This window comes from Cyrtonyx montezumae, unplaced genomic scaffold, assembly GCF_038088225.1.
Source record: "Cyrtonyx montezumae isolate F1298 unplaced genomic scaffold, pur_monq_1.0 scaffold_16, whole genome shotgun sequence".
NCBI classification, from domain to species: domain Eukaryota; kingdom Metazoa; phylum Chordata; class Aves; order Galliformes; family Odontophoridae; genus Cyrtonyx; species Cyrtonyx montezumae.
Genome location: NW_027071892.1, coordinates 14155400 through 14297925, shown reverse-complemented (window position 1 = coordinate 14297925; position 142526 = coordinate 14155400). Strand labels below are relative to the sequence as shown.

At 42.6% G+C, this 142526-nt stretch overlaps 2 protein-coding genes across 6 annotated transcripts; one reads left to right on the top strand and one right to left on the bottom strand.

Moving 5' to 3' along the window:
• Positions 1-23935: 23935 nt before the first annotated feature.
• On the bottom strand, positions 23936-32277 carry TMEM130 (transmembrane protein 130). Its single transcript, XM_065732938.1, has 8 exons — positions 32205-32277; positions 30736-31026; positions 29845-30013; positions 29047-29216; positions 28327-28411; positions 26213-26415; positions 25146-25258; positions 23936-24437 (listed from the first exon to the last, which is right to left on the bottom strand). The coding sequence occupies exons 1-8, from the start codon at positions 32275-32277 to the stop codon at positions 24261-24263; spliced, it is 1281 nt and encodes a 426-aa protein (XP_065589010.1). The 3' UTR covers positions 23936-24260.
• A 148-nt stretch (positions 32278-32425) lies between these two features.
• Positions 32426-103988, top strand: TRRAP (transformation/transcription domain associated protein). 5 transcript variants are annotated; one of them, XM_065732948.1, is made up of 71 exons: positions 32426-32441; positions 33757-33908; positions 34557-34606; positions 35825-35935; positions 36476-36580; positions 37191-37274; positions 37991-38047; positions 38629-38754; positions 39086-39163; positions 39408-39496; positions 40376-40472; positions 40805-40943; positions 41679-41757; positions 42253-42487; positions 42817-43144; positions 43288-43385; positions 44011-44205; positions 44707-44898; positions 46585-46750; positions 47939-48195; positions 48828-49028; positions 49835-50013; positions 51026-51225; positions 51888-52105; positions 52228-52425; positions 53100-53360; positions 53896-54057; positions 54563-54659; positions 55090-55211; positions 56267-56437; positions 57551-57619; positions 58652-58771; positions 59076-59195; positions 59542-59706; positions 60099-60280; positions 60531-60729; positions 61111-61239; positions 61735-62001; positions 62529-62735; positions 63910-64068; positions 64160-64294; positions 64486-64596; positions 65844-65990; positions 66472-66685; positions 67335-67460; positions 68679-68825; positions 69825-70027; positions 70777-70898; positions 71733-71946; positions 72790-72969; positions 73313-73459; positions 74085-74204; positions 74485-74772; positions 75594-75731; positions 76109-76221; positions 76706-76841; positions 80053-80244; positions 84207-84435; positions 84637-84902; positions 85299-85399; positions 87427-87628; positions 87842-88006; positions 89525-89615; positions 90641-90840; positions 91214-91475; positions 96123-96348; positions 96903-97120; positions 99156-99340; positions 101418-101621; positions 102129-102323; positions 103458-103988. In XM_065732948.1, exons 2-71 carry the CDS (start codon positions 33809-33811, stop codon positions 103740-103742), a joined length of 11574 nt encoding a protein of 3857 aa, XP_065589020.1. In that variant the 5' UTR covers positions 32426-32441; positions 33757-33808; the 3' UTR covers positions 103743-103988. The 5 variants fall into 5 exon arrangements, with proteins under 5 accessions (XP_065589020.1, XP_065589023.1, XP_065589021.1 ...); XM_065732951.1 differs by lacking the exon at positions 32426-32441 and adding an exon at positions 32896-32955 and having other exon boundaries at positions 49835-49986; positions 84207-84402; XM_065732949.1 differs by lacking the exon at positions 32426-32441 and adding an exon at positions 32896-32955 and having other exon boundaries at positions 49835-49986.
• The last annotated feature ends 38538 nt before the right edge of the window (positions 103989-142526 follow it).

Below are 142526 nucleotides of genomic sequence, written 5' to 3'. Positions count from 1 at the left end.
TAATGCAGATAATATTTTTTTTTCTTCAAGTATTCCTTGAAACACTTACGAAGAGTGCTAAGTGGTTTTGGGAGATGGAAAAGTTCACTGAGTGCATCAGTCGTGGTAGCAGCTGTAACTTTACTTGGGTTTGGAAGAAGAATAGGGAGCTTGAAAGCAGCTAATTGTATGACATGTGGAATCTGGCACAAGGTTGCACTGATTTCCCGCTCTGCCTCACACTACAGAATAACTGTGTGATCTGGTTCACCACTTCTTGCTCTGTACATAGGTAAGACCTGGCTGAGACAAGAATGGGAAAGAAAAGAATGAATTAATGGTAAAACAGGCAAAGAGCTGCAGAAAGATATTATGTCCCACCTCCATTTTCCTAACGGAAGATTTTTTCACCTTTAGTAGAAACCTTAAACTGAGTGCCAGTATGCAAGCCAAGAGATTTCGTACTCTATTTGCACAGCTAGCAGTTGTTCCTGAAGTAACCTGTCGACTAGAGCTCCCACTATGGAGAAACAGGTTAATTGCAGGGCTCTTAGGAAATGATGACAGAAAAGAATACCTTAAATTTGTGGCTTATGTAGGAGGAAGAAGCTATTGACACAAAATGGGTACAGCCAAAATATGAACTAGGATACATGGGTAGGAATCTGTGTACGAGAATAAGACATCCCTACATGCTGTGTTTTAAAAAGAGACGTGTGCTTCTCATGTCACGTCGATGGTGGCAGCAGTCTCTTCTCAGCAGGAGCCTCTATCAAAGAGGGCAGTATCTTTGTAGGCTGGTGTGAACTGATTTCCCAAGTCTTGTGCATGATAATATTTTAATTAGGCAATTCATTGTGCTGGGAACTAGCTTTTCAATCAACTGTTGCTTAAAAGTTTTCTCATTTTCTTTAATTACTTTAATTTCTAAGGGGAAACAATAAATCTCAACAGGAATTCGTTGGACTGAAGTTTTTGTGCGTTAAAATCTGTTGGAAATTGAGAAAGCCTTATACGGTGGATGAAATATTAAAGACCACTCATTTCTTATGCAAGTAATTCATGATTAGGAAAATGGGCCCTGCACAAACTGGTGTGCAGGGTTTCCAGGCAATTATGCTTTCTAGAAGACTGATGTATGAAATATTTCTTGTAATTAAAAACAAAGTGATGTACATTCCTCAGATTAACATCCCATAACTTGCCAGTTCAGACCTTAAATAACGGAATTTATTCCTGATCAGTGGAATCAGACATGATATGAAAGGGCTCAAAGTTTACCTGCAAACTGTTTCACCATGTTTCCATTTGCATTTCATAGGGGTCATGCAGGGGAGATATGTGTTACTGCATGGCAGGTATACATTCAAGTGCTCGGAGCACCTATAGATGTTTTAGTCTATATGAACTATAGATAAATGAAACTTCTTAGACTACAGCAACTATTTCATCACAAACCCATTATACACATTTAAATATTTTATAGACTATTTTAGTAGACCCTAGCCAGCCTCTTTTTCTGTTCTGGTTCTGTCGAAGTAAATACGTGGGTTGTTCGGAAAGTAATGCCTCCTATTTCTTTCCATGGGAGCTACAACAGATACAGAGAGCACAATAACACTTTGTCAGAACAAATGCTCATCTACAAAACTATTTATCAACACAGTCACCACTGTTAACTGTGTGTTTTCATCCGTCACGTGGCACCAACGTGTCACGGAGTGTTGGTTTGGAGGTTCAACTTTCTTCTTTCTTTTCCTTTTTTCTTTCCCTTTTTATCTTTTTTCTCTTTTATTTAATTCTTGTAATGGTAAGAATGGGGAGTGTGAGAACAGGATGATGACAGGAAACTCAAACTAGAGCTGGTTGTAAATGTTTCAGTGGGCAGATTTTTTTCTATAAAATATAGTCCCGGGTAGTGATTAAATATTAATCAGGATATATGTATATTGGACCAAGAAGCTCCATAAGGATAAAGTAGAACAAGAAGTCTTCATTTTCTTGATTTTTTTTATCTCAATTTATATTTTAATTACCTATTATAATGTTATTTTACAAAGTTTTGGCACTCTTGAAATCAAATATTTCCAACAGGTAGAAAATCTGTTTTATTGGCATTCTCCTTCTGCAGGAGAATAATCTTGATTTTATATTTTAAGAGAAATAATTCAAAAGAAAAACAGATCTTTGGAATGACAGCTTTTTCCTGTGAAAAGAAAATCTGTCCTTCTAAGCAGATGTACATATGTCTTAATATAGTTTCAATATCACAAAGATTTTCACTGCAATTGACACTAATTGGAGGGGACAGGTGGTGGCTGTGGTGGCAGTGGGGAGGAAATCTCTCCAGGGCTGTGCAGAATTGATCATGGGATATGGAGAACGAGAGGTGGTTGAAAAATGCAGAAATATCAGTTATATAAAACATTGATTAGCTGAAGTTAGGAAAAAGAAACACAAAAAACCCAACAAAATCTCAGTAATGAGCAAACCTGCAGCATCGTTAGGAGGCTTTCTTTTGTGTTCACAAAGAGCCCCTGGATGCAAAATCCCAAATAATGTCCAGTGGCCTTTGTGATGTTTACTGAATGCATTCCAAGTAAGGAAAAAAAAATCAGAGAGGAGCTTGAGCTGGGAGAAGCAGGAGGAGCTCCAGTGCTACAGGTGCTGTTTGTGCTCGCCTGGAAACAACTGAATCCTCTTCTCTCTCAGATGAATCTTTGGGTAAAGCACATTCGGAATTCAGGGTTTAAAGAAATGTGGTTGGCCAGCAACCCTTTCTAACCGTTCTCAGTAGATTTACAAAGGTAAAACTTGGTGTGCTCAGAGAGAGAGAAGGCAGAATATGTCCCACCATGGGCAGCAGCAACCTGGCCAAATACTGAATTACACTGGTTAAGGCAAAGGAGAACGTGAACAACTGAATTCTCATGCTTGTGAACCAATACACTGTCTCAATAGAAATTAACCTGCTTAGAAACACCTGGTAATGAACTTTTCGAAGTTATTTATTACCAGAATTGAGATGAAACATTGTTCACGTTTAATAGACGTAAATTAAAATGCAACTGAAAACTTTAGCAATGCTCAGATGTTTTTTTTTTTCCATTCTATAAATACCTGTAGAGAGCTTAAAAATAAAGCAGAGAAAAGAGGTATGTGAAGTCATACAAGGAATTAAAGCAGAAGTGCAGTGGCCTTGGAACAACAAATAGAGAATGGCTGTCTGATGCCCCATGGTTTGGAGGACAGCTGCTTTCTAACCAAGGAGCTCAGCTTTCATTCCCACAGCTGCTTCCTTTGCTCCAGGCCCTGCTCAAAGTGCACCAGCTCACGGATTAATGTTTTGCACACTGCTTTTGATGAACTGTGTGGTGCCAGGCTGTGTGGGTTTGAGAAATGCTGAAGAAGAGCTTTTCCAGGGGAGCACTGTCATACCTTAGGTACTCCGTGTCGTCCCTGGAAGTACTGCGGGTGGATCCTTTCACAAATAGCTCTGGAAACCAAAGTGGGATCTCAGCTTGAAATGGTGGAGGGAATAGAGAAAGGAAGAAAACATTTTTTTGTGGTCAGTCCTCAGTGTTCCAGTTTCTGCCTGTTTCAGCGACGCTGCTGAGGTTGGCCTTGGTGTAGCTTGTTTCCCAGCAAGAATATCTACTTATAGGTTCTTGCTGGGGGAGATCTGGAGTGTTCTGGTTGTGATGCATGAGTGTGCTGCAGGTGCGTGAATCTAAAAGACCCTTTGAGCCTCATTACTGTCCTCCTCATCTCTGCTGGGACGAAGCAGGGCTGAACCCTGCAGGGAAGGTGGTCTGCAGGAGCTGTGCTGGGAAGGGCCACCCCGCAGCCAGCACCCCTCACAGCCCTGGAGTCGTGGGACTTTTATTTGGCAGCTGGACTGGGAGAAGGATGCAGGCATAGGTAAGGCAAGATGGAGCTTGGTGTGCTGATGGGGTGAAGTTTTTTATCACCACAGTATATAACTGAAACGGCGTTATCTCTGAGTTGTACAGTGATTGCATTCTTACAGCGCTGCTTTCTTACATACCACAAATGAGAAGTTGATAGGAAAGAGTGAATTCTGCAATTGGTGTCCCAAAGCAGAATTGACAGATTCCTCTGGGGATGCAGCTCTGCACCGCAGCTTCCTCTCCTCTTGCATATGGAAGAGATAATCTATCAGTGACTCACTGAACATTCCTCACTTGATCAAACAAAAAGAAAAGAAAAAGGAAATACAATTTCAGTGGTCTTACAAATGGGATAGGAGCCTGTGATTAAAAACAAGGAGCTTCGTATGTGAAGAGCGAGAACACGGCAGCAGGAGCAGCAGGTTAGGTGTTACTGTTGTTATTGAATTGGAGCATGGGGTGACCACACTTTACAAGAGCTTTATTGCTTCACTCTAGTGGAAATGAATCACATTTTTTTTTTCCTCTCTCAGCTCCTCTTTTTCTTTTTTTTCCCCTTTAAAAGAGTGATTGGGAAAAAAAGATATCACAAAGCTCCAACCTGAAAAGAAGTTCAGCTTTGCACGTCAGCGCTGTGTGCAGATGGATGATTCACTGTGCTCCATCTCTGTTCCTAAGCTTGCTTTCTGTTTGAACTATAAACACGTCAGACTTTGTAGAGATTCCAGGTTGGGGCCTATGCTAATAGTGGCTTTTATCAGGTAAAGTGTTGTGTGATAGCACGAGGAAAAATGTTGCAGAAAGTGCTCCCCTTAGCTGGTTTGATGGGAAAATAAAGAGAGATCTGTTAAATCTGTTCCTGTGCTCTGAGAGGTTATTTACATCAAGGCTTATGCTGGGCACTTCAATGGAGTCTAGAGATACTTTTCAATATTTTATAACATCCTCTGCAGTGCTGGAGAAGATGAACTGTACGCTTTCCCACCTCTGAGCCGTTTCTGTGCCTGCCAGTCCCTGCTCAGTGCCTTTTGACTCGTGCTGCAGCTCTGGCTGGGTGTGCAGCAGGCTGAGACGGGGCTGGAGCGTGGCAGTACTTGCAGGCATCCACAGGACAGGGCTCCAGCACACGGGCAGCCAGGGAAAGTTGTAGTGCTGAGCTGTGTGTTTGTGAAGTACCTCCCCACCTGTCCCTAGCTGCAGCAAAGGGTGCTGCCTGGGTGAAGCTGGGCTGTCAGTGCCAGGAGTGCTCTGCTCGCCCTGCTGCCTGGCTGTCCTCGAGTGCTCTGCCCTGCGTGCATTAATTCAGCACTGCAACAGCTGTGTGCGATGCATAACTGCTACGAATGGGCCTTCCAGGTCTGACTGCCTTGTGGAAGGTGCCAGGGTGTTGGTGGGTGGGCGGCCCATGCCTGGGGCTGGGTTTGTGTTCAGGAGAATCAGCTGTCAACTGCTGCATGACCTTTTGTGCCAGCAAACTGGGACCTGCATCACAGCTGGGGTCTGGTATTACTGCAACGGGGAAGGAACCTACAGCAGTGTAGCCGTAGGCTGGGGTAGGGTGATGGCCTCTACCAGGGAGATGTTTTGGATTTCCCTCCAAACGAGACTGGAGCCTGGCACTTGATATGCACAACAGCTTCTCTTGTTCTCCCTTACCATGAAGCTGTTATGGTGCTGAAGTGCTGCCCGGCACCTCGGCAGCATCACGGGGCATGGGCTTGCTCCCTGCAGAGCATGCAGCAGCAGCCTGCCCTCGCTTTCGTTCGGATGTTGAAGTGTTGGCAGCCCATCAGCCCTTTGTGTTCTCCCTCTGTCGCTCTTGGTTTGCTAACAGGAGGAGAAAATGCTCCTGGCTTGTAGCTGAAACCCTCTGCCGATGCGTGTCCTTGTAAGGAGCATCACCAAAGAGTGAATGTTCTGTGGACTGCCCACCCCCAAGCTCCAGGCTGACACCTGCGGGTTGGTGCCAGGCATTATTTAGGCTCATGTGATTCCTACAGTTAAATATTGCAGGAGATTTTTTTCACGAGGGTGGGTGGGGAGGAGGAGGAGGCAGAGAGAGCACCCAGCACTGCTCAGCGAGTGCCTCAGACTTGGCTCACCACGCTGCTTTCCCAGGCTCTGCAAAGCTGGTGGAATCAAACTGGAACACGTTGGGCCAGAAATCGCCCAGATCCGTGTTAGCTGTGCGTAAACACTCTCCGACTGACTCAATTTTAGCAGCTCCGGAAAGTTGCCAGAAGCATTTTAATGCTCTCCCCTTCTGCCAGAGCTGTGATGGCAACTGCAGCTCCGTGGCTGTCTTGGTGGGACTCATTATCATGGCACGGCCGCAGGGGACGGACTGATGGCAACCTCCACTCCGGAGCAGGAGCACGGAGCAGAGCTGCGGTGGGGAGGAAGGATCGCGCTTAATGATATGCAAATCAGTGTAGCATCTCGCAGAGATTTGATCTGAGTTTTGAGGCAGCTGCTAAAAAATGTTGTTTTAACCCCTCTTGGGAGTGTAAATATATCCAGTGGATGAGGCTCAGATAGAAAGGGATTGCATTTTTGGAGGACTTTTATCTTACAAGGAGGAACACTTGAATGCTGCCGTGCCTTTCATCCCTGGACTGAGCTTGCTGGGGAGGTGTGCACGTAAGGGTAATTGTACCAACGTTCATACAGCAGAACGTTGCCAGCCCATGCAAAAAATTGTGCTTAGAAATGCCCTGCAGATTCGCCAGGATGTGAGAAAATTTTACTGTAAATAATGAAATGTGAAATGTCATTTTCAATGCACAAAGGATGTGCTTTCTCTCCGCTCCTCATTGTTTCTTCCCAGGCATCTCGAGGCAGTGCTGCTGCTTGTGGTCCACCATTGTGCCATCAAATCTGTATTGTCACCAGATCAAGTACTTATATGCTAACTTGAGAAACTCTTCCACGCCTGGTGCTTTTGCTCTTTGTAAGGGCAAATGACTGGGCACTTTCCTTCCTGTAACCCATTCCACATGGTGCCAAGCCTGTGTAGCTCAGCAGGTTTTTATTGCTGACGTCTCACTGAAAGCCACACCAGACTTCAAGCAGTTGCTTCAGTGTGACAGAGCTGTAAAGAAGGGCGATGTTAGGCCTGGTGTTGGTGAGAAGCAGAGCTGCTCCAGGAGGCAGGGACCTTCCTGCAGGCTGAGGCTCCCACACCAGGATGGGAGGGAACGAGCAGCACACCGCTGTGCTTACCTGCAGGGAAGCTTTGTGTCTCGCTCTGCTGCATGGTTAGGAGACAGCAAAGTGGTATTTCTGTGACTGGAATCACTTGATTTGTTTTCTGGTATCTATATCATCTTCCTCCAGCTGTGTTCTCAGGTTGAGTCTGGCAGAGGTGTGCAGGCAGACCTGTGGCTCATCACCTTCTAACAGACACCTGTCATTCTCCTCCCCTTAGCTTCCAATCTGGCATTTGTAACAGCAATGCTAAGAAATGGGCCAGGGTTCCCTGCTCTGGAACACAAAGCCAGAAGGAAACCTTGGATTCCCTTGTGGAGTGTAAAGTTACTGCCCCCAGAAGTGCCCCAACACGATCTGCACAGCCCAAATGCAGCACTGCCCAGAGGTTTAGCATCCCCGGTGTGAGGGGGATTGCAGAATGTTTCCCTGTTGGTCTCACAAACGCTTCTTAGTTTGTTCCTTATTCTGTAGCTGTGCCTAGGGATGCTCCTTGTTCCTAGATGCGTAGCTGCGAGTTTGGCTTTAAGTGAACTTTGTGAAAATGAATGAATTTCTGAGATATCAGTGCTTATTAAAAATTAAAAAGACCTTGGCTGACTCTGCTCCAGTTCTTCTGTGCGGGCTCTCACTAACCGCCTTAAAATGTTTATTCCTGGGTCTTTAACATCGTCCTTAGTTACTCAAGGATTGGAAGGCATTTCATTTTCTTACTGCCTTTTCATATATAAAGTGGTAATATGTATGGGACAGTTTTTTCTTTCTTTTTCTTTTTTTTCCTGTGTAGCTGCAGTGCTGCTGTGGTTCTCCTGCTCGGTTACAACTCTTTGTCCTTAGCCATGCTTGCAACAGCTTTTTCTGTCTTCAGCTTTCCTAATAAATATTTCATTTTTCCTAACTTCGCTTCCAGTAATTCCTGTTTCCTTTTCTTTCCCCCACTAATTTTGTATTAGCTTTTAGTTCCTAATTGCCTCCTTCACTTTGCACCAAATCAGACTGTGCTTTTAGACAACTTGCTCTTTTTCTGAACACTGGAATTGTGGCTTTAGGCCATCTAATGGATTTTTCCCAAAGAGCTCCCGGTTCTCACCCTGTCTGCTGCTTCCTTTGGTGAGGTTTTTGTGCATTTTATGCTCTGTTTTGGGACAGCACTCCTTCTGAAGTCTCAGACACAGTTATTCTTCTCATTTCTGTTCCATCCTCGCATTTTTAATATCCTTTCCATCCTTTTTGGCTTACTGTGATACTAACCTGCAGGATCTGGGTCAGCAGCAGCCTTACCACGTGTTTGAATAATACCTGGAAAGTCCTGTCCTGAATCTCTGGGGTCCTGAGTCTTTGCAGAGGTGGTTTTCTGTTCCATGGAAACAACCATCCTTTTCTCAATTAATACAATGAAGCTGATTGCGGTTCCTTCTCAGTTTTTTTTGTTCCCATTTAAATCCTGAAGAAATGATTATACTCTTCAGAATACATAAGCTTCTTGTTTTTCATTCATGCCAGGAGAACTGGTGTAAAAGCAGTGTATGCTCCCAGATCTGTATCCAAAGCCACCATCAATTGCTATCAAACAATTTGCTCCTGCTGTGACAGCAGTTTTGGGCAGTATAGGGCAGCTCAAGCTGCCAGAACAATCTTGTTCTTATTGCATGGATGTGAAGCAAGATGCACTGCAAACTGTAAAGATAAAAATTCACTGTTCTGCAAGAACGTGGCAGTATGAGTTTGCATTCCTAATCAATCCCTCACTGAGTCACTGACACATCAAGGCCCTCAATCACTGGTGCTTAATGTCTGGAAATGCTGTTTTAAGCACCGGGGGCCTGCTGAGTGCTGTGAACTCCAGCTGCATGACTGCAAAGCTTCCTCGAGTCCATCTGGTCTAACCGGAGACAGACCCCCTTCCTCCACACTGTACCTGGTCATGCACCACTGAAGCATCCTTTGTGGGTTGGGTGTGGTCTGACTGAACACCACAGTCCTTTCCTATCCCACAGCCACGGCTGGGAAGGCAGGATTTGTCCCTCTTGTCTGTGCTGATATTGTCTTCCACTTGCCATTTGTGCAGTATCTCTCCTTGCTTTCCTTCTCTGAAGATGATGTGTCCTGTCCCTGGATATCTAAGCTCATCCTGCTAAGAGCATGGAGCAGATTGACTGCGAGCCCTTCTGATGCTGAATTCAGCTGGCAGTCAGCTCCTGATGCCAGCAGCTATTCCTGTTTCTTATCCACTTCCTTCAATCTAATGTTGACAGGATCAAGTCTGGAATCTTCTAACAAATGTTACTTTCTCATTAACAGCTGTTAATGGGTGGCAACTCCTGTTTAGTATATAGCAGTTGCCTTTTTAATCAGCTCTCTCTTTGAAAGCTTTGTGTTTGAATAGCTAGTTAATTCCGGAGTGGTGAATGGCATTAGAGCTGGTGTCTCCATGCTTGTTGGGTTTTTTTCCAATCTGTATTTCTTTCAAAGCAATTGGTATTTGAATCTCGTTTTCAGGTGATCCTGACTGCTCCCTGGGGAGAAAGAGATGTGCAGGGGAAATCAGGGGATGGATGGAGGGATGAATAGAGAGCATCAGGATCACACTGCAGCTGGCATGCAGGGCCCTGCTGCCAAGGGAAACTTCTTCCACGTGGGGAATTCTTCACTCCAGGTCCCATAAGTGCGGCTCTCTCATCCCGCACCCTCAGTATCCTCAGCTGAGGACCACTCCAGTTTGCTAGGGGCTCTGGCTCAGTGAGGTATCCTAAAGCAGCAAGGACAGTGAACTACCATGTTGGGTTGGGATGAGAGGCTGAAGCAGTAGGAGCTCTGCCTTATTGTGGCTCTTATCTGAATCCATGCCTGCAGCACTATGATAAATAGATATGCACTCAGAGCGATTATACCAGTGAGTGGTATCAAATATAGAAGATATATAAATACGCTGATTTAGAATGGTAGCATTAACCTGTATGCAGAGACCTACAGCTTGAGTCAGACACCTTTTAAATCACTGGAGATCTTTCCACCACTGTCAGTAGGCTTTAGTTCAGCTTCATAATGATTTGTCCTTGGTACTGGAAGTTAGAGTACACCTTCCCCTGAACGGCTCAGGGCCATCAATTGCTGCTGGGTGCTCTGTCTGAACTGATGGCACCAAAAGTTGATTTCCATTCGTGATGTGGTGGGGTCCGTGGGGTTGTTCCTCAGCCTCACCTCGGGCAGCAGTGGGGCTGTGTAAGGACGGATGAGCGTGGCTGACTTTCCACACACTGGAAAGAAATCTCCAGGAGAGCACTCTCCTGTGCTGGGACTGATAGCTGGCACCAGCTGCGATGAAATGGCCTCTCATTAACACTAATCATACTTAGCTCTTTCTTTTCATATTAGTCAATGAATGTAGTTATGTACTGAAAAGCCTGCCCTCCCTTTTTCTGCTGACAGCATTGGATTATTGTGATTTATATTCTTCATAACTGAAGTAATATGATTATTCAGTTAATCTATTATTCATTTCACTCATGATCTATTCTTTTCGCATTCATATTCTGTGAGTCAGTTTCTCTCTCTGCTGTTTTAATAGACTAGCATTTTAAATTGTGAGAATACTGCATTAAACATGTATAAGATTTAATCTAATTTAAAATGCCTTCTTCTAGCAGGATACACCTAATAAGCATAAACACAATAATGGTAAAAAAAAAAACTACGGCATATTAGCACAGCACGTTTCCAAGGGTGAGTTTTTTCAAATAAAGCAAAGCACTAATTAATGAATAAGGAAAAAAGTAAATTAAAAATTCTTATCCTGAAGCTATGTGGTAGACATGGGAAAAGATCTTTTGGCAGAATAGCCTTGCATTCAAGCTGCCTTGAAGTCTATATATCACGTTAGACAGCAAGAGACAGTATATCTCTGGAGTAGCACGAAGTCAGTGATATCTCACTGCATTAGTGTTACACAGACAACAAAGTGCTTGTGAGTAATTAACCTGCACTGATTTAGAGCTGGATGTGTGCATGTGACCCACTGGCAGGGATGGATGTTGGGTTTCCTCTCTGCATGTTTCTGCAGCGAGGCCAGGCCTGTTCAGCTCCGTTACTGGGCAGTTGTGAGAGACTTGCTGGGCAGGGGTGAAGCTCTGGCTGGGCTGCAGACTCACCTGGGTGGAATTCCTTTCACGTGAAATGTTTTTGTTTCGTTCTTTGATAGGATGTTTCAGAAAATGTGGCCAATGCACTCTGCTAAAATGACAATCCCTCTCGTATGCAAAAATTAATATTTTGCCATCCATTGGGCAAACACTTATCCTTACTGAAACAAAACCACTTAGCTACTTTTCTGTTTCGCTGGCTGTTTGCACGCTCCTCTTGATGCAAGCAGCCCCACTCTAAGGATGTGGGAAGTGACAAAGCCCTGATCCTCCATCAGGTCGGGTCTGCCAGGGCCGTGTCTGCCCCATGCACCGTGGGGCCCGGCTGCCCCCGGCCCTGCAGTGGCAGCAGAGCTGTATGTCCCGTGCCATACAGTGTGGCTGTGGCCAGAGCATCGCTCCATCGCTTCACACGAAGCCAACGGGAACTGGCTTTGTGGAACCCAGTGGGAAAACTCACTTAATTAAGCGTGTCCCTACATCTCTGCAGTTCCTGAAACAGCTTTTTTAAACCTCCTGTTCATTACCATTGTATCAGTTATAATTATAGATTTTCAGCAGAGGCTGACGTGCAACAGGAGGTCCAATTGTGCACTCGCTTTCTGGGATTGCTCATTCCCAGCAGGTGACCCCAGGCACAGATGGTGGGATTGGCCACGTGCTCACACTGCTGACCTGCTCCACGCAGCCTGGGAGCTGCTGCCCTCCCACATTTGGGAGGGTGAGTGATGCAAAGAGAAGCTTGGACAGTTGGATGAGGATCACTGAGCCAGCTTGCTGGAAACACTGCCTCAAGTGATGTAGAAAAATGACTAATGCTGCAAGTTCCAGAATACAAACTCCTGTGATACCAGGAGAGTTTAGAAAGAAAATACCTTCTGACAACAGGTCAGAGGGATATTGTTTCTGAGTGTGGTTTGGATTCAACAGCATTTCTCCTAAAGCATGTTCTGATTATTGATAAGGTCAGAGCTTTGCTGAATATTTCTATCTATTATTTCTACTTTGCTAGTTGCCAGGTGCTCTAGTTGCAGTCCAGGATCCATCATGCTGGTGGCGTTTAAACATAGGAGAAGAATGAGAGTGCTTTGTATTTGAGGAATGTAATAGGAGTGTACTTAACTTGACATCTCTGTGCCTTGGAACTGGTATGAAGTAGTTATGGGAGAACAACTTTCCAGAATGTTACAAAACCAATATTCGGGAGTGCGTGTGCATGGATGGCAGGTTTTCCCACAGAGGACATACCAGCCCCCTTTGCTGTTCTTTGACCCACACAAAGCTGTATTTCAGGTTCAAGAAATCCAAGCTTAGATGCTGGGACACGAGTAAATACTGGAAAGACAGAATTGGTGAACCATGGTCATTCATTCATTCATTTGGGCTCTGGCACAGGCTGCCCAGGGAGCTGGTGGAGTCACTGCCCTGGAGGTGCTTAAAGAAAGGGCAGACGTAGTGCTCAGGACACGGTGGGTGGGCAGTGTTGGCTCTAGGTGGACGGTTGGACCTGATGATCTTAGAGTTTTTTTCCAGCCTTAATGCTTCAGTGATTCTGTGATTCTTGCAGACAGATCCTGCCACCCAATCCCAGTGCTCCTGCAGTCCAGCCCCAGGGCATGGGGGGACGGCTGTGGGGTCAGCAGTGCCGTTCCTGGGGCTGCGGGTGGGTGGTGTAAGTGGATCTCCTTCCTGCTGATGCCAGGGGTTACAGCCCTACTTCAGTCACATCAGCTGCAGCTCTAGGAAATAGCAAGTGGTAGATCTGTGTTATGTGCTCCGCTTCAGAACATGCCTCCAAATCAACTCTGATTCTTCCAGTAGTAAAAAATACTGTCGTTTTACAAAGCCCCGCTCTGCAGGCAACCCCCTTCAGCCAATTAATGAGTGAGCTTTGTCTGCCAAGCTTTTCCTCTTTAGGATCCTGGATGCCTCAGTGCTGCCACAGCTCGAGTTGACAGTCGGTGTCGTGGGCACCTTGGGGAGCTCAGGCCCCGGGCACACAATGCAGCACTTGGCTTGTTTCTTCATGTCAGCCTCTTCGCATCCATCCATCTTAACAGAAATGTTATTTCTGGCTCTCACTGTGTCACTTCTTCCAGCGAATAACATAAGAAAAGTCTGGGACAGTTTTGGAGGCTTTATTTAAAAAAAAAAAAAAGCTTATTGATGGCTGCTACTTTATTTGTGTGCATTTGAAAAGATCCTTGAAATGAAGTTCGGTAGCTTGGTGAAATGAATGATTACTATGGAAACAGGGGCTGAAATGTTGCAGAAAAGTTTCTCGTGTTCCTTCTTTCTGTTGATGTTGTCACGAAATCATGCGGCCCTGTTGCTGAGACGCTGGGACAAGGGGCAGTGCCATTTGCCACCACCACATCAGCCTGAGGAATCTCACGTCAGTGCCAGTGATCCTTGGAGTCTGAATAGTACTCACGGGATTCATATCACAATTCCACAGTTGGGAGCTGTTGCTCTGTTACAGATCCCCATGGTTTTGGTAGAAATTTCATGTCTGCCTCCTGGTGGTTGGGGGTTGTGGAGAAGGAAGAGCAGAGCTCTGCCTGCCCGGGGCTCATTGGGCATGAAGGTGCCCTGTTTGTCCTGATCTATAACACAGGGTGTGGGGCTGTAAGCCCACGTTGGGATACTGATCAACTGCACATGTGGGGACAGAGGCAAACTGGTGTCTGCTCCCTGAAACTGGAACTGGGGGCAAGTTGATGCACATCTTCAAATCGTCCATTGCTTGAGGTTTGTGCTCATGCCTTGTGGCTTTGGTGGGCTTGTTTTGGTGTGCTCAAAAGCCATTGAGGGATTTGGTCCTCTATGTCCTCTGTGAAGCTCCAGCCATGCTCGCTGTGTGTGCAGGGAAGAGGGTTTGATCTCAAGGAATGACTTCTGCTTTGTGCTTTTCAGAACTCTGCCTTTGGCGTGCTTTTATCCATTAATCCTTTGGTGATGGTGAAGGTGATGAGCCTTATTGTAAAACATGAGCACTAAAGAATGTTTAATTTGGAATAAAACCCAGCAAACATCGGGATGTGTCCCGGTCTTTGGGATCTTCATCCTGCAGCAGCACGGTGTTTCAGGTGATTTTGTTATGTAGTAATGCCTTTTGGGGGCTGCCTGGTGACAGCTAACAGGAGAACTGGACTGGGAAGTCCAGAGAAAATGAAAAGCTAAATGTGTATGAATCAGACTGTGGGAGGGAAAGTGGGTTTGCATTCGCAAACACCCACTCAGCTCCGAGCACTGGCACCAGGGATGGCTTTTGGCAAATCATGATTCCTCAGCATGCATACGGCAGTGGAAATTGAGAGCAGCTCCACTGAAGTTGGCTGGGACTGTCCCTGTAAATAGGGGTGAGCTGCTACTGATGCTTCTGTGGGATCAGTCTGAGCAGGGAGCAGATCCTCAGCAGAATTAAAAGGTGCAGGCTTGAGTGCATTTTGAACTTTTTTAAGCAAGATCTCCTTCCCATCACTTCTGCCCCTTTAAATCCAAAATAAAAGATTGCATGGAGTGCTTTCATAAATAATTTACTTTCTGCCTGACACCAGTCAAGGAGGCATAAAGCTTCCTGTGTGTACATGCTGCTCCTGGAGCTCAGCAATAACTGGATCAGAATTTAAAGCAAGAATCTGAGGATTTTTATTTTTCTATGAGGATGGAAAAGGCTCAGGGGCTCTGAAAGAGTCAGTTCAGACCCCACCACATCAAACCCTCCCTGTGGGCTTGGGAAGGTGCCGCTCATTCATCCCACCCCTGGGGGAGGAGGGGTGGGGGGGGGAGGACTGCCCTTGTGGTTGAGGAACTGGGCAGGACTCGCAGGGCTTTGGCTTCTCTGCCCTGCTCAGGGTGATGTCAGCTGGGCACAATGCAGTCCTGTGCTGTGATCCCCAGCACACCTCTGAAGGAGCCACGGAGCAGAATAAGTGCATTCATACACGGCTCCCAGGCACATTGCTTGCTGCCCGTAGGGCTGGCTGACACAGTAGGTGTGTCGTGTTTACCCAAACGACCTTGCAGCATTGCCAGCTTTCCATCCTACGTGTTCACAGGGAGCAGAATTACTGAGCAAGCAGTGGAGCTTGGAGATGTTTTTCCAAATGTCTCGTGTGACTTTGGGTGCATCATTTAGGCAGAAATTTAGTGAAGTACTGAAGCGCTTTGGTCCGCATTGCACAAGCACTACCAAGCTTGCAGAGCACCTGGTCTCTGTCTTCTGTACAAGTTCTGTAGTTCTGTAGTTCATTGCAAATCTTTAGAAAACAATTCTTTAAACAACAGCAGCAGCAACAAACAACCCCCAAAAAACCACCGCCATTTCTGCCCACGGCATTCCCCCTGATATGTGTAACATGCTTAGCAACAGTGTGAGCTCTTCATAATTCATCAAAAAGACCACCTAGGTAACGAGGTGAGGCTGCTTGCTGTAGCTGAATGTTTCCAGGGCTTCAGAATGAGTGCTGGGGGTGCTGATGGTGGGGCAGTGAGGTGCAGAGTGTGCCCACAGCTGGACCCCACTCTTTGCCCATCCCAGGGGGCTGCACCCATGCTGCAGCCTGAACCTCACCTCCCTTCCTCTGGCCCAGAATTTGGGCTGGAGCAGCCAAGCTGTGGTTAAATGAGCTCCAAAATGGAGCCAGAGGTGCCGTGGCAGTTTGTTTTCCCTGTAGCTGACATTGTGAGGAGGATGGAGCTGAGCCAGATTCTGGTCCTGGAGAGAGAACACGGCTGTGGGAAATGGCTCTCTCACTTGGCACCATTTCCAGGGGGAATCAGAGAGGATTTCAGTGATTTCAACTTCCCCCCCCCCAATGCACTGAAGCTTAAAAATCCCGGACAGATGAAAGGGCAGTATCCTCCAGGGGAATGTCACAGGATGAGGCACAGGCTGTGGCAACCAGCTGGAATGAGTTCCTGGAAGGGGCTTTGCAAGCACTGGGAAGTGGGATGAGCAGGAAGAGTAGTGCCCTGCCAGCATTGCGGGGAGGCAGTCTGCTCCCTTCCTGGGCAGGGTGATTCATTAGGAGACCTGTGGTTTGCTCTGTGTGCAGCACTGCCTCCACACGCTCCTGTACTTTTCTCCTTTCTCTCTGACAAGTGAAGGGCAGAGACTTTGGCTATAACAGGGGTGGGTAGTTGGGTGAGTGTGCCCATGGAGGAGCTGTGAGCTTTCTTCCTAGTCCTAGAGCAGTCCTTTCTGGTATGCTGCTGCTGGCTGAAGCTGTACTGCCGAGATGGGGGTTTTCCATCATACTGCATGAGTTGGTAGGAAATGCTGAGCTCTGCACTGCTGTGAAGTTTTAAAAGCACGCTCTTCTTGGAGGTCAGGGTGTCTGATCTCCCATGTGTGTTACAGCGCATTTGCAAGTGCAGCGTGAATGTTTGTGTCAATGGTTCCTTGGTTTCCTTCTTTCTCTTCTCAGTTTTAGCTTCATAAACGTCGAAGTGGGTAGGGAAGACAGGGACGTATGCCCCGTCCCTCTGACTGTGGGACATGAAATCAAACAGAAGGTGGCATTAAAGCAGACAACACCACAGTGAGTAGTGTGCTCCAGAGGAAGTGCTCCCTCTTGCTTCACCTTCACTGCCTAAGTTCTGCACTATTTAATTGCAAATTAAAGAATGAGAGAAGCAGTGTTAGGAGAAAGTGCATGAAGGATTCGTTAATAGGAATGAGCACAGCTCTGTTTTCCCTTCCCCCTGTGCAGTTTGGAGTAATCCCTGCGGTCTCAATAACACTGAGCTACGTGTGCTTGTGGCTGGTGGGTGACAAATGGCACATGGTGCCTGGGAATGTGCTGGGGTGGGGTAAGCAGCCATGCTGACTGTATAGAGCGCAGATGTAGGAGTTATTGTGGCAATAACCTGTTGAGTCACTGCTTTTTATTGTACAATAATTTTTGTTCAGATGCAATGGCTGAATAATGTGCAGTACTGAAACACTGCAGAAAAAGAAATGAGCACAGAGCATTGCTCCGTGCAGCAGAAAGTCCCTGCTGAATAAAGTCTATAGCTATTTCCCTCAAGCTCTACTTAACAAGGCTCTAAAAAAGATGGGTGAACTCCTCAGGGGTCGGTGCCTGAGTGCAGTTCAGAAGAGCAGTCCGAAGTTCAGACACTTCTCCAAAGCTCCTCTCATCTGTTTGAATGCTGAGTGTATGCAAGGAGGGGCTGAAACCCTGCGAGGGCACTGCTCAGCAGTCGTTCAACCTCGCAGGTTCCCACTGGAGTACAAACGGCAGGGGCACACAGAACTCAGGGCCTCTCGAGCAGAGCAGCAGGAGTTAGCGGCGTGCTGGGGCTGCGGAGCGAGTCAGGCTGCCAGGAGCATCCTTGTGACTGGTTTCAAACAGTGGAGGAGCTTATTCTGCTCAATGCGTAGAGTGGTGGAAACTTTCAGCTAATAAACAGAGGAGCTCTTTGCAACTTGCCCCTGTTTACCCCGTGGCCATCCTGCTTGTCGAGGGCCTGTAAGTGGTAATGCAGGCCAACCCAGCACAGCCCACTGCCACCATCCTGGTGTGCGGGCAACACACGCTGCTGTGCGTGAGCTGCTGAGCTGCTGCGAGCCCTCTTCAGCAGACATGGCACAGCCAGTCCTTGTATCCACAGAGCTGAGGCTCTCTGCTTTCACGTGGCTATGAGAGGTGGGTTGATCTGCCAGGGCAGCGCCTGCAGCCTGCTCCCACCACACCTACCCCTGTGGCCATGCGGGCACCTTTAGGAAGTTAGCTTTCCATAACAGAGGTTTCAGTGTGACTTGTCTGTTCTTAAGAGAAATAGCCATTCTTTGAGTGAGCACCATACAGAGCCTAGCAACTCTGTCTTTCTGGAATGCATAATCTTTTTTAAGTTGGACATATAGTATGTTAGCAGAAATCCAGTATAAGTGAGATGCTTCTTCTTAAAAGTGAACACGCTCCTGCTGCTGTTCCTGGCCGGGCCGCTGTGTGCCCGCCCTCTTCCAGGCTGTGACAGTAAATGTGGCATTAAGGCATTAGAGGAAGGAGAACGATGAGCTCCCGTTCTGGGCACTTTAGCCCATGTATATGAGGTTTATATGCAAACAGAATTGGTGTAAGCTGCTGAAAAGCACAGGCTGTTCCCTTCTGCTCTTCGTGGTGCCTCTGGCTCCCGCAGGGCTCCCAGGTAAGCAGAGCTGTGCAGCATTCGGGGTCCTAGGTGCACTCCTGAATGCATTTGGATTGCAGTGTTATTTTCCCTTAGAGCCAATGTGATTCCCTTTCTGCCACAGTAGAACTGCTGAACAATCTTTCCTCTGCTCCAGGAGAAAGAAAGCAATTTTAAAGCATACTCAGCCACGTATAACCCTGGTGTCCCTAGGCTAGAAGGAGGCATCACATTTAAATGGTTGTGGCTGTGGCTCTGCAGGCACTCCTGTGGCCGAGCAGTGCAGGGCTGTGCTCCAGAGCATTGCAGGCTGGGGGCACGGACCTCACACACACTCAAATGCTTTTAAAATTACAGTGCTGCGTGTCACTGGATAAAGAAAATGCCTGTTTTCTCTCTGGGACTGAGCGCTTATTATTAGTCGCGTCAAATCTGAATTAGAAGTATTTTAAATCGTGGCATTCGCCGGCAAATAAAAGGCGTATTAAATTATTTGAGAATGTTTCTATGGCTCTGTGTGAGTAACTGCACAGATGGTACTGAGGCTCTTTGTTATGATGCGGAAGGAATATGACAAACGGTGCCGTTTCAAATACAAAAGTTGGTTCTCAAGTTCTGCAATGGTTCTCTGCCCCTCGTGCAGACAGAGCAGCGTGCTGGGCCCATCTCTGCTCGTGCAGCACGTGAGCTGGGGCAGCAGATCCAGCTGCTGGGGAAGCGTGCTCGTTTGGAGGCGCAAATGAGGTGGAAATTTTCCAGGTTTGTATTTAAAAATTGAGATACTCAAGAGCTTTGGAACTAAACAAGCTCCATCTGTTCTAGAAATTATACAGCACCAAGAATGCGTCCCAGTATACACCAAAATTTGGGATGCATAAAAAGCAGCAACTTCTACAGGAGCAGAGATTTCCAAAATCTTTTTTTTGTTTGTTTTGTTTTTGTGGTTTGTTGTTGTTGTTGTTTTTGTTTTTAGGTCACAAAGCAGTCATCGCCTAACCTTCTGGTTGTAGTGCTCATCATGGCCTACATCAGGGCCTGGTTTTCTGGTGGAAGAGTTTCCTCCCTGGTTAGGACTGGCCTGGTTTGTAGGTCCTGCTCGCCAAGGAGGGGGCTCTGTTGGTGCAAATGCTGTTGTTCTCTGCCAGAGTTGCTGCCCTCTCTTGTTGATGTGAGCGCGTGCACCATGAGCTCAGGCAGTAACAGCAGAGTGAACACAAAGTTGGCTGGAGGTGTGTGGATTTGTCTGATGTGAACTGAGGAGCGCTCCCATGGGTTACTCAGCTCCTCCAGTGCAGAGATGAGGATGAGCAGGAGGAGGGCAGCAACCTGAGCCCAAAGGCACCAGGCGCTGTCAGGGCTGGTTTGCCTGTCACTGATGGCTGGCTGTCACGGCAGGCTTTGAAAGGCTCCCCCTGTCCCAGCGGGGCCCTGCAGGGCAGGGCTGGCTCCGTGGCTGATTATCTGTGGCAGGCACTTGTTTGCTCGTCATGCAGTGACGCAGGATGCTCCTGGATGAAGAGCAGGATCTCAGAGCTTAAATCTGAGAAAAAGAGCCCTTAAATCTCAGAGCTGCCGATGGCTGCACACGTCTGCTGATACGGGGCATGTAATCTCTGCTCCCAGACCTTGACATTGCTGTCTAATCTCTGCTATTTGGGACTACAGGTTTCTGTACAACTAAAAGCAGGACGCCGGTCTGCGGGAAAAATGATAACGTCTGCTGCAATGATCAGAAAATCACCGAGCTGTGTGCTGGGCCTGGCTCCTATCTGCCATGGGCTGTGCAGGCAAAGGGATCTCACTCCTCCTGTGGGGGTGGACTTGTGATACGAAACGCTTGTGTTCCCGAGTATGAGTAATTTCATACACAAGTGCAATCTTGCTCTTGTCTGACGGGGCTCAGCAGCACCACGCTGCTGCGGGTGGAGTTCCCTGCGTGGAGCTCCCCTGGCTTTGAGGCAGTGGCAGTCACACGCTGTCTCCCTGGCAGCTTGGCACTGACACTGCTCCTGTCACAGCCCTGCACTGCACCCAAGCCCTGCAAAGGTGCTCTGAATGCTGGAGTTGTAGTGGGTGTCAGCAGGAGGGGTGGTAACTCGTGCTGCTCCCACAGCTGCCCTGGGCCCACCATGCAGGGCCTGTCTGAGTGCTCGGGGTGGGTTTGTATGGCCGTGTGCGTGCTTAGTGCTGAGCCTGGCTGTGCATTTAGCAGTCCCGGCTGGCAGAGCAGAGCACAGCGGCATTGCTGTATGCCGGGAGCCCCCTGCTGCACAGTGCACCCGCATTACATCCCGTGTAAGAGCAAGGCTCCCTTCTGGAGTGTTTTAGCCTTGGATTTTATGCAGACAGCCAGACCTGCCTCAGCAGCGCTCTGGGGCAAGCTCCATGCTGCTGCACAGCTCCCATTTGCCTTCTGTAAATGGTGACAGCAGCACGTCTGAGCAAATGCATTCGGAACTGTGTTGGTTGGGGTATCCTTGGGACCGGAGAAACCTTCTAGTAGTGCTTGGGTGTGATGTACTCATGGAGTTGTGTCAGTTGTTGTGCAACGGTGGCATTCTGTGCAAAAACCCTACACACTGCGACTGCTCCGCTCATGCCCTCTGCTGTGGGAGGTGTGCACGCCGGCGATGAGCACGCTCGGCTCAGAAAGAAGTTTCTGGAGCTTTGGTGTTCCCACAGTGGTGTGTTCGATGTAGAAACCCACATCTGCAGTGCTCAGGGAGCTGTCAGAGCGCGGCCCCACAGGACTGGAACGCTTCCGTGACAGCTGCAAGACAGCACTTCAGTTTCCAGGGAAACTGGCAGTGGGTCTCTGAAATCAAGGTGAAGTGTTGGCTGATCATCGAATAATAATGCTGAGCATTTAAACAGGAATTTCTGCACCCTACTCTTCCAGTGGCAATCACTGTCATTCTCACAGCAAATGCTGAAGAAGTCTCAGGAGCTGCAGGTGTCACAGCCTGGGCTGCGTAATCCCTTCCAGAGAGAGGGCCGGATTTCAGCCGTGAGCGGTTGGGACGCGGCCTTATGCCCTGCTGTTAATTTGAAGGGCAGTTTGTGCCTTTTGTACGTTCTTTTGTTTTCACTGTACATATTCGTACTATAACTTTCCAGAACATTTTTGTCCTTGGATGCATTTCCTGGAAAATCATTCTCAATGGCATCAACTTTTGATCCACTCCCACCCTCACCTATCACCGCAGCGTGATTGCTCCGCTCTGTGCTCCCAAGCTCTCATTTTGTGTCAGTGAGTTTCATGGTTTTGCTGTTCCTCTTTCCAGGTCATTGATTTCTGAGGTTAACAGAACGAACCCTCGCGCCGATCCCCGCTACGTTCCACTGATCTCCTCGCTACAACCGGAGCTGCTCAATTACCTCTTGTCTTCAATTTCAGAGGCTTTTATTGAACCCACAGATCAGACTTCTGTGCAGGAAGCAGTTTCATATTAGATTCAGGACCATGTTCCTGAGGACGTTTCTTACACTTACACCTCAATTTGTTCAGGTTGTTTAAATTTTCCTGGTTAATTTGCTTCTTGACATGCCCTCTGAAGTGCTCTCTCTCCACTGCTTTTTCTTTTTCTTTTCTTTTTTTGCAAGAGATGTCCATCTTTCTAACCTCTATTCTGCTCCTCCTGCTCTTGAATTACATCTTCCACTGTGTGACAGCCTTGACTCGGTGCGTTGCGGCACTGCATCGTTCCCCCCCTCCTGAGTCACTTGACTCCTTTGCTGACCCTCAGTTGTTTCAAGAACAGAGGGAGAACCAATATTCTTCTGAGCGGTTTTTGCTCTGTTTTCCTCAGTAGGGACCTGGGAACTTCCCTAGGCCCATTTTTCATCTGTCACATCACTAAGCCCATGCCTCTCTTTTTCTTTTCTTTTTTAGCCAGGCTTGGTGCCATGGTCAGACGTGCAGGGGAAGAGCTCAGAGACCCCAACCAAAGAGGTGACATGGGTGACCTAACACCATATGTGAGGCCCTTGGAATATATCAGGTATTAATGGAAATTTGGGCAGAACGTGCATATTGATCTGTGGGTATCCTCATCCTCCATCCAAAATGACCTCTATTTCAGGTATCAGCTGTCAGTCATTGCTCTCTTGTAGTTACTGCCTTTCCTAGGCGTATAACATAAAGTAAAAAGACTTTTAATTCTCATTAGCATATCAAGGCATTGTTTTCAGGTGGATTATCCCAGGAATGGTCACACTTCTGCCACAGAGTTCATAAAAAAAATAAGGCCAAATTGAACTTCAGGCTGCAGAGAGCCACCGTGCAGTCTGTGCAGTCTTGGAGTTGTGTTTTTCACATTGGTTTGCATTTCCAGTGCTCAAGGGCAGTGTACAGAACACTCTGATGTCCCGACAAGCCGTGAGCCTTTGGCAGCAGCTCAGGTGGCTGGTATCTCAGGAATAAGCAATAAAGCCAAGGCTCCTGAGAACAACAGCTTCTTTGCTAGCATAAGGAGAGGCACATTTTAAACAGTGACATAATAAGACTGAAAATGACAGTTTGACATTGGGGCACGGAGAAGGAATGCAGAAGACAGTGCTCCTCATCGACAGGCTCACTTACTTATAGCTTCTCTTCATAAAACCGAAGCCAAAATCAGTTGAGCCCTGGAAATGCTTTCAGACAGAAGCCTGGATTTAGTGGATCGGTTGTTACCTTAGATGATCCTAATCCATTTTGCATATATCAATTAGTTCCTCTGTGAGGTCACGTGATTCCATTCACAGAGGAACTGAGATGCTGTGTTTCCCAAAGGAAAAGTGGAAGATGGATGTGTGAAATAAGAACCGTGAAATCTGATGGTAAATCCCTCCCAGCCAGACAAGCACCTCTCATTCAGTGCACTGGATAAATAAGGACAGGTGAAGAACCCCAAGCCTGAGTCAGAGGCAGCAAAAATGTCAGCATCGTGTTTAAGAAAAGAAGTGGCCCCAAAGACAGTTTAGTGTAGAAGTCTCCAGGGTATTCTGAAATACTTCATAGCAGGAAGAAAAACGTGGCTGAGCAGGAAGCTGGTCATTGCAGGCAGTCTGCAGTGAGCAAGGAGTTCACGTGGCCTTGAACACTGACTAAGAATTGTGCTGAGCAATTTGATCTTCAAGTTATTGTTTTTTTGACACAGGGGCTTTGTTGACCAGCTGGGTGGTAACATAAGAAAGAAAAGGAGGAATGTTATGAAAAAAAGGCTGCTTATACTGACTGGAGTTGTCCCAGGCTGCTGGACATGTACAGTCTTCCACAGCGGGTGCTGCCATCCCACCAGACTCCTGCGAGCAGCACTACCTTCCCACGAGCAGGTCAGCAGCTACTGCAGCCCCACACCACCTCATTAACTGAACAAAGGGTCTTCTAGGATGGAGGAAACACACGACCTAATTACCCATCCTGGAAGCACTTAAGGCTAACACCCTTCCCAAGCAGGACAGGTCGGTTCCCTTTTAGAACAAGTGTGCATTCAGCCGCCTTTCGGCCGACTTGCATTTCCAGCAGTATTTTTACAGCATAAAAAAAGGAGAAGAATGTTTGTTTTAAGCATTTTCTTTTTTGAAACGTATAGCAGAAGGAACAGAGAAGTTACAAGAGGTAGTGAGTTTAGCAAACCTGCGCATAAAATAATCTTTCACAAGAATAAAATACCGCTTTCACAGCTGTGAATGTATACATCCGTATAATTTAAAAATACTTTTGCTGTGTTTCAGGCTCCTTCTTTTTTGGATTATACAATGAAATACTCAAGTGCTGGACTTGGCAAAGTGGTTTACCTCGTAGCATTGGCAAAAAGAAGCCATTCATGCAGCACTGGGCTTGTAACTCGTCACACGTGAGAAAGTTAAACTTAGTGTAACCGAAGTGCAGTTGTGTTCTTCACACTGTGTACATTTTAACTGGCTTGTAAAAAGAAAGCAGGAATTCATGGCTCTCAGTGGCAGCTTCTTGAGACGACCGAAGAAAACACGATCTGCAACATGCTTGGCCACAGCCCGACTCCGAATGAGAGGACAAGCTTTTATCAGACAGTGGAGAGAAGTCAAAGTCAGCTACCTGCAAAAAGGAACATTAATGAGACACCGTTTTTAATTCCAGCCATTTCTTCAAGAGAAACCAGCAAGAATACTCTGGGTCAGAAATGGCCACTGGTCCTCCACCAGTTTCAGTCAGTCCCCAGCTGTGAACAGATTTCTGCTTCATACCAGCTGGATGCATGGGTTGCAGCAGCCTTCCTCAAGGCCCATTATGTGTATTGCAGCATAATGTTACACATATTAAGTACTTTCCAAAGGGCCAAGAAAGCAATCTTTGCTTTAGGAGCTCATGACTGCTATAAATATGAAAATGTAGGAAGGTACACGAGGGAGATGGAAGGGCACTTGCTGAGATGAGGGTCACATTCTAAGCTTGGGTGACAACATAGTGTCACTGTAGGTAACATAACCATCCTTTTTTACTACTTCACATCCCTTCTCGCTATCCCTCTGCTTTCTTCCATGTACCCACTCTAGGTACATTTTTTGGAAGGCATACTTCAATACAAACACATGCTTAGAAACTTTAACTAACTAGCCGTGATAACCCTGGCAACGTGAATTGCAGTTTTTCTTCTCCACAAGCCAGAAGCATGCATGTTGCTTAAACTGTTTGCCAGCTCACACAGATAGCAGAGAAATGCTCCCTCCCACTCTGATTGCCTGAGGGTGAAAGAAGGGACATAGCTGAAAGCTATCTAATTGCTATTCCAGCTCAGAGTAATACCTCCACAAGGTCTTTCTGTTGTGTGTTACTTCGAAAGGTCGTGTACAGCACCAGTCCTACTGTCACTGAAACCAGGATGATGCAGAGCAGGACAAAGGAGGCTGGCTGGATCCCTGGGAAAGAGCACAAGGGGACATTCCTGGTGAGATACAATACACTGAGAAGAGGTAACAGAAGAAAAAGATGTTTTAGGAGAACTTTTCATCCTTTTACAACAAAGGAAGCGTATGCATCAGGGAACAGATTTTTCAGCCCAGATTACTTCATCTTTCTGAAATCACAACAGTAGGAATACAGAATTGCAAGGGCCAGCTTAAACAGGCTAAAAAGCCCTGTGAGTTACACGTTAGCCTCAACTCCCAAGGGTGTCTGTACCTCTGTCGTGCCCTGAGTGGGTAGGGAGGAACCTTGATCAGCATCTTCTTCACACCAGCTGGTAGCCCTCACCAAAGAGGATTCCACCTCCTAGCCTTCAGTGTGCACTACTGCCTCCTGCAGTGGGATGTCCTGGATGTACAGAAGTGCTGGTCCACATGGGATGTTCTATAACTGTTTTGTTACCAGTCTAGCTGACTCCTGGCCAGGTCCTCTTCCTTTGGCTACCTAGCCTCTTTCTCAGAGGAGTCTGCTGCCCCTCGTGGGGCTCTGATATGGGGCTGCCTGCAGGGATTGCTGATTTGGAGGAACTGAAATACGTAATGAAATGGAGATGCAGAGAAATCCACCCTTAAAAAACACTAGGCTGCTTAATTAAGGGAGTGCTACAGACACTGATGTTTCTGCAGTTACTGTCTCTAACTACAAGAGAGGGAGACTATTTAAACTAAAGAACACGTAACTTAAGTAACTCAGTCTTCCCAGGGAACACGTCAGCTTCAAGACACTCTTGAGACTAAGGGTTCAGCAGGATACAGAAAGCTCCGAGCAATTACAGCAGGCACAGTATAGGCTTCCCTTTCTTTTCATCCTTCCAGAAACCTCATCCACTGAGACTCAAGGCGTAATGCCCGACGTGCTTGCCGCTGCCAGGCTCACAGCCAGCCGGGAATCGCTGCTGTGCAGCTCACCTGTTGGCCACACGTTTATTTCATGGTAGGTCTGCAGCATGGTCGCGCCGTTCTGCACTCGGACGCTGAGGCAGTACTGCCCGGCGTCGCTGAAGGAGTGGCTGAGGTTGTAGCAGGAGCCGGTGATCGCCACCAGATGGCACTTTTCACCTTCTAGAGGAACACACTCGGCCTTTATAAGCCAGCACAACGCCAGCGGTGGGCTGAAACGGCATTTAAAAACAGCCACAGCAACACATTAGAAGCTCCAAAACCTAAGAGCTGATGAATCACTGGGATCAAACTGTTTAACAACATAGAAAATAAGAAAGTGAATCTAACTACAAATAGAGAAGTAATAACACAATCACTTTGTTCATAGCTTTTGTCCACTGATAAAAAAAAAGTCTCTGTGATGCTTTGAAAACAGCAGGGCTTTCAGCTGAGGGCTGAGTACCTGTGTGGGTCATAGGCAAGCCATTGTGCATTGGAAACCCATGTCCTGCTCTAACAGAGATAAAAGCAATCTTCCCCTCCAAGCCTCCACCTTCTTCCAGGGGAGTATAGGTTGGTTTTCTTTGTTCTTTTCAGAGTAGAGATCACTGCCTGTGCTACTGAGTACACCCGAGACGTCTGATTTAACAAAAAAGAAAAAAAAAGAATGTAAAGCGAACTCTGCACAAAGGACTAACAGTTAGGAAAGTTAAATAACTTGCAAGGATCTTGGTGTTCCCTTACAATAACAAAAAGCTGTTAGTTGCTATCGAGCTCTCGAGGTGCAATTCACATTATGCCTGCCTGCATTCTCACTGCCTCTAGCTGATGCCATTTATTTATGTTGTCAGATCCTTGCTCCAACTGATTCTGACTCCCCCTACACACTATGGACTTTGATTCTGACGACAGAGCTTTTCCTCACGTTATCTTATTAGTATTTTGTTCCTTATCTGCTCAGAGTATCTCTGGTAAGAAAGCAGCATGTTTATGTGTTTGATAACACATCTCTCAAGCCTTTGTCCGTGGTTTTATCACAAACTGCTGCCACAGCTGTCCCAGCCCAGCTGCCAGAGGTTAGGTCTGGTAAGCATTGGCCACCTCAGAGTTAAGCCTAGTTGTCTGTAATGTTTCCTTTTTTAAACTATTCATATTTACTCGCATGCCATCTGCGATTTCTGTTCTGTCACAGTCCCTTCGTGCTGCTGTGTGTGTACCATTTATGTCTTCGTGCAGCTCCCTCTGTCCTACAGCCCTACTACCAGCCCTGCTGTTAACTGGCTTGTTTTCAGAAAGCCACCATTGGGCAAATCTGCTATCTATAGCAGAGCACAGAACAGTTACTCATCTGGACAATATGTCACTTTGTGATCACGGAGTTTTTATGGTGAAGGTACTTCCCTGAGTGCTTCAATGTTATTTAAAGTGCTTCTGCTATATAAGAAACTCTCACATGTTCTGAATATTGCAACTTGACGGAGCTTGCGCTAGGATCAAGGTGCTCCTGAGCCTCCTACATTCCTACAGCAGTAAATGATTAGTTACCCCAGCTGGACTTTTCCCAGCTCATCACACTGCACTGTGACATTTCCCTTTTCCACAACTTCATTTTTCTCTGGACTTTTCCTTGCAAAGATGGCTCTAAAAACAAAACATCCATCTCTCACTGCGTGGTGCCCCTCTTGGTGCAACCTTTACTTTGTCAGACTTACTTTGAAATTCAGCCAGTCAAGGGCTGCTGCTACTCAGCACGGCCCTGAATACAGTTTAATTTAAGTATGAGGAAATAAATAGGTCAAGGATAAAAACTCCAAAAGAGAGTTTCAAAAGGTCATTGTTTTCACTGTCTTTCTCTGGCTAGTTCTCTTTTAATATTCTATTTACAAAGGGATGAAGATAACATTTGCTTTCTGCACGAGGATTTGCAGAGGAGATGAACATCCCACTTTTCCATACAGATGTGGGCTCTGTCAGGCTCTTAAGAGTTCACAGTATTTTAAGTCAAGAAAAATAAATGTTCAACTGTGTTTTCTACAAAGGAAACTTTAAGAAACAATTCTGTGGGGTGCAAGCGACTTCTAAGGAAACAGAGGAGAAAAAAGCTCAGTGCTTTGGGGAAAGCAGTAGTGTTTGCTACTTACGTGCCATTGATGTGAAGAGATAAACTCAAGTTTTCCATTACGTGAGTCTCTCTGGAGCCCACTATGTTAATGCTTTTAACAGCATCTGAGAGGAAGAAAGCAAGCATGTCACGTGGAACATGTAACCTGAAAGCCACTGGTTTTCCAGTAAATGTTTCATCTCTCAGATGGTGTAGATGTTAGTTGCATCGCCCATACAAACAACACCTCCCTTACACCCCAAAAAAGAAACCTACTGGTAGAGTTGTTATATGTTTTCTGAATACTTTGTGATTTCTTTCTAGAAAATCAGATACTTCATTAATCCTTTGCATTATTATGTATGTGCTTGTTTACGACTGACCAAATCAATGAAACTTTCCTAACACTAGTTTTAACAAATGTATTTTTTTTGGGATATTCATCATAAATGAAACAAACAGATCCTCCAGAAGTATGACAAACAAATTATTTGAAGTTTTAAGTATATTTGAGGCCGTTACAAAAGACAGCAAAACTTTTAATGCATGGAAAAGAAACAGAAGATTTTAGATTTGCTGTGAACCAGAACAGTACAGAGTCTATTTCAGAATGCAAGGTCTTTGTTGAACAATACTGACCATTTCATCTACTTAAAACAATGCCCAAGTTGTATGACCACCTTAAAAACCTGCCATCTAGATTGTATCACTACATACATATAAAATTTTATTTCGAGCATGCAAAGTGTTTTCTAGTTACCTAGCAGCTCCAGAGCAGTGGTAAAATCACCAGTTTTCTGCACAGTTTCTGTTTCGTGTATGATGCTCCCAATTTGCTCCCACTCTGCTACGACTTTCAGATGCACTGTGCGATTCCCCATGGTGGAGGAGTTACAGTAGACAAAGGGCTCCTTGGTAATCTGATAAACTCTGTGTGCAACACAAAAATCAGAACTGCCTTTTATCAAGTACTTGCTTATTTCTGATTTAACGATGAAATAGGAGTAAGGGTTAATTTATTTTCTTTATAGCCAATGGCAGTCAGCTACGATTCTAGTTCTCCTTTATGTCCTCGTCAATAAGGAGTAATGTCTGTTGCACTTTGTTGGTGTAAAACTGGTAAAACTACAACCAGTATCAGACTCACGCTGTACGTATGCATTTTTAATGAATGAAATTAAGGGTATTGCTAAAGGACTTTACAAAATGGAGCAGGAACAGTCAGTAAAAGATGAAAGCTACCGTTACAACGGGTGGACTGAAAAGGAAGAAGAAAAGAATTTCTAAAAAGAAAGAAAGGAAGATAGAAAGAAAGATGTAGCCTTCAAAAACAGAATCTGATTTTTCTATTTGTATAGACTCATTTGTACTGGACATACACTTGTACTCAAGAGAAGGCAAACAGCTGAACATCCTTCACCCTCCCTGCTGCGGGCTCATACTATGGACAAAGGCGTGTGCTCCATCCAGTGCATTAATCAGGATTTCTCTCTACATGAGCAGCTGAATGAGAGGCACCTTGGATATTCATTAAAGAAAATGAAGTAACCACACCTACCCATCTCCAAAATCCCAGTTGTAGACAAATGAAGCTGACTTGAAGTAATCACTTGGGTCATGAAGACAGAAAGAAATCCGTGTCACAGCACCCATGGAAGAGCTAGAGCCATGCTTGATGAATCTGCTGTCTTCTATCTGGGCAATGGTAAGATTCCCTGTGACAAATTCTGCAGAAAATTAAGGTTGACAAAGAATGACAGCATATATCAGTTTCACAGTATGCTCCGTGCACCAAAACATGACTTAAAATATGTGGCATGAGTCTTTCTGTGCCCCAGTGATGAGATCACTTGACTTACTGAAGGTTATACAGTGGGACAAGATGAAGCATCTAAAAGGACTGAGAAAAAATCCTGGACTGATTGAGATCAATGGCAATGCCAACCATTCCCAGTAATCTGAAATTGCACATAGCAGTGCATGGAAATGTAGCCACGGCTTCATGTTCAATTCCAATACAATCAGTCAGAACGGAAAGAAAATAATAATGGCTCTGTTGTGTTGATGGCCTAAAATTTTGCTAGGTATGCAAGAGGGAAAATCAGTACGTTGTACTGCTGCTGGTTGTTCTACCTTGTGAATTAGAAGTGCTGGGAAGCAATATAGGAAGCTTTGCTTTAGCAGTCTGGACATCACTGAATAACAACTGAAGCATCTCTCTGTTTCTCTTCTAGAAACAGGAAGACATGTTAGAGGGGCAGGAAAACACAGACAGGACCACACTTGCTGCCTGGATATAGGCAGACTACAGCATGGCCCCGCTGGTACAATGCCTGCCCAAACCACTCTCAGTGAAGGGCTACACAAATCAAACTCTGGTGGCAGAAGCCACATTTACGCCTGGCTTTCATTTTCTGGTGCTAGCATGGCAGCAGCAACCCCGCTTTACCTGTGATCTGAAGCATGGTGACGTTCCTAGCAACTGGCCGACATAACCAGCAGTTTCTGTGTGTCACCCAGACAGATACAGGAAAAGTCCCAGGAAATTCACCAGTCACACGAATCACAGAGTTGAAGTGCTGCTGGGATTTCTCTATCAGGATCAGGGGAGCATAAATCCAGTTAAAGTGATACAGGTTTGATACAGCACTGTTGTTTTTCATCCTTAGAGTGGTGCGAACTGTGGCTTGAGCTCCTGTTGTGATGGGACCGTTGTTGGTGATTTCCAGACCATACTCCTCTGTGGAAATCAGAAGCAGGACAAAAAAGAGAAATCTTGTTGTGGATAAGTCTTACCTAGCCAGCTGTGGTTATGTGACTCGCAGCACTGTTACAACTACCACCTTGCTGCCATTTAAGTCTGGAACAGAAACTGTTGTATGCATATGTGTGTTCAAGCATTAAACATCTGTTAGGATGGGTCCAAGAAGTGGCAGCAGTAGGAGGGAGCCTCAGATTAGCACATCCCAAAAACTCTGAGGAGTTTTTGCAGGCAGAGCTAGGCTACAGCTGTAGGGCCCAGTGTCACTAGTGGTCAGCAACGCCGTCACTGAACTGCCAGCTGCTGGAAGAAGGCCATGTTCAGCTCTAACCTTGGCTGTTCAATTGATTTATAGTTAAACGCAGATTAAAGCAAAACAAAACACAACAGCCACTGGAAGTCTGAACTGAGACAGAGCTGAGCAGGGGTTTGCCACCCTGTGCAGTGCTCAGCCCAGCTGTCCTCCGGTGGGAGAGCATGGGGGCAATAGCAGGCCCAGTGCTGTGCAGCTGTGGGTTCCCTCACTTTCAGCAGCTAACAGACTGCTCACAGGGACAGGAGGGAGCGGTGGGGGCAGCTAATCCCTGCACTGCCTTTCCTGCAGCCCTCCGGCTGGGATGGCAGAGAAGTCCAAAGCATCCATGTAGTGCCCTGATGTTCAACCATGGGTTGCTGGTGCTGAGCAAATCTGCATGCAAATGAATGGTGAAAAACAATTTTCACATTTCTGGCCAAACCAGAACTCCTCTGTCGCCCTTTTGCAGGGCAAAGGAACAGCTCTGAGTTCGGTCAGCTTTTGGGGTTCACAGAGGAAGACGTGATTTATTGGAAACGAGCGCTGAGAAGTTCCAGCTCTCTAGAAAGTTCAGGACGTCCTCCGCTTCTTGTCAGTGAACGCCGCGTTTATCAATCCCGCAGCTGTCCTCGGGGGCCGCCCTCCCCCGCGGGCACCGAGGCCGGCAGCGCTCCGCGGTCCCTTCCACCTCTCCCACCCCAGGGGCTGCCCGAGCTCGGCGTGAAGCAGAATCGCTTCCCAGCTTCGAGCTCCCCGCAGCCCCGGCTCCCCGCGGTGACACCCATCCCCGGCTCCGCCGTCCCCGCAGCCCCGAGCGCGTCTCCATCCGGCTCCCGGGGCCGCAGCCCCTTCCCCCCGTTACCCGGGGCCGCGGCGGCGCGGCCGAGCATCAGCAGCAGCACGCGGGGCAGCAGCACGCAGCTCAGCCGCAGCATGACGGGCGCTCAGCGCTCAGCTCCGGGCGCTGCCCCCGAGGCCGCCCGCGGTACTGCGGCGCTCCGTCCGCCCCCGGGGCCGCTCCCCCTCGGCAGCGCCCAACCGCCCGCAGGGGGCAGGTCCCAGCGGCTGCCGCAAGGCCGCCGCCGGCTCACACCTACACGTAAGCGGCCCGGGGCAGCCCCCGCGTGACCCCGTCGGGCTCGCTCCGCGGGGACACGCAGTGCAGCGGCCGAAGGAGCCCACGGGCTGAGCCCTCGGGGCGGTCCGCCCGGCGCCGCGCAGCCGTGCCCGCTCCTCGCACCGGGATGCGCGGCTCGCTGCCGCGGCTCCGCGCCCCACGGAGCTCCGCTCCCCCCCCCGCGCTGCGCTGATCGCCGCGCTCCGCCCGGGGGTGCGCGCGAGGCGGGAGGAGGCGGCCGGAACTGGGCTCGGGCGCTTCCGTTGCGCCCATGCGCCGCCGCCGCCGGGCTCCGGCAGCAACAAAGGAGGGGCCGAGGCACCGCGGGGCGAGCAGCGCGGGACGGCGGCCCGGGCCCGGCGGCGGGGCGGGCCGGGGCGGAGCGGCGGGGCCCGGAGCGGAGCCGTCCACGGGGCGGAACCGCTCGCTGCGCTCGGAGGCCGCGGGGAGCGCCGTGCCGGCGGGGATGGGGGCGGCGTGATGGCGGCGGGCGGAGGTGAGCGGCGGCGGGGTCGGAGCGGGAGGAAGAGGGGCGAGCAGCGCCTGAGCGCGGGGAGGCCCGGCGGCACGGCTGCCCGCCCCTCCGGCAGCGGAGGCCGCGCTGGGATGCGGGCGGGTCGGGCGGCAGCGCTGGGGCGGCCCGGAGCTGCTCCGAGGGGTGCGGAAGGCGCTGATCCGAGCAGCAGCTCCGGCTGCCCAGGGCCCATCCGAGGCCTCGGCGCCTCTAGGGATGGGGCACCGCAGCTCTGCGCAGCACTGCCGGCACCTTACCAACCCGTCGTGAGAAAATTCCTCCCGACATCTAACCTCGGTCTCACTTCTTTCAGTTTAAAACCGCTCCCCCTTGTCCTGTGGCTAACTATCCGTTTAGAAAGTCCTGTCTATAAGCTCCCTTCAAGTCCTGGAAGGCCGCTCTCGGTCTGCGCTGCAGCCTCTTCCCCAGGCTGCCCATCCCCGGCTCCCCCAGCCAGGCCCTGCAGGAGAGGTGCTCCGCCACTCTGAGCATCTCCGTGCCCTCCTCCAGACCGACCCCAACAGCTCTGCATCCCTCCTGAGCTGAGGCACCAGGCCTGGGTGCAGTGCTCCAGGTGGGGTCACAGAGTCAATGAGAAGAGGGCAGATGGGAATGGCTGGGTTGCCTTGGCTGTTGGGATGTATGTACTGCACACGAGTCCGCAGAGGTGTCCCTTGTGACTGGGAGCGAGATGTGTCCTCTTCAAGAGTGGGTTTAGGTAATATGATAACTGTGATTAAACAGATATGTGAACTAACACACACACACGTATGTATTTTGTAGGATGTGTTGATCTTGATTTTATGTAGTGAAAGCTGATCCTCCCTTCTCCAAGATGGCATTTGTTTCAGCACAAGGGCCCACGGTAGTGGACCAAACCACTCTGATGAAAAAGTACCTTCAGTTTGTGGCCGCTCTCACAGATGTCAATACACGTAAGATACTTTTTTTTGTGTGTATTGTAAGTTAAAACATAAAATTGTTTTTGAGTTGGGAGGGATCCTTACAGCTCATCTAGTCTAACTCCTCTGCACTGAGCAGAGACACCCACAGCTCCATCAGTGCTCAGATCTCACCTCTGAGCTTGGGTGTCTGCAGGGCTGGGGCACCACCACCACCCTAAGCATCCTGTGCCACTGCCTCACTGTCCCTGTTGTAGAAAGCTCCTTCTTTGCTTCCAATCTAGATCTCCCTTCTGGTTTGAAACCACTTTCCCTTGTCCTATCAGAACAGACAGAATAGAATCACAGAATTGTGTTCTCCTGTGGTTTGTTTCACAGATGTCTGAATATTGTTCAGGAAGTTAACAAACACGTGCTAAATTCAGGTTAAGTTTTGTTAAATTTTTGATTTTTGAAGAAGCAATGTGATGAATAATATTTCCTTGAGCCAAAGAGTGAGTGAGTCGTGTGTGTGTGGTTGTATGGCAGGGGTGTTTGTAAGAACTGTGTGCCTTATCATCTGGCAGTGATAGCTAAACTGATAAGATCTGATTGCTTCTTTCATCGGTGGGCCTGGTACTTGCTTTCATGATTTTACTTTGTATTTATTTATTTCTTTTTTGTTTGAATTTCCATTTTCAGCTGATGAAACCAAATTGAAAATGATGCAAGAAGTCAGTGAGAATTTTGAGGTAATTAATAAAAAACTGTCCAGGGTGGCAGTCCTTCTGGAGCTGTGTGTCTGTCAGTTTGGTGTCTGATATTATGTGGTGAAAAGATGGTATATGTTGTGAGTGGTGACTTCTACTGGAAGTCACTTACATTACTGCTGTAGTTAGCAGATTTTTGAAGATTTTTTTTCAACTTGAGAGCTCTTTTATTCTCTAGTGATTATTCAGTAAGCGTTTCAATAAAGCTGACATCATATGTGCTTGTTTTTTTCTATTTAGTTGTATGATCTGAAATCTCTGTAGATTAGGTGTTGTTTTATTTCTTTTGCGTATGAATTTTGTTTTCACGAGGCAAAAGGCCCTCTGTTACTCCTGAATAATTCGACAGGATGGAAGGGGGGAGAGTTGTCAGCCACACAGTGTGACATCAGGAGTGGGGATGGCTCCAGTGGCACCTCTTGCTTAGTGATAAATGAAGTTTTGATGAGCACCAGAAACAACGTGGAGAAACAAGTTAAACCAAGTATATGTTAGTCACACTGTGTGGTTACTGAATACCTGGCTAGTGTGTGTCTGTTCTGAAATTGTGCAGAACTTGTTCTTTTGTGGAGTAAATAAATGCAAGATCTTCGAATAACTGTGATTCTCTGTACCTGTGTTTCGAGTTGTGTTGTGATAATTAAATAAGAAGTGCTGCTGCTGTAACACCTCTTGTCCAGGTCTGCTTTGTTTGAAGTGATCTTGCTTAGCCTGTGGTGTAGACACAAAAATACCCATCCTAGTGATCTCTGATGTCAGATATTCTTAAGTAAGCTTTATGCAAGGTGCTGGAAGTGCAGTGCTGTGCAGTTTCACTTGTTGATGAGCTGTCAGTGGAATCTCCTGTCCGGTGAACTAGCTAATGCAACTAGAGCTATTACAACTGTATTATTTAAACTAAGGAAGATAAAAGGCTTAATCCTTGCTTATTGTGTGTAAGGGAGTAAGCAGATGTCTGAGACAGTTCTGCGTGCAGGCTGAGCAAAATTTAATATTACAATAAGTGACTGTCTAAAAATAATCTCATGGGTCTTTGTAGGTATTTGCTCCAAAGATACCAACTCTGTATGTCAGCAGATGCTTAAATGCTACATGTATCAAGAATCACTGTATATATTTTCTAGAAGCTTTGGCTGTAACTTGGTACAATCGGTGGCAGTGTGTTGTATGTCTTCCCATTTTTGTTTCCTTTTTCATTAGAATGTGACATCGTCTCCTCAATATTCTACATTCCTGGAGCACATCATCCCAAGGTTTCTCACCTTCCTGCAGGATGGAGAAGTTCAGTTTCTGCAGGAGAAGCCAGCTCAGGTAAACCACTCAGAGCATCTCTTTGCCTTCTGCAGCACGTGCAGCAGCTGCTTGTTCAGTGGTGGACCTGGTTAGCCTAACAAACTGACTGCTGTGCAGTCTTTGTTCTTAAAAGTAAATCTGTTTGGAGTGAAACTGACAAAGTCCAGATTCTGTATTTGTTGCTTTCAAACTTTGCAGTCGTGCTTCTAAGAGCAGTGAGGGAAAAACTGGATGCATTAGACTTGGCTTTTCCACTGAATAATTGTTACACGTTGTTACAAAAGGCAGTGGTTGAAAAATCTGTCATTAAGGGCTTACCGACCTTTTTTAAGGACCTCAATAACTTGCACTTTCAACAGTGGTTTGTTACAGTTGGCTTATTCACATGTTTAAAATAGGAGGCATTTTGTATTTGTTTCTGTGCAAAGGAAAGTGGCTTTTTTATTTTAAGCACACTCGGGTGTGAGACTTGAAAATACACATCAACTAATCGTTGCTTTTGTGGTCTGCTAAAACATTCCAGATGCTATTTATTTATTTGTTTATTAATTTAAACAGCAACTCCGGAAATTAGTGCTTGAAATAATTCACAGAATACCAACAAATGAACACCTTCGTCTCCATACCAAGAATATCCTGTCTGTGATGTTTAGATTCCTAGAGGTATTTATCTTTATTTATGGGCACGTGTGTCTATAGACATTCTTTCTAAACTGAGATTAGCAGGAAGTTTTCTTCCTTTTTCATCTCCAGAATGCTGGAAGTGGGTTTTTGAGTAGCTACATTGGCTGTGCTTCTGGAGCAAGAGTGAAGGAGATTTCTATTTAGTCTTTATCAGTGTAATTACTTACTGTTTGTAGAATTCATGCTTTTTTTCTCCCTTTCTTGGTTTTTAATTTGTTGCTTACTTTAGACAGCATTACATTTATAAGCATTTTCTTGCTTAGTTTATATGGAGGCACAGTTCTGCTTCTTCCTCAGCATTGAAAACATTGTTACTTGAAGCCTGCCAAAAGTAATGTGTTATATCTGGACATGTCTTGGTGTGCAAATGGCCCCACTGTGTTTCTGTCTGTGGGCTGTGCAGTCAGGTCTTTGCTTTCAGCCATCCCCAGAGGTTATGAGGTAAAATTAGGTCAAATGAAAGGGTTCTTGCTCATGCAAATCCATATTAATGGATCACTTACAAGTTGCTGAGATGTCTGTACTTTTACAGGGTTTTCAAGTTGAGTAATATAATGGTAGACTCACTAAAAAATCTGTTTCTTATCAGACAGAGAATGAAGAAAATGTACTGATTTGCTTAAGAATAATAATTGAATTGCACAAACAGTTCAGACCAGCAATCACTCAAGAAGTAAGTCATAAATCTTGTTATGTAGCATAGAGGTTACTCCTTTAATTGTTGTTCTTTTTATTTCTGCTGTCATTTTCTGTTTGTTGACCTCCAATAACCATATTTCAGAAAGCCAGCAGCAACAGCACAACCCTCACGTAGTTTTTAGAAGAGAATTGCATAGTGCTAGCACCCCAGCACCTTGGGCAGGGTAAAAAACTGACCAAGCAAATTGTTTAGGTCTAGTTATTTTTGCTTCAGGTGTTTATGGGTACTCTGTTAGAATGGGAGGATCTCCAAAAGGAAGTCCTCAGAAAGAAAAATCCTGGGGAAGGAGTATTATTGGCACTTTTACCCCCCCTTTCTATTTCCCTGTTTGCATCTCTCCTGTGTCTTGAGGAGTTTGCAAGTTTGTATTTTTCTTCTTTTGCTTTCTTGGCTTGTTTTTTTTTTTTTTTATTGGATGACTTAATTGTACTTAATAATTAAAGTCGTCATTCCTATTTATACTGTATGTGGGAAGTATTGAGGTTATAGTTAAATTAGACTCTTTTCAAGTTGATTCAAATTAATATTAGTAGAACAGAATAAGCTTGGAGTGTGCTTCAATAGCCCTTTTAAATGTCATGAAAAGTGTACTCTGGTGGTTAAAGGTTGTGTGCAGTTGTACTGCTAATACAGACATTGTAAAACTGGAAATTTGTGTCTGTATGGTGAAACAACTTTTTCTTTCCTAGATCCATCATTTTTTGGACTTTGTGAAGCAGATTTATAAGGAACTTCCTAAAGTAGTGGTGAGTTTATTTTCAAAATTGTCCTTGCTATAGTGAGAAAACAAATTTCTCTTTTGTTTCTAAAGAAGTTAATTACTTTTACGTCCACTGATTCAGTTAGTGGCAAAGTTTAAAGAAAATTATGTAACAAAAATACTCCGTGAAATAGAGGAATTTTGACTTTGAGTTAGGAAATCTTGTGTTTGTAGAACAGTGTTAACAGTGTGAGAGAACTGAGGTGTGTCTGTTGAATACAGTACTATTCTGTTGGCTGCGGTGCTCTCCGAATTGTGGTATTTGTTTCCTTTTGAGGGAAGGATGAAATGACTTACCTTCCAGCTGAGTTCCTCAACTTGCTGGATCTCCGGAGCCTGTTCTTCCTGTCAGATGCAGTGTCTGCTTCAGTGTTTTGCTTCAGCATAATAATCCTCATGTTTGGGGGTGCTTTTCTGCTTCCTGCTGTAGTGGGAATGAAAGATTCTGCACAGGACCTTCACACTACAGGAAAGAAAAGAATATCTGTGACAAGCTGTGGGGATGAGCTGCCTTTTGTCTGTAACTAGCATCGTTGTATTTTTCTTCTGCTCTTTGTCTGCTTGTAGGGTCGGTATTTTGAGAATCCTCAGGTGATTCCAGAGAACACTGTTCCTCCTCCTGAGATGGTTGGCATGATTACAACAATCGTGGTGAAGGTAAACCCAGAGAGAGAGGACAGTGAAACGAGAACAGTGAGTATTCAAACTGTCTTTTGGTTTTTTTTTTTAACTGTGAGATTGTGTGTGCCAAAGTACCCAAAATCATGAGGGCAGATAAATGCAGTAGGCTCTGGTTTTTGTCTTGCTTATCAACCTACGTTTGCAGAAGATGATTGAAACTTTTCATATATTTGCTATTTGTAATTAAAGGTTCTTTTATTTAATGTAATACCATGTGGCTCTTTGTTCCTTAAATATTGTCTAAAGTTATCTACTAAAATGAGCAGCTTCTTTAAAAATGCATTTCAAACACTTTTGAAAACGAATACATGTTTTGTAAACACTGTAACTGTTCTCTTTTCAGCATTCTATAATACCCAGAGGGTCTTTATCCCTAAAGGTCTTGGCTGAGCTACCTATTATTGTTGTTCTTATGTATCAGGTTAGTACAGTATTGTATTTTGCACCTAAGCACTTCTGGTTACTCAGTTCTGGCTACCCAGTTGTTTGTGTAACTTGTGATGGCAAAATATAACCGATTTTTGAGATTGAAATATGGTGTAATAATAGCTCAGCAAGGTTTCTCTATTTTCTTTCATTAGCTCTCAAATATGTTGAATGCAAGAATGAGTTGCTTGTTTCTCTTGTTTCTCTAATGATACTGTTTTGGTTTGTTTTCCTTTAAGCTCTACAAACTGAACATTCATAATGTGGTAGCTGAATTTGTGCCCTTGATTATGAACACTATCATAATTCAGGTTTCTGCTCAAGCCAGGTAAGAGTAATTCAGTACTATTTTGATGATATAGGGAATAAACTTCTTTAACCTACTATTCAAGGTTACTCGAAATATTTTTGTCTTATCCTGTGAATTTTGCTTCTAGTCTTAGTGCTTTTAATCTCAAAATTACAAATGATTATTTGATGTAAAACTGTCCTACAGTGATACTTTTGTATTTGAAATAGTTGGCAAATTTGAAAATTTCCATTATGTGTCACTGAGAAGATTCATAGGTATGAGCTACTCCCCAGTTTATTATTTGATATGCATTTCTTTAAATGGAGTTTCTGACAGAAGTTGATGTTACCACGGATAGAATGTGATGGAGACCACGCAGCTAGGACTTTGCAGTTGGTTATCTTTAGAAAGCCACCATGTTACAGTTCTGCTTTTCCAAGTCTAGCCTGTGTGGAGCCTTGTGGTGTTGCACACGTGGGCACTGTTGTACCTGCTTTGGAGAGATGTTTCTGAGCAGCAGCAGTGGTGCTGAGCAGTGCAGCAGGATTATTACCTCTGTGTTTCCCTGTCTGCTCAGATGATCTGAATGAGTGGTTGAAACTTGAAAGATGCCCCAAGGAAAGGATATTGCATGAAGAAAAATAGCCCCAGCTAGGGGAAGAGAGCCAGATGTTTGGTGCCAGGGTATTAGCTTGGTTTTCTGCAGGGGATTGAAAATTGTACGTTTGCTTCAGGGTTGTGCATTTCTGCTTAGAGGATAAAATGTTGGGTAAGTGGGCTCTCCCACGTTGAGTTTATTTTCTTATGGAGCAAGAATCTCCGTTTCAGGTGATGTAATTTGGTACTGCTGTGAATTATCTGACCAAAGGTATTGAAGAAAGGGAAAAGAATAACCACTGTTCAATTTGATTTCAGGCAACATAAACTTTATAACAAAGAACTGTATGCTGATTTTATCGCTGCTCAAATTAAAACACTGTCTTTTTTGGCTTACATCATAAGAATTTACCAGGTAAGCTGTATTTTTCTTACTCTACTACTCTTAAATGCAACAGATCTCTCATTTACTGTATGGGGGGGAAGCCACTTGTATGACTGTGGTGCCTGGGGTTGGAGAGAAGAGCAGTTGAGTAGCAAACCTGAGCATCTGCAGGGCTGTACTTGGTTGTCCTTTCTGAAGTGTTCTGATGTGAATGCAGAGTAAAAGCACGTATGGAATGGCTACTGTGTGTTATTTTTACAAGGAGACTTCCTGAAGTTACTGAATTTTACTTGACTGTTGTATTGGAGCTGTAAAGCAGAGCTATAAAGTAGAGTATAATAATAATAATTTTTTTTTCCTAGGAATTAGTGGCTAAATATTCTCAGCAAATGGTAAAAGGAATGTTGCAATTGCTCTCCAATTGTCCAGCAGAAACAGCTCACCTCCGAAAGGAGCTTCTGATTGCTGCTAAGCACATCTTAACAACAGACTTGAGGAGCCGTATGTACTGCTTTCTATCACTCATCTATACATTGGAAAGAGTTCAACTGTTTCTGTGTATTGAGGAGATAAATTTGTGTATTTTTTGGTTTAGACTATTACACACTTCTGGTTACTTTGGGAACAGGAGTGAACTTTGCTTTTACATCTATTCTTTTCTGGTGCCCCTCTTTGACGGTGGGCACATTCAACCCTTCCTGTTATTGCCAGCATCTGCCCTTAGGGTGGAGTGAACTAATCATTTCAGTGACCTTCTTGACTTCCGTATTTAGAAAAAAGAAAGAAATGCTTCTTTGAATTTTACTGAATTTTACTGATATCTCTTTGTCACTATTTCCTGGAATCCCAAGTTCCATATATTCTTTCTCACATCTTGGGTAGAGCTTGCATGTTAGATGGCACACTGCCTTTTCATGGGCAGTAACTCTTTAGTTGCTTCTGAGAAGTTCTGTGAAGTTGAAATTAATGGAACCACTTTTTCCAGCTGTAGCTGTTCTCATTATATCAGTGTTGTTGCTGTGACTCTGTTCTATAAAGTTACTCAAGGAGCAAGTGCCAGTAGAATTAGAAGAGTTTGTTGAAAGTTTACACGTTTCAGCAGTAAATTTTATTGTTAAACTTCCTATTTTTTGTTTCATTATGTACAGTAAGTGGCTTACTGCTTAACTATTTTATTTTAACATTTTATTTGCTAATCGTTCTATTTGGCTTTCATTTTCTTTCTTTTAATTATAGAATTTATTCCATGCATGGACAAACTGTTTGATGAATCTATACTAATTGGCTCTGGATATACTGCCCGAGAGACACTGAGGTATGACAGAAAGGTTGGAGTATCTTCCTGAGTGCCTGCCATGGCTGCTTTCTTTCGGGGCTTGCTAGTATTTATCACTATGTCTGTATAGAGTTTTAAATGTTTATATAGCTCATTTTCATGAAATCACGAGTAATCAAGGGTTAATTGTGAAGCAGTGCTGGTAAGCTTTTTCACATGTGGTTTGAAACACCTGAATTGTTATGGAGATGAAACTGCACGCTGAGGATGTTCAGCAGCAGGTGAATAAAGACCCAATAGCTCTACTATTAGTGTTGTGGAATGGATTACTGCTTCTTTGGTAAAGTTATACAGATTGTTTACGAGGCTTGTGCAATTACACAAGAGAATTACAATGTGTTTGCTTATAAAAATAGTAAATTTTAATGTGTAATCTTGAAAGTAGATCTGGGTGGTGATTGTTGGTGAAGTCCAATTAGTGACTGCTGTAATTGTCCTCAGTGTGTTTTCTTCATTTCTTGCTCTCACTGGCAGACCGCTGGCATACAGCACGCTGGCAGACCTGGTACATCACGTCCGGCAGCATTTACCCCTCAACGATCTCTCCCTTGCTGTGCAGTTATTTGCCAAGAACATTGATGATGAGTCGTTGCCTAGCAGTATCCAGACAATGTCCTGCAAGCTTCTGCTAAATCTGGTAGACTGTATCCGGTCTAAAAGTGAACAGGAAAATGGCAATGGTAGAGATATTCTCATGAGAATGTTGGAGGTATGAATGTGTTTGAATTTTTTGGTAAGAAGTTGAGTAGCCTGGTATTTTGTGTTACTGTCAGTCATGTTTTCCTCCCTCCTTTCTTCAGAAATGAGGATATGCCTAAACCGTGTGTTAACACTTCATGGTACCCTTGAAAATGTTTGCAGTTATTTGAGTGATTCCAGAAACATGGTTGTAAATCGTTTTGTTAAGTATGTTAAGTTGAAGTGTTAGAACTACAAACTTGAGTCATCTTTAATTCCAACAGAGAAACTTAGATCCTTTTTTTTTCCTTCCCCTGTCCACTCTGCTCTTCTGTTTGCCTTTCTTCCTTGTCCCCTTAGGTGTTTGTTCTCAAGTTTCACACCATAGCACGATATCAGCTGTCTGGAATTTTTAAGAAGTGCAAGCCACAGTCTGAGCTTGGGGCAGCTGAGGCTGCTCTGCCTGGAGTGCCCACAGCAGCAAATGCAGCGCCCGTCCCTGTTCCATCCCCAGCCCCAGCCACTCCAGTGGCCCCTGCACCCGTACCTGTGTTTGAAAAACAGGGGGAGAAAGAAAAAGAAGATAAACAGACTTTCCAGGTCACAGATTGCCGAAGCTTGGTGAAAACTTTGGTCTGTGGTGTAAAGACAATCACGTGGGGCATAACATCGTGCAAAGCTCCTGGAGGTAAAACTGCATGATGTTTAGTTACTCTTGACTTTTTCTGTAAATTCTTTTTAATTCTACAATTAAAACTCTAGCAAAAAAAACCCAAAAAACAAATAGTATTTTTAATGAGTAAATACTGTTGTATTTATTTTTTCTTTCAGAAGCACAATTCATTCCCAATAAGCAGTTGCAACCTAAAGAGACTCAAATCTATATAAAACTGGTAAAATATGCAATGCAAGCTTTAGACATTTATCAGGTATGCACCCTGACCCCACACCGTGTTTATTTGATGCAGTTCCTGTGTGTTAGATCTCTTAATAGGTGTTTGTCAGCTCAAGTACAGATTGCACTTGTAGTGTGTTTTCATGGAGCTTTCCATTGCAGGGCCATGTCTAGTGGGGAGTTTTATAAATTTTGGTGTACCTATCACTTGCAAGAAGCAGATTATTTTCATAGCAGTTATTATTGTCTGTATTTAGGCTGGCAGGTCAGACTAAAAATCTTTGTCTTTTATGTGGTGGATTAAGTTTCTTCTTCAGGGAGATTTTTTTGTTTAGTTATCAGTTGAAGCATTCACTCAGCACATGTTTATCTTTTGAAGTTACACCAAGTACTGCTGAAATGTAAATGTACATGGTTTAGAATTGAGTAGCTTTACAAATACAGCATGATATCTCCTGTTGTTGTTCTTTTGCACTCCCGATTCCATGATTTTGAAGTCCGTGATCTTTACGCTCCGTTTTCATGTATTTATTGTCAGTGTTGGCTTTTGTGATTTCTAGTTGTACATGTGAATCTTGCATAATGGCAGTTCTGTTCAAATCCTTAGGAACAGCAGGAACAAGTGGCTGCAGTTCTCTCTCATTTTTTCTGTGTTATAGGTTCAAATAGCAGGAAATGGACAGACATACGTTCGAGTCGCCAACTGTCAGACAGTGAGAATGAAAGAGGAGAAGGAAGTTCTGGAGCATTTTGCTGGTGTGTTCACAATGATGAACCCTTTGACTTTTAAGGAGATCTTTCAAACTACTGTTCCTTATATGGTGGAAAGAATCTCAAAAAACTATGCTCTTCAGGTACTATTTGTTGTCATTTCTTTTATCCAGTTGGTAGTAACTAGCCTGTAGAAAATACCTCGTGGCTTTGAGTACCTAAGGCTGAAGAGGATTTAAGTGATAATGTTGGAATTAGTGTGGAAGAATTGAAGTGTTATATAAAGACATTGAAAAGATGGGTTTTCAAAAACTGACCAGGTTAAGAGATGAAAAAAACAGGGGCAGCTCGAGGTGCTACATCCACTCATGAGAAGTATTAAACATTATGGAATTCCTGTTTTGTGTGTGAGATTGTTGTGTTGGTGTTCCTGCAGCATACATCTAAAATTTAAATCCTTGAATTATGTGTATGGTTCTTTTCCATTGAGGATAGCATGAGTTGTGTGCACAGCAGTGAAGATGGGGTGGGAAGTAAAAACTGGCCTTACCTTTTTTTTTTTTTTTTAATTGATAGTACATTAATCCCTCTGTTTGTTTCTTTCATTGCAGCAGCATTAATTCTTTTGTGGTTTCCTTTTATAGATAGTTGCCAATTCCTTCTTGGCAAATCCTACTACCTCTGCCCTCTTTGCAACCATTTTGGTAGAGTATCTTCTGGACCGACTGCCAGAAATGGGCTCCAATTTGGAACTCTCCAATCTGTATCTCAAACTGTTCAAGTTGGTCTTTGGCTCAGTTTCATTGTTTGCTGCTGAAAACGAACAAATGCTGAAGGTAAAGCTCGTTTGGATTTTAAAATAATAATTATATATAGATCTGTTTTTACTGTTTTCTTTTGATGTTTGAAGAAACTTAGTTTTCTGTACATCATTTGGTAATCTTTTCATGTTTGAACCACTACTAGTGCCTTTGTTCAAAGATCAGTACGTTATTGCTTTGTAAGAGGCAGCTTCTGTGAATATCTGAAACTGTAGTGATGTGCTAATTCTGAATCTGAGGGACTGAGCCATGGGTGTAGTCTGACTGGGATTACCACATAGCTTCTTAACTTAATGGTCAGGTCATTATGTATCTCATGCTTTTGTTATTAACATAAGGATTTTGCTTAAGCTGTGTCACTTCTGTGTGTTGGTGAATCAAATTAATTCACATCGTGTTCAGTGACACAGAGCTCTTGAGTTAAAAATACCTTCTTAGGATGTTGCAAAGTCTGCATTCAGGAATTCTATTTTTCTATTAACACCATATTGCTTGCTTATTTATTTTTCTGTGTTGGACATCGATCATTTCTTTTAATAAGTTCAGAAATAATGTGTTCTGAGCTTGAAGTTTTCTCATAACTATGACAAACCGCTACCTATATAACAGAAAAACTGTAAGGCATTGGTAGAACGTTGCTCCTTCTCTCAACATTTATCTCAATTTCCCTTTTTCCGCCTTAAAATAAACACAGTTCCAGATAGGGAAACCATTTTTATACAGTTGCCTCTGCTTAATGATTGATATTGCAGGATTAGTTGAGTAGTTTTCAGGGCAGAACAGAGTGGGGATAACTATTTTTCCTGATGCTTTGAAAGATTAACATGAAGCAGTGTTCCTAAGTAGAATGAGGCAGTATTCATACAATTCTGAATAAATTCTTTTGTCCTTGGAGTCAAGGTCGTTTGGATTTTGTAAGCTGGAGGTCCCGTTTGAGGGATGTGATTTACTGCCTTCACAGTGTCACGCTTCTCCTAGGGTTTTGTTTCAGCAGGATTAATGATGTGGGCCTTGGGTAGACAATTAAATTGAATGATGAAGGCTCTGTGCAGCATTTGTGTGGCAACGTGGAGCGCTTTTAGATGTTAATAAAATCCAGAACTGTGTCACTGTTTGTACCTGTGCTGGGAGGTTCCTTGCATTTATCAACCATTGATAATGCTTCCTGTGCCCTGTTAAGGTCCTCTGCTCCAGCAGTCTTACTCTTCTGGTTCTGGGACCGTTTCTTTCCTTTGTAAAAGGTTTTGAAGTAACACTACTGCATTCGCAAAAAATTAAGAGTTAATGATGAGGTGGGGTCTGGATTGAGCTGGTACGGTGAAATGTGTTCCGTTGTCATTCTGGCACTGCTGACATTTCTGCTACCCATCCTTAGATGCTCTGGGGCAAATTTGTTTCATTGTGTTAGATTTGGGGGGTTTTGTTTTAATGCAGGTTGTGCTTGGAGTAGCAAGCAGCCTTGATTGATTGGCTAATGTGAAAGCAGCATTTAATTAATTGCAGAATGTGATGTGTTCTCGGTGCTTTTCAAATACAGATAAATTTTTTAACAATTCCTTGATAGCAGTATAAAATTAGGATGGTATCAAGATGGAGCAACGGAAGGGATTTGATCTGAAAAACTTGTCTCATACAAACTCTTACACTACAGCGATGATAAAATTGATGATTTATTAATCTTAAAGCTTTATTTTTTTATAGCCACATTTACACAAGATTGTGAACAGCTCTATGGAACTTGCACAGACTGCCAAAGAGCCCTATAACTATTTCCTGCTGCTCAGAGCACTGTTCAGATCTATTGGAGGAGGCAGTCATGATCTGTTATATCAAGAATTCTTGCCGCTGTTACCAAACTTACTGCAAGGTAGAACAAGACCTTTATTCCCCCTCCCAGTTTCTGATCTTTTTATGTACATAGTACTTATGAAGTTATGTTGTATAATTGAAAAGAAAAAACGACACAAAACCAAAAGTAGCTGCTGGTTTTGAGCTTAGCAGTTGATTAAGGAACTTGGACGTGGCTTATTTTCATTTTCTGTCAGCTGCTTCAGGCTCCATAGTTCTGGCTGCTTCACAACTACTGCTGCTTGTTTTCTGCTTTCTGTTGTGGGGCTGTTGTTTTTTGTTTGCTTGTTGTTTTGAGGTGTGTGGGGGTAGCGGGAGGAGCGAGGTTGCCAGGCCCATCTCTGCTCCCTGGGAAGGGCACTGCAGAGCAGCTCTAGCTCTTCAGTGTTGAGGGAGTGCTGTGCACAGCTGTCATTGCATGGAAGTTGTGTCAGTTTCCACAAAGAAATGGAAAAATGAATGAGTTCTGTTAAATGAGCTTATGTGCTTATGAGGACTGCCTTCCTGAGGTGCCAGAGATGACCAAGGGGACATGGAGAATCACTTAATCCTAAGGACAAGCTAATCAGAACAACGTTGGGAGAGCAAAATCTGTGGTTCCCTCCTACATCTGCAGGGGGAATTTTTATTGTAGTTAGCAAATATTTATCTTATATAAACCATCATATAAATTATGCTCAGGGTAGAGCTGCTAGCTGAGGCTGTGGAGTATATGAAATGTTCTGCAGGGGGAAAAAAAGAGTTGGGAAATGAGTTTTGTTTGTATGGAACAATGAGTAGACACATAAACACTTAATATTTATTTTCAGGAGCTGATATATTTTAAAAACAATCTTCTCCATGTGGAGAAGATTTCAATTTTAAACTGAAATGAAGTCGAGCTTTAGGTCAGGCTGTCTTCTTTGATTTCATGCACTCTATTCAAATGCTGCTTTGTTTTGACATTTATTTGATATTCAGTTTTAGTGCATGCATAGATCTTCTTTTCATATGTGCATGTACCAACAAAATATTCACTGTGTTGAGTCCTTAGATGAAACTTGTGTTTATGACACCATTATCTTTTCTAAATGCATTGTTTAGAGATAAATAATCTTGACATAATTGAAGAAGTCAGGTTATTCTGAGTTTAGGAAACAGTGCTTTCTGAACAATAAATTGTGGACTTTTTTTTCTTTTGAATGTGTAATTTATCAATAATTTTCAGGACTTAATATGCTGCAAAGTGGTCTTCATAAGCAACACATGAAAGACTTGTTTGTAGAGCTCTGCCTCACTGTGCCAGTCCGTCTGAGCTCGTTGCTCCCATACCTGCCAATGCTCATGGATCCCTTGGTGTCAGCTCTCAATGGATCCCAGACCCTCGTTAGCCAAGGCTTGAGAACCCTTGAGTTGTGTGTGGATAACTTACAGCCAGACTTTCTGTATGATCATATTCAGCCAGTTCGAGCTGAGCTTATGCAGGTAAGCATGTTTTTTTCCTGTTAGACCACAAGAGGTCATAGATTCACTAAATGTTGGAATGTTATGTGATGCTTTGATTATAAGAACTGGAAAAAACTGTCATGGGAACCGTAGCTGTCTGATTTGTACAAGGAATGCCACTTGGTGTTGTGCAGCTGAAAACTGAAACATTAATAGTTTAGCACGAATAGTGCTAGAATATCCCTTAGCCTGTAAATATGATATTTACTTCATTTTCTTTTTAGATTTAGAAACTAGCTCTGTGAGGACGTTTCACTTGGCCTGTGTTGGTGTTTGGTTTTTAATTTAACGACATTATGAATTTAATAGAATAATGTCACACTTAAGGCTAATATGAGATAACATTTCACTGGGGCAAAGGTTTTGTGACTGATCCTGTTAATCGAATCTAAAAGTAAAAGCTTAGGAGGATCCCCTGATAAATCAGTTACCTGTTTTCAGCGGTGACTGCTTTCATTCCATCTGGATGGGTGTTTTTTTTCTGAAAGGTGTGCAGGACCAAATACCCAGAAAAATAGATAAGTGATTTCCTTGGCACGTTGTTACGCTGTAAAGCTGACAGATTTTGCAGTGAGCCTGGTCTGACCTTGTTTCATTTGAACTACTCCTAGGCTCTGTGGCGTACGCTGCGCAATCCTGCAGACAGCATTTCTCACGTGGCTTATCGTGTACTTGGTAAATTTGGAGGAAGCAACAGGAAGATGTTGAAGGAGTCACAGAAACTACAGTATGTGGTCACAGAAATTCAGGGGCCCAGCATCACAATAGAATTTTCAGACTGTAAAGCATCTATTCAGCTCCCTATGGAAAAGGTAGGGACTTGAGGCAGAAGTTTACCAGACTTTTTTTCTTTCTCCTTGGAACTGTTTTATATATCACTCCAAATAATAAATGTAAGGATGCTGTTCTGCTTCTTCAAAGCCCTAAGAGCTGAACTGGCAAAAGTAAATCTTTCCTCTGCAATTTTTTTCCTTCTCACCTTTTCTGTTGGTTAGAGCAGGCTTGTTAGGAATGGGATTCTGCTCTAAAACCTTCCTGTTTTCTTTATGAATAGAGTACCAAAAGCTTATCATAGATGTTCTTCAGTGATTATCCTGATGGCTTTAATGATTTGGCTTCCTTTGTTGTCTGTAGGTTGGGTGTAGTTCTAATATCTGCAAAAACACTTTGTACTTGTAGTGGCTTTCATCTGACAATCTCAGTGTATTACAGATGCTTCGTCCTCACTAATTACAGCAATCTAATCTGTGACTGCATTTTGGGATCAGAGAATCGAGCTGTATTCTAAGTAAATTTGGTCTGTAGAGTTTTAATACGTTTCTGTGATTTTTCAGTAACAGTTCCACAAGTAGGTGTGATCTGAATGCGGTGAAGAGATTTCTGTACAGGCAGTGGACTCTGGCTCCATGCAGCCACAGGCTTAAAATAGCTTGGAAAAACAGCTGTTTTTTTCTTTTTTAATGCACAAGGCTTTACTGATTTCTCCACTGTACTCAGACTGATGAGTTGAATATGGATGAATACTGTAATTGCTGACATCTTCCTTTCCTGCCAGGTTTAATTCAAACCAAGTTTTCTAGTGCCTTTCTGTGTCTAACCTGTAACCTCTGTGCTGTAGGCAATTGAAACTGCTCTGGATTGTTTGAAGAGTGCTAACACAGAACCGTATTATCGGAGGCAAGCTTGGGAAGTAATCAAGTGTTTCTTAGTGGCTATGATGAGCCTGGATGATAACAAACATGCGTTATACCAACTTCTCGCACACCCCAAGTATGACAATTCTTTAAACATAAATGCGTATGTAAAATTTATAGTGTTTAACCTTATTTAGGAGAATTGGTCCAGACAATGTGTTCTTTGTGGCATTTTTACCTACTGGCTTCTCCTGCTTCCTTTTGAATTAATGCAGAACTTGTCAAACCTCTCTCTTGCTAATGTGAATTTTGCTAGCATATAATGTGTGTTAATTTTCTGTATTTTACTTGCAGTCCAGCGCAGTCTCTAGATATGAAAGACAGTTATTTAAAAGTTAATACTGGCTTCATGTATTTAAATAATTGGAATACTCTGATACTTAATTGAATTTCCAAGATTAGATTGCAGTACCATATGCTCACTTTTTACTGAACTGAAAAAGATGCACAAACCAATTTCAGTTAGTGCTCAAACTGTGGCATAGTCACATGCAGCTGATAAATCATATATCAAAAGAAGTGTCTTAGAGCAGTTGAGGGCTTTTATTGAATTATTTTCCATCTTTGAAAGTTGATGCTCAGTGACTTTTTGCTTACAAACAACTTTCTCTACAAAACATGCTGGCTTTGAGTTGCAGCTGCTGAGGAGCATGGTGGCTTGTATAGTTTGGAGTGGTTAGGCTTGACACAAACACAGCTTTGTGGTGAATGGGTCTTATTGGGGTGGAGATTTGTTACATAATATTTCAGTCTTGAAAGATTAAAATCAAATGTCGTTTCAAAAAAGGGAGAATGTCAAAATATCGAAAATGACATTGTGTAATTGAGTTGTAATGTGATGCCTGCATACCCCTTATTTGTAATATATGTAGCTTCTTCTGAGCTGCTGAAATGTTCGTGGTGAAATTGAGCTATCCATCACGTTTGAGACCAGTGGTTGACAAAATTAATACCAGCTGGGTGAAGCGATCTAGATCTATCAAAACGAGGGGAAAATGGGAGGTGGAGAAGGGGTTTGATATCAAGAGCGAACTGTAAACCAAGTGCTTGCTGTTCATGCTTCAGCTGTCAGTACTGCGCTTCGGGACTGAGGCGAACTTAATTCTGCCTTTCAGCTTTACCGAGAAGTCCATCCCTAGCGTCATCATCTCCCATCGCTACAAAGCGCAGGATACCCCGGCGCGTAAAACGTTTGAGCAGGCGCTGACCGGGGCGTTCATGTCAGCAGTGATCAAAGATCTGCGGCCCAGCGCTCTGCCGTTCGTAGCCAGCCTGATCCGCCATTACACCATGGTGGCCGTGGCCCAGCAGTGTGGTGAGTGGGGAGCAGGCCTCGCGTGGGCCGCGGGGCGGGAGCTGGGGCGTCCTGTGGCACTGAGTTCGAAGCGAGTGCGTGGCGGGTGTGAGGCTGCCTTTGTGTCGTGGCTGAATGGTGTGGAGTAGTGAAAAGTAGTTGAGCGGGGTTTCAAAATGATCTCCTAAGAATACTTTCAAAATACCGAAGCGAATGAATGAAATAGGTCTGCTGTTTCCAGGGCACTTGTGTAACTCAGTCAGTTTTGCAGTTGGGTTTTAATTTTGAGGGGGACCAAGTAAACCTGCCTATGAAGTAAGCTGCTTGTTTGGGGTTTGATCACATGACAGTTTGGGGAAAAGGCATAGTATAAGCGCACTGCTTCATCGTTCCGTTGGTGTAACTTGAATTTCTTAAGGTTCTTTATTTTAATTCAATTTTCTTAGGAGACCTCTGTGGTGCACAGGCTAGTAAGGAGAAGAGAATATTCAAGTAGATGTAATCTTTTTTCTTGCGAGTGAAGAATGCCTTACAATCCATTTATATGCAAATGGGCACAGTGCTCACTGTTTTTGCCATCCGTTAGTCATAGGAATAGTAATCTAATTGAAAGACTATTCATATTGAAATATCCATTATTTTATCTTTTTCTTCCCCTTCCCTTCCTCCCATGCAAATTGCAGGTCCTTTTCTACTGCAGTGCTATCAGGTTGGAAGCCAGCCTAGCACAGCCATGTTTCATAGTGAGGAAAATGGCTCGAAAGGCATGGATCCCTTGGTGCTTATTGATGCCATAGCAATCTGCATGGCATACGAGGAGAAGGAGCTCTGCAAAATAGGAGAGGTGGCTCTAGCGGTGATATTTGATGTTGCAAGCATTATCTTGGGCTCGAAGGAAAGGGTAAATATATGTTTCAATTTTTATCTATATGTTGTAGATTCAACCAGCTCAGTTCTGCTTCCAAGACACCAGAGGCTGCCGATGAGCTGAGAAAACAAACTGATAGAATTCTTTCTTCGCAGGCTTGTCAGCTTCCCTTATTTTCATACATTGTGGAACGTTTGTGCGCTTGCTGTTATGAACAAGCTTGGTATGCAAAACTGGGAGGTGTTGTGTCAATTAAATTCCTTATGGAACGGCTTCCACTAATTTGGGTCCTCCAGAACCAGCAGACATTCCTGAAGGCGCTTCTCTTCGTTATGATGGACCTGACTGGAGAGGTAATTAATGAATATGCCATGTAGCCTGGGGGCAAATTAACTTTTTTTTCTTGAATTCCGACAAATTAGGCTTTTCTAATCTTGATATTACTTAACTCCAAAATACATTGATAATGCAATAGTTTTGAGTTAGTTGTAGTCATTTTAACTTAACCCGAGTCCTGCTGTAAGGAATCATTCCTTGCCCTGGCCTGCTCACTTTGCCAAAGTTAGTAAAGTTGCATTTGATTTGCATTAGCTTCTTTCAGAGTAGGTAGAGGTTGCATTCAGAGCTGTGCAAGAAGACTGTTCACTGTAACTTGGACTGTGTGGTTTTTCTTTCCTGTGCTTAGTTGGAAGGTGTTCATATTATCTGAAAGCAGTACGTAGTTTACAGTTACCCACAAAATTGTCTGCTTGACCTTTTCTTTATTGTGAATCATAACACCACTGCTGAAGTGTTCCAGTGCGAACAGGAATCAGAGAGATTACACAGTAGTGTTCCCTTGCAAGTCTCAGCTACGAGAAGGATGCTGGGAAGTGAATAAATGTTGTTTTTGAACTTAAAACGTTTTTAGCCTTTTGCAGAGGGTTCATCAAAGTCAAGTGCAAAGTTTGTTGTTGATTAATATGCTGATTTACAGTCTTTGTTCTGTACTTTTTAAAATGTACCAAAATAATCTATGATACCATAGGTTTCCAATGGAGCAGTTGCTATGGCAAAGACCACACTAGAGCAGCTTTTGATTAGATGTGCAACTCCTTTAAAAGATGAAGAAAAATCAGAGGAGATCGTAGCAGCACAGGAGAAGTCTTTCCATCACGTAACACATGATCTTGTTCGAGAAGTAACGTCTCCAAACTCTACTGTGAGGAAACAAGCAATGCATTCGTTGCAAGTACTTGCACAGGTCACTGGAAAAAGTGTCACTGTGATTATGGAGCCACATAAAGAGGTGAGCAAAACTACTTCTTCAATGTCCAAGCGAGCCTGAAGTTTTACCAGTTTGGGCTTGCAAGATGCTTTTCTGAATGCATTTTTTACGTGTTGTTGAATAGAGTTCTTAATGCTTTGGTAAGATCTGTTTCCACGTGCTGTGTTCATTGCTATGAAATGCACATGTTTTTGTTTTTCTTCTTTCATTTAAGAGCTTAAAATGTTCTTGTTTTTGTACTTTAAATGCTTACGTTTACAAATTTCTTTTTTGTATGTTGCTTATAACATTATATGGAGTTACTGCCATAGGTATGCTCAGAAAGTATGTTCAATTATCGTGTACTCTGAGTTGTTTCCCTAGCTGACAGTGAGTTCAGGTATTTTAGAGAAACACTTTCCTTCTTCTTCAGTGACTTCTAAAGAGGTACATCTGGAGCTCCAGTAGCAAATGGGTAGGAGCAAGCATTGTCTAAGTGAGCTAATGGTGTCTCAGTGGCTGTGTTTGTGGGATCATTTCAGCAGGCCACTAATTCATTCTAAATGGCATTGTGTAGGTCCTCCAAGATATGGTCCCTCCTAAGAAGCATTTACTTAGGCATCAACCTGCAAATGCCCAGATTGGACTGATGGAGGGGAATACGTTTTGTACAACTCTGCAACCTCGATTGTTTACGATGGATCTGAATGTTGTGGAACATAAGGTTTTCTACACAGAGGTACTCTCATTTTATTTTCTCATATTTGAGTGTATATATGGTTAAGTAACTATGGTGTCAGAATTCTCATATGTCTCATTGGCATGCATTTGTTCTTTGTTTCCTTGTGCTCTCTTACCCATCCTCAGTATTCCTAGTATTCTGCTGCAGTTCAGGATGCAAGATTTCCTGCAGACATGTTCTTTTACAACCTGTATTGTATAAGCAGCATGTTTGCAAATAGTCCTGCTAGATACTGGCAAACTGTAAAATCTCTGGTCGCTTGCCAGACTTTTCTTTAATGGCACTGTGAATGGATCTCTTGCCTCTGGCTAACTATTAGTATTCATGGAAACTTGCACTCTAATTTCAAGTAGAATTTTTGCCTGTTGTGAAATTTGGGGATTGTAATTTGCATAAACGTGTCTCTTTGAGGATGTAAGGCTCAAAAGAGAACTGATAATACTGTTTCAGTCATCCATAATTCCGTGCTAAAATGATTGCCTTTCTTTATATTTTCCCCTAGCTTTTGAATTTGTGTGAGGCTGAAGATGCAGCCTTAATGAAGCTACCTTGTTACAAAAGTCTTCCATCACTTGTACCTCTTCGGATTGCTGCGTTAAGTAAGTGGAAGTTCATAAACAAAGTTGGATGTAGATAAGTGCCCTTCTGAGCAGTGGGCAGTCTTCTTCCCAGGAACAGCAGAAAATTAGAGAGCTTGAAGACTGATGACTGCTCCCTAGAGGTCACAGTTTAATGGAGAATAATGAGGAAGTATCGCTGCTTGCTTAATGAGCAGGATTTGCTTTCTGAGATTTTTAGATGAATTATGTCATATAGTGTTGGGGACACTTTAAAACACTCTTAATAGGCATCCTTTCATTTACTATTTTGTGATGCCTGTTGCTTTTGACAAAGCGTGCTGGGCTTCATGTGTCTATAATTTAAGATGAAATATAAGAAACTTGACGAGAATAAAAGCAGAATTAGGATTTTTTTTCTTCTTCTTTTGAAGTTGAGTTAACAAAGAGAATTTGACTTTGATATTTGCAGATGCTCTAGCTGCATGCAATTACTTGCCTCAGTCGAGAGAGAAAATCATTGCTGCTCTTTTCAAGGCACTTAATTCGACAAATAATGAACTGCAGGAGGCAGGAGAAGCATGCATGAGAAAGGTTAGTGTATTTGAGTCTCTTGTTCTTTCTGCTGTACTTCCTTGATTGTAAGCAGTGTAGCATGTGTATAAGCAGCATAGCATGGTTTGGCTCTGCTTCACAGGAACAGGGCTGTCTGTGTGTGTGCTGTTTAAGGCCAGAATTCATTTCCTTGCCCAGTCCTGCACTGCACTGTCTGTTCTGTGTGTGCTAGGTTGTAATGTAAAAAGTGAGAGGAATGGAAAAGGATGTCCTCTCACCACAACACAGTACCTGGTAGATATGCTTCATTCTCATTTAGCACAATTTTAATATCTCTGCTCCAAATATGGCAAATGATAACGTAACGATAAAACTCCTTGGTGATGAGGTGTAGATTGGGTGGTATGCCATGTGGATTGTAAATACTGGTGATTTACATTTGCTTAGGCAGTCTGCTGGTGAGAGGTCAGATCTCATGTTTTCATGTTATTTTGGCTGTGGAAGAAAACATGTTTACTGGTTACAGCTTGCTGACAGTAGTTGAGCTGAGGGGTTGGATGGGGCAGCTTGGGGTTGTTCCCACATTTGTGTTTGGTGTGAAGTTTTCTTTTTCTGTGATAAATCCACATCCATAGAAAGTTCAATTATAATGGGGAATATTGTATCTGTCTGCTTGTAGCTGGGTTTTGTTTTATCTTTTATGTTTCTCATACGTATAAAATGTAACACAGAAATTTGCTCCACTACCTCCAGCCAAATTCGGAGCCATTTCTTAATAGAGCAGTTTCTGAGCAGCTTGTCTGTAGTTGTACATTTAATTTATAACAAAGGCAGTTTTTCAGTCTCTAGCTGTAATTAAGACCTCCTGCTTGATTGTGTTATGGGTTATCCTGCTATACATCAAGAATATTAAAATGCTTCCCAAATCCATCTTTTCATTGTATCTGTCACTAGTAATAAACATCTTTTAGTCCATTGCATTTGGAAAATACAAAACAAAAGACAGATCAAGTCCATAGGAAACACTTCAAGTGCTTGCACAGAAGTCACTAAGCTCTGCTCCAGCTGTTTTGTGATCCTGTACTCTCTTGCAGTTTTTGGAAGGGGCTACGATAGAAGTTGATCAAATTCATACACACATGAGACCACTGCTTATGATGCTGGGAGACTACCGAAGCCTGACCCTGAATGTTGTCAATCGTCTGACCTCGGTCACTCGCCTTTTTCCAAACTCCTTTAATGATAAATTCTGTGACCAGATGATGGTAAGCCCATTCGTGTGGTGCTTTTGCTCTCTTTTTAAATTCCCTTAACTTGTATGAGTATTTTAGTGAAGTCAAAGAACAATTTGCTAGTAGCTTAGTGTATAGAGTGTAGGGAAAATGTTTTTGTGTTTCACGATTAATAGGAAACATGGTTGGAATTTGGCTTCATTTCTAAGGAAATACCACAGCTAGAAGTTAAGAGGTGCTCTTGTCTAGTGAAGTTGTACCCAATCATGTAAAGGTGTGTTTGGCCTAATTTCTTGTTAAGCAAGGTGCCAGCAGTACATCATGTTAAGTATTCCCTTGAGCACGTTTTGCTTCCTAGTGATCTGACTGTTGAAGTGTTCCCTTACTTACAAAACAGTGGAAGGCATTGCCCTTCTTATTTTATTTGCAACCTTTAATGCGTTTGTGAAAAGTCTGTATTCTCTTGCCAGGGAATTTTAAACATTTAAGTGCATCTGTACCATTTTTAAATAATTAAAGTATAAACCTGTCATCATTGTCTACATGACTTCAGATCTTTTTGCCTTTTAATGTATATATTCTTATAACCCTTACTTTCTTGTATAGGGGAAGACTTTTAGCAGTCCCTAAAAGTCAGCCTGGTTCCAGTTGCTAGTGGTAATACTTGATCAAGAGCCAAGGGCCCTTTTTTAGGCATTGAATGTCATATTTGTGTGTTCTGTACAGAAGTGAAGTTGGTTCTGGCTTCAGCATTTGTTGTTCCCGTATAGTGTATATTAGTTTTAAATTAAAAAATAAGCTTCCTGGGTGTTTGCTAATGACAACCCCTAGCATCCCCTCTGCAAGCTTCAAGTTTTGCACCCAAAACTCATTTTTCTAATCACACACAGATCAGTGGCAGCTTTTGTAGGTGATATTCCAACCTTTCCAGTATGGAGTGCACTGGAACTATTTGAAGTTGGAAACTGTATGGTTTCAGATAATAAGTTAACTTTTAAATCTGGAAGAATAAAAATAACTTATCGTTTTTTTCCCTTTGTTTCCTTCAGTCATTTCTGCCTGTTTCTTTTCCTGAAGTATGTGCTGTCACTTGCTAAAAAGGAATGGTATTATTAGAAGAATAACACTAATTGCCTTTTTTCGTAGCAACACCTGCGTAAATGGATGGAAGTTGTAGTTATTACACACAAAGGTGGACAGAGGAGTGATGGAAATGTAAGTTAACGAATGCTTTTATGAGAGAAGACAAAGAGGCAAGGAATAGTGTTACTGTTTAGGAATTACAGAATTCATTCACTTGTAAGTGCTGCCATAACTGATGATGCACTGATATTTTATGACAAGGCACTGCATTTACGTGTGTTGAATAATTGTTAGAAATCTTAGTGTGGTGGGAGGAGCTTGTTACCTGCTGGCAGTGAGTACTTCTCACTCTGTTCTGTACAGGCTGGTGGTGTGAAGCTACTTAGCAGTGTTAATCCCTCTTTTTTGCTTATGTGTTTGCTGCTCATAACTGTCTTTTGAGAATGGTGCAGAATAATATCCCAGTTCATTTAAAATATAATTTGTGAAAAAAAACAAATTTCATATTTACCAGTGGAGATCACTTCAAAATTTCTCTTTCACCTGAGCTCACAGTCTTAGTGTGGAACTGTGGGGCACTAATAAGAAATAGGAAAGCTGAGTGACAGCACACTGAGATTCCTGCTTCAGTGTTGTTTTGTGTATGCTACAAGAAGTCCTATGAATCCTGCTGAGGTTTTAGTAAGAATTTATATTGAAATTTGAGATGTGTTATTGCAACTGTTGGAAAATTGAGGAGGTGAGGGTATTATAAATCTGTTTTTTGAATTACAGTGGCTTTTCATTTCCTTTAAAACATGAAGGTGACTTAATGGCATTTCATTGTACTTTTTGTAATTGCAAAGAGCTCTGAAATCTGAGCTTAGTCACTGCTTTGTATTTCACCTAGATCTTCTCTAATGAATTTGTTTCTCACGTTTAAACTCAAACTGCACATTTTTCAGCAGAGCATGAAGGTTTTAGTCAGGTCAGAGAAGTTCTAAGGCCTTCACATAATTATTTTGGAGTTTGTTTTCACTCTATTTGTTCCAGAGTGATCACGGATGTCTTGCAGATCTCTCAGATTATTGCTCATAAGAAGTGGCACCACAGAGAGATGTGTGATTCTATATTCAACTGTCAGGCTGGTGATATTAACTTGATCTTACTTCTTTTTACCTGTAGGAAATGAAGATTTGTTCAGCAATTATAAATCTGTTTCATCTGATCCCAGCTGCCCCTCAGACACTGGTTAAACCTCTGCTGGAAGTTGTGATGAAAACAGAACGAGCCATGTTGATTGAGGTAAAAGTGGAAATTAACATTGCTGATATTTTTGCTTGGTAATGTTTTTAAATGTGGTGATTTTTCTACATATTGGTATGGGAAGATTTGATATTAAAAAATAGTTTAAAAATAAAGAAAAATGCTCTCCAGTCCTCTTAGGAGGTGTTACTGTTGGCCATGATCATGGAGATTCTGGATGTCTTGTATCTGCATAAATGCCAAATCAACTGCTTCTCTCCTCAGACCCTCTGTGAGTGCTGTGAAATTGGCAGACAAATAAAAGCAGTCTGCATTTTTAACGTGAGCATTACAAATTTTTCAGGCTGGCAGTCCATTCAGGGAACCACTGATAAAGTTTTTGACGCGTCATCCATCCCAGACTGTAGAGCTCTTCATGATGGAAGCCACTTTAAACGATCCACAGTGGAGCAGAATGTTCATGGTAAGCTGTAGGGCCCCTAATCTTTAAAAACTTAATGTGATCACATTTGTGATCTCGTACGTGGTTGTTTTTTTTTTCCCTTGTGTAACCTTAAAATCCTGTAGCCTGGCTTTGTTCCAGCACAAGGTGTATATTGTTTACTTTGCATTTCTTTGCCTGTTGCTGTTGGTTTATACGTTTTCAGATCGGATAGGATTATCACTGGAGTTATATAGCAGAGCTGTGTAGATACAAAAATACAAGCTCTGTAACTTCAGTGTTGGATAGAATGCTGAAGAGTGAGAGATCATCTTGGTATTTTTGCTTTTAAAGGTCGAGATTAAAATTCTTTCTTCCTCTTCTTCAGAGCTTCTTAAAACATAAAGATGCCAAACCTCTGCGTGATGTGTTGGCTGCTAACCCAAACCGGTTCATCACCCTTCTGTTACCTGCTGGCACACAGGCAGCTGTCAGACCTGGATCTCCAAGCACCACCACGATGCGCCTTGACCTTCAGTTTCAGGCTATCAAGGTATTAACTTATTTTTGTTTGTCTGCATTGGACAGTTAAAATCTCTTTAGCAAAAGACCTCTTACGTAGAGACTTTCAAGTGTGTGTGTGTACGTGTGTGTTATGGCTTATGGAAAGATACTTGTAAAAATGTAAGGTGTTTGTAGTCTCAATGAGGAAAGGAAAAGATTCAAATGAATTATAGTTATCTTTAATCAAGTATGATAAAAGAGAAACATGGCAAGGTAAACTTTCTTTAAAAGAGATGATTTCAAAATTAATCAAAATTGTTTTTTGAATTTGGAGTATTTTAGAACCCTTAATCTATCTGAAAGAAATGCTTTTATTCATTGCTTCCACTGGCAGATGCGTTGAATGTTGATTGTGCATTTGTCTCGTTCTGCTTTTGACAGATCATAAGTATTATTGTTAAGAATGATGAATGTTGGTTAGCTAATCAGCATTCCTTGGTGAGTCAGCTGAAACGTGTGTGGGTGAGTGAAGCTTTTCAGGAAAGACATCGTAAGGAGAATATGGCTGCAACAAATTGGAAAGAACCCAAGCTGCTGGCATATTGCTTGTTGAATTACTGCAAGTACGTAAAAACATTTATTTCCTATCGTTTCTGTATAAACAGGGACACTAAAAATGGTTAGCAGTTACTGAAGAGCATGTTTAATATATTTCATAATACTGCTCTTAGCTCTAAGCGCCTACCTCTGGTAGTGCCTGTTCTTGGTTCTCTGCTTGTTAAAAACCAGTATTTATTTTTTCATCAAATCCATCAGCACAGTACTTTGGAAGGAATTTTTCTCAACAGCTTTTTATTTTCTGTGTTTTTACAGAAGAAATTACGGTGATATAGAGCTGCTCTTCCAGTTGCTTCGAGCTTTTACAGGTCGTTTTCTCTGCAATATGACTTTCTTAAAGGAATACATGGAAGAAGAGATTCCTAAAAACTACAGTATTCCCCAAAAACGGGCTTTGTTCTTCCGGTTTGTAGACTTCAATGACCCAAACTTTGGAGATGAGCTCAAAGCCAAGGTAGCTAAATCAATTAATTCAAAGTAGTCTGATATTTAGGTTTAATTTTCTTCTTGAGATCTAGGGCAACAAAACTCACTTACCTAAATGTCAATGAGCTTGATAATTGGCAGAGCCACTTAGGTGAAAATATCATACCTGAAGAAGAGTGATAATAAACAGGGACAGCAATTTATCTTGCTTTCGGTGCTGACTGTTTTAGTTCACACTTTCTAAGAATCTTTGCCCTTGGAAGAAGGAAAAGGGGAAAAAATAGCATTGCATCTGCTAATTAAGCTGTTGCTTACAGCTTTCTTTTGTAACAGTGTGCATGTCTGCATAGGAAGACTGCCACTAAAATAATCCAGTGCTCAAGGGAACTGTTCTGTGTTTGTTCTGTAGGTGCTGCAGCATATCCTGAATCCTGCTTTCTTGCACAGTTTTGAAAAGGGAGAAGGTGAACAGCTGTTGGGACCCCCAAACCCAGAAGGGGATAATCCAGAAAGTATCACTAGTGTTTTTATCACAAAGGTATCAGTTGTAGTTTATGTTAGTGTTTGAGAGTTAAAGCATTATTTATCTCCTTTGGCATTGTGGCTCTTGTGCTGTTATGATCAGTTAAATCGCGTCATAACTTTGAACCACTTCAAGATCCATCAGTCATCTGTATGGTTAGACTGAATTTTATCAGTTTAGTTATGGTGTCTTTAGGATTTGAATGTCTTTATTTAGAGGTGAGCCTTATATGGCTGTAATTCTTCTAGCAAGCGAAGTTTTGTGTGATTGACTGTCAGGATCTTTGTAATTCCCCTCGGCTTTGTTGAATCAATAGCAATTTCCTATGAAGGTCTCACCTCAGGAGGCTGTTTTGTGTGTCTTCAGTTGAACTGAAAAAACAAAAAAGATCATTAGCTTCCTTAAAAACAACAAGGAAGCACTGAAAAAGCAAAATGTAGAACATTCTGTTATAGATACTAGAGCATTCCCACCTCTCCCCTTTTTTTCTTCCATTGTTCCTGCAACCAGGTACTCGATCCAGAAAAGCAGGCTGATATGTTGGATTCCCTGAGGATATATCTCCTGCAGTTTGCCACGCTTCTGGTTGAGCATGCTCCACATCACATTCATGACAACAACAAAAACCGGAACAGCAAACTGCGGCGCCTGATGACGTTTGCGTGGCCGTGCCTCCTGTCCAAAGCCTGTGTAGACCCAGCGTGCAAATACAGTGGGCATTTGCTTTTGGCACACATCATTGCAAAATTTGCCATACATAAGAAGATAGTTCTGCAGGTATTGACCCAGTATTTGTGTTCAGACCTTTTAGGGGATGTTGTTAAGTTTTGTAGTGTGCTTTCTTTTAGTTTTAAAATGTGCAGTAGGAGGTACGCAGTAGTTTTGGGTACTTGGTATACAATGAAATTCATCCTCATACTTCAAGTACTGAAGCACCAAGCCAGATATTGGTACAAATTTATTTGGAGATAGCAAATAGAAGACAAGAAGAGGCTGAAGGAGACAGTGAAAAAATCCTCTTGGTTGAACTAACAAAGTCAGTATCTGAAAGGTGAAGGCAGAAATTTCAGCTAAGACAGCGTGGGGATCAAAGGGAAACTTAAGTCAGACAGTGGGGAGGGAGTGAGAAGGATAAATGGGAGATAAAGGATACACAGGTGTGTGCTTAACGAAGTACCACCATGTATTTCCCAAACTCTAGGAAGAAGTTGTGCTGTTTAAAAGGTCTATTTTTTACTCTTTCTTTTATAGGTGGTTTCTGTAAATGTGTAATATTAATGTTAACCAGAATCCTTGGTCGTTAGGTTTTTCATAGTCTTCTAAAAGCTCATGCAATGGAGGCCCGAGCTATTGTGAGGCAAGCAATGGCTATTCTGACTCCAGCTGTGCCTGCTCGAATGGAGGATGGGCACCAGATGCTGACTCACTGGACAAGAAAAATCATTGTGGAAGAGGGTCATACAGTTCCCCAGCTAGTACATATTTTGCACTTAATAGTACAACACTTCAAGGTACTTTTACCAACTATTCTAATATTCACTGTGTCATAGGTACTGAAGCTGTAAGCTGCAGTTTCTTTGGAAAATATAATCCAGATTATGTAGCTTAATTTCTGAAAGCATCTGCTGACTGCATAGATCTTCAATTAAAATGAAAAGGAATTATTGACATTTTGTGGCGAATTCTTATGTGTTTTCCTTTTTGGTTATGTTCTTTGTGCTTCCCTTTTTTTGTCTGAAATGCTTTTGAATGTGTATCTGGTATTTGTAAAAGCTTTCTTGCCACGGCATTGCAGACTGCCAAACAAGCTCCCCACGGAGTGCACGTGTTTGAAATGGCACATTAATTTAAGCAAAAAGATATACCTGCTCCTAGCCAAAATAAACTTTAAAGAAAATAAATTAGTTTGCATATGGAGCACAGTTGTGTGATTAAGGAGCTAATTAAGGTACTTGTGGAGGAGTTTGAAGGTGAGCACTGGAGCTTGTAGTGGGTTGTTGCAATACAGGATGGCTGAGCTTTGGGTTTTTTGTCAGAGTTGCTTCTGGTTGAGGCAAGTAATACTTGTAATATTTTGTTTCTGAAAATTGGAGTGCATAGCTTAGTTTAGAAAGGCCCTGTTTTGTTAAATTTGGATGCAAGACTGTTCTTATGTAGAATGGACTTTATTGTTATTCTGGTTGCGAAAAGTAGGATCCTGTATTGCTCCAGTATCATCTCCTGAAGCTTATGTTGTTTGTTGTCTCTACTAATTACAGTTGTGACTCTGAATTTGCCATTCTGTTAGATTTCCTTTTGTTTATAATGATTGAAGTTAGAACTCAAAATGTGACTTTTATGTCATGCTTTAGGAATTGATGGCTCACGTATCTGACTGTGTTCCTGTGTGAGCTTTGGCTGCCTGTAAGGATTGGCAAAAGAATCAAATCCCTTGTCCTTGAGAATGAAGAAACTTGTTGGGCACTCTAAAGAACCACGAGTTCAGTAGTCACGACTGAAAATTATAGCCAGAATTGTATTTTCAGAGCACCACTTGCTTTTCCTAAGTTCAGATATGGTACAGATTTAGGAAACGCTGGGCTTAAAGCTGTTCTGCCATGTGTGTTGGCTTTATTTCTGCACTGTGGTCTTTGTGTAGAATCTGATTAGTTAATGGCTAACATGATTGTGAAACTGTTTTTTCAGGTTTATTATCCAGTGAGACATCACTTGGTGCAGCACATGGTCAGTGCCATGCAGAGGCTGGGCTTCACTCCCAGTGTTACGATCGAGCAAAGAAAATTAGCGGTGGATCTTGCTGAAGTGGTTATTAAATGGGAATTGCAGAGAATTAAAGACCAGCAGGTAGGAATTCCAAATGAACTGGTAAAGGTTGGACTCTTGTACCATTAAATGCCCTTTTTTTTTTTTAACATGAATGTTGCTGATATTTCAGCCAGATTCAGATATGGATCCCAGTGCAAGTGGAGAAGGAGCAAGTTCTACCTCATCTGCTGTTAAAAGAGGACTGTCTGTCGATTCTGGCCAAGAAGTGAAACGCTTCAGGACAGCCACTGGGGCCATCAGTGCTGTAAGGAAAATTCAGGTTTTGTCCAGGAGCACTGGGGCTGTAACCTGCACTGCCTGATCCATTTAGTTTTTCCACCCATCTTGAACCTCACTAGATGAATTGCTGTGCTTTTAGAAAAGCTTTTAAATCTATTCTACCTGTTAGATTTCTCGTGGTGTTGGTTATGGATTTTGTGTTCTGTGCACGTGCAGGTGTTTGGACGCAGCCAGTCCTTGCCAGGAGCTGATGCACTTCTTTCCAAGCCCATTGATAAGCAGCATACAGATACAGTCGTGAACTTCCTCATCAGAATTGCTTGCCAGGTATAGCAGGTTTATTCTTATATGCAAACACTGGTGTAGCACAAGTAACTAAAGCCAAAAAAACCTTGTTTCATAAGAGTATGTGTATGCTTCGGTTATTCTGGAGTTTGTATACTTGCATTCTCCTGCTGTCAGGTTTGAAATCTTGAAGTTGCACAAAAAATGAAATGTTCTTGTTTTAATGAGGAAAGAAATGTGATTTGATAACTGGCGTTTGCGTATTTTTTCATTTCACAGATGATTTATAGGATTTGTGTGGCAGGTATGCTGTAGCTTCTCATGTGGCATTGTGTGCTTACAGCTTTGTGTGGGGAATGCACCTTGACAGTCAGACTTGGGATGTGAACGATGGCGAGCCAGATTTTGGAGCTGAAAGCGTGTCCATTTTACTGCTTAGCTGATCACTTCTAGCATTTTGTTTGCTCTTTTCTCTTTCCAAACAAGTGCTGTATTGAAAGTGACACGCTTGAAATAAACTTGAGTAGCAGAAATTGTCTGGAGCCAGGCAAAGACTTCACAGAAGTTCCCTTAAGTTTTCCTTCTTAATTTGTGTACTTGCCTGTTTCTACAAAGTATCCTAGCTCTACTGACTGGATTCAGTGGCAAGAATATTCTGCCCAAGAACTGAAGGATATTGAAGGAGTGTAATAGGGAAATAAGGAAGGAATATGTCAATTATGCATCTAAGGATGACTATTATAATTGGATTTACAAGATCATAAATATGGAACTTCTTCTCATGCAACATATCATGCTATTAAAGCTTTGTTAAGAGTGAATTCTTCTGGGGCACGCTGAGCGTAGCTCAAAGCTACGTGGCTCCTGCAGCAGGTTCAGCAGTAACCTGGAGTTGTGTGCATCGCAGCTCTTTGCAGAGACAACACGTGCTCTGAAGTTATAAAGGGGAACTCAGTAGACAGTTGTGTGTTTTTATGGATGCTTTCCAAACAGTCGAGATTAACCGAAGGTGAAAATGTTCAGAGTTGTAGCAATAATCTGTCAGATTAAACTACCTGATTACAAGTATACTTTGGATTGGATCACTTCAGGTAATTAGCTAGCAACGTACACGTAAGTTCTGCTGTCTAATAGTTGATATCTTTCTGTACAGTAAAGCACTCTGTGACAGAAGTGCTGAAGCACAGCCATTTCTGAAGGAGGGAATTAAATGCTTGCTTGGAATGCATAATAAATTTATTAGTTGAATGCAAGACGGTGTCTTTTTGTTAACTCTGATTAATTACCAGGTAAATGACAACTCAAACACTGCTGGTTCTCCTGGGGAATTGCTCTCCCGACGCTGTGTCAACCTTCTGAAAACTGCTTTACGACCAGATATGTGGCCCAAATCAGAACTGAAGCTGCAGTGGTTTGATAAGCTATTAATGACTGTGGTAGGTAACAGCCCAGTTCTTTATGGCTTTAGGATTCACTAGTATGTGTGTTCACTGGGGCTTCCACAACCACATGTTTAAGATCTCTCTCATACTCGAGTATTTTTTTTAGTTATTACGTATCCTGAGCACTCATTTCTTGTGGATTTCAACTTTAAATTGTAGATTAATCATTATAGAGAAGTGTAGTTGTGAATTTGAGGTAAATATTGGTTGGTTTAACAGCTAATTTGATTCATTATCATTTCTTGGAAAACTTGGAACTAAATTGTGATGCGTATATTTACAAATAATTTGTGATTTTGTATTATGGAGTGGAATAGGATGAAGTCAGTGACCGAGAGGAGATGTTTGAGCACGAACATTTAATGTTTTGGGGTTGAATGCCTGTAGTCATTCTATTACTTAGAGAAGGCACTAGAATTATTTAAGAGATGCTTTTCCCACCCTCTCACTGCCTTTTCATGTGTGTTCTTTTTAGGAACAACCCAATCAAGCCAACTTTGCCAACATTTGCACTGGCTTAGAGGTCTTAAGTTTCCTGCTAACAGTGCTGCAGCCCCCTGCTATCCTTAGTAGCTTCAAACCCCTGCAACGAGGCGTAGCAGCTTGTATGACTTGTGGAAACACCAAGGTTTTGAGAGCAGTCCACAGTTTGCTTTCTCGCTTGATGGGTATTTTCCCTACGGAACCAAGTATGTGGTATATTCTCCCTTTTATCCTTTATTAGTGTGTAACTCAAATGATTAAGAGTGGGGTGAAGGCACTCTCTGCAATGTGCTAATATACTGTTTTATGGTTCCTGTGTTTAATGGTACATTTTAGATTGCACTTTCAACCTCTGTTTAAAAAAAAACAAACGGAAAAATGTAATCACCTGGAATACATCATTATCCACTGACATAAAAACTTAATAAGCTGTGGCTGTCATAACTTTGCTTCAAGAAATACATTTTATAATTTCAGTGCATTTTTGTAATTACAATTATTTTGCAGTTGAGCTTTGTTGTTTTGCTGAAACAGTGAAGAGTGAGCATATTATTTACCATCTTTCTTTTTATACTCTGTCTTAATATAAACTGACTTCAGACAACTTAGAGAACCCTCAGTGCTTTGGATTCTCATCCAAATGAATTATTTAGAAGTAGTGGTACACTTACTGAAGACACATTGGTTCTACAGTCAGGAGGTCATATCAGTGTGGGATCTGTTTGTGCTGTCTGGCTTTTTAGCAAGGTAAAGTTCCAGCAGCAGTGGAGGTGACTGTTCACAGTGTTAACTGTTCCTTGCATGTTCTGTGGCTAAGATTAATGAAACTAAGTGCAAACTCTGTAAACTTTGCAGGTACCTCAAGTGTAGCTTCGAAGTATGAAGAGCTAGAGTGCCTTTATGCTGCAGTTGGAAAGGTTATTTATGAAGGACTTACTAACTATGAGAAAGCCACTAATGCTAACCCTTCTCAGCTCTTTGGTAAGTTTCCCATGCCTCTGGTAGAAATGTGAGTTGGTCTGTTCATTAGTATGATCTTTGTCATTAGCTTGTCTTTTCCATAAGGAAATAGAAATCTGATAATAATGAAGAGGAAGCTGTGGGAAGCAATTGGAGCTAGCAATTGGAAGCAATGAGCATGGGATATCTGTCTGTTATGAAGGAAGGGCCTGGGGGTTCATGGCAGTCTGTCCTCTGCTAGTAGCTTGCCTGGGAGCAGTCAGTGGAAGTGGAAACCTGCTGCTGTGCTAGATGGAAGCCATCTGTGCTCAAAGTACATGGGAACAGGGTGCAGCATTGAGATTAACCAAACGATAAAGTAAAAATTAGTGAAAACTTGTTACATGGGGAAAAAACCCTCAACCAGGGCACTACTGAAGTACAGCAGAGTGTTTCAAGGATTATATGTGAACATGCTTGTGTGTTATACTTTCTTTTCCATTGTATTTGAAATTATATTTATCAACTGATTTGGATAGTGTGAGAAGTCATAGTTATTTCTAGACCACAGATGTTCACTGCATAAGGAATTCTGAAGTAACTATTTTTTTGTTGAGCAAGCAGGTGAGTTTTTAGTGGACCCCATTCTGATGAGCTGCAATGTTCTCCTTTTCTTGTTATTAGTACTTCCTGACTCAGTGACACATGGCAGTGACGTATTGGGATTGTTCAGTCTGGCCCAGAACTGGTTGTGTTGGTAATACTGACCTGAAACGGCACAGTTCTGGAAAAGTTGCTGATTTAAATGGCAAATGTCCTTCACTATTCTACTCTGTGGTCTGTGCAGATGGTTGTAATCTCACTTGGGAGTGGCCTGTTTGTCAGGTGTCAGGATGTGCTTTAGGACAAACTCGCCCACCAAGATGCTTTTCACCCTTTCTCCAGAGCTTGTTTAAATCTAACACTACAGTCTAACCTTCAAGTGGATCAAATCTTTTTAATTCTGTTTGAGAATCTGAGCTTTGTGTGCTCCATTTCATGCATTTCTCAAGGCCTGCCAAGACTAGCAGTTCCGTAGTGTTCATTTTTCCAATCTGGTATCTGTAACTTGGATAGTCCGGTGCTTTTTCATAGCACAAAGTCCAGCTAGAGCACTTCCCCACGTTCTTCATCAGAACGAGCACATCTGCACTGAGAGCCTCTGTCTTATACTATGCTCAGTTAAAGTTTTGCTTCAATTACTGTTGTTTTTCTCAACAGGTACTTTAATGATTCTGAAGTCTGCATGCAGTAACAATCCCAGCTATATTGACAGATTGATTTCGGTTTTCATGCGATCCCTGCAGAAGATGGTCAGGGAGCACTTGAACCCACAGGCTACAGCAGGAACAGCAGAAACAAACACAGGTATTCCACTGCGTAGTTTAACAGTGTTAACCATCAGAGATGTTGGAAAGTATTAAAATCTCTTCATCCTAGGGGGGATTCAAATGACTTGCAGGGTTTTCTGTATGTATTGAAAACAACAGGAGCATTAGAGATAAATACTGCTGAAGTACGGAAGGATAAAAATGCACTTTGAGTTCCTATTGCCAACTTAAGACACGAGTTGCAGTGAGTGGTTGGTGAATGCTTGAGCTATGGCACACATATAAAAATGCTGAAGCTTTTTGAGAGTTGCTGGTACCCGAGAGAGAGGCTGACTGAGAGCCACTGCTTGAGAAATAAATGTGCTGAAGCTGATGTCTTTGTTTTTGTCCTAAAACAGCATCTTCTTCAGTCTGTACAGTTCTGTCTATCATCAAAGGAATTACATCATGAGCCATTGAAAAACTTGGATATTCCTATAGAAAGAGCTACTAAAGAATACTGTAATTTATGAATGAATAAGCTACTAAGGAAAACAATTATGAGGACATGCAGCCATTACATTTCCAGACTGTATTTAGTCACGTAAAAAACCTTGCAAACTTTTCAAACAATGAGAAAATTATTGAAGTTGACAGATAAGCAAAGCAGGAAATGAGCAGAACCAAATAGGTTATGCTGCATCACTGAGTACTTCTTTCACAAGTTGAATTGCAGTTTGTAGGTATTGGGGTTCTGTAACACCTTTCAGCAAAGCTTTATGGAGACGAAACCCCACAGGTTTGCCCTTTGGATTCTGAATGCGTGATTTCTATTTATTCATTTCTTTATTTACTGATGAACAGCTCTATGTCCCAGGTTGCTTAAGACTGGAAAGTGGTAACTCTGAAAATATTGTTTCTATTTCCAGGGATTTATTTCCAGGCAACAGATTTTATTTGTTGCCACTTTTGAAATTACAGTGGCTTATCTTGGAAATGTTTTTGCTAGGCATTTTAGGCATGTATATGCAATTGTAATTGTTTTTTGTATTCACAGCAGGTACAAGTGAACTGGTAATGCTAAGCCTGGATCTTGTAAAAACTCGCCTGGCTGTGATGAGCATGGAAATGAGGAAAAATTTTATACAAGCTATTCTAACATCTCTAATTGAAAAGTCTACTGATGCAAAAATTCTTCGTGCAGTGGTAAAAATTGTTGAAGAGTGGGTGAAGAACAATTCCCCTATGGCAGCTAATCAGGTAAACTGGGAAGGAAAAAATGATGACCGTGCTCAAATGAGTACGTGCAAGTTCTGTTGCAATTCATCAAGAATTGGCAGGGAAGATTGCAGTGACCTGTTAAATAAGCTAATGTATCCTCCATGAGGTTTTGAATATCCTGCATTCCACGTGAAATGAACGGGGGTTAAAGATGCTTAGCTTGTTTTAGACTTGTTTTAGCCAAAACATGTAACATTTGGTTTAAAGTAAAGGTTTAAAATGTTTCGCATTAACTTGGATAGAAAATCTTTCATCAGGAAGATGCCTCATGCTGGTTTAAGTCACATTATTCCTGTAACGTTGTGTGACCTTCTCAAATGACCATATTTTGTATCAGTTAGAGCTCAGTGATTGAAAAGCTAATGCTTTATAAAGGGACCTACCTTTATAAAAATATACATTAATTTTTTGTAACCATTTAAACTCTTGAACCTGTGTTTACCTGCTGTAGGGAACCTGCTTTAGCTCAGAGAGCTCCAGAGGTCCCTCCAGCCTCTACAATTCTGTGATTTAGTTATAATTCTGAAATTCTCTGGCTTGTATTTGAAGGATAAATGCTCGAGTGGCTGCTCTTTTTAAGAGTGGTGACCTTTTAGCAGACTCTCCCTCAGTGCTTTAGGAGTGAAAGAGTGATTAAAGGTGGTAGCTGAGATATACTTAAAATATGCCAGTTCTGTGCGTGTTTTAAGATGAATTGACAAAATTAATCATGTCTTCTTTTAACACAGACACCGACTCTCCGGGAGAAGTCCATTTTACTGGTGAAAATGATGACTTACATTGAAAAGCGTTTTCCAGAAGACCTTGAATTGAATGCCCAGTTCTTAGACCTTGTTAACTATGTCTATAGGTAATTATAGCAATTAATCATTTATTTCAGCTTATTGGTTCATCATTTGTACCATATATGACCCTTATAATGTGCCATCAATCTCTTTAGGTTAGAATTAAATGATTTTTTTCTAAGATTCAGAGTTGGTTCATTTCTCTGAAACCACAGTACATATTTACTGAAGTAAGTTTTGAAATAGAAAATCCTTTTTAAGCATCTTCTTTATGGATCTGCTAAAATACTCCCTTTACCAAGGTATTAGGGTATCCTTGTAGATGCTTGTATGTTTAATACAGTGGTGAAAGACGAAATCTCTCTGCTTTTATATCAATAGAGTATAAAAACTATTTTTCTTGGAAATCTATTGTAAAGTGCACATCCAGGAGATTTTCTTGGCAAGCTAAGCAATTGTGTTCTGTAATGTGATAAAGGAACTAGAACAGTAGCATATCAACAAATGGCAGCTGTGTTATTTTGTGGTTGTGATTTGCATTGCTTCAGCTGCTGTTTGCTGTCATTCTGTTTGCTGGTTAACTGTGCAAAGCGGTGGTGTAGTCAGAAATTCTTATCAATGAATGTTACTTTGCATTTCAGACAGGTACAGATGTGGCCAGAGTTGATACTATTTCACAATTTGGGCGAGTGGAATTGTATCCTGGAGGAGTTCATGATCATTTGGGGTGGTTTTCTATCAGGCAGCAGTGTTTTCTTTGCTGTTTCCCTCAAAACACCACACCTGGATGCATGCCACCCTATATGGACTTCCACAAACATCACCTCCCTTGGTGTTATGTGCAAAAGATTGAAGGCTTCTCTTTCTAATATCTGTCATTTCACCTGTATTTCTTCTAGGGATGAGAATCTTTCTGGCAGTGAACTGACTGCTAAACTTGAGCCAGCGTTTCTCTCGGGTCTGCGCTGTGCCCAGCCACTGATACGAGCAAAGTTCTTTGAGGTCTTTGACAATTCCATGAAACGCCGTGTTTATGAGCGCCTGCTTTATGTGACGTGTTCTCAAAACTGGGAAGCAATGGGAAATCACTTCTGGATAAAACAGTGCATTGAGGTAGGGAAATTACTCTCTTCAGAAATACAATTGGAGTTCTAGAAATGGGTGATATTCCACATTTTTCTTGGTTCGGTGTTAGAGGGTTAAGTAAAGAGGGTGCTGTAGTATGCATTATATGTATAGATGCAAAAAATACCAAGTCTGCTGCCTCAGATATATCTGAGGAATGGGAAGTCTGGTTTTTGGAAAGTGGCTTTCTCTGGGAAAACCCATCTGTTATAAATTATGGTGATTAGAAAGTAGAAGGTTTCAATAAAACTTTGGACAGAATACCTGCACTAGCAGCATGACACGTGTTAAGTGGGATAGCCTTGAAATGAGATTGGCCTTGTCCCAACCAAAGGTGCAAACCTTGGGGATTTAGAACTATATAAACTATTTACGTATTAAAACAGGAGTCTAGAGTGACTGTGAGCATAACTTTGAGCTCTTCAAGAGCTCTTTGTAGAGGCATAAACAGCAATGATTTTCTGCAACCTTTCTGGTAGATCTCTCATTGAGTGGGAGGGTCTGTATGCATTAACTGATTGAGGATGCTAAAGATGTGCATTGTAAGATAGAAAATACACAAATTAGGCACAGAATATTCCTATTCCTTCTGAGTTTTCTGGAGAGGCTTGAAAGGTACTCCTGATAGCACAGTCATGAACTTCAAAATGATGTCAATGAAATCAAATAAAGATGAAGTGGTATTGTTATATTTATTGAATAAATATGACAGATATTCCTTGGATGCATTAGAACTCCTGTGGATAAATATGAAACTGTAGGGGTATTTTCTCAGAAATACTGCAGTAAAAGTGTCTGTTGAAAAAGTCTCCTTGTTTTTTATTGTCTTAGCTCCTGCTGGCAGTGTGTGAGAGAAATACTACGATTGGGACGAGCTGTCAGGGTGCTATGCTGCCCTCTATCACCAATGTGATCAACCTGGCAGACAGTCACGATAGAGCAGCATTTGCTATGGTAACCCATGTCAAACAAGAGCCTCGGGAAAGGGAGAACAGTGAATCCAAAGAGGAGGTAACTTGCAGAAAACATTGTAGAAAATAAAACTTTAATGAGGATGTCTCTTCCTTGTTGCGCATCACAAAAAAATGGAGAATGCCTCAGAGGTGATGTGCAGAGCTTGTTCTCTATGCCTTGTTTGTGGTGCATTGTTTTCACCATATATCCATTCTTCAGAACTTGTGTTCGTTCATTTAGGCTTTTCTTGGTGTAGCATTCTAGCAATTCTGCTTCTGAACGTGAGCAACTAACTGGAGACCCAGAACAGGTTGATTGGAAGAGTACTTTGTATAGGGAGAAAAATAGTAAAAGGACTTATAAAATACCTTCATGCTTTGAGTTGTTTACTTCTGTACAGGATGTGGAAATTGACATTGAATTGGCTCCAGGAGATCAGACCAGTACACCCAAAACTAAGGAACTTTCTGAGAAGGACATTGGAAATCAGCTGCACATGCTGACCAACCGACATGACAAATTTCTTGACTCTCTTCGTGAAGTGAAGGTTGGTACAGCGCGGTTGGTTTTCTGATTAATCATTTTGATACTGAAATCTCCAGGCTGACCTTATCTTCTGTTTCTGAGTGTTGTTTTTAAGCTTATTTTTTTTTATATAGAAAACTCCTAGAATCTGATGTAATTTCTTAAACATTTTTAAACCACACGATTAAGCTGTTACTTAATTACGACTGGCTGCTGCATCCCTTTCTTACAGAGATGAAATTTCTTCCTCCTTTAAGTATGCTTAAACAGTTAAGAAAATTGCGATGGCAAAGTCAGAAGTGTGTCAGCACCTTGTGCTTACATAATTTATAAGGAGGTAATTTTAGCTGAAAGCTGTTCTGGAATATTCACAGTGGTAACACAGTGGTAAAGAAGTAACTCCATCATTTCTGTGGGCAAAGGTGTCAACTTTTTTTCCTTTTCCCTTCCTTTTTTCTTTTTTAAACATTTACAACAGTGAAGCAGAGTCTTGATCAACATGAAAATAGCATTAAATTAATTATACAGTAGTTTTCATTGCTGAAGGAGACGTTTTGATGTGTTGGTTGGAAAAGGCGTTTACATGACTGCTTAAACACTGTATAACCAAACTGTTTTCAGTGCTGTTAATTTTATTTCTTCCTCAGACTGGAGCACTGCTGAGTGCCTTTGTTCAGTTATGTCATATTTCTACACCGTTAGCGGAGAAGACTTGGATCCAGCTTTTTTCACGGCTCTGGAAGATCTTGTCTGACAGGCAACAACATGTGAGGATCTCTCTCTTTTAATAAACTGTTGTGAATGACTGGCTCTCCAGGAAAATGTGTACTGCACGGCTTGTTCACTTGCTTTGAGAAGTTTGCCATTTTTTGTGTCTGGTTAAGGCTGTACACCTCCATCTGTGTACATCTTTTAAAAGAAGGAGGGCCCTTCCATGTGCTAAGAGAATTACCCATCAAACGACACTATATTAACAAGGTTTTGAATCCAAATTTCATAGTGGTAAACTCTTTGTTAAGATTTGTCTGTCCTTATGTTTCCTTCCAGGCTCTTGCAGGTGAAATAAGCCCTTTCTTGTGCAGTGGTAGCCATCAAGTTCAGCGTGATTGCCAGCCAAGTGCACTGAATTGCTTTGTGGAAGCCATGTCACAGTGTGTTCCTCCCATTCCCATCAGACCGTGTGTCCTGAAATACTTGGGTAAAACTCACAATCTCTGGTTTCGTTCTACACTGATGCTGGAACATCAAGCCTTTGAAAAAGGACTGAGCTTACAAATTAAGCCAAAACAGACAACGGAATTTTATGAGCAGGAAAGCATAACTCCTCCTCAACAGGTAGGGTGCTAAACTGAAATACCTTATGAAATGTGAAGAGGAAAGTATAGTGACAGTGCAGTGCAGTAGCCCTGCTTTGTAAATCTTCGTATTTAGAAGCTTGTTGTAGTGTTCTTTTTCAGTTCAGTAAAGCAATTCCTGACAGTGGGTGTTTTGAACAGGCTTGCAAGATTGATGACGCTGTATCTTGCCTGCTTCTCATGCCTTTCTCTCAACTGGCATTGAAATTCTTACGTTTTCCTCTCGATCCTTCTTTCCGCTCTGCATTTGCAGCACTGTAAACCTGGATCAACCCATTTCTGCTCCTCACCTTAAATCTCACGTAGAAATGTCTGCAGCCTCTGTCTCCCTCAAAGGGGTCATGCTTTCCCTAGCAAGTTGGCTGTTGGTGCATGACCTTAACAAGTTAATTTGCTTTTATTTAGCTCGTGTCTGTACACAGGTGCTGCTGAGTTGAGTAGTCTGTCAGTGTTGGTGTGTAGCACAGAGAGAGAAATGTTCTGGATTGTTTCTCTGCTAAAGACTGACTTGTTGCTTTGTTAAACCATTTTGTGTTCTTTTATCTGATATTTTAAGGAAGACCACCAACAATCAGTGTAGAGACCATAGGTTGTTTTTTTGTCATGCAGTGCAGTATTGTTCTTCTCAGTACTTGGTTGTTATTAATTTTGTGCCTTCCACAATTTAAAAAAGGCTTTTTAGAAACAAATCTTTATTTTCAGGTCTGTCTCAACTTGCCTTAGTATAGAAGATGTCTTTGCTTTTTACTATGCTTTATAGTGAAAATTGGGCTGCAGAGAAACATGTGCTTGATGTTCTAGGAAATCCTGGACTCCCTTGCTGAGCTGTACTCGTTGTTACAAGAGGAGGATATGTGGGCTGGGCTGTGGCAGAAACGCTGCAAGTTCCCGGAGACAGCAACAGCCATTGCCTATGAACAGCATGGCTTCTTTGAGCAGGTGTGCCCTCAGTGTTGGAAGCAGTCTGGGTCGTTCTGCTGTTAGGGTGAACGTTCTGGTCGGAGACAAAACAAACTGAGTAGGAACGTAGAAAGCTTCAGTTATGTAAAATAACAAGTGAAGCTTCTCTACTGAATAAAGAAATAGTTGAAGGCCATGGCATACCTGGGTGAGGTAAGACTTTTGAGTACATCCATCAGCCTTATCACATTTGCAAAGCTACAAAATAATGGCTATTTCAGAAACAAGGCAACACTCAGTAGCTGGTGATTGTTTTTCTTTCAGTTTAGAATGCTTTCTTATTTTTCTTCAAGTAAATGTTGAGCTGATGTGTGTACAGCAAATAGAAAAAATAAAACACTGTGAATTTTCTTTAGGCACAAGAAACTTATGAAAAAGCAATGGAAAAAGCTAAAAAGGAGCATGAACGGAACAACGCTTCCCCTTCCATCTTTCCTGAGTATCAACTCTGGGAGGATCACTGGATTCGGTAAGACTTCAAAGCTGATGAAGCATTGCTACCCCTCAGTGGAAGAATGCCCTGCTGCCTTTAAGCTTTAGTTGCTGGGATACGCTTTGCTCAGACCTTTTAAAACACGGGGGAAACTTAAGGGAAAACAAACAAACAAACAACACCTACTTTTGTACTCCCTTAAGGGAGACACTCGTGTGTGAAGAGTGGTAAAAATGTAATTTGATATTGGTGATATCAGACTGGAGCTAAAATATATCTTCCTTATTTAAAACTGTTGTTACAGTAGACAGAAAATGCAGCTTATCTCAGCTCACAGATTTCTGTATTGTAGCTGGTAATAGATCCATCTGGATAAAATCTCTGCAGTGCTTGCAGAGCGGTTCGTGGTGAAACAAATATGCTGATAGTCTGATACCAAGCATGAAGACACTTTTATTATTATTATTAACATTATTATTATTACTGGTAAATAAGACTTACAGTGGTTTGATTTTCGTAGTTGCTCCAAAGAATTGAACCAGTGGGAACCTTTGACAGAGTATGGGCAGTCAAAAGGTCATATAAATCCTTACCTGGTACTGGAATGTGCATGGAGGGTCTCAAACTGGACTGCTATGAAGGAGGCTCTGGTGCAGGTGAGTGAGGGCTTTTAGTGTTCATGTTTGGTTTAATATAAGGCTTACTGAATCAGACTGGTTTGAACTGGAAGGAAACAGAAGTCCCAACAGGCCCAAGTGGATCGGGCTGCCTTGTCTGATGGAGTTCTGGTATGGCAGGGGTTGATGTGCCACAGGCCTTGTGGGCATGTCCTTCATCTGAAGGAGAAGAGATGTGCCTTTGTGGTTGTGTATTGTTTTAGAAAGCAGCACTATGTGTGTAGCTCGTTAGAAACCAAGGAACTTGTGTGTAGCAAGTGGAGCAGTTATCTTCCTCATTTGGAGAAGAATAGAATACACTGTTTGTACTTTCCTGCTATTGACCTTCCTGATTCATTATTGAGCTCATTATTGTATTCTGCTTGTAATTCATTTTGCTCAACAACATGCATTTGTAGAACATTTAACCTTCCCTTTGTCCTTGCCTTAGTTTTACTCATGAATTGTGTGTTTGTTACATCTGTGTGCCTGGAGAATGAATCTGTGCTGTCTGTCTGCCTAAAGAATGAGTGCTCCATCAAGTTTTGCCCGTAACAGTGTTTACAGGCACAGGCATGCTACGTAACATAACATTGCAGAAGATGAAAATCTGCAAGTTGTTTTTTCTTTCCAAGTATTCATAAGCATCTTTTGTGTGTGTGTATGTGTGTAAATGAAGTTTGAATGGCCAGGGAAGCATGCTGTTAGTCTGTGGTTAGCTAAAGCAGAAACATAAATCAGATGTGGAATTGAAATCTGAAGGGTGACAGTACTGCATTAAATCACAAGTGGAAGGGAACTTGCTGATCTTCATTGCACTGTTGCTATTTAGTGTGACGTTACTGGGATTACTCTGTTAAAGGTGCTAGAGTTTGGAATAAGAGAGCAAACTTCATATTTAAAGTATAATTTTACTGATGAAGCTCTGAGCAGAACCTTTTCCTTTTTCGTGTTGCAGAGGTTTACCCAAATTAATTACTCCCTCCCATCGCTGGGCTTCACTGTTGTGCCATTGCTGTTCCAGTTTGAAGCAGTAGCTAGCATTAAAAAATAGTCTGTAGGATTGACAGCTGCCTGCCTGGTTGCATAGTGTTTGCAAAAGGTAGAAACATACTCAGGAAAACACTGAGCTTCCATAGCTCCAGTCCTGACAGGGTTGAGAGGCTGTATGCAAAATATCCTAGCAGTGCGTGCTCCCTGGTGGTGGCTCATTCTCCTGTGACCCAATGTGTGTCTTTCCTTTCTTCAAAATGAGACTGAATATTCCAGTTACATTTTGTTAATGTTGTGTCTATTCTTTTGCAGTGCTGGTTGTGTAGGTGCGTGCAGTCAGTGAGTTTTGCTTTAAAGGCTTAACAGTGAAAGCAGGAAAAGATGTTTAATTAACGTAAGGCCGTGTTTTGTCAGAACCTAAATTAAAGGTGTCCAGCAGTAGCATTTCAAATTGAGCTTTCCCGTGCCTGTAGCACTGATGGTTGGGGTGAAGCAGTTGCCTTAAGGATGCTTTGTAGCATTTATCAGTCCACGTGAAGCCAAATCTGTACGTAGTGAGTTGTACTGCAGCTGCAAAAAGGATCTAACAGGTGATACTGGCATTTTAATTAACTTCTCTTTAAAAAACTGATATTTAGTGTATAAGCATGCAACTTCACTGGATAATTATAGAATTAATTATATATTAATTATAGAAACAGTGTTATTTGAAAAACCTCTGCAGCCTAAAATAAGAACTCCATTGCACGGCGTATTTTAAACCTTGAGGTATGAAATAGATCACGTCTGACAGGTTCTGGTTTTGGAAATGGATTGGAGCAGAAGAGACAGCCACAAGTAGCTGCTGATGGGCTGCAGTGGCAGTTACATCTAATGAGGTATTTTTCAGTAATGGGCTGTTCACAAATCGACCCGGGAGGAGATGCTGCTGCAGCCATAGATGGAGCTTCTGTGGCTGCACTTGGACTCCCTTACAAGATGTGTCAGGACACGTGTTTGCATAACTATTAGGATGTGAAGAACGGTGGATTCTGTGCTGCTGTACTCGTGACTCCAATTTTAGTGGCATTCTGTGGCTGTTCTTCGAAGACTGACTTGGAAAAAACTTATTAGATGTACTGTTCTATGAATCTCCATGGTTGATCCCTGGGTCAGAAGAGGGTCAGAAAGCATGGCAAATGTGTACCAGTTTCCATAAATCTTTGTGAAACGTTTTAAGTAATCTACCTATTAAAGCAGAGCTATTAAAATACCATGTGGCCTTTGATAGGGCCCAGGACTCATTTCCATTTGCTCGTGTTGCCGTTGTGTGTAATGATCCAGTAGATAATGTAATAAAAAAAGAGATGATTTTCACAGTGTAAGTGTAAGGTTGCTACCTGGCTGTTTCTCTTTGCGGTCTCAGGCGTGAAAGCCAATTCAGGATAAGCAGAAATAACAGCTGTAATGGTTAAGGTGCAGTACATCAACAGGAAGGTAATGTGGAGGGATTTCAGTGAATTAAGGATTTCCTTGTCGGGCATTTGAAGTGCTTTGCCATTTTTAGTTGCTGTTCTTCTACTAGTTCATGATTTTTTTTTTTTTTTTTTAGAAAATGGCTTAAAATTGTATTTTAATCAGTATTGACACCTGTGTTTAGAAATGGTTTTGATGTAAATGGGAAGGCTATGTGTAGATGATTTAAAAAATACATCATCTGTTTATTCTGATCAAGTTAGCAGGCAGTTAGGAAGTATCATGCTGGCGTAATATGCTGACATATAGGGCCAGTATCTGTCTGTGTGAGAAGCTGACTTGCTTGTTCTGGAGCCCCCGAAGCGTTTTGGAAGCAGTGGGCTGCCTGCTGAGAAGCACTGTCTTTCTTTGCAGGGTGGGTTGGTTGGCAGGGAGCTTCGTGCTCCTGTTGCAGGACTGCTCTCAGCTTGCTGAGCTGGCTCAGCTGTGCCCTGGCTGCCCGGTAGCATGCCCTCAGCAGGTTGTGTGCAGCACTTGTGCTGAGCTGGCAACTTCTTTGCCAGCCTACCCTCACCAGTCACTGTTAGAGCCTTGAGTTCCTCTGATGACAAATTATGGTATTTTACTCTGATATTTGTAGAATATTTCTAAACAAAGTAAGGAACCTGAGTGTTTAAGAATTCACAGAAAGCATGTCATGTCAGAGAAGCCTGCACTGAAGCACGACTCATCTCTACTGGACTTTTTTCCATTTCATTACCAGGTGGAATTGAGTTGTCCAAAAGAGATGGCTTGGAAAGTGAACATGTACAGAGGGTACTTAGCAATCTGCCACCCTGAGGAGCAGCAGCTGAACTTCATCGAGCGCCTGGTGGAGATGGCGAGCAGCCTGGCCATTCGGGAGTGGCGGAGGCTTCCCCACGTGGTCTCCCACGTTCACACTCCCCTTCTCCAGGTAAGAACTGAAAGTTTGTGTTCTCAGTTATGTTCTCCTAGAAGTTAAGCCTGTTGCTAGTGAAGGACTTTGTGGATGAGGCTTTGCCATTTTTCTTTTCTGATTTGCCATTCTGCAGGTATAAGTTTGTACTGGAAAGGCTGGAAGTTGTTTTTATCTTCTTCTTTTCCACAATAGGTCAGGTGAACTGGACTGGTGTGCCACTGAGCTCCTTCAGAGACACTCAGGTTGGAAGGTTGGAATGGCAGATTGAGCCCATTGTGTGGGTTCTGCAAACACATTGGTGTTGAGCGTAATGGTAGAAACAAAGTTCCTTAGTGCACATAAAAAGCCTGGTTTTCAATCATTATTTCTCATTTTAAGTTGGCCCTTGGGAATGTAGTAGAAGCCATAGTAAGCAGTGGGAAATGGCATTAGGAAGGAGAATCTTCTCTGTATTATGTGATACTTCTGATTGTACAGGGAGAGACTTGCGTAGATCTTCAGTAAGAGAGTGTGGATTGTACTAGATGAGCTCATGTGTACTTCAAATCTCCAAGCATTGGTCTTCAGCTTTACAGAATACCTCACGAGGTCGTTTGGCAGGTTCTGATCAGTACTGCCTTAAAATCCTTGCAGTAATGTTGTAAAAAGAATTATTGTGCTTAATTATGTTGCTTCACAGATGGAAGGGCTTTGGGGTCACTGCTCCCCTCATCAAGTCTGATGCCAGCTGCAGGAAAGAGTATCTTTGGTCTGAGTGGGAGACCATTTCCAGTAATTCCCCTTGTCTGCGTGTGGGTGCCTACCTTCCAAATTTAGCTGTGCTGATTGAAATGGTGACTGCTTCCAACTAATTGGCTCATTTTAATTCCAATACATTACAGAGCTCTTGTGAGAGTAAGTCAGCTGAAAGACTTGAGACAGCCGTAACCTTTGTCGTGGGCATTTTGCTGAATTGAGAGGGAGCAGGTCACTTACATCAGAAGAGGTTGGAGCCCTGTGGCCTTACTTTGGGATCTGAAAGAGATCTGTATGCTTTCTGGGAAAGAAAAATGGGCAAAGCAAGCATGAAGTTTTGAGAGGAGCTTAATGGTGAAGTCAGGGAGGTATGCTCACAAGGAGGCAGTGAGCTGCTCTCAGAATAAAGGAGAGGCAATCTGTTAATTCTGAGTTAAACTTGGAAAAGAAACAATAATGAAACCAAACAGCACCACAAAAATACACAGCACAGTATCGTCTCATCTTTACTGGTGTCTTTCAAGATCATTTGAAATAGGAGAAGTTTGTAACTTGAACTCCATAGTAGCCTGTAAAATTACTGCTCTGTGTTGCACTGGATCTTTTCCAGCACTGATGTTTAAAGAGAGCCTGGTGTGTGTTCTTGAGTCCTTGACTTGGAAAGGAAGAGCAACTTTCCACTTGGGTAACCAGTGTGTACAAAGAGGATGGACATTGCTAATGGGTTTTTTGGTGCCATTTTCTACTTGCTTTTTTTCTTCACTGTGTCATCCATTTCTAGGGAAAGGCAGAGCTTGTTGGCTACTTCTGAGTCCTACAAACATTTTTTCTCATAAAAGAAAGAATATTCTGTTTCTGTAGGGAAATATGGTTGGAATAAGGGAAGTAAAAGATGATTTTTCATTTATCCTTTTTGAACAGGTCCTTAGTGCTTGTTTAAAGTCATTATATTTTAGACCTAATTATTAAATGTTACAGGACAAATAATGTACTTTTCCTAGCATTTACTCAGGCAGAAATTGGTTCCACGGTACTATGCACCAGGTACGTGTTTATTTTTGCTTTTAATCTGACTGTTCCAAGCAACATTGGCAGTGCAGTTCAAATAAGAGAGATGTTCAAATTCTGTGTGTTTAGCTCTGCTCCCTGACAGAGATGTTTCTCAGGATCCCCTTAGGAAGTTAGGGAAGAAGACTTGATTCTCATCCTGGCAGGAATGGGAGAACTTGAGAGCTGCCCAAGTGTTTTTGTGAAGCAGCTGGCACGGTGCTGATCATACAGATTATGCAGTTTACTTATTATATGAGATGAAATAACACGTGTAACATGTGAGAAGTGCATGGCTTGTGTCCTTCACGACTTTCACACATTTTTCTGTAACAAAAACGGACTTCTGCTTCCCTTCAAAATGTGCAAAATGTCAACACTTAGCCTTTAGCTTTCCTTGGATTTAATTATGTAAGTAATTCAGAACTGTAAGAGATGAACTTTTGAGAGCAGATGTTACTGCCAAGTGTAATTGAATGGAGGTAGGTGTCCAAACGCATTGTTAAAAGATGGGATTTGGCCTCAAAATGCTTCCAGAAGCTTCTTGAAAACGAACATCCTATGCTGTGCAGCAGCACCCACAGGTTGGAGGTGGGGCACCCACGTGTGTGCTGCCAGGAGGAAGGGCTGCAGTCCTCTGCAGGAGGCTGATACACCTGACACAGATCAGCACTCATTGCTGTTGGAGCCTTTCTTCTCCAAGGGGGAAATTCTGCAGTATCTCAGCACTGTGTGATCTGAGGTTTGGTGTTGGGGCACGTGTTTCTTCATGAGTTGGTACTCAGAGCTGTGCATGAGCCACAGCTGTAGGAACGTGCAGGATGCTGCTGGTCACACCCTGTGCATGGTGCCCACTTTGCTTCATAAGCAACAAAACCCGCGTGGCCTGCAGGGCCTCCAGTGAGACAGGGGTACCTGTGGGTGGTGTGCAGCAGCCCCCGCGTTTGAATTGATGTGGTACACGTTGGTGGATTAAATAAAGTGAGCACAGGAGAATGCCCCATGTAGAGAAGAAGATGCTGAGTAAATAGGTGAGATGTAAATGATAGCACAACCTTTCATTTGTTAGAGCTGATGCAAATGGAAGATTCCTTCTCTAAATGAACTCCATCCTGATAAGTTTTCACTCCAGTGCTTCTCCTCTGGATGTGTAGTATTTGTAGCATGAAAGGATTAGGATTGCTAAATAATTTAAATGCTTTCAGATATCAATTAAAACAAGCGTTTAGAGTAACCTAATATGTGGACATCCCTCATGAAGAAATGATAAATTAGTCAGTGAGTGACAGAGGTACAAATGCAGCCATGAATTTGCACTGCAGTAATTACTTTTTTTTTTTAATATCAGATAGTATGTGATTAAATACCTGTGAGAAAATTAAATCTATGTGATGAATGGGTGTAGGATGAAGGTTAAGCTATTGTGAGAGCTGATACTGAGATGATTGTAGGAAAATATTACTTTGTTTAATTTATTTTGTTTCAAGAGATTTCACTGGGCAAATTTAGATGGCTTCTTTTTTATTTTATTTTTTTTTAAGTAGTTATCTTATTTGGTTGATTAACAATGAATACAACTGTTATCTGCCAAGAGGCAGCTTAGAGAATACTAGGCTGGTTTTATTGTACTATGGGTAATTAAATTCCATTAAAGTTTGTGGGCCTTTTTCTTGGGGTTGTTGAAGTTTAACAAAATGTCTGCTGCTGTGAGTAGGTTTGAGACTGCTGCCATCTCATTTGTTCCTTTGGTTACTCCAAATTTTACATGTCAGTGTAAAAAACATTTCTAACCTAAGTAACTTCTCAAAGCAAAGGTTCCCGGGGGAACATGGCAGCGTGGCAGTGACCACATTGTGGGCATTCAGGAAGGAACTTCATGGCATCTTTGTGTGCTTTCTAGAACAATTGGGTGGTTTGTCTCTTAGGACTAGCACCGGTGCTACGATTCAGTTCTGATGATCAGCAGGTGGGTGAAACATCTCTGTTAACAACTGAAGCATGTGGGTTTTGGTCGTCTTTTCTTTTTCTGTTTTGATCATTATTGGCTATTGGTTATTTGTGAAACTAATAGATAGTCCCCAGGCAGCATAGTTGCTTCTTCCCTTGATGATTTAAGGGTGGTCTGATCAGAAGGATCTCGGCCAGTTTATTGTACAATCTTTTAGGATGATATATATTGTTTACTGTTTTTCTAGGCAGCACAGCAGATAATCGAACTTCAGGAAGCAGCCCAAATAAATGCAGGACTGCAGCCGACTAATCTAGGGAGGAACAACAGCTTGCATGATATGAAGACTGTTGTGAAGACGTGGAGGAACAGGTTGCCCATCGTGTCAGATGATTTATCCCACTGGAGCAGCATTTTCATGTGGAGACAGCATCATTACCAGGGTAAAACTGCCTGGTCCAGCATGCCTTCATCATGTAATTTTCCCAACAACGCATTGTTTGAAATGAGTTCTCTGTGTTCTTCTTATTTAAACGTGCAGTAGTTTTGTTGGCTTTGACAGGATTGTTTTTATTCAGTTTCCATCTCGGCGTTCGTAATTTCATAGTAGCGCTGTGTGAGATTTCGTGTATGTATGGTTTCACGTATAATGACAACATTTTGTGTTTTGTCTTCAGCCATTGTAACTGCATACGAGAATAGTTCTCAGCATGATCCTAGTTCCAATAACGCCATGTTGGGAGTTCATGCTTCTGCATCAGCAATTATTCAGTATGGAAAGATAGCTCGAAAACAAGGGCTGGTCAACGTAGCCTTGGATATACTGAGTCGTATTCATACCATTCCAACTGTGCCCATTGTGGACTGCTTCCAGAAGATTCGCCAGCAAGTTAAATGTTACCTTCAGCTGGCAGGAGTTATGGGCAAAAACGAATGCATGCAGGTATGGCAGCTTTTCCTCTGATGTTCCAGGACCATCAGACGTATTGCTTTAAATAAATGGCCTGTATACAGGCCTTGGCCATCTTATATAATGCCTGATGTTAAGTAATGCTGTTAGGGACAAAAGCAGTCATTGTCCTCTTTGACCCATGAATGTTATAGAAGTTGTCCTCTTTATATTTATTAGGTTGTAGATATTTTGAAATCTTACAAAGTAGATAAATGGACTGGACTTGGAAAATATGTTATTTGCAGAAGGACAGTGCAATTTAAGACGTGTTAGGGTGCTTGAGTGGCTTGCTCGTGAGTGATGTTTGCTGATATACAGAACTGAAAATGAGTTACAAGAAAGCGTTCCTTTTTAGAAGGCTTTTTTTCACTGCCACTTATTCACCAGGGCCTTGAAGTTATCGAATCAACTAATCTGAAGTACTTCACCAAGGAGATGACCGCTGAGTTCTACGCGTTGAAGGGAATGTTCTTGGCTCAGATCAACAAGTAAGTGTGTTGGCTGGGGGAGGCATCGTTAGTATTTCGGAGTGTTGTTGAGGAAGAACTAATTGAAGCAGACATTATATCAGTGATTTGTTTGTTTGTTTTTAGAGATGTGCAGAAGGAAGAGGCAGGGAGAATGTTTTTGTCCAAAGCTTTGCGGCATAAGATATCTTTTTTCCTGGTTCTCTGACTGTTTAGTTAGACGGAGTGATGTCTCACTGATATCTCAGTCTCACAAACCAGTACATGAGTGTAGTTGGCAAAAGGAAGCTACTTTAATTACAGTCTCAATGTAAGTATCACATACAAAGCCAAGGATAGAGCCCTGTTCAGTCTACAGGATCATAGCTACCCAAACGAAGTTAGCCAACATCTTTCTTTCCTTCTTTTTTTTTTCCTGTTTCATTGTTCATTGTTGCCCCATGTAGCAGCTAAATTCAGGAAATAATGATCATCTTCTGTGGGTACAAAAGAGATATTTAAATAGGCAGAATGTAGTTGCTTCAATGGAAAGTGCAGTGGGCTTTCTCATGGCCATAAACGAGCTTTGTTTCAGTTGAAGTGCAAAGAGATGAAAGCCTGCCTTTCCTCTACCCCACTTCAAAATAAACAAACAGAAGTTGAACTAAAAGGCAGCTAGAACTGTACCCGTGTCTTTCTACAGGATAGAACAGATAAAAGTTAAGACATGTATCTTAATCTTACCAAATAACCAACCAGAAGTGCATTTTCAAGCACTGCAGCTGAAGTTGGGGCGTTGGGAGGGTTACTCTTGAGAAGATGGGCAGTCTTAATCCTGAGAATGTGTGACTGCTGATTACCTGTGTAAGTGCACTGGAAGCTAGAGGTCACCTCTGTGGCTGCATCTCCCTGAGCTGCCCATTTGCTGAGCAAGGTGGGAGAGACCGTTTTTAAAGTCATTTCAGGTGTCAAGAGTGATGGATAGTAGAGAGGTAGAAAAGATCTGCTGAAAAGTCCTGTTTTTAGAAAGGGGAAGCAGTCACACAAAGTCATTTATCAGCCTGCTGCTTTGCTACTAGGCTTCAGAACTTCAGCATAAGGTGCAGAAGGCTTCTGAAAGAAATGAGCATATTTGTGCAACACAGAAATGAATGCGTATGCGACTGACTGACAAAGTTAGTTCCTTTTTATCATTTTGACTCACAGCTAATCATTTTAGCTCATCGCTGTAATCCTACAGGCTAATATTTTGATATAAAAAATACAGGCAAGCATCACTGTTTTTTGTACTGCTTCTTACAATGCTTATTCTACAAGAGAGAGATTCCTATTAAACAGGAATCCTGGAATGCTTTAGAAGTTCCTTTGTTTCAGTTGTGCAGTTTTCTCATTCTTTAACCTTCTGCCTGAAACGCTGCCTCAGTTTGGGGGCTGTATGTATGGTGGAATGAATTGTGCCAAATCTTGAAATGGGAACATGTGAGGAAGCCCGGAAAGGACTTCCCAATGACCAAACTTTGCTGTTTTTGTGAATCCAAGAGTTGCATGATTAGACTCCTTTTTTTTTTTCATCTTCATAACTGTTTAGCTTAGGGGTGAGGAACTGACTCGTTCCAGATAACCTCAATTGTAGGTTATGTGAGAGGACAGTTAAGCAAGGTGGAGTCCACCGGAAGATATCTAATGCAATATCTTCTCAATTTCACTTTTTCTCACTCCTTCCTACTCCGTTGTTTTTGTGTAATCATTTATTATTCATTTTTTTTCCCTAGAGTCTTATTCTGTTGCTTGAGTTGCATGGCGGTGCACTGGAACTCTTAGTTTTCCAGGGAGTATCTAGGGATCTGAAACATTTGCATAATTGTTTTCATTATGAACCATTTGCTTTCATAGCTGCTGAAATAAAGCAAAGCTAAGAGAAAGCAATCATAAGGCCTTACTGCAGAACTTAGTGCAAGAATTCCATGGGATGTTTAGAACATAATTGAGTACCCTATCAGAAATCTGCTATGTGATTTAGTGAGTTTTTTGTTAGTTTGAAACTCTTACTCGTACTTGTCACAACACAGGTCTGAAGAAGCAAACAAGGCTTTTTCTGCAGCTGTCCAGATGCACGATGTCCTAGTGAAAGCATGGGCAATGTGGGGTGATTACCTGGAAAATATCTTCGTGAAGGAACGACAGCTTCATCTGGGCGTGTCAGCCATCACTTGCTATCTGCATGCGTGTCGTCATCAGAATGAGAGCAAATCAAGAAAGTATTTAGCAAAGGTAAGGGCCTGATGTTCAAGTGTGTGCATGCCCAAGTTGGTGTAATTGGAGAAATACCAGATGCTGATTAGAAGCTTTACTTTATGTTGAAGCTGTATGCATGGTTGTTGTACAGTTATTGCATAGAAGTCATCTTGGATTTTTTCTGCATAATCCAGTTGGTGTATGTTGAGTTTGTTCCAGCCCTGAGATGTCTGCTTGAAACTGTTTCAGGTTCTGTGGCTGCTGAGTTTTGATGATGATAAGAACACACTAGCAGATGCAGTGGACAAGTACTGCATTGGTGTCCCACCCATTCAGTGGCTGGCCTGGATTCCGCAGCTGTTGACGTGCTTGGTTGGCTCAGAGGGGAAACTCCTCCTGAACCTCATCAGTCAGGTAGCTGCAGAAGATGAACACCAATTCTTTATTGTCTGTAATCTTTGTTTTCAAGATGAGTTATGTAAGAATTTTTAGAAGCAAATTAAGAAAGTTTAAAAAGTGCTATTTCTTGCAACTGTTGATAATTTAATAAATGCTAATTTCTCTCTGTAAGCAGAATAACTTTATTTTCAGAGTGAGTGATACTTAACGAGACCAAACCTAGTGTAATTGTATGCCATATTTGCATAACATGTTTTAGATTTCCCTCTGGAATTCTATTTATTACATTTCTGTGTACAATATAGTACACATTTAGGAATGTACAGTTAAATGTTTGTCATGTTAAGAGTAGAGAGAGAAAAAATGGCTAGCTCTAGTGAGTAAAGGACAGACCTTTTGAGCTCCTTATTTTTTAGTCTTGATTTAAAAGTCAGTGCTCTGTCACCATCAGAAATCTTTACAGAGGTGCTGTAAATTTGCACTTGAAATCTAGTGTGTACAGTGACTTGAAACAGAAGGGTAGAGTTTCAGGAGATAGGTGAGGAATCTGACTTCCTCGATTTGAACCTCTGAAAAGACAAATGAGCTTTGATTAATCTTACTTTGGAATGTTAAGCTTTTACTGCCCTGTGCTCTGAAACAGAATCAGAACAGAATGTGTACTGTATCTCAGCATGAAGTTGGTTTGCAGCATGCCTTTATACTATGAGATGATTATTTTTAGATACTGTTTTGTTATTGCTTACTAAGATTTGTTTTCAGGGATGGTAACTGCTCATGGTCAAGTTTAAGCTGTCTTTTAGCATGCACAGAAACTGGAAGTGCCATTGTGAGACATCTACAGCTTGCCATGCTCATTTGGAGGGGAGAAAAATCCATGATTTAATGAAACTGTGGCTGGAGAAGTCTCTGGTTGTGTCTTAAGATGTGCTCCATTGTGGGCAGAACTTTGACACATCTCTTTCCTTTAATAGAAAGGGAGATTTATATATTTCAGAGGAGACACTGGATGTTAATATCTCCTTTGCCATTTTTATTGTTGTTTTATTATGGAAGCTAAAATATTTTTTTGGTGCAATTGGTATCCCCTTACGTTAAGTGCTGCAATTAGCTGGAGTAAAGTTGCTCTCTAATGGGCTTTCTTATCACTTACTGTGGGGCTCACTGGGAATTGTGGCCTAATTTAAAGTCTAACTGGTGTCATTATGTCTGTTTTTCTTCCATTATGTACATGAGTAAGATCAGTGAGCTGGTCCAGGTACACTGGCATTTTGCTATTTTCAGATTTATTAAGCAGTCCTATCTGGAAGCACTAATTAGGTAATGTCTTAACTGTGTGGAGGGAGTCACCATTTCATCCTCCTTGGTTTTCTGTTACTGAAAAGATCTTTAATTCCCGTGAGCTGTTATTTAAAAGAAGGAACTGATTATTACTGAATTGCATTAGTTTACACAGAGAATCTGTATGTGTTGGTCTTAAGTGTGGTCAGTATTCCTTAAATGAGGAATGTGTGCATGTACATCTCCAAATAGGTGGGACGAGTCTATCCCCAGGCTGTCTACTTCCCCATCAGGACCCTCTATCTGACCTTGAAGATAGAACAGCGAGAGCGCTACAAAAGTGGTGAGCTCGATACCCGATGAAATTGTTTGCATTCTTTAACTGAGTCATTATTTTCAGTTTTTCCTGATTTTACTGGCAAAATAGCTTCTCTGGGAAAATTAGCAACTTCTCCAGGCCAGGGAAAAGAATTCCAGTGAGCTTCACTTGAATTCATTTCTATGACATCAAGTCCATAGACGCTTCAAGTATTGATCTGTATTGAATAACATACTCACCAAGAAGGTTATGTTATTATGTAACTGTGATTATTCAAAATCATGCTTTCTTTGCTGGATTTTAGGTAGAGAAGTATTGAATTTCAAATATGGAAGAGCACTAATTAAAAATGCTTTATTTTTCTTTGCTCCTCTTTCAGAGGAGGAAAATATGTTCACATGCTGTAGTATTTTACTACACTTGTATCTAGCATGAAATTTTTCTGCCTAGTTCTTCATATTCCCACTTATGCATTTAGTTGTAGCTGATGACATATCTTCCTCTCAGTTCTGCCACAAGCTACTGCTCTGGTGAGTTATGTGAGGTTTCTGATCACTGGGAGATGGTGTTATTTGAACTGGTGGGATGTCGTGATAAACCAAAACTGTGCAAAGGAGTTGTAACACAAGAGACAAGTTTTACTAGTGGGTTATGCTGTGGAGCAATGTGTGTTGTTGGCATCAGTTGTATTTATTCCTGCAGTTGTGCAAGATATCTCACTGAGAAAGGGAGGGGGCCAAAATGAACAGAGTTTACTTAGTTTGCTCCTGTATGAAATATTGACCATTATTTCAGGAGCTTGATTTGGCAGTAAAACCAAGGACTGTGTGATTTTGAAGAGTGTCCATGTTGCTCAAGCTTTGAGAAGACCTAAATGAATGCCAAACAGCACTGCAAGCTGAGTTTTCTTTCTTAACTGACAAATGTTCTGAAAGTCAGTGGGTAATCCAAAATACAAAACCATTTATTTCACACAGCCACGTTTTAAGTTTGTAAAGAGTAAAGTCTCTCTTGAATTTTTGTGTTGATTTTACTTTTCCACTTTCCAGATTCTGGGCAACAGCAGCCAAGCTCTGTTGGAAATCAGTCCCACTCTGCCTCAGATCCTGGGCCAATCAGAGCCACAGCACCGATGTGGCGATGCAGTCGGATTATGCATATGCAGCGAGAGTTACACCCAACACTTCTGTCTTCTCTGGAAGGCATTGTAGATCAGATGGTCTGGTTCAGAGAGAATTGGCATGAAGAGGTATCTGGCTTTTACACAACTTCATATGTATGTATCCTTAAAGGAAATCTTAGCTGCAAAATATTTCTCTAGAGTTCCTTCCGAGCAGTAAAACATAGCTTCTTTTTTATTAGAAAACTGATGCATTCCTAGAACTGACTGCTCTGACTGGAGTTTGCAGAGCTTAGTTATTTCTGGAAGCAATATATAACTTTCCCAAAGACTGACAAAATTTGATTTAGAGAGCAGATGGACATGCTATCCCATTTCTGTTACTTTCCTGTCAAAGTGGTACATGTGGTTCTGGCAGAGTCTTAATAGTGTTTCTGTATACGAAATCAGAAGACCTGATCCTTCTGACTTTTTGTCCTTATTGTCATTATTTTGTCCTTAGGTTCTTAGACAACTGCAGCAGGGCTTGGCGAAGTGCTATTCAGTTGCCTTTGAGAAAAGTGGAGCTGTTTCAGATGCCAAGATCACACCACATACGCTCAACTTCGTCAAGAAATTAGTGAGCACTTTTGGAGTAGGACTTGAGAACGTGTCGAATGTGTCCACCATGTTTTCCAGTGCAGCCTCAGAGTCACTGGCCAGGAGAGCACAGGCAACAGCTCAAGATCCCGTGTTCCAGAAGCTCAAAGGGCAGTTCACAACAGGTGACTCTTTTCATCTTAATGTCCTGGGAATTTTTCCCCACAAAGCTCAGCTGTCATATTTTTGCAATTTGGGTCAGACTGCGTTAGGTGAACATATTCTTCTGAATTTGCTTTTCAACTTTCCCTGCTGGGATTCTGACTGAAATGATTCGACATGAGTTAAAATAACATCCTGGCTTTTATGGGGATTTAAAAATCACCACCTTCCTGCATCAAGCTGATGCCTCTGCGGATGTGAATCTCACATTGACTAATTATTCATTTTAGAATTCTCAGTTTACATAAAGTTCCTTTAACGTAAAATTATTTGAGGTCCACGCTGTCACAGGGAGTTTACAGAGTTTGACAAGTAGATTTACAGTGTTTTTTTGTTGTTCGTTTCTTTTTTTTCCCCAAGTATTTTACTGCTAACATTATGAAAGTAGGTGATCGGATGGGAATCTTGTGCAAGCAGCTCAGTTGTAGATATGACCTACATATCTCGTGCACACGATATGTTGCACGACGTCCTTTTTGAGGCACAACAGTTGCATGACACCAGATAATGAAAGCCCTGAACCATATGATTAGATTTTTAATGGCTGAAGGCTGCTGGGAAGGGAAATGAAAGCAGAACTGTTCCGTGAGTCTTTGAAGCTTACAGGGAAACACAGCGCTCAGTAGAAGTTTGGATCTGTTCTTGCTCTTTATATATCTGCACTGCAGGAGGAGGTCTGTCACTTTTTCATTGCTCTCTGTGTTGATATGCTCAATCTTAGGGTGCTTTTGGTCTGTACTTCTGTTCTTTGCCTTGGTGCCTTTCCTTTAGGATACAGGTGTTAGGAGGATCTGTGGTTTCAGGCATTTTGTGGCTGAGTACAGCAGTGGGCTCATGTGTGCAAAGCCTGGGGTGTTCTTTCCAAACATTTGTAGAAAAACCCTTAAAAATGTTCAGTTATGATTCAGTTACAATTTTATTTAAAAAAAAAAATTGCATGGGTGGGATTTCCAGCTTTTATGTGCTGTTGTGTATTGTTTGCATGTCCTTCTTGTGCATAAATAGCATGTGGAGTTTTCAGCTGCGCTTTCCAAACACAACTTTTACACAGAATGATATGAAACAACACACAGAAAAATGGAGGCTTGAGCATAAAAATCATTTAAAGTCATCTAATGCGAAGCACTTCCTTACTGAGCCTCAGTTTAATAACAAGGAATTACTCTGTGGGTTTTTAAGATTATTTTGAAGATTTCCCATTTCATTTTTCAGGTATAATTAAACATGAGCGTCTACAGGATTAAAATACTGCTTTTTAGTGCTAGGTTTGATTGTATTCTCATCTGCTAAATTGGTTTGTTTAATTCATAAATGAGCCACAGGGCAGTGGATGAAACTGAACTGATCAACGTGCTTCTGCATTTCTACAATTTAGTTCATTACATGGAGAATGAAAGCAAGTTTTTGATTAGGTTTGCAATAACAGTGCAAGTACATAACTAAATGAATGTGACTAATTACCCCACAGAACGTTCCAAAAGCTGATTTAAGATAATGAGAAAGCATCTGTAAATCATGCCTGCTGTGTCCATTTGTCACACTGGAAGTTGGAGGATTGTGTCTGTGATTCTCAGTCCTGTCTGTGTTTAGATGTGGATGGATGTCATCTCCTCCAGTGCCTTCAGAGCTGTGCCTTGACCCTGGTAGGAGTCCTCAGGAACCCTCACCATTTCCTGTAGTTGAAGGATGTTGTCAGCATCCAACCAGACCGCTGAAGTTCTCATAGGTCATCTCTTTCCTCCCAAACATTATTCGTTTTAAAACCAAATTTTACTTTGATTTTTCTTTCTTTCTGAAGCTTCACATTCATAGCTCTTTGTCCGTCTGTTCTGTGTTCCTTCAGTCCTTCTCTGCAAACTTTTGGCATCAAAGAGCAGGCATATATAGTGAGAAATGCTCCCCTGAGAGCACTCAGCAGCAAAGGAGGAGAGAAACGGCCTCAACACTTCTGTCAAGGGCAGATGAGAGTTCAGAGGTTGGATCCCTGCTTCTTCCTGCTGCCCTCTCTCCAGTCAAGCCATGTACGGGTGGAAAACTCCAAAAGATGCCCTAAAGGGGCAGGGTGATGTTGTTGAGGGCTGTGGCACCTCACACAGAGCTCTGCTGTGAATGGAAGCTGCACTCAGGAGGAGGCTTCTTGAAGCCCTCAGTCTGTGTGAAGTGTGGGCAGAGGGAGGTGGAACAGTTGTGCTATAGCTGTGAGCTTTTTGAAGTGTTGGCATGACTTTGGTGGTGTCCTCCTGGCCTCCTTTCTCCTGAGGAAGCCTAGCATTGCTCAGGCACCTGTTCCTTCTTTGCTCTTGTCATTTCTAGGTGTAAGGATGGTATGCAGAGAATGGAGTTAGCATCTCATTTGTCCTCGGTCTGATCTTCCTAGCCTTGGTTTTCTGGACCTGACTTATTCCTCTTTCTTAACTGTCACTGAGGTTCTCCTTGTTTTCTGGTGCTGCCCCAAAATTATTAGGGCATTAAGAAGAACCCTTCAGAAAGCTCTTAAGTAATTTCATGTCTGAAGAATTATAGACAGCTCTTGCTTTTGAACAGTGCTTGGATCTTCTTCAGCATGGTGTGTACAAGGGATTGAACTTCCCTCTGGAGTTCAGCTTCAGTTTCAGTGCTGGGAGGCTGTCCTGGCTCTTTGCATGGTGACCCTTGGCTCCTGGGCTTCCTTCAACAGAACCCCATTGTGTCTGTGGCAGAAGAACCTCTCAGGTCTTGCAAATGAACGACTGCTGGTGCCAAGAGCATTAATTAGCTGTTATTAGGAGCAAGGATGACTACTTTGTGCCTGTATAGCAGAAGGGTGTGTGTGCGTATATATAGATATATATTAGTAGTACTATTTTTAATTAAACTAATGAAACTTCTTTTTTTTTCCCATCTGCTGCTGGGAAACGAAATGACAAAATCCTAAAACGGACCTTTATAACAAATAGGACCTATTCCTATGGTGAACTAAATGCCTTATTATTACCATTCATTTAATTAACATAATGTTATTTAATTTTTATTTTATTGTTATTAACTTACTAGGCACCAACATTATGTATTTCTTTTTTACTGCTTTGGTGTTGCACAGCAGTGCACAAATCGGGTGCAGTTTTTGGGCTGCTTTCCTGTGCTTTGGGCAGTCAGGAGATGGACAGCTCAGTGCTGTACCCTCAGTGCTCACTGGAGGGCAGCCGTGGGATTCTAATGAGCATCTGACAGCACTTGGCAACTGAACTGCTGCTCCTAGCAGGTAGAAAAAGACAAGGGAGGACTACTGAATACTCCTGATTTCTGCACGTCAGCATCGTGGGTGCGTGGTAAAGGGTGCTGGGCTCCGTGTTCTCAGGGACTCATCTTCTTACAGACTGTACTTAGTCTCAGCACTGTGATCCTGAAGTGCTGAACATCAGTTTCATTTGTTTCCGTGGTACATTTGTGTTCCCTCTGTACCTGCGTGCTGCTGTCCCTTTGTGCTGCCCTTGTGCCATGACTGGTGTGTGGGCTGGAGCATGCAGTGCTGCCCTGGGAGAATGTTAGTTGCACTGAGAGCCCCTAGCACGGTGTCACTGTGCCAAGACTGTCATACCTAACTGTGGTGGCATGTGGTTGTTACCCAGTGGGGTAAGAATGATGAGTTGTTCTTCCAGCTCGGATCAGGAGAACAGCTTTACTTCTTGTCCTGAAGCTGCTCGCAGATTTTGCATTGTATCCTCAGTTCAGGTTCTCCCATTCTTTTCAAAAGTAAGAGGGCTCTGCTAATACAAAATAAACCAATCCCTTTGAATGGAACAGGCAGAAAACTGAAGTGCTAGACTCGAATCGACAGTTCCTTTCCTCTTCTGCTAAGTGATCTGACCGAATCCTGTGGTTCATTAGGATGTTTTCTCTGTGCAGTCTGCCTGCTTGCTCTCTGTGGACAGCTAAATGCAATTCCCACTGTGTATTTTTGTTCTCCTGGCTGCAAAACACGAAGCTCTTGAAGCTCACGGTTTACTAATTAATAGGAAATAATTTCAAGCTATAGTAGATTGGTAATAGAACGTAGTGGAGTCTGATAGGTTTAAGCTGTATATAGCTTTAGAATTTTAATAGTGTTTTCTGTAGAAGTGAAATATTCACCGTTACCTTTCAGAGGTAGTGCAGCTCTCTTCCATGTTTGTCACACCCTTAATTAGTAGGACTTGTTCTCCTCCAGCACCCCCTGGCAGTGTTGTTGCTGTTGTGTGATTCTGTACCATTCGAGCTCTGACTCCTCTGTTGTGATCCTCGTTCCTCTCCCGTGTTTCTCTGGACCTGCAGTGGCAGTGTGTGCCAGGGTTTTGTGTTCACCACGTCCCTGTGACACACTTGGGCGGTAGTGTGTCTTCCCTTCCATGTGCCAGCTGCTGAATTTATGATGTAATGTTCCCTATAACTAAAGTATTCTAGACCAATGCAGTGCTTTAAAAACCTGTTTTCTTCATTGTAGGTGTGTGTGTGGTGTGGGGGACTGCTAAAAGTATTTTGTTCCAGGGCACGTGGCTGAGAGTCTCATCTAAAGCACAGACCTCTAATGTTTGGTTAAGTTCACTCTGTGGAATTCAGAATGCTAAGGGTATGTGTGTATTTTTCCCTTTTAGACTTTGACTTCAGTGTTCCGGGGTCAATGAAACTTCACAATCTCATCTCGAAACTGAAGAAGTGGATCAAAATTCTGGAGGCAAAAACTAAACAGCTTCCCAAGTTTTTCCTCATAGAGGAGAAGTGTCGCTTTCTAAGCAATTTTTCAGCTCAAACTGCCGAAGTAGAAATACCTGGAGAATTCCTTATGCCAAAGCCAACGCATTACTACATCAAGATAGCCAGGTAAACTCCAGCAGGGAAGGGGTAGTTATAAATTCTGCAGATGGAGAAGAAAGTGAAAATGTTCTCCTCCCATCCATGCTGCAGAAGCAGCTGCTGTGCTGTTTAGTGTGTTAGCTGTATTTAGTGCATTTCATGCATTAAATAACATATGCAGAGTCATGCTTTGTTATAAGAGCTGAGGTTGCTCCTTCCTCCTCCTCTGGTAGTGTCACATCTCCCCACGACACCTCTCGATTGCGATACAATGATTATGCTGGGTTTGTTTAATGTTGATGTTATTTGAGAGTGCCTCTGCTGTTATGGACAATAGAGGGACTACTCTTCAAAGCAGAGATTGGGATCTCATCGAATGATTAATTTTGCCTAAGAACTAAGAGACAAAACCACTTGACTGACAAACAGAAATCTAGCGTTAACTGGATAGTAAATACCCAGACTATTGTTTCACAGTTGCTCTGCATTATTCCTTTGCTTGTTTTCTGTTTTTTTTACGTTGCTATCTGATACCAGAGGAGACGAGCTCACGGGCTGTAATCTCCCTTTCCTCTTGGTAGGTTTATGCCCAGAGTGGAGATAGTTCAGAAACACAACACTGCAGCCAGGAGGCTCTACATCCGAGGCCACAATGGAAAGATTTACCCGTATCTGGTAATGAACGATGCTTGCCTGACAGAGTCCCGCAGAGAGGAGCGTGTCTTACAGCTGCTTCGCCTTCTGAACCCCTGTTTAGAGAAGAGGAAGGAAACCACCAAAAGACATCTGTTTTTTACAGGTACTGGAAAGAGGGACTCTATTCTTTTATTTTATTTTATTTTATTTTTAATATACCCTCAGGTACTGTTGTTCACTCATCTGAGTGGTGAGTGTTTTCTGGCATTGTTAACACCTCAGTGAAGAAGTGAAGCTGATGTATGTGATGTAGAATGCTCTTAGAAGACATAATGCACATCATTCATGGTATAAAGTTCACTAGTGAGTAACAAGTATTGGAAAGCATGCATTGCCAACAGCACCACCTGGCAGGGCCTGCACGTAGCCAAGTTAGCAACCTGATGTCAGGGAGGCCTTAATGAGGGGAGGTGTGGAAGGTTCCAGTATGATCTGTGTGTACAAATTGCTAAAGTACTCGTGTACTAAAAAGGTCCCAGTGAATAAGTGAATAGAGCACAGTCTTAATTCTTTCTCTTTCCTTGTGCATCTTTCCCTTTTTGCTGATTTGTTTGTGATTCAAGTGTAGTGGGACTGCCTTCAATGAGTTAAGCACTCGTGTTTTCCAGATATTACAGAGTTCTGTCTTACAGCTATGTAATAACTTCATAAAAATACGAAATACTTCTCAGAAGGTCATTGAATCACTCACTCACTTCATATAAATGAGTTCTGTACATTAGTCAATTCTAATAATCCTTCGCTGGTGAGCAGAAAATATATTATGGATAGTGGGAATTTGAATTGAAGACAGCAAGGCATGCTGCTGCTTTGCTCTTGGCTTTTTACAAAATCCTTAGATCCAAATTTAACACAGTCTGGCTTTATCAGCCTTTCCTTCTGTGCACACTGTATCTCTTAATGTGAACTTGCTCTCAGGAGCAGTGGCCAGATGATGCAAGCTGCAGTTACAGAGCTAGAAGTGCATTATTGTGATCTAGCTTTAATGAGTCTAAGATGTAGAAGTCAAAGGCTTTGTTGTAACAAAGGGTGAATATATTATGTATATATGTGAAGACACTTCGACATCATTCTGAGGCCAAGATGTGAGAAAGAAGTAGATAGAGCCTTGAGGTATCATTTAAAAGGAAAAAAAGCCACTGACACATCCTTTATATAGTACAGTTAGGAAAGTAATGTATTTTCCTTCAAACTGTTGTTTTTAAACTGCAGTCTTTTTGGCAGTAATCCTGTACTTTGTGGTTTGATACTATTTAAAAAAACCTGAAGAAGTTCTTTCTCTGCTGCCAGAGGGTAATGGAGGAAGGCCAGAAGAAAGAGCTCGTTAACACTCTTTCTGTGGAATGCATTTTTTTCTTTACAATTGAAGAAATTGCATCAAACAATCTAAAGGCATTTGAGTAACATTTTTCCTGTATTCCTGAGGTTGGTTATTACAGCTTCTGAAGGAAGCAGTGAGAGAACAGGCTGCTGCCAAGCAGAGCCCACTTTCCAGCAGTCCCGCTGAGGTCCCCAGCTTGTGCTGGGAGAGGCCTTGTCTCTCTGGATGTGAGTGCACGTGTTCTGCACGCGTAGGACGCACGAGGGTGATGCATTTGGGAAGCACCATTCACGTGCAGGTAGGGCTCTTGCAGGTGTACTGCTCCCAAAGGAAGAGCTCGGTGACTTAAGTTCTCTTGTTATTGAACAGTTCACTTTGTTTTCCCCTAGTTATTTTCAAGCACTGTCACTTTAAACTTCTATTGCTCAGCTATCTTTAGATTTCACCCCCACTTTCTGCGTGTTGTGTTAAACACTGTGCACTGAGTTTAGCACTTTTCTTCTTTATGAACTGATGCTGGTGTCATGTAATCACCAGTGCCTGTTTGCCCTCTTTTCTGCAGGTAAAGTAGGAAGAGTGGAGTGCTCGTTCTGTTGGCTTTTTCCTCCTAAAATAATTAAGATGTGTCGTTAAGTTAAATAAAAACAAAACGGTCGCACTTGCTTTCTTTTCAGCCAAGCTCGTGAATTAGCGACGAGCACAGTAACGGTTTCCTCCCGATTCCCTTCAGCTGGTTATCAGCAGTGTCTGAGGGCTGGGAGCTGCTCTGCAGGTCCCTGTGCACAGGTCTGACTGCTGTGCTCTGTGTCGCCCGCAGTGCCGCGCGTCGTGGCCGTGTCCCCGCAGATGCGTCTGGTGGAGGACAATCCCTCCTCTCTGTCTCTGGTGGAGATCTATAAGCAGCGCTGTGCCAAGAAGGGCATCGAGCATGACAACCCCATTTCTCGATACTACGACAGGCTAGCAACGGTGCAGGCACGGGGGACCCAAGCTAGCCATCAGGTATTAGAACATATAATCAGTTTTAATCAAGGTTTTTTTTTCTTGAGGGCTTTGCTGCAGTGTGTTCAACTCCCTCCCATGGGAAAGGAGACAGAGGTGTTTCACAGAGGAGGTTTGCATTTCTCTGTGGTGTTTTTACTTCCAGTGTTCCTGTACCTCGTTGGCATTTTGGAGTATCTTTGAAAGCATCCAAGAAGCTGTATTTGTGCTGAGGGTTGTGCTGGGGAGCTGCAGCTGGAAGCAGATGAAGGATTCATTACTTTTAGGCCCTTTTGTATAATGCTTTGCAAATAATGAATTGATAACATGGGAAAAGCATTCCTATTTCATCTTCCTAATTTGCACAAGCAGTTAGAGCGTGGCACGTGATGCCAGCTTCCTCATCTGTTCATCCTGAAACTGGCCGTGGATTCATTCCACCCAAATCAACCAGAAACAGCGGATGAGTGTCACCCTACAGAATGACAGTACTTGGAAAATAGCAACGTCCGCCTCGCTGACCTCCATCGAACATCCAATGCTGATAAATAAGGTTATTTTGTGGTTTTTAATCTCAAGGTTAATGCAAGTTCTCACATCAAATGCTAGTCCCGTGTCAAATAGAGCTGTTAGGAAGTACACGGTATGTCACAGACATTGTTTGGAGAATGTTTTCTTTTAGGAAATGAGACAAAGTGTTACGTAACATCTGCTCTATTTTGAGGATTTTTCTTCAGATTATGAAACCCTGTAACAGCCGTGGAACTGAAGTCAGTTTGACTGTCATTCTTCCTGGTGCAATGGGACATATCCTAGCTTTACTTCTTTTTCTATTTAATTAGGCCAGGATATGCTCCGGTAATGAAATCTTTTGGTAAACTGCATATGTTTACATCCAGGGAAAAGTCATTGCTCATTGTTCACTTAAAAACTGAGGGATGTGTTCATTTTTCTCTTTACATTTTTGAAGTATTTTTTGCTGTTATAAATTATTTTACAGTGAGTTTCCTCCTGAAATAAAAGTCTTTTACCTTGTCTAGTAAACTGCTCTGTGTACGGAGAATCTGCCCAGTTTTTAGGTTACAGTCTAAGTAGATCCCAAGTGTCATTTCACATCTCTGTGCTTTGCTGTTGGTGGAATGCCTTCCAAAAAAGCCCACTTAATTGCAGCTGTACCTGTGCACGCTCTGCTCCTCCTGCCAGCGGTGTCCCTGAGCTGCCTTCAGCCATCACCTGAGAGTGAGAACAGACCCAGGCTGCTGGCAATGTTTTCATTTGTTGCAGACCAGTTATGGCAAGACTCCGTGTCCCTGTTCTTGCTCTGCCTTTTGCTCAGTAACATGCTGTCTGAGCAGCAACCTTTGTCACTTTATTTCACATCAGGATTTTGTCCCAAACCCTTTGAAATTCAGAGGAATTAAGCAGGCTCCAGAACGTCTGTCACTTCAGAGCTGAGCGATGTTCACATCCTTCACTGACAACAGGGGATCTTTCACTGAGGGGACCTTACGTGGGAAAATGAATTTTCATTTCAGGGCTGCTCACCTTCAGTAGTCTTCAGCATCCTGGTGACTGAGGTTGGAAATAAGTATTACTATTAACACACAGAAGTATTCAGACTTAAGCAGAGGATGCTATTTTATTGCTGACAGATGCACTGAAGCTAAAAAAGCAACAACAGTGGGGTGTGTTGGCCTTAAGGAAGCGCTGCACTGTGACTGAATGTCTCTTCAGTTTATTTCTGATTTTCTAGGAAGGTTTGAGTAGAAGATATTTCAATCAGTGCATAACTTCTCGGTCTCAGGTTTTCTCACGTCAGGCTGACTGCAGATCTACAGCTTCTTTGGCTTTATTAAAAGTTTAGTCTTGTAAGATGGAGATTATTTGGCAGCTGTGCAGGCGATGGACTTGTCAAATGTCATGTGTATTTTGATAAGGAAATCAGGGCATGTTGTTGGATTAAAAGCCTCAAAGTTGAGGATATTTCCCTACCGTGGGGCACAGCAGTTCAGCACGGTTTGGTCGTTGCTTTTGGCATGGTTGTTGCTAAAGGCGACAGTAAAAATGAACTCTTTCAAATAATATTTTCCACGTGTAGGTTCTCAGAGATATACTTAAGGAAGTGCAGAGTAACATGGTGCCACGCAGCATGCTGAAGGAGTGGGCTTTACATACTTTCCCCAATGCTACGGATTACTGGACGTTCCGAAAGATGTTCACTATTCAGTTAGCCCTGATTGGCTTCGCAGAATTCATCTTTCATCTGAACAGACTCAACCCTGAAATGCTGCAGATAGCACAGGTATGCTTTATTTTGTCCATGCTGTGTTTTTTGATCAAATGAGTCAAAATGGGAACGTGAGATGCACAATTAACAGTGTATGCAGTAGGTTTTCATTTGATACGTCGTGCAGATGGTGGGTTAAACTGCAGACCACGTTGCCAACAGCTCTGTCCTCTTTCTGTGGTTAGAGTGTAGAACACAGTCTGTAAAGTTGGTCACAGATATTGGAGCTGTCGCTGTAAGTGTCTGAGAAGCCTCTAGTCTTTCTTCAAACACGTTGCTTTGGATAGATACGTGTGCCAAACAGCTTAATAAACCACAGCAACACAATAAAACTTCAGAGGGTAATTTTTTGGAAGGAGAACGTGCTTCTTTGCGTTGACGTTGTGCCGAGCTACAACTCCTAATGATAGTGAGTTCTCTGTTTTAACCCCACGGCCACCTTAATACGTACCACCTTTTCTCTACTAAAGTCTTCAAATCTGCTCTGCTGACGACTTCTGTGCCTTTTGGTTTTCCACCCAGGACACTGGCAAGCTCAACGTGGCGTACTTTCGCTTCGACATTAACGATGCCACGGGAGACCTGGACGCCAACAGGCCGGTCCCGTTCCGCCTCACCCCCAACATCTCCGAGTTCCTGACCACCATCGGGGTGTCGGGCCCTCTGACCGCCTCCATGATCGCGGTGGCTCGCTGCTTTGCACAGCCAAACTTTAAGGTTTGCACCCCTTTCCAGAAGCTGTTTGCATTTTAATTTGCACGTGTGACTTGGGCAGGGATGAGCTGAGCTGCACGTTCTCGCTCAAGGTAGAAACTGGGCGCCTTGTATTTATGTTCTGAAGCCTTACCCCAAGGTCGTCACAAGAGCAGCTGAAGCCTTTGTCTTTTGGGGAAGAATAGGAGGAAGATAGGTGTAATTGTACCCTGAATTTCTTTTTCTTTTTTTTTTTGCTGTTGAAGCATGTTAATTCAGGCTGATTGTTTCAGTGCTGTGGCCTCATAAATCCCTACACGTCCTGGCAGTGGTAGGTAGTAAAATGACAAATGCAACATCAGTTAGAATCTTCATAATATACTGTGAATAGAAATGTGTTTGGCCTTTGTTAGCAGAGCAGAATGCTCAAGATACATTGTTCCTTTGATGGATTCTAGCTCTTAGCAGGGTGTAGTTCTCTAAAGAAATTGTCTAACTTCCTTTTAAATTCTAATGCTTTCCAAAAATGAGGCATCTTGCACTTAGGCAGCAATTTGCACCAGAACGACGTTGCACGGAACGTACTGCAGCTATAGTGGGAGCTAGTTACATTTTGAAAGATGGAAAATATCCTAAAATGATTTTTTTTCTTTGTAATATAGAAAGGTTAGCTTATTTTTTTTAAATAACTCATCATTTTATCTTACAAAGCCGTGTCTATACATGCAGATGAGTTTGCAGAGCTGGTCTGTAATTTGTTCACTCAGATGGTGTAAGCCCAATCACACTTCTCATATTGAATTTACAGGATGAGAGCACAGGTGCCCATTTACTCTTTTTGGAGTGATGGGTGCCCAGCTCATTTAGGGACGTGCTTGTTATTGAGTTAGGTTGTCTGAGTTCTGGACATAAGAGGAATTCCTTTTACACTTGATTAATCCTTTTTTTTTAAGGATATAAAATTTATTTAATATATCTAGATATGCTAAACAATGCTTATTTGTTGTATGCAAATGGAAAAATTATCTCAGATCAGGTACCTGAAGGTTTGTTTTAGAGGCTGGTGTGTGTTGACCAATATTAAGTGTAAAATCTGTCATGCAGTGCTGCTGCTTCTTGAGGTTAAGTGTGACAGTATGATTTTTCTCCCCCGTGTAGGTGGATGGTATCCTAAAAACTGTGCTGCGGGATGAAATAATTGCATGGCACAAAAAGACACAGGAGGACACCTCCTCTCCGCTCTCAGCAGCTGGACAGCCTGAGAACATGGACAGCCAGCAGCTGGTCTCACTGGTTCAGAAAGCAGTCACCGCTATCATGACGCGACTTCATAACCTCGCTCAGTTTGAAGGAGGAGAAAGCAAAGTGAACACGCTGGTAGCAGCTGCAAATAGCTTGGATAATCTCTGTCGTATGGATCCTGCCTGGCACCCCTGGCTGTAACTTGAAATTTGCAATAGCTTTTTTTTTTTGCTGCTGTTGGTGGTGTGAGCCATATACTGTGCTAAGAAAATGTGAAAAAGAGACCTTTTCAGACCTTGGCTTACCTGTCACACTGCGTTCTGTCACTCTTGGTTTTGGTTGTGCTTACAGGAATAGGGCAGTTTTACTATTTTTAATTTCATGAGGGTCATTTAATTTGCAATGGCAACTTTTGCAAATAGCTTAAAATTAGGGAAGGAAACTTAACGATATACAGAAAAATCTTATTTTATGATGGGACTGTAAGACTAGCACTGTTAGATTTAGGATTTGCCATTCCTAATAATCTACAGCGTATGACGTTTTTATACAGTGATAATTCAAACAGACAGGATTCTCAGTTCCTGGATTTTACTTTGTGAAATTTTACTTATTTCCTTCACGGCACCAAATGGAAGGCCTCGGTCAGTCCTCCTCCTTTAGTTTGCTTCGGAAATTCACATGAGCAAATTTGGGTTGTACAGAGAATTTTGTACCAAATGTACAGAGGCATCTTTTTGTTGGGCACTGAGAAAAGGACACTCGGGCCGTGCTAGCTTTCCCTGGAGCACGAGCTGTGTACAGTAGAAGTGCAACCATTTGGGGCATTTGGTTCAGCTGTGGGCAGTGTTGGGAGGGAAAGCTTATAAAAAGGAAAAATCATCTGTTGATACCTGTATTTGACTGCAATAGATAAAAAAGATAAATCTTACCAAGTGCTCTCTTTTTTTAATGTTTAGAATTACAATAGCTCCTTTAGAATGAACCTGTTTCTCTGTAATTTAAGAAGAGAGGAGTTTAATGTTTCACTCGAGTCCTTCTGTTGTGTTAGCATTTTTATAAATCCTCCGTGCTGAGAATGTTAAATTTGTACAGAGTGATTTTTTCAAAATAAATATTAAAAAAAACACCTCTCCATGACATTCATTTTATTTAGGGTACTTTTTTAACACGGAGCTGTGGCAGAAGTTGAAAAGACCCAAAGAGCAACGGTGATCTTTAAACTAAAATAGCCTGAGCATTACAAGGTGAGAGCTGCAGTAGTGAGACGTGCATGTGAGTAGTTTGTTTTTGAAGAGGTAGGACGTAGGTTTTGTCTTACAGCTTTGCAGTAATTGCTCAGAGGTCAACATTATAAACGGAGATGAACTCTAGTGGGGGTTTTCTGCAACTCCCATAGAAACGTGGTTTTGAACCACAGTGAAGGATGGATCTTTCTCTTTGTATTTTTTAAGAAAATTTAATAAGATGTCAAAAGATTTCTCTCGAGGTTTCCAAGCAACGTGAGTTGCACGATGGAGTTAATCACTGCTGGTCAGTGCTGAGCTGTCTCTGAGGAAGGGGGGATTTCTGCATGGCACGGATGGTGGGGGAGCTCCCAGGTGATCGTCGTGGAACTCGGTGGCTCCCTGCAGGTCAGGGCGTGCAGTAGGTAAGGCTGTAATTAAGTCATCATCTGTGGGGAGCAGAAGCAACGTGTGCCTTCCATGGGTGTCGGACAGAGATGCAAAATAACCTGTTCCTTTTACCTTTGCAGTCGTGAGTGGAACCAACGGGGCTGGAAGATTGTCACATCAGAGCTCTGCTAAAACCTTCCGTCTTTGTTCAGATGGGATGTTGTGGCGTGCTGCCCTGGGCATGAAACCTCTGGTGGTTAGTGCAGGACCACTTGCTGAGTGTTAGTTGTGCATAAATGCCAAGGTATGTGTCAATTAAGCATAATATATAGGCTCATGCCTAATTTTCTTAGGTTAATGGATGCATTTGCACCTGTTCTTTACTTTCTGACTAATAATGAGTATACCCAGCATTAGAGATGAAGATACGTTGTGCTCCAGCACAGATACGCTTCTTTTCCTATGGGATATAGTTACAGTATCACAGGGAAAATGAAATGCAGTTTTGAAAAAGGAGATTGGGATATTATTAGGATAATGAGAAAGAAAAAAGCTTTATTATGCATTTACTCATCAGAGCTAATAGTAAAGAATGTATGGAAAGAAGTCATGTTTTTAGAGAAAAGGCCTGGAAAGTAAATGAACGTTATCTGTAAAATATGGTACAGCTCAGTGGTAAGTGATCAGGTGATAAGTTCAGTTTATCTGGTGTAGTTTGTTTAATGATTTAATTGTGGACGTTTTGGAACTGCAGGAATGTCCTGTGTGTGGCTGCAAGATGCCTTTCCTTCAAGGATTTCCCATGCAGATTTCTGTGTTTTTTTTCCTAGGTGCAGTGGTCTGTAGGGCTTCTCCCAGCTGAGCTGCTGCTGCCTTCAGGAGCAGGGAGGGCCCCTTCAGGCTGTGCACTCGAGATGCAGGCATGTAGATCGTGGGGACTGAGTGCTGCTCAGGCACAAATGGAAGGATTTACTGTGGCTCCAGCTGTGGGATCGGGCAGGGACATGCAGTTAATTACTTCTCAGCAGATATTTTTGGTACTGGATTATGGCTCTGTTTGCCTGCGTGATGAGGAAAGCTGTGTCCCCTTTATTCCCATCCTTGGTTCGTGCACTCCTTACGTACTGAAGAGAGTGATAGGTTGAATCATGCTGTGTGTCATTATTTACAGCTGGAAGCTCAAATACACGACCGAAAAGGACTGTGTAAGGATTTGGAAAACAAATGTATTCTTTTTTGGCAAAGACTTGCTTCCTTATCAAAATCGTGTTGGCAAGAATAATCTGAACTTTCTTCTTATAAAACATAACACATCCTGCATGTGTCACAACATACTCTATATTCAGTCATTCACAAGGAAGCTTAGTGCTTTTATGACTTGAAGGGAATTGTTGGCTTCCTCTTATTGAAGATTGTGATGTTTGTAGCTGTGGAATATGGCACTTGCTGCATCAGAGGAGTCACAGCTTTGGTTTTTTTTTCTCTTAATCATTTGCATGTCTTAGATATGTCCAACTGTGAGAAGACAACGTTCCCTGGAAGGAAATCATCAGATAATTCAGCTGTTTCTCTATTCACGATGGAACTTAAGTGAGAATGCAAGTTAAAGGGGACAAACAGTGAATGTGTGTGTGGCATCTTTGTTGTTCGTTCAAATATACTCCTAAAAGAAAACGTGGGGTGTGATAAAATAGAGCAGACAGGGAAACGAGAATGTTTTAATGAGGTCCCTGGTGGTGGTAATGCACAAACATTAATACTTGGGTCTTCTGTTTCATGAACGTATGCTATAGATTTACCTTATTTTGTGAGAGGGCTTATGCAGAATTAACCCAGAGCTTCACCAGCAGCTCCAAGGAGGTAAATCATGAAAGCTTCTAGTTACATGTGAGCATTGTCTGCAGTCTGAATATCTTCTGATGGCAGGTAACTAGTCTGACACAGTACGTGAAGCATCTGCTTATCTTCAAGAGCACGTGCCATTTCCATTACCTCCACTTAATTATTTGTGATTCTTACTAGGTCTGAATTCTGTAAATCAGGTCCGTTAGCGAGTCCCAGGCTTTGCTAGATGAACTCTTTGCACTGCACTCCCTCATTGGGCTGTTACAGGACTCACCTGGGAGCTGGGTGAGGATGGGCTGTGCTCCTGGGGCAGGGGACTGCTCCTTGTGGCAGTGCCATGCAGCTCTGGGCTGGTCCTGCAGTGGCAGGAGTATTGCTTTTAGCATGAAATACTGTAGGCAAACACGTGAGCTGGGGATTTTAGATGGCGAGTAAACAGTTAATGATTTTTTTCCTCATGTTATGTGGTGGTTTTTCAGTCTCTTTTTGGCTCCTATTGAATGGTGCTTATACGATTTAACCATTTATTGTTATTGTGTGCTCTTGAAGAAGACTGTCAGCGTTCATTTGCTTAAGTAAATTGTACTCCAAAGCAGAATCATTTAACGTTAATTGAGCGTTGGAGTCCACCCCCTGGAAGTGGTGTGCTGTTCCTCTCCTGTCATTGTGCTGTCCGTGAGCTGTCAGGTACAAAGAGGGAAATCAGTGCTGGAAGAAGATGACTCAAAGTGTTTCAGCAGCAGACAATGAGAGCTGCATTTCATAACAGCAGCAGAATGAAGCTGCTCTTAATGCTGCCAACTGTTTGTTGCTTTCGGAGGCAGTTTTAGCTGAGGCTTTTCAGCCCCGTGTGCCATAGGCATTAATGGCCAGGCCCTGCTCTGCCTGCAGCCACGTTTTGTTTGCAGGGAAGGGCATCCATCCCAGCCCTGAGATGTCATGAGCTGCTGCTCACTGCAGCCCAGCCTCCACGAGCCACTGCTGCACCAGCTGGATTAGAGCCCGTGATGTGGGGAAGGGCAGAGACTCGTGCAGGCTCTTTGTTTCTCCCGATACCAACACATTAATTACTGTCTCTCCTCTCCTCGCTGCCCTAAAGAGTCTATCCTGCCTGTTCAGCAGAGTCCTCAGCTGCAGCACGATGTAAGCTGCTTTGCAGTGGGTCAGTGTTGCTTCACCAACACAAGCAGTGCAGAGCTTTTAACGGAGGTGTGGTGGTGTCACTGAAGTTTTGTTTCATTCTGGGATGGCCGTCTCCATTCCCTTCTGCAATAAGAGCAGTGACAGTTATCACACACAGGGAAACGTAGGGAAAGATGCTGTGTTAAACTTCTGCAGAGTGCACGTGCTGTTGTAACAGCTTTTTTTTTCCACACAGTAAATTAATACTATACTCTCTACTCGTTTCTTTCTTTCTTTTTCTCCCTAAAGCTTGAGTGCATGATGGGACCACTCTGTATCTTCATGAGATGTGTGTCAAACCTTGGGCTTCCGCGTCCAGCTCTGCCGGTGGTGCTCCCTCTGCAGTATGAAGTAAGTGGGGAAGGAAAATCAGTGTGATCAGCCCTGCTGCAGAGATGCAGACCTAATTGCTGAACGTGGTTACTCATACAACCTTCAGGATGTTACGTACTGCTCATGAGAAGTCTTTAGTTGATGGCAATGGGTGATAATTTGATCCTTAACCTGTGATTTAGTGACAGCACTGCTCAAGAGTTACCTTACAGACCGGTGTATTCTTCCACTCAGCAGAAGATCACTGTGGTTTGGTCATAATGTGAACTGTGATCGACTGAAATGGATCTAAGATCACGAAATAATGGGAACCCTTGTTCTGACCATCTGCTGCTTGCTTTTGTTACCGAGATTTTGGATTGAAGCTCGGTCCTCCTGAACCTTTCATAGCTCTGCTAGAGGAGCACTAGTTTGGGGGTTCTGCTTTGGCTCTGTACCCTAGCAGATGGTGAACAAGGTAACTGTTGAAAGCTCCAAAGTCGTCGTTTTGTTCTTTTTGTGACAGATGTGGAGCTGAAGAAGGCAGGTCTGGTACAGAAATGAATTTCTGTACTCAGCTCACACGTAGGCTGTTACTCACCCAGAGAAAGCTGTCTAAGAGGTCCACCTTAACTTTTCTTCTGACCTGGTTTTTAAATTTGTGTACTATGTGATTCATCTGTTCTTCTCTCTGATGTGAATGATGTCATTAAAATGGTACTTTACGTTATTAATGTTTGCATACAGTGGTGCTCAGTGTGTTGCACTCTCTTAACTCTGCTCAGAGTGGGATCTTGGCTTCGATAACTGTTTTTTCCACCTGATGATGTGCTTTCTTCATGGAAATGCATTTGTGGATTGATGCAATGCCTGTACTTCAGAGGGATTGATGGAACCCGAATGAATGCCAAAAAATCCAGTTTTTAATGGGAAGTTTAATTCTGGAGATCTCTTTGTCACGTTTTAGGCTGTTGCTGAGTAAGGCATGAATACTTGGTTAAGTGCTATGACTTTAGCTCTTGGTATGCATTGCAGTGTGAGAAGTGATGTTACAGAAGGCTTGCATGAATTTTCAGTGCTGTTCTCTTTGGAAAAAAAGAGCAGATTGTTGTGTTTTTGTTGACAGTGCCTCGCATACAGCTCAATGGCATAACCCTTTGTTCCAGAGTCCAATTAGATAAAACCCTGATAGAGTCCATTACAGCCAACTTGGCAGTGTTTCTCTCACTTTTAAATGTCATTTAGTCAAAGAAGGTCATGAATTTGCTCAAGAACGAAATAATTTTGTCAGGTCTTGACCTTAAAATTCTCCCTTTTATTGATGCAGAATTAAGTGTAGGTTAAATAAAGAACTGTGAAGTTGAATGCAGACCATTCTGAGCGTAATGCAGCGGAGTGAATTTAACTTGGTTTTAAATGCCCGTGTGTAAGAACCTGAGGAAACTCCGGTGCCCCTCAGTTTGGGCACAGTGCAAACACAAATTAAGTTTCAAATTTCTTCTGCCTACATTTGTGCATTTGATTAAATCAAAAAGTTGCCTTCCTGTTTTGACTGAATCAATAGTAGGAAGTGCACATTTAGGGCGGTGTGATTCTGCTGTGTACGTCATTCAGGAGCATCAGGACTAAATGCTGTCAGGTGAAGCTGTAGGTTACAGCACGTGAATGGGAGATAAAGATGCAGAAATGGACCTGGCATCCGTGGTGTGGGATATTATTTCATGAGTGCTTTTAGGAATTTACCGTATCTGTCCCTGCCGTCTTTAATAGGCAGCTGTTCATGAATCAAATATCAGCTCAGTCAAGAAGCAGCACGCCAGTGGGAGGATATGTATGAACAGAAAGTATGTAATCATTATTCCACTTGCTTTTATGCATTTAATAACGAAAGAGTGGAAGCTTGAGATACAGTATAAACCTTAAAGGCATAATAATCCTAAACAACAGCAGTAACGCACCAATGCATGCCCTGTGAAATGATTAATTAAAGAGTGATAGGGACAATTATTCTTTTACTTCCCTTGTTCATGACCGTTAGGCAGTAATACTAAATGAGCTTACCAAGTTTGCTAATATGAAGTCATTTCTGAAGCAAAAGCTGTAGAGAACTGGGAACTTAGTGGGAACAGGAGAAATGCTTCCACTAAGAGGAAGAGGGGAAAGAAAGGGGATTTTTATCCGTGTTTTCTTAGAGGACTGTCACAGTGTGATGGATATAACCCCATGCAGTGATGTCTGCCTGAGTTTGCAGAGTGCCTGAAACAATAGATTTGAGGTGAAGACTGCTTCGTCTTCTGTACCTGGCTGCTAAAACAAGGGTCAGCCATGGATTATTAATTTTAAGGTGTCAGCTCTGTGAACTGTGTGCCTCTGTTTGAGGGAGACTCTTCTTCAAGTGTCCCATAATTCAATAGGAACCCCTTCGATCACGTTAAACAGCTGCCTGAGGAATTGACCTCGCTTGAAGAAGATGATCTGTGGATCTTATTTTTGTTACTTAAATTCTGCATACATCAGAAACAAACAAGCCATAATGGAAAATTCATCTTATCAATATGGTGTGTGAATGATATGCAGATTCAGGGCAGCTGAATTCTAGCAGGAGCACCAAATGTTGGTCAGAGCACTCCTACACAGTGTAATCCTTTAATCCACGTAGTAAGTAAAACAAACAGTTTTGATGTGAAAACACAGTCACTTTGATTATAGCAGCAGAGGGGAATGTGTTTTCTCCTGCTGATTTACGTAGGATAAATGTGTCAGCTGGAAGTTTGACAAGGTAAGTCCTCTCCTCTCTTCCTGTCCTCTAGGCAGCATTATTCTTGAGTAAGGGCAGTGTTACTAGCACAGTGCATCATGCCTCAATTGCATATCACTGAACTCCTGAGTATGGTAAGTGTTCCTCCTGAAGAGTTTGGTTATTGACATAGGATCATACAGCGTTTTCCTGAAGCTCTGCTCTTTGGAGTATCAACTCAGTAAGAGTGCAACGTGTTCTGATTTTTGATTCAGAAAGACTTTCCATTTTGAAATCTCCTTTATTTACAAACTTTAAAAATAGTGCAACTCTAAATGATTTTTTTATACTTCGACAGAGAGCGAAGTGAACTGCAGTTCTTGTGTGGAGTACAGTGGGATGTTTTCAGCTTCGCATGCATCCAGTTTCATTTCAGCCCAATCTCAGGTCATACATTTTTTGTTTTTGAAAACTCCACATAGATTGAAAAGTCTTTTTTTTTTTTCTCATGAAGTGACTGATAGTCTCTGTTTGCTGTGGACTTGCAGCTGGTATTCTAAGGAACCTCAGGTACCATGAGCTGCTTTGTGCCTTGGGCCTGCCTTGCCTTGGGGCTACCCCATAAATGTGTGACTGTATTACGGCCCTGCTATCGGAGAGGAGATCGCTGCTGAGTTAAAATTAAAGACAGTGAGTTTGCTGTAATCAAACAACACTTTCCAACGTAGATTCGTTTAGCAAAGGCAAACTGATGGAGCTGAAAAGATTTCACACCACCAGTGGTGGTGCTATCTGAATCTCCCCTAGCTCAATTGCCTACCACCAGTTGCTGTACAGAATTGGGCCGTAGAAAAAGGTTGGGATAGCACTGGTAGTTTAAAAGCGAAGGAAAAGTTAAATTGCATGGATTATAATAATGTAATTAAATTAATTGAGCTTAAATGGGGTAGGGCTTTGAACGTCTCCTGAGTAAATATTAGCAGGATTTAGGGAGTGCTGAGTTTGGTTTATCCTGCGAAATTATCTTTTGACATCTGTGCTTTGTGTTGGTAGCGCGACTCCTGGAGAACTTCTGCTTATTAATTACCCCTTATTAAATATGGCGGTGCAGTTCTGATGCCTTCTGCATATCAATTAGTTTTAGCCTATCTGATTAGAAGGGCTGTTGGATCTGTTGTAATGTGTTTTGTTGGCTGGTGGCTGTGCCTGATTTCTTGCTTGGCTTTGCACCCAACCCCGCTGTCCTTTCGGTGTTCAGAGGACGTTTTCCCGGTGGTGTGTGGGCCCGGCCCTGGGGGTCGCAGGAAGCTCGTTCGAGTTCCAGGTTGTTTGTGGTTTCCCTTTTCTTCGAATGTGTTGGATCAGAGCATTTCCATTTATCTTTCTTTAAAGAGGATTAGAAGATTGTGGGTCTAATTGCATTTAGGATCTCCTTCTGTGGAGACGTTCGAGGCCTGCACGCCTCGCTGTGCACCCTGGGCTGGGAGCTGCTTTGGCTGTGGGTTGGACTCCATGATCTCTGGAGGTCCCTTCCAACCCCTTCAGTTCTGTGATTTTTGATATAATCATTAATTATACTGTGTTGCATTATCAGCCCCCTGTATTTACACAGGGCCCACCGCATTGGAGTTTATGTGCACTACTCTTCTGCCCTATTCCAGTTTAAATAGCAAAGCAGTGATGGATTTTCCTCAGAAATCCCAAGTACAACATTTCAGTTAAAGTGTAATATTTTAAGTCTGATTTTCCCATCCTACAAGCTATAAATCATACCTGTTTACAGATATGGATAGAAACCTGTGGTCTAATGATTTGAAAGTGCTATCACATGGAAACAATGGTGTCTCACAATAGTTGACTCCCTTTGCAAATTGCATAGCTATCTTAGTACTTGGGGGTTTGAAACTGTCAGTGCTCGGGAAAGATGAGTAATAGCAATCCGAGGTGTTCTCAGCCTTGAGTTCTAAAATTGTTTTCAACTCTCAATGCAAATGTCCCTTTCAAGGTGAGAAATGTCACACCAGAAAGGCTGAAAAGTTTCCAGGCAATTACACTGGTGAATAAGTGTGTATGGATTCTTGATAACTTCTAAATAAGCTCTTTTAAAATAAATGATAATAGTAAAAAAAAAAAAACCAAAAACCCAAAAACAAACAAATGAGGCTTCTGTAGTTTTCATATGGGTTGGCTGTACTGGAAAAAACACACTTCCTTGAAACTGCTGTTTGCAGCCACTTTCAAACATGACCCAGTGAATCCCCTTATGCAAAAGAATTTTCATTATTCCAATAATTTATTATATGACATGAATTTGAATTTTCTTTGGAAATGGGTTATTTAAATGTGCAAACTTGACTTCAGTTCTGTTGCTTGTCATTATCCTGTAGGAAAATGCTGCTTGGGGGAAGCAGAGGGCCCTCCTGGAGAACTGGTTGTGCCACGAAGGGGAGGGAGTGCACTTTGGTGCTGTACAAGTGGCAGAAGTGAACTCTGTGCTGTTTGGTAGCAGGCAGAGGTTTGCACTTTGAATGGAAAGACTAAATATAATTTTAAGGCTGTAACTATGAGCACAGCAGGTAAAAGAACTGAAAATCAAATCTGAAGCAATTTAACTTCAGGCAAAGAGGGATGAAAGGAGGTAAAGGAGGTACATACATGGATAACTGAGTAAAGGATTCTGCGAACTATCTAGTACAGACAACTGCCAAGGACACAAGGCTCCACGACTGTTTTTATCTCATGCTTTCTATCTGTGATCTGGAAAAATGCTTCTGCACGTGTCTAACAAGGAAGCAACTCCATTGCTTTCAGTGGGTAGGAAACAAATGGGACAGCCATATGTGAGTGGGTTTCCAAGCTTGGGGCCACCAGGCCCTTGCTCCCTGTGCTCCTTCAAGGCGTGCACTGAAGTTGGTGGGAGTTTGGGCCAGTGGGATATTTCATCTGGAGTTCGTTTAGAGCTGTTTTGTAGCAGAGCCTGTATTTCCTTTCAGGATGTAGATCATAAAAGAGGAAGAAAATAATAGGCAGTTATTTCACCCCTTCACGTGGTCTGTTCATGACAAAAAGTACTCTGATTGCTGCTCACGGAGGCTGACGTCAAGCAGACCTTTGCTTTTTTGGCAGATGTGGGGCCAAGGCAGGGCAGCAGATGAGGGTTTCAGCAGATTGTAGGGCCTGCCAGGACTAAGCTGTGGAGATAGAGCCAGGGGGGCCTTGTGCTGGAGAGCAGTGTCTGCTGTGGGCAGGCTGTCTCTTCTCTACAAGGAAAACCTTGGGGTTCTTGGCCACGTAATGAGTGCGTGATGTCGTCCTAGCTTAGATATTGGTGCCCTGTGTCTACCCTGCTTGGGGTGAGTGCACTTTCCCTTTTTGTGTTAGCAGCTGCTGACCATCCACTCTGTCCTGGATGTGGGTTGGGATGCACAAGCCCTGGATAAGCTCGGTGTGGCGGAGGAGCTGGAAGCAACGGGCCAAGCAGGGCCTCTTGCTAAATTATGTGCAGTAACGTTTAGAGGATGAATACATTGATGTCTGGGAATCTCTGCTGTGGTCCTGAAAAGGCTGATTATGGTTTTAGTTATGACACGACTTCAAGGTTCCTGTATAAAGCTGCAGACATTTTCCATTGCCATTTTTCAGCACAAAGTGATTTGTCTTGTTCTTGGAAATCTCTTCTTTTTGACTAAGGAAAAAAAGAACACTTAAATGTTTTTTTCCCAAAGGAATAGTCATCCATAGCATATTGACCTACAGCTGAAACTCAGCACCTACTGTACAGACGTCATTCCTTCCCCACCAGTTCCTGCAGTCATCCAGGTGAAGGCCCATTACACACTTGCACGATGAACGGATCAGCGCTGTGCATCTCTGAACAGCCTGTTGGTATGGACATAATTAGATTTTTATCAGTTTCAGCTAGGTGTAACCATTTCATTGTAATTGACCCAGATTAGTTTCTACATGTCTCCCTCATTAAAACGTACAGCACCTGTGCTAATGGGTTTTGTTTCTATCAAGACATAATGAGGACTGGCATATCTGCATATTCTCTGAGCACACCAAGAACAGAGACAAATACTCCATTTTATTACCATCTGACAGAGACATAATGATTGCTGAGAAACTCATTACCATCATATTATACGATGATTTAACTTGAAATCCTCGCCATGCTGCAGCCTGGCAGTGGCAGAGCACTTGGAAATGCATGAGTTTCTGTTGGAACTGTGAGAGCTGAGCTGATTCCCTTCTCCCCGTGTGCCATACACGGTCTGTTTGCCTTGCAGATTCCTGACTGGTTTCGAGTGTATTTCATTACTGTGCTGTGAAATTAAGGAGTATCACTGAGAGATGGTTAGAAAATCACATGTAGTGAAGCTACACGCAGAGCAGGGTGTTAGTGCGAAGCATAGGATACTTTTTCTTCTCTGTCAGTACTCCATTTACCCATCCCATGACACCCTGCTTTATGGATGAGGCATCCTGGTGTCTCCTCATTTGAGGCAGCCAGGGAAAGAGTGTTTTCTGCTCTTGGTCAGCTGTTCTGCAGCTTTGCAGGTACAGGTACCTGCCGACAAAAGCTTTTCAGAGGTAATTTGCATCTTCATTCTCTGCACAGCTTACCCTCTTCCAAATGATACCACTGAGCTGATTTTTTCAGAGCTCAGTTCAGTGCCAAAGACCATGACAGAAAATGCCACTGAGCACAGTTTGGATGCGAAGCCCCTCAGTAATGCAATACAGCACAGTTCATGTGCTTAATGCTGGCTGCAATCCCTCCCCGTTGTGCTAGACTGGCAGGAAAGGTGTGTGATGTTTATTTGTCTCTGTCACCTTATGTAGAAACTCCTTGAATGTACAGAAAGCTATGTAGTAGGCAGGAAGAGCCAATTTTCATCCATTTTAGCTTGACAAATTCACCCCAGTGTAAATGTTTCTCTGTATGTGAAGGGATGAATGCTCTGGAGAGAGCTCCTGCTGCCCGTGCTCATGTCGAGCAGTGCTACTTGTGGAAGTAGGCATAATTATTGTATTCTGACAAGTGCTCATTAGTGTGAATTCAATGTTTTATTGTTTCCATGCAGTTTCTGGAAAGAAACATCCTCATTGTAAATTATTCACTCATTAGCAGTCTCAGCCACGCTATTAGCACAGAGATGAGGACAGAACTTATATCCTGTCTGACCCAGATGAGCCTTTCCAGTGCAGGAACCATGGTATAGTAGTACCCAGCTGTTATTTTCAAAGCAGTGTTTCCATTTTTCCCCTTCAATATGCAGAATTCACAATGTGAAATATAGTAAGTTTAATTTTTCATATGCTTCCATATAAAAATACTTTTTAATTGGTAAGGGGAAGAGAGTTCTGTTGGTTTTGTAAACATCTGACGTTGAGAAGTTGTATTAGATTTTGGAGGGTCCCTCTTTGGTGTGGCTTTATAAATTGCTGTAAAGCTACTTCAGAGTTTTGATCTCTGGGAACATCATTTGATGCTTTAAATCAGAACTGTTATTAAGAGAAACATTCTAAAGGTGCTCGTGTGTGTCATATATTAAGTGAGCAACAGAAGGAGAAGCAGGTACTGATTTAACTCAGCCATTTAATTTCAGTACTGTGTAGCCAATGAGTAGGGGTAAGCAGTCCAGGTAAACGTTGAGGGCTGTCCTGAGGAAGCAGCCTGTCTTGTTGGTACTGAGAGGTGGGATATGGGTGCCTACAGTGGCACAGTGAGTATTGAGCTGTGTATAAGTGAGAAAAATGCTGGGGCTGTTTCACTCATCTGCTTTCACCAGCCAGCAGTGAGTGCATGGCAATGCAGTGACTTGCAGACTTAATTCAGTCCTGGGCTTGTTGAGCTATGTTTGGTGTTTAGAGATGAAAGGGTGGGGGAACTTCTTATCCTCTCCCTGTTTACCAGTGTTCCTGAGCAGGCTAATAGATTCAAATGCTGCCTGAGAAAAGATGGTGTGAAATTGATAAAAGTAGTATACCTGAAAATAGATGGAAAGGTGTTCAGGTAAGTAATTTAGCTGTGTTATGTCATAGAACTACAAACACTATATTTCACCTGGGAGAACTGCTATTGGTCTGTAGAGCAGGTTTCCCAGTTGGAAAAGGAACCATATGGTGTGTATGTCAAACCAAGGGAAGGAGAGTTAACAGATTGACTCTTAATTAAGATCAGATGGTGCCTACTGTTAATCAGATACCCAGAAAAACTATCTATAGCTGCCTTGATCCTGCACGTAACGTTGTTATATGAACACATTTCTCCACTCACCCAAAATCAATGGAGTTTCACTGATGAGAATGAATGAACATGACCCTTAGTCTGTGTTGGGGAAATTCTTCCGAGTGGAGGTAAGAACCTGTCTGGACAAACCCATCTTTCTGCTGCTGATGTTGTAGGGCTCTCATTCCTGGAGGAAGATAACCCAGAGAGCAGCAGAGAACTGTGAAAATCTGTGTGTGATAAACTCGTTTCTAGAGTGAAGAGAAGGTGAGACCCCTGTAGTTCTCCGCCTGCTTACTTTTTATCTAGCTCTTTGCTTTCCATCATGCTTTCATTTTCTATAAGGCACAAAGGCATTCCAGTCTGATGCAAAAAGCTTATCTGCTCTTAGAAATGAAGCTTGCTGTAAATAATAATAATAATAGGGCAGGTGGTGTATAAACCAGAGATCTAAAAGTCCTCGGTGTTCTTTGGATGCCAGCAGCCTGGGCAGGAGGATAGGGAAAACCAAGATGTGCCTCTTCCAAGAGGTTCTATAGAGAAGAATTAGCACAGCCCCACATGACTTCAAGTTGTACGTCTCGATGAGGGTTTATCCTTTCAGTCAGCCCCCAGTGGCCCCTCTTCTGTGTGACACAAAGGCCCTGGGCCGTGCTGTGTTCCTCTCTACACAAGAGCTGGTCTGTTCTCACCCAGTAAGTAGTGTCAGGCTGGTGTTTCATTATCATCACAGAATCCTTTCCCATAAGCTGGAGGATTGTGCTGCTAGGAGCTCCAGTGCTTCGCTGTTAGTGGAACTGAATTCCTCCCCTATTGCATTATCCTCACACAGAGTATTATGTTGATTGTATTGAGCAGAAAGAAGTAAGGTCACTGATCAGTGAGGCTTTGAATTTATTACTGAAGTTGGAAGGGATTATTTTTTCTTAGGTAAGTACAGGGATATTAATAGCTGAACTACTCAGCGTGTTTGTTTCAGGTAAACATTTTGCTGTAATTCAATTTGAGAGGGATCTTTCTCTTAAAAGCATTGGATGTGTCTGCATACTAATGAGAGATTGTGCTCTTTAGTCCTACATGCTGGAGTGATTGAAAACAGGTCATTTAGTGCCAGCAGAAGCTTGTTTCCTGTGTAATTATGAAATGCAAAAGATAGTGCCCAAAACAGTAATCAGCGTGCTGACTTTGAAAACATCCTCTTTTTGGAAACAAGAGTTATGTTCATTCTTGTGTTTCTTGGGATGGAAGATTAGCATACTTTAGTGTATGAACAAAGAACCTGTATGATTGAGAGAAGCAATGAAAACAGCCGCAGTGCTGCAGACCCCAAGGATGGAAATCCTGTTTCCCAAGTGCAGGTTTGTGTTGGCAGTGCGTGAAAAAGACCCCAGAGAGATCGGGGCTCGTTTCCCCTGGTAGGAGGCACACTGTAAAAGGGTGACTTTTTATTTGCTGAGTTTTCATTGTCTTTTAATTTCAGTGAGCCTTTTAATTTAAGTTGTGGAGGAACATCTGATAACCCAGCCGGAAACTGTGTTTGTGAAGCTGTGATAAAGCAAAGTGCTGTACTCGCTGTGAAATACGAGCCTGGTTCAGAGCCCTCTCGAGCTCTTGGAAGTGCTTCCATTGATTGCAGCAGGCTTGGATCTCTTCTTATTTCTGTGAAAATTCTGTAATAAATGAAGCTGCTTTGGGCCTTTGGGAATGAAGGATAGCAGCTGTAGGTAGAGAGCTATTACTGCAGTGCCAATAATCTCCAGTTGTATTAGGGCTGTTACAAGGTGTCTGTGGGAAACGGATCTTTTCATGAGGGAGGGATGGTTTCAGAGCTCTGTGGCGTTCAGCTACTGGTTTGTACTGGTTTCTGTCATGTTTCCCCGTTGGTGAACCAGCAGCTCATTAGATACCTCTCTGGATTCCAGAGTTGAGCTCCTAACCCAATTTATTTCGTCTGCTGGTGTCTCACAGAAGGGACTTTATCTCGCAGCAGTGTGTGTGTCAGCCTTGCATGAGAGGCTGCGTTCGGTAGATAGTGCTCTGTAAACCTCTGCCTGTGCCACGTTACTGGAATGCACCTCTGGCTTCCCCTTAGTTGATAAAACGCTTTTGATATGCCTAAAATGGACCGTTTCTTCTTGTTTACTTTTGCTCCTTGGTAAACACCTTCTTCAGATTTCTATCTGAGTTTAAAGGAATGTGTTTTCCTTTTTTTGGCCTGTCCTTTTGCTTGTCCAGTCTTTTGTATTTACTCCTTTAGCAGTGCTGTTGTTGTAGCTTCATCCTTAATTGCTGCTGCAGAACCATCAAAGAGGCAGAAGAGCAAACAGAGCACAGAACCATGGGCTGTTAGCAAGCTCTTAACTGTGGCTTTGATTTCAAAAACCTCTTTTTCTCCTGTGTTTCCTTTCCCTTCTCTAGCTGGGGATTATGAAGAGGATCAGGCAGAAAAGTTATATTCTCTGCAGTTATCCAGAGCAAGGAGTGTCTGGCAGCGGTGCTGGAGATGCTGCCTTAGCTCTGAAGCAATAACATCAGCTCAGGACAGTGAGGACTGTTCAGTCTGGGGCCTCTTCAATCTTCATCTTTTCTGTTGAGCTGGATGCCAGTTATTGTCAATGACAGTGGATGGCTTTGATGATGTGGAGACTTCTAAACCAGAAACTGGAATGAAACTGCTAACTCATTTTCTGGCTGTTACTGTACGGACGTTCTGGAGCATCTGTTTGTCATCGTTACTGGCTGTCTGGGATTTGGGTCTGAGGATTAGGAGGGAAAGTCTCTGCGCCTTTTTGCTACTCTTCTTACAGCCTTGACCATCAAAATAAGTATTTAATCTCTCAATCTAAGGAACTGTGGCAAAATCAAAAGGCGGGCATCAAGCTGGGAGGTGCAGTCTCTCCTTGAGACAGGGCTGCTGTTACTGCTGATGGCTTTTTTGTTTGTTTAAATGTACACCAAGTCATGCTTTGCAGAAGTGGGTGTTTTTTTTTTGTCTCTTGTTTCAGACATATCTTCACATCCTCTTTATTGTGTTTTCAAGTGCAGAGTGCATTGAGGTTATGTTTTCCCTTTCCTGAGGTTTGTTTTAGGTGTCTGACAATATACAGTATAATATACAAAGTGTATACTGGGTTACAAATGAGAAACAATACGAATTGTTCTCACTGGTTTAAATCTGTCAGAGACACAATGTGAGGCTTCCCAGGTGTGAAGTTATCTCCCTTTATCCCTCATTGGAATGGTGTAACAACGTGCCACGTAAAATGTCCAGGTATCTGTGCATTCACAAAGTAACTTCTGACAGTCAAAATCTTACTGAACTGAAATGAGAGCGAGCAAACAATTGCAGTTTTTCCTCTGAACGAATTAAAAAATAAACTGCCCTGAGTTAAGGAGCAGTTCACTTTGCAGGTGAGTATGTCATGCCCTGAGTTTTCTGGAGTCGTTTCCTTGCCACATTGATCTTCTGCGTTCATCCCCATGCTGCTCTCTGTGTTTGGTTTCCGTTTTGGTTTTCAAACTCTGCCCGGTTTGAAAATCTAACCTTACTGTATCAGTAAAGATGAGAAATGCTGTTCCTTAGCAGAGCTTCCTGATGGCTCCTTGGATGCAGCCCAAGCTCTTGTAGTGGTTGCCTGCGGTGAAGTCCTCCTGCTTTGCGTATGACAGACCTCTGGGCCTGGATGGAGCGTGTTTGCATGGATCCAATTAGAGGATCAAAGCCCTCATTAGCTCTGCTCAGGCTTTTGTTTGAAGCCAAGCTTTTGTTTGCACAGCCCTGTGCTTTACTGCAGTGGAAGCAGTGTGGCTTTGTCACCTTTGCAGACAGGCTGAGCAGAGGCTGTAAGTGCCACCTTAATTCTGGCTCTCGTGCCACAGTCGGAGCTTTGCAGCCCACCCAGCTGCATCTGGCACTCCCAGCCCTACGTATACATGTAGAAACAAAGCTCCTCCATCTCCTTCAGCGAAGAGTTTTGTTCTGACCATAATTAATTTTTTTTCCTTACACTGCAGTGCCTTCTTCCTTCTTGTCACTGCTCTCTGCTCCTGAATGCCCCGTAGGATCCACAGCACTTGAGAACCTGCATTTTGCACAGCAGCTCTCAGTGGATAGCTGGTACACGGACCTGGGGGGGAGCATTCGGGACAAGAGGGGCTTTTCCAAGGGCTGACGTTTCTGTAACAATACCAGTGATTGCCTAAATAATCCTAAGGGTGGTTTCTCTTGAGCTTTGAGCCAGCATAAGCATAATCTGGAGTTAAGCGTAAGTATAATCTAGAGTTTGTTGTAAGGACAGAGTTGGAGGGATGGTGCTGCCAGCATTTTAAAAAGCCATCACCTGGGGACATGGATTCTCGTGGTCTATCAGTTTTCTTTCCCCAACAGGATTATTGGCTGGTTGGTCCTTAGCTTCTGTAGCAGTCAGTGCAAATTTAAGTAGATTATGGGCTTTTTTATGTGTTTCTTCTCTGGCATTGGATTTGAGAGAGAGAAGGAAGGTGACATCGGGCCGCCTCCGTGGTCTGTCTTAGCTGGACATGCTTTTGCCGCCCTGGGGAGGTCTGGAACAGCATCTGTCTCCAGCAGTGATCCCTGCCAGCTGGAGGACTGTGAGGGGCAGGGCAGGTCAGCTGCCTTGCCCCATGGGGGAGGTGGCAAGTTTGGGCCATTCTGGTTTCGTGTCGGGTGCACTGCGTGGTTAAATGTGCAGGGACCTGCTCGTTCTTACACAGGGCCATCTTTCCTCAGTCTTACCAGTAAAGTCATTGCAACTCAGATTTAAGTGGCCAAATTTTTAAGGGCTGCTACAGTCTTTAGGCTCCTAATGACTCCTAAAGCACGAAGTGGATTCCTATTCACTGAGACTGAAACAAAAATAAGAGAGCTTAGTGCTTCTAATACTGGCTGTTTTTCTTGACTTTTCATGGATTGATTTTCTTGATTTTTCATGGACTTTTCATGGATGCAAATTCATTCACCTGGTGCTGTGGGAGGAGAGGTCCTCTCGAGGGAGATCTGGGGTCTAGGAGTTTCATAGAAGCAGAGCTCCCGAAATAATGGCCACTCAAATGCTCTTCTCTATTAGGAGCTGTTTCAGGGGGAAAGAATGAGAGGGAAGCCTTGGAGGGGTCTTCTTTGCTTTAGTAACTTGTGTACCAGCAGGCAGCTTGTCCTTTGGACTGCTTGGGTAACTTATCTGGCAAAGGCCTTTGAATGGGAAAGGCTGGAAGGTAAGGCAGGAAGGATTCGTGTGACAACTGTTCAGCTGAAGGTGTTTCCTCCTTTCTCCCGTGTGCTTTTTGGACAGCTAGAGTCATTTGCTGAATTGTGCTTACCCAAAGTTGTTCAGGAGTTTGAAGTATTGTTTTTGTGAGAAGCTTGGGAAGCATAGCAGCAAAGCAGGACAGTGGAGAACCATGCTCAATGTATGTCTGATGAAAGAAGGAAAATAAAATTACTATAATTAAAGCAAATTGCTGACCTTGGATTAAAAGTTGCTGTCAGCTGCTCAGAGCATGAAGCTTCACTTAGCTGTGGAGCAATTATGCAGATCAAGTACACAGAAAAGGGTTTTCACAAAACTCTATTTTGTGGAAAGCCAGGATCGTGCAGCAGCACCATGGCAGCATCCCTGCAGTGGTGTGGCTGGGCAGGACTCCTTCAGTCAGTACCAACAAGACCAGTCAAAATCCTCCTTCATTCAAAACCCTTTTATTCCAGATAATAATAATAATAAAATAAATCACAGTTAATCATTATCATCTTGTTCCCATGCTAGGTAATTAGGATTGCATTGTTGCTTTGTGCCGCTCCCTGTGTTCCCTTCATGTCAAAAAAGTTTAATTGACATTAAAAGAAGAGGAAATTAAAGGGATTTTAATCAGTTGGTCTGTCCTATCTGCTTTAAAAAGAGAAGCTGGAGTAATAGAAAAATAGACTGGTGTCTATGCTCTCTTATCATCCATTTTGCTATTCATTACTGAATTGATGAGACTATCTGCTTTGCATTTTTAATCATATAATTGATTAAAGTAAAATGAAAGTACTCTGGGCTTCTTCCTGTTGTAGTGAGGCTTTAGACTAACCGTGATCTCAGTTTCTTCCAATTTTCTCTCAGAAGCCTGGGCTGGGGGTAGGAAGTGGACGCTTACCTCAGTGTTCTTGAGACATCTGTCAAGATCTATTCAAGGCCCCATTTTATAAAGGAATAAGTAAGAAACTAATTTTCTTATCTATGCAGACTCCTAATATATTCTTTAACATTAATATTGTGCTTTAAGTTCTTCACTTAAATATTTTCTGAATTGAAACTTTGGTGCATTAAGCTTGCATGGTCAGCAATGTCTTGGTTATAAATGATCAGAAAACTTATGCTGAAGGCAGCGAGAGAGTAATATAGGTTACAGAAATACTTTAAGCTTTATCAAATATTGAAACTCTGAGGTAACTTCAAATCATTCCAAACAATAGCTCCTTTCTGTAATTTGTTCCAACAAATAAAATCAGTTTAATACTTTCTAATGACCTCAGTGAAAATTAAAGAATAAGGACTCATATTGCTTAACTAAAGGCATTGAAGAACTCTTATTCACACTCAGGTTTTCTTATAGTTAAGAGCAAATATGATTTGTGAGTGCAGTATTTGTTAGGCCCTCTTCTTTTCTGGAATTTGCAATAACAAAGAAAATCAGAGAATTTTATTTAAACAGCCTTGGATAAATCTGCTTAAAGAAGATGACTTCTGCAATTAATTCTATAACACTCGGAGGTGAACTCAAACATGTCAATTAGTACAAAGTAAATCGTTAGGGACTTCAGGCTTTGAGCACTGGAGTGATCAGGAGGGCTCCTGCTGCCCTCGGTACGCTTGGAGCCAAACGGGGGCACTGAGATCCTGGCAGATCCCCAGGGCAAGCTGGTGCCATCCCACTGAGACTCATCAGGGGTGGGATTTTATGCTGAGTTTTGCTAAGATTTCATTCCCACACAGTTGTAATACTCAGAAGAAAGAAAAGCCCAAGATGCATCTCATTGGGTCCTTGCTATGCTTAAGTGGAAAGCACTTAAATGCAGTGGTCAGATCTGGATTTAGCATCCAGATTGTGTCAGTGACAGTTCCAGCCTCTTCTGCTAAAGGGCTTCAAGTGGGAACTTAGCATAGTAACTTTGTGTTCATAGATCGATGTTGGGGGAATTAATTGAAGATAAGCATCAGTTTTTGTGTCTCTTTGTTTTGGGGCTGGCTGTCCAAATATGGCATCTGAGCCAGTTCTGATTCCATTGAAATAAATGCTGATTTTTTTTTCTTTTATTTTGGTAAACTGTAGGTTGGTTGCTCTGTCTACAGATCAGTAATTAAAAGAATAATCACAACTGTAGTTACTTATTTTCTTAATTTTTATTGTGGTTAAAAGCAGGAAGAGTTTATCAAAACAAAAATGAAAATGGTTTGGTCCCAGATAAGGAGTTATGTTCTTGCATGTAAGAAGCTGACTGACAGGCTACATGGAATACAGGTCCCTTCTAAGCAGCCCTTAGGCCTTGTGTACCTAAAAGCAAATCTGTTTGCAAGGTTATGCAGACTCCTTTCAGGTTCTATTTTGGGTGTATTTCTCAGAAGTTCCTTCGCCTTTTGAGATTCATTATCTGCATGAAAATCACACACTTCTAGGAACATCTGTTCCTTCACATTAGAAGAATATCTGTGGATGTAAAAGAAGGCAGGCAAGGGCAGGTGTGCTGTGGTTCTCGTGGGTGTGGGGTGATGCTTCATCTGTAACAGGAATCATTTTAACTGAAAAGAGAAAATGTATTATTTATTGCTACTTCCTTTTCTGAAGCTTTTAATGTGGGAGTTCCTTGGACTGATTTAATTTCAGGGTCTCATCATAAATAGCTGCCCTGATACGAGAGAGGCTGGATCATTTTGGAGTGTCTTCTGTGTCTTAGGTCATACTGCTGCAGTAGTTGTTTAAGCTGCCTATAACCAGCTTACAAATCTGAAGAAGTGTAGTGGTGGCAGTGCAGGGGTAGTTACCAGCTACAAAGCCCTCGGAAAAGCAAGGTAAAAAAACTTGCAACAGAACTTCTTTCAATCCTTTCAAAATGCCACGTATCTCCAATTTTATAAAACAGCAGCCCAGAAGGGAAAATATAATTCCATATTATCCATCTGCCTTTGTCAGGCTACTGTTAAAGGGCAATTTGGGAGGGATGTGGGGGAGGAGCCTTTCATTTTTTATCAGAAAGACCGATGCTACAATGCAGACAGAAAGTTTTTCGGTTCTTCTTCTTTCTTTTTGATTGTGGTCTTCAAAGGAAACATGGATACCAGCATTAGCTGGGAATGAGGTGAGAAACGTGTTTCTTTTTAACAACTGGGCAAATAGAGCAACTTGGAAAGGAGGTTTGGAGAGACAGGAGGCTCAGACCTGTGCGCCTTTGGTTAATGACTCGTCTCAGTCCTGTAATAGTCCCACTAATAAATCCCAAGTAGGTCTATTACCTAGCAGTGGAGTGGAAGGATGTTGCATATCTCCGGTCTTCTCCTGATTCCCTTCTTGTCCCTCTTGTCTTGTTTCTGAACTTGATGAGCCAAAAGCTTGGCTGCAAATTGACAAAAGTCCCAGAGGTTTCATGGTAGTGAACAGCTCCGTGCAGGCTTTGCAGGGTGACCTGATGTGAAGGCTGGAATGATGAGTGATGCAGTCTGTGCCCATTGCTGTCTGTGATTGCTGCCCAGGAGCACAGAGAAAATCATTAGGGTCTCTTGTTGGACTTCAGGTGTGATTTCCCTGTGGAGATGCTTATTCTCTGAAGCTCCACTTGTTTTGCCTGAAGTTCTCTTTATTTGCTCTGACACAAGATCCTCATAATCAGGACTCTAGATGCTGATTTATTTTAATGAATGAGACCTGTAGGAAGCTGTTAACAAAGGAGTGTGCTGAGGTAAGGCAGTTTCTGATGCATGGCATGGCTTTTTCTGCCTTTTCATGGAACCTGAAGAATGTGTAGTTGATAGGAAGAGGGACTGATCCTGCTAACACCAACTGATGAATCCGTTCAGCAGAGAAATGGGACTTGTTGTTTGAAGGAAGTCTGTTCAAAGGAAGACTTGTCTCAAAACTCCTAAGTGTATGTATTTCCCCTCAGAACCGTCAGTGTCGTCACGGAGTGAGATGTACACAAGTGCACCTTGCAGAGTAGGGCAGCTGGGCTGCACTGTCCTGAGCACAGGACCAAGGTCTGTGCGTGTGGTTGGTGTGGGCACCTGGTCTGCAGCTCATTGCCTTCCAGTGGAAGTCTTCATTATTTAACTTGCAGGTACTCTTGTGCTGTCTCGTCCAAGCTAGAGGGGAAAAAAAACAGTGCATAGTATTTCCAAGATGACTAACTAGCTTAGCAAGTTTCTATTAATCATTCCACAGAACTTATAAGTTGACCCTTTTGTTTTCATAATCTGAAAGTCATGAAGAATTCCTGTCTCCGTTCCAAACCCGTCTACTCGATACTTCCTTGTGGAAATATTGAACGCAGTTGGCAAAGTTTCTTGAAAGGATTTATTTTGAACATTTCTGCAAAGTAAAATTACAGCTATGATGCTCTTGATGTTATCATTTGTGATACTGGGCTGGGGGCTGTTTCTCTCTTTTATTGTAGCTGTGATGCTGCTTTGTAGCAATAGCTTTTGGTATGTTGTCTTGAAGTTTCCCACAGTTGAAGACTCCAGTTAAAAATCCATTCTCTTTTCCTGTTAAATGTTTCCAGCTGAGAGACAAATGGGGCCTGTATCGTTTCCATCCAGTGGCAGTTAGCATCATTTCCCTCCGAGGCTGTTCCTGTGACTGTGTTGTAGCTATTGATTTCAGACATGCCACGTACTTCGTCTGTCAAAACCAGGAAGTATGTCCTAGTCTAATTATGGTGTTTGTGAGGAACAAACTGATCAACCGAGTTCTAGTTTATTATTTCCAAAGATAGATTTAAATAGATGTATGTACATAACGTGGTGGCCGTGTTGTGTGGTCAGGGAAGTCCGCAGAGAAACCTGGGTGAGAGGAAGTGGCATGTGGATATTGAAGCTTGCTGCTGGTTTATTCCGGGGGCTGACCGAAGGAAATGGGTGAAGGAAATTTGATGTTTTGCCTCCACTGTACTTAACCAGGAGTGTTTTGACCTGTGGCTTTTCTGAGTTGTTGAAACTGCAGCTCTCTGCACAGACATGGTTCCCTATAGTTAAGGTGCTGTAGACACAAATATTGACCAAGGTTTGGCTTTAATCATAAAGGTGGGCTGCTGTGTCTGGAGGTTGATCTTTCCTGATTCTCGTCAGAAATCTCCTAATTGACAGGTTGCTCTGTTCTGAAGACCCGTGAGCTGCCCACCTAGTGCTTTATTTTACGCATGGTACCATGAAACAGAGAGCACCACTTGGTCAAAAAGTGTTATTTGTTGTGCCTGAGTGGTAGGGTAAGAATAGTCATTGGTCATGGGCTTCGTAATGCTCCATGCACATCTCTGGGATTTGATCCCTGCATCCTCTGGTATTACAACCTCCTCTTCCCAGTATGTCATGAGGAGCAGGAGGGGGGTCTTGCTTGGGTGACGCTTTTCCCAGCACAAGAGAATAAAGAAAATCCATAGGAAGTGTTGTCGAAGCCTGGTGGAGAGAGCTTTGTACTTCTTCAAGGTAGTTTGCTGAAGTCCCGTGGCTCCAACTTGGTTTCTGTAAGCTCCCTATTGAGAGCTCATTGTAAATGAATATAGCGTATTGTTTATGGCGATGAAGATCCAAACATCACGTTACTAAATTAAATAAATAATCTCCAGAAAATAAAACCCAGTGCATAATAGAGTATCATTAATAGAAAATGTCTGACAGTTTCAATTTATCTTTTGATTAGGTCCCTAACGAAATTACCTGTTTGTGGAAGTGATGCAGTGTATGTTCTCATACACAGTGGCAGTTTATTAAGACAGAGCTGAGGGTCTTTTCTGGAAAAGCTGACACAACAGTGAGTTTCCATACCAGGAAATCACTGATCAGCTTTCAATTCTGTACAGGGGAACTCTTTGATGCAAGAATGGCATACTTCAGTACAAGTCCAGACTTATTCCCAATATATTATGTTTCTCAGTGGATGCTTCTAGTCTGCAGTAAGCCTGAGGGTGGGTGAGAGCTGTTCACAAACTTCTGCAGTCTGTACTTTGCCTTGTGATAATTAACGGGAACTTTTTCACAAGGGTGCTAAATGGATTAGCCCAGGGCTCCCTCTGTGGCAGGGCAGAATCCTGGGGTCTGCAATATGGCCATGCATGCCTCGGGAAAAACAGAAAAATAAAGAGATGGTGTGCGTGCTGCTTACCCAGGGAGAAGCAAATCCAATCTGTTCAGGAATAAGAGCTTCTCTTGAGTTGGAAGTTATTTCAGAACAAAGTTCCAATCTGAAATGAAGAGCTGCAATATAAGACACCCTGTGATTTGGGAATTAAATACATATATTTATATAGAGATAGATTACTACAGTTCTTGTTATTATGGCAGTACCAGAATAATTATTTGAATAAAAAAGCTTTAATTTAAATGCTTGTTTTCAATTTGTAATTTTAGTCGTGGTGTTTCATGTTTATGTTTAAATATTCATTTTTGAGTCTGCACTAGAATGTGTCAAAATGAAATGCTGAAGTATAGTTGCTTGGAGATTCTCACACCAAAAAGGGAGAAAATTAAATGACCAATTCTGAAGTTAAATTGAGTGCTCAACGTGTATCTTGGGAAACCTAACTTCATAAGCTCCTTTCCTTAGAGACAGGGTATGAGGACTGTAGAAGTCTTCATTCTAAACTGGTGTCCTGGAACTCGGAGGTTGTTTTGGTGCCAGATGTGCACAGCTGGTTTGTCCTTTTCCTCTGTTGCCAATTGTCTCTTAAATACCTCTGGTGTGAATGTTAGGGAGCTCTGCGTGCACAGTGCAGGTACGTGGGGCAGCAGTCTGACACCTTGGCTCTGAGTGACTGTGGAGCAGTGTCACCAGCCTTGCCTCTGTGCTGGGAACAGCTGGGTTTGATGTGGGATAACTGAGTTGAGCTCAGTTGTTAAGAAATGGATGATTCTTACCAGAAGGGTTGATACTCGTATGGAAACTGCTCTCTTTTTCCCAGTGGGACAATTTCATTTCCCCTTCTTTAGGATTATTTCACCAAATCTTTTCCACTGGCTCATCTTGACCTTTCAAGGACTTGGGATTGCAGCTTTCCTTGTCCCTTAATAAATCTTCCTGTGGTTTTGAACAATGGGAGGGAAGTGGTAACCAAGACAGCTTAGATCATTGGAGTGATCACCTGCCTTATTTTATCTGCAGTAATTTTTCCCAAGCCTAGCTACTCTTGTTTGTCCCTTTATTGCTCCCAGAGTACAAATATATTCAGTGGTTTGGAAGATTTTCAGGGATAGTGGCTGTGTCGAGTGGGAACATCCTGCTTGCTTCAGGTTCCCATGAAGGCTAAGTGGGACGTCTTTTTGGCAGACTTCGTGTCATTTTACAAATGCAAAGGGATTAATAGTGAAAGGAGTCTGTCTGTGTATAGCTTTCCTGTTGCTTCTTTTCAGAAAACCAATCTGCAAACAACAGCTTCGTTGTGTCATGTCCCGAACTAACATTCCTGCCACCTTAGGGCGCAGACAGCCAGACTTAGTGCATGTTCAGCTTTCTGTGTAAGGATTTGTTCAGTGTGATTTGACGTCCTCTGGATAACAGCACGAGGAAAAACAGACTGTACTGTTCTGTGTGGTGGCATATCTTAATTCAACCTTACTGTCTTTTCACTTTCATTTTTATTTTTAAATAAATATACCTAAGCAGGAAGCGTACAGTAAGTCATCTTTGCCCAATGAATCTGATTATCAAAGGCTGTGGTTGTAGGTCAGCAATTATCAGAGGCAGTTTATTGGGAGCTGTGTGGATTGGGGCATGTGTACAGAGTTTTAAGGCTGATGCAAGTACTTCTCAGTATGGTTCCCAGAGAGCTGGGGAGGTTTCTCCCATGCTATGATTACTGCCAGGCAACAGTCTGTCCAACTCAGTGTGTATACCGAGTTCAGTCTTGTTCTTCTCAGTGTTTACTTGGTGGTGCTTAGAAAATTCTCAGCTGAATAACTTAAGTGACACGTTTCATTGTGGAAGAATGTTTTTGATAAATGCAGTAGTTTGGGGATGTGGTGCCTGGTGTGGTTATGACCTCTGGGAGGAAGAACATAACAACTTGGCCTTGTGCCTTCATAAAACACACGTCTACTTCAAGACAATTATATTTGTGTTCCAGGCAAAAGCACGAACTTCCAACTAACTAAATGCTTCTTTGGACCATTCCCTGCTGTCATTATAGCTGCACTTGCAGCTTGACCCTAATGCAAGGCAGCTGCCTGCCAGCACTCAACATGAAATCCTTACAAACAACTCGTTTCAGAAGTAAGTTTGCATTTGGTAACAGTTGAGCCAGAAAGTTTCCCTTTGTGGTTTTCTCCTTCTCTTTGTTCTCTTTCTCCTTAGAGGAGCCTTGAGTCGCGTTCCTATTTGGCAGCTCTGCTTCCAGCTCAAACAGAACAGATTACTCCTCAGCACTGGGTATTTGCTAAATAAGTTTCAAGTAATTCCGCCCTAGGAACCAGGGGGATGTCTGCAGAGAGTGATGGTGTAATTAAAAAAACAAACCCACACAGTTGCATTGCGCCTCAGGAGTTCAAAACGGTAAAAAGAGTGCACTGGGAGCGAGCTGTGGGATTGAGAGCTGGCTGGCTCTGGTACAGCATGGCCGGGTCCAACACGGCGCGGCCTGGTCGCAGGCTGTGCGGGCCTGCTGGGCCGTGCCACGCCAAACCCACTGTACTGCTGTGTGTCTGAGGGGAAGGTCTCTGACAGATGTTGTTACCTCTGCTTCTCCTTTCCCGGAGTGTACCTGTGTGTCACAGCAGTGGGGTACTTCAGCTCTCTGTTGCGATGTGGCAGGCCTTGATTGTTTTGAAATTTTTGGCGGAGAAGTGGCAGTACAAAGCTAAGGCAATGGCAGGAAACAGGAGACTGGGGATTTAATTTACGGCTGTGTCACAGAGTACTTGTGACCCTGGGCAACTCGTTTGACCTGTCTACACCATGGCACTGTTTTAAAAACAGGCAAATCCTATCTTTCACACAACCGGTTTCCTTCTGGTTTGAGTTTATCACATCACCATGCCAAGGACTATTTGTGAGCGTGACTTTGGTTCCTCGTGCTGCCTGGCACCTTGATGTAGCTCTTCTGCATTGTCTAAGAGCAAACTGCTACTCAGAAGCTGAGGAACTTGGTTCTCGCTTTTCTGCCATTGAAGTTTGTAGAAGTTTTGCCTCTGTATTAACAGAAGACTTTGTCCATGCCTTGCTGGAAAGTGTTTGAGAAGCATAAAAAATGAGCCTGCTTCTGTGACGAGTTCTGCATTAAAATCTTCCATACTGCCTTTCTCTCCCATTAGATAGTTCTCCACGACTACTCTGCAACTCAACGGTTTTTCTAAAGCTCCTTTATTTTTTGGCTATTATTTACTTCTCCAGGCTTTTTTCAAGTTCAGAGCAGTGCACTTTATCAAATTAGACTTTCATGCATGCTGATGACCATGGTAAGTGTGTTTAATTATAAAGACCAGCTTTTTTTGCTGGCAGTGGCTTCCTGACTTATTCCCAACTCAATTTTAATATTTTTCCAAGACAATATTTTATTTACAGAAGCTGCATAAATAATTCACTTTGCTTTTGCATTTTCCAGCTGTCTAAAAGAAAGCCACCTCTTGAATATTTTTCAGTGGGTGCTTTTGTGTCAGGGGACTCCTTTTTCTGCCTCCATGGTTTATGATGATATTTCATTTAGTCAGAACATTGCTTTTTTTCCAAGTTTGGAAAAAGAATCGCTTATTGACCTGACTTTTATTGCTGCTCTGAGCCAAAAATCGCCCATAAATTGAGCATCCTCTAAGTTTTATCTGAATGAAATGCTGTAAATTTTATTAAACATTTTATCATTTCTCCCTCTTGGAGTGTCATCCAACACAGAGGGATAGTTCCATTTTTGTATTAAATACTCTGGTTAAGTTCTTTATCAAGCTGTTTTTTAAATGAGTTTGGTTAAATGGCTCTTTATAGAGGCTGGCAAGGCAGAGTGGTTTAGCACTCTGGCCTTTTATCTCTGGAGACCTCAAGGCCCATGCTTGTAGTGCAGATAAGGCTGCTCTGCACCTCAAGCAGTATGGAGTGACGTTCAGCTGGCCTCAGAGGACCCATAGCAGAATCCTTTACGGCTTGAGAGTGCTGCATAGACTTAAGAAAATTTCTTGCTAGTCGTGGCAATGAACCAGTATAGGGCAAGATGCTGGATGGCAAACTCTCCTGACTTCTCAGGGGCCGTGTCTTGTGCCGTGTTCCTGCTTCAGGTCATGGGTGATTGATCCGTGCTTGGACCCACCTGGTGAGTGCTGGCTGTGCCACGGGGACATGTGTTTTGTTCCAGGTATGCTGCAGCAGTTTGCCTCCTCCTGGCGTGGCCAGAGCTGCGTCGGGGGAAGTTATTTTGGTAATGTGGAAATAGAAAATCTTCAAGAATGAATGGGCATTGCCTGGGAAAATAAAACATACCTTTAACGATCTCAGGGGATGCAGTTTAATTGGTGGAGGTGCATCAAGTGATTTATAACATTGAATGCCACGGGTAAGTGCACTTGGTTGCAGAATGGGCAGGTAGCACTGTGTCGTGGAGAAGCCCTTCAAACCCGAACCTTTGGCAGCTTCCATGGAGAGCTGTCTTTATTCTGCCAAATGAATAAGCTCTGTTGCAACACAAGAGCCCGGGTACTGAATTTTATGTGGCTCAGTGTTATTCATGAGGAAACATCTACTGTTTTCTTCTCCCTCCAGTGTCAGCTAGAAAAGTTACCCGTGCAAGCATAGCAGAATTGCCTCAGATGACACTGCAGTAGATGCACATTTGCTGTAAAAGGACTGTGTAAGGAAGCAGTGGGATTTATACCGTGCTGATATAGCAGTGTATCACAGGGACTAGAGAAAGCCCCAGATCTGCAAGCCTAGAAGTCTGAGGGAAGTTCTGTTCCTTTGGCTTCTTTCCTTCAGTTTGCTGTCGGTGTGTTTTTCTGTGCTGAACTCTGCTGAAGTCAGCCAGCGTGGTAGCACTGTGCGTCCCTCTAGCAGCAGCTACAGACTCGAGGCTTCAGTGGCCCATCTCTAATTGGATGGAAAAAGAAATGAACTTGGCTTACTGAACAGCCTCAATGAACTTCTGAGGTGTCATTGTAATAGCTTCTATTGCGTTGTACTTGGAATTTCGTTATGCTCTTCTCTGGTACTGATTCACCTCAACAGAGAGGGAATTAGGGCCAGCTTGTCAGGCAGCTGCAGCACTGCAGGACTTCTGCCTTGCTTCGGTCTGCTTTATGCAATGAGGGAGAAGGTGGAAGTGCAGTTGCTGAGGGCTTCGTGATGCTCCATACTCTGAGTGCTTTTTGTGTGCTTCTCTACTTTGCAGTTTGTACTGGATTTTATAGATAAGGCTAATTTTGTTGCTTTTTTATTATTTTTTTTGGCTAAATTTGTTTTGTCTCCTTTGTGCAACTAGGTGATTTAAATGGCCCACAAGTGAGAGATACCTTGGGGACAAAACTTAGTTTTATGCTTCATATTATTCAGGCTCTAAAGCTCAAAGTAATTGAATCTCTACTCATAGAAACCAAGATGGAGTATTTTTATTTTAAATTTAAGTGTCTATATAAACATGATGCCTCAGGGCTTTGCTGATTTATCATATACGTGATCTGAAGGGTGCCTTAGTGGCTTCAGCAGAACCCTTTTCATTATATTAGTCTTCTGGAAAAAATATGTGGCCCGTAATTCTTTTCTTTCTATATGATCTTATTGCTAATGCTCTTTTCTGTCGTGATCGTGTATAATGCTATTAGCAAACAGCTGTTCTGTACCTCAGACGCACAACAGAACACCGTTGCTGTTGGCTCCTCTGGGTCCTGATGATAACCCCTGGCAGCTTCTCCTCTCCTTGTGTGTCTGTGTCCCTCCCTTGACATCGCTCAGCCCCTGGCCCTGATGGAGAGGAGCTCCTGGAGCCAACTCATGTCAGACCTCCATTCTTCTGAAGCCTGTGTGGTTTAATTGGAAGCAGTGGGATGGCTGCCTTCATCATGGAGCGTGTTTGGTATAAAAAACAGATCCTGTGGGTCTGTGTGGGGCCTTGCTGATCTCCGTGGGGCTTTGCCCAGGTTTGGAGCCTGACCAGTTGGATTTCCAGCTGCGATTCAGCTGACAAAGTTTAAAAGCTGCAGAATTGATCATTTGAATGTGAGAGCCACCTCAGCCACACCCTGTGATAAGATTTGGCAAACCTGAACTTTCCTGGGAGGACCACTTGGCTCTTTCACTGCTTGGATGGGCAGGAGCCCATCCTTTGCAAGGCAGACCGGAGTTGGCACTGGGGCTGACCACAAATTTGAGTGGAAATTTCATAGATGTGGTAATTCCTGTACTGTAACCTGATGGTGAGGCCGTACTGTTCCTCAAAGAACTGCATTGTCTTTCTCAGGGAGCAATAGCAAATTTGCTGCAGGTTTGCAGTGGCTTTTGGGTGACACAGTGTGTTTGGGAGTTAGGTGGGGTTAAGTGCTTTGAGAGGCACTTTCTTTGGAGAGCTTATTTTTGTCCGTCTGGCGAGGACAGTGGGCAGAATCATCTGCTGCTGGGGCTAAGCCTCTCGCCTTCCACAGAAATGCAGCAGATATTCAATTTTATTTAAATTTTTTCCTCTTACAGATTCTGAACTGACTATTGAGATGTGAGCTGGTGTCCTTGCATGTGTACAAGGCAGGAGTTCTTTTCACAGGATGTATTCTGGGATATTTTTTTTTCAAGAATACTTTTTCTATGGGCTCTATAGAAGAACATGCATTTTGTATAGAAGTGGCAAGAAAATTGGATTTAAAATTGTTCAAATTGTTTGACAGTGGCATTTTCATCGCTGGTACTTAGATAGCAGTGTAATAGATCCCTTAGAAAAACCTCAGATAGTGAGACTTAGCTGTAGGCAGGATAGTAATAACACTTCCTTTGTCATTTATCAGCATGGATGGAAAATGCTCGTGCTTTAAGGAGTTATAATTTTGCATATTTGCTGGTATACTACTATCCAGGCCTCTTTTCAAACTGTGTGCAGGATTTCACACTGTAAGCATATGAAAGAACTCATTTTTTGTCTTTTTCTTGGGACGAAGTTGCTTTCCAAAGTCTGTTCTGACATCTGTGGAAGGAACGTGCTGGGGCTGGTACGTCCTGGTGGTGCAGGATCTGGTCCTGTCTCAAGGAACAAGTGCTGGTTAATGCTGATGCACGCAAGCACAAGGCCTTTCAGTGTGCAGGACAGCATCCACACACAGCTTTTAATGGGCAAAAGTAAGTGCTAACATTTGAAATATCAGGTCCGAAGGTCACAGTTTAATTGAACTCTTTCTCTGTATGACACATCTGGCAAGCCACTGACTACAAATTATCCCACACTGCCTATTCTTATCTCTGGGCTTTCCTCATCTTCACATTTGTATAATTACCCGTGTTACCTAAATATGCTGTATACCTCAGGAAGGGTGTTTATTTTTACTATGACTACTGTTTCATTTCCGTGTGTGCTTATTTCCTCAGGAGCCACACAGTGACAGCTGGGGCACAATGTGTACTTCCAGCCAATTACTAGGGGTATGTGTGGCTTTAAGTCACGAGAAAACAAACGTTTTGTTTACTGTTTCCAGGCAAATCATCTCTTCCACTGAGAACAAATGTACTAGGAATAGCCCTCTCGTGCCTAACTAAACAAAACAAAACTTAGCTGCTTGAGGGAGACCTTTGGACAATCATTTAGGAGGCGGCATCCCAGTTCTGCCAATATCATAGGTGGAAAAAATGGGGGGGGGAGGGGGGGGGAAGGAAATGCTGTCAATTAAGGAGTTATTATTGTGTTTGGAATGAGTGAGATTAATGAAAAAAATTAAAACCCAGCTTTGCGTTATTGATTTCAGTTTTTCACTTTGCTCTGAGCTCTAGTCCCAGTTTTGAGTTCCAGGAAGATGTGTTCATCCACACTTTTCCATCAACACAGATATTATAGGAAGGTAAGATTAGTTACCAGAATTAGATAGCAAATGCCAAACTATTCCATTCTGATGTAGCGATCTGTGGAGCTGACTCGCAAGGAAGATATATGGTATTTCCAGACCTATAAGCATACAGTATGTTTTTTTGTGGCATCTGAGAGCTGAGCATCACTGCATTATGTGACCTGTGTGTAAGGAATAGTTGTGGCTGCTTTGGACGAGCAATAGGAAAAGAGAGAGGAAGGTGGAAAGGAATGGAAGGTAACCATGGAATGAAGAAGTTGGTAGATGAGTGTGACTTGTCCGAAGCCAATGAAGAGGTCTGTGGGAGAACAGGGAATTGCTTCAGATTTCGTGAGCTCTGGGATTTGGTGATCTCTTCTGGTGCTCTTTTTTCTTCATTTCGTTTTTCTTTTTTTTTTTTTAATTGTTCTTTCTTGGCCAATTTTCTTTGCTGTTTGGCAGCATCCCTGTTGTCCTTTGACAGGCATCTAAGAAACGAGTAAGAAATAAATTAACGTAATGGAAAAAGCAGTCAACCATTTCAATGACAATAAAAAAGGTGTGAAAGTGAAGGAAGAAAAAAAAACATCCAAAAAAAAAAAGCCACCCTCTCCTATAATAAAAACATCATTATTCATGAGCCACAACTAAATTTTTCTTTTTAACATCTGATTTTTTTAATGGCCTCTTTGAGAAAGAAAGGAAATAGGATCAGAAGTGCAATGCAAAATGACAAGTGTTTCATTTGTTATTGGTTCCAGCTAATAAATGTGAGTATTGCTGTGAGCCTTTTTCAGACTGGTGGGCATAACAACAGAAATTCCATTCAAGCTAAATGAGGGAGCAGTTAAAAACATCTTTGTTTAGTGAGGGCTGAAACAATGGAGGCTGCTGCCAAAAGCATGAAGTGGCAGAGCACAGCAAATAAATTAGTCTGCTTGGACTGAGTTTGCTTGTATTTGCTTGGATTAATAAGGCAAAGTGAGGGATTTGGGGGTTGGGAATAAGAAGCAGGACCAGAAAAGTTGAGGGCATGGTCAGAACAATCATATAACCATTGGCATTCAGTGTGGCCAAGAGCAATAAGATGAGACATCCTGCTTGGAAGGAAATTTGGTGTTACTCTACTGTTATTTAAATGAAAAAGGAAAGAAATTACAACGTCAGGGCCGTGTGAAAGGTCTTGCCTCTATCGTCTGTTTCTCTTGAGTAACAGCTCAGGTTTGGCTCAATGCTCTGGTTAAAAGGGAAGTGGCAAGGTATATCTTTTAGGCTGGATTCTCAGCTGGTACAAGTGAGCAGAACTTTGTGTTTTTGACCCTTTATAAGGACTAGAAGTGCAGAAGGCGAGCAAGTTCCCTTCTCCTTTGTTTAGGATACATTAGATACCTTCTGACACAGAACAGTTTCCAATTTTGATGTATTTTGCTGGCAAAAAAAAAAAAAAGAGATGGTTGGATGAAAATAGAACTACTGGAAAGAGGTAACGTGTATCCCTCATCTGACCCAACTGCTGAAAACAAGATAATTATAGATGTGTGGGGGTTGAGGAACCTTCTGAACTTTGCCATTTCTCTATAAACACTGAGCTCATTGAGGCTGATGCAAGCTCCAGCTGGAAGTAAACAGTGGGAATCCACGGTCTTGGTGAGGCTGAAGTGTAAAGGTGTTTCTGTGGCTTGTTGTCAGTTTTTAGGTGGGGAGATTAAAGCAGGGTGTATGTTCCCCAGCTCACGTCCACATACCATGGCTACGATGAGTCCCACTGCTGAGTTTGGATATCTAGATTATTTGCAGGCAGCTGCTGTTAGAAATGAACACCCTGCTGTGTGCTTAGAGATGTTTTTGTGTCTTCTGAAATATTTTAAAATATTTCTTAACTTTCCTTGGCACCGACTGGGAGGAAAACTTGCTGGCAGCCTCAGCTGGGAAGGCCTGCTTATTGAGCTGAACTCCTTACCCCGGCAGCAGGAGATGGGGATGTGTGGTGGAAGTCCATTATAAATAGTTCCTACATTTTCATTTACACTTTCTTAAAATATCTGCCAAATACTGGGGAGGGTGGAACATCTTATTTCAGCTGTAACATCACCCCTTTGGTTCTTTCCATTGCATCTGTATGGGAAGGCAGATGAGGGTCCTGAGCATGTCTCTGATTTTTCTCCCTTTTGCTATTTAAGATTGGAAGAAACCAGGCCCATCACTTCATTGAACTTACATCAATGAGATGGTCTGGTAGCACCTTACAGGTAGCATTTCCAGTGGGTAAAAGAACGTAGGAGGAAGTATGGAGATGTATTTACAGCCAAGTGAGAGAGAATGGCATTCATGTTTGGTTTTTGAGGCTAAGGACTTCTGTTTGAACCCAAGCTCTTTCTTTGTGTTGATTGTATGTCTATGTGTAGGTGTGTTAAAGAAACACGTGCATCAAAGATAGCCAATCTGTGAAGTCAGGGCTGCAGCTAACCACATCTCACCTCTAGGGAAAAAAGAAGAGCAACTGTTCTACTTCCGTGGGGCAGAATATTTGGCAAGGCTTTATTTATTATAAACATGGTATGTTGATTTTAAATAAATGGTATCACAACATCCTATTCCACTTACATACAGTAAATAAAACAATGGGAAGTTACCTAGCTGGTGTTTTGCTGACAGATTTGAGTTTGTTGCTCTCTCACTCTGCTTCAGTAGCTATAAATTCTCAAAAACAAACAAAAAAAAAAGGCAAAAAAGAGTTCCAAGACCATGAAGCATATCTGCAGGATATGCAATTAGCTCCAGGCTGCAGAGAGACCCTCAGAGAAGGTGCTGTGCAGTTTACCTCTTGCTGCTGTCACTTCTCAGCAGTACGTGCCATATGGGAGCACTCTGCAGAGATTTGTGTGGAGGTAAGCAGCATCTTTTTGCAGAAGCTCACCCACCGAGCAAGATTTGTCAGAAAACAATGCCTAGATTTGCCTGCAGAGTTTCATCTCAATCAGAAAATCTTCATATGTATTTAGCATTCTAGCCATCTTTATTTGCTTCACTGAACATTTGAGTTTTGGGGAATAGGGAGATAAAATAAGCTTTACTCTGACTTTAACCATCAGAGTCTGTTATAATGAAGCTGTCATGTCAGAAGACCTACTTGGTTAACTCTAGCTAACTTTCAGCCCATTTACAGCATGATTTGTGGTACAACTGAAGCACAACCATGCTGTCTGTTCTCGCAAGCATCCTGGGGATCTTGAAAGCTTCAGTGCTCCTCAGGGGAATGGATTCTGGAAGGCAGGCTTATTTGGTGAAGAGCTGCTCTATGTTTGAAGGTGTGTGCGTGTAACTTTACAATGCATGTTTTTGTAAGGGAATGCACAGAGTCACGAGTGACTGCCTTGCCTTAGCTCAGCAAATTTTGTCTTGCTGGATGACGTGCCTTGTGTGTGATCTCCCTGCTGGTTGAAAACATGAAGTAAGATGCGTGAGCTGACATCAGAAGGGTATGAGCTTGGGGTGGGCATCATATAGGAGTCCTGAAATCTGATTTGGTTTATCTAAACCAGAGAATCAGTGTTTTTTATTTTAACATAGCGTATTAAAAAGGCCTCACTAAAATCTTCCTGCAGAATTGAAGTGCAGGTATACTTTGACTGAGAAGAGAAACACATTCTTTTACAGCCTGGAGTATTAACTGCTGCTGGCTATTTAGATTTGTTTTCTATACTTATTTTCTTCTACTGCATGTACAATTTGAAAGATGTTAACCCACACTAGCTGCAAATTCTGTTTTGCATTTCTTTAATAGCTATTATCCTCGTTGGAACATGCCTCACTCGTGGTGCTAAAGGACAGGGATGTCTTCCTCATTTTAATGGCTGAACTTCAGTTAGTAAGTTCCACCTCACTTGGGAAAAAAAATTGTTGCATAGCATCTGACCGATGACAACAAACTGCTGGGATAGATCTGGTGCTTGGACAAGCTTGTTAAACCAACATTTCTGCCAAAGAAATTGCATGGAGCATTTTACCTTGATTTATGATGAGATAGAAGATACGTGGGGACATCTGTAAACCAGAAAAATGCTGTGATTTAGCTTGATCTGCTTTCTGACCAGTTTTTGGCTTGTCCTGATGAGTTTATAATGCAGAAACCCTTCTAGCAAATGCTCAACTCATTTCTCATGTGTTATTCGCACTGTTTCTGAAGTGCTCCCTGCAAATCCCATTAAATCACCTCCTGTGTGCTAACATTCTTTTTCTTGATCTTCTGACCTTTTTCAAACAGTTTAAAAAGACACTCTTATACGTCTCTTTAGCTGCATTTTTTCCATTGATAAGAATTTTGAGTGCTCCTCTAACACTTTTCAACTTCAAAGCTCTTCAGAAATGAAGGGCCTGATCCAAAGTCTCGGCTGAAATAAATGATCAGTCTGTCTGCTAGCTTCACAGGGGCTTACACTCTAAACTGTGCTCCTATTCATGTCGTTTTCCCCGCTCTGTTCTCTGAAGACTCGCTGTCTTTTCCCCCTGCTGAAGTTTAAGGCTCCTGGTAGTAGTAGCTCTTAGTGTGCTCCTGTTTGGCCGTGGTGTAATGAGATTGTTTCTGACAGCACCTTTCTGAGAGACGCTCAAAATTGGGGTGTAAATACAGGCTCAGCAGCAGCCCTTTGGAACTGGAAGGTGCCCAGGCCTGTCATTGCTTCAGGTGAGATGGCAGCAAGGCCTCTCTTTTGGTAAGAAAACGAGCCCGCCTTTGGGTCTCAGGGTGGTTCCACAATTGTTTCCTTAATGCCTTCTCGTGGGTGGGCAACTCCTCCTTTTTCCCCCATCAACAAACTGTGTAATTTGACTTCTTGAAGGACTAAAGGAGGCGTTATCCTTGTAACGCTATGGCACGGAGCCTGAAACCCCTCACTGCTTGCAGCGTGGTGACTGTCACTGTGCAGCGAGGTGGGCAGAAACAAACTATTCAGTTAACAGCTCTTCTTTGACTGTAGCAGTGCCTCTGCTTTGGCATCTTTTATAGCACCTGGTTTTCCTGCTTTTGCAGTGTTGCTGTTTCCTTTCTGGCAAATTTTGCTTTTTCCTTGCTGGCAAAATGTTCCCGTTTTAGTAACTTCACCTGGCCTCATTTCCTTTCCCTCCTCTGTCACAGGGGCTCTGTTTTTGTTTCATCAGCTTTCCTATCCGTTTGTTTGTTTATTTGCTCCCAGTATCTGTTTTTGTATCCTCCCGAGAGGAAACCCTGCTTCAGTGGAGGCAGCCTCCATTGTCAGCCGACAGCATGCAGGAAGGTGCTCAGCAGGGACTGCTGATACCAGCAACAGTCCTCCGTCCGTCTTTCCCCGCTGTGCTGCTGCTGTTGTCGTTGCTGCTTTTCCTGCAAGTCAGCTGGAGCTGTTTAGATCACAGCATGGCACCAGGTGACAGTCGGTGTTTGCAGTGTACACGTCAGAGAGCTTGAGTTCTGATTTACCTTGCTGCTGCTGGGGTTTTAGTGTACCACAAAACCTGCCCCCAACACAGTACAAAAGCAGTGCTTTCGTGTGCCTGTGTAAGCTTCTGTTCCTACTGCTGGTAGGCTCCTCAGCACTCTGTTTATCTGTCTGCTCATTAGGTTGAGGCTTGCATTAAATTATCTCTCATTTCTATTTGTTCTAGCTCTTGACTTCTTGGACCCTACTCAATTCGCATTTTCCTTTCTCCTTGAACAGCACGACCACTTAGATCTGGCACAATAAATGTTTGTTAACTGTCCTTGTGTTGCCACTGCAATTAGCTGCATCTGAATTACCTCTACTTCTCTGTATTTAATGTAAGAAAAATAGATTCTGCTGAGGCAGTCAGATTGCCTCTTGCAACACAAGAAAAGAAAAAATAATCTCAGTA

Bases quoted from the DNA above. Each gene is read 5' to 3' on its own strand.
- TRRAP (XM_065732948.1), top strand. From the start codon at position 33,809: ATGGCATTTGTTTCAGCACAAGGGCCCACGGTAGTGGACCAAACCACT. The intron at 36,581-37,190 runs GTATTTATCTTT...GTTTCTTATCAG, and splicing joins TGATGTTTAGATTCCTAGAG to ACAGAGAATGAAGAAAATGT. The intron at 42,488-42,816 runs GTATGAATGTGT...TTGTCCCCTTAG, and splicing joins TTCTCATGAGAATGTTGGAG to GTGTTTGTTCTCAAGTTTCA.
- TMEM130 (XM_065732938.1), bottom strand. From the start codon at position 32,277: ATGCTGCGGCTGAGCTGCGTGCTGCTGCCCCGCGTGCTGCTGCTGATG. The intron at 28,412-29,046 runs GTAACTAGAAAA...TCTTCCTCTCAG, and splicing joins CACTGCTCTGGAGCTGCTAG to ATGCTGTTAAAAGCATTAAC. The intron at 26,416-28,326 runs GTAAGTAGCAAA...ATGCCGTTTCAG, and splicing joins TCTCTTCACATCAATGGCAC to CCCACCGCTGGCGTTGTGCT.